This window comes from Andrographis paniculata, unplaced genomic scaffold (genome assembly GCF_009805555.1).
Source record: "Andrographis paniculata isolate CXL003 unplaced genomic scaffold, ASM980555v1 Contig69END, whole genome shotgun sequence".
Classification (NCBI taxonomy): Eukaryota; Viridiplantae; Streptophyta; class Magnoliopsida; order Lamiales; family Acanthaceae; genus Andrographis; species Andrographis paniculata.
The window spans coordinates 6,054,772-6,169,328 of NW_026137605.1; the positions used below are offsets into that span (position 1 = coordinate 6,054,772).

Sequence of the window (114,557 nt, forward strand, 5' to 3'; positions counted from 1 at the left end):
TCTAATTTTGCCGGTGATGATACATCTAGGTGACACCAAGATGACAGCTGTGACAAATTGAATAGTGGTAAGAAGAATTCTAAAACTACAAATTCCATAAAATTTAGTTAAAATTCTTTGAATGGATGAAATATTTTCGTGATAGCATTTGATAAGCTCCATATGGAGTGTGAAGTGAATGCACTATCTATAAGCATTCTAGATTCAAATATAGTGTTTCAATGTTGACGAAAAATTGGTTAAAAAAAGTTCATACATGGAATCTTGGCAGGTATATTTGGCATGAACTTGAAGTTGCATCTTGAGGAACATGTGGTAATATCATCCTTGGTCTTCCATTATTTAAATTCTTATTACCACTCTCTATGCTAAATAAAAATATTTATGTAGTTATGCATTTTGGTTAATAATTGCTGAAATTTTCGTTGGTACCATGGTTGGATTCTTTCTCATATGCTTCTACCTCACGAGAAGGAAAATTTAATTAACACCCTAGGTGAAACATATAAGCAACAATATTATTTCCTCTTCCACTCTAGATAATCTCCATTTGTCTTTAAAACAAGTTTGGCCAATTTGCTTGATTTATATTTCTAATTATTATTTTTTTTATGACGTGGGAATTCGCACCCGCTACTTGAAAGTGCACACTGGGTAAACTCCCGGCCGATTCTAATACCCTGCAAACCAGACCCGACGAGAAAGTCACAGTAGACAAACCATGTGTGGCTATTTCTAATTAATTTTTTTATATTATTATTTAGCCCACAGTTTTAATAAAAATATACTATTTTTTTTCTTTTTATATATCACATTAAAGTATTAAGTTTAATAATTCAAATCCAAACAAAAACCAAACAACACTCTAAAAATATAAATTATGTTTATCTAAACAAGTAGCATTAAATTTTTTAGATAAAAAAAATAATTTTTTATTAAAGGTAGTGTAGGATTCATCATTTTTATTATAGAAGATTCAAAAAATTTCTTTTAGAAGAATGAGTCCCATCGATGATAAGGCAAAATCTTAGTAACAATAAAATGATCAATCCATCGAGAACGTAATTTACGGGTAAAAAACTTGAGCTTTGAATTATTAAAATGCATTTTTTTGACTGATTTCAAAATTTTTCCTTGAGAATTTTTTACTATAGAAGGAATTTCTCTTTTCTTTTAATGTCAAAGCACTCTCTTATGTCTTCCAATTTCTACATCTGTAACTTTCTAAATGTTCCCACTTTACCAATAATCATATTATGGTTCTTCGTTGTACAAAAAACACAGTGTTCAAATTCAACAAGAAGGTGACATGGCTTCTAGCCTATTCGTTTACATTCCAATAAGCGTTTTGTAAATTGTATGATAAGCCCATAATGCGCACGGAAGATGTAAACTTCAGTCCTTCCTATTTGGTCAAATGGTACTTTAAGAACTTGATTTCTCAATTGACACCTCCGTTTGGCCATTTATTTGATGATGGTAGGAGGTCATAACTTTAATCTTTAGGTAATATGCCAAGCTTTTTGAAGAGAGCGGCGATGGTTTTGTTACAAAAATAGGCCCATCTATCACAAATAATAGCTTTAGGCATTCTAAACCAAGTGAATGTCGGACTTAATAGAAGATACAACCACTTTAGAGTCATTAGTCCGGTTATTTTTTGCTTTCACCAATTCCGAAACTTAATAGTAAGAATGATATCTTAAAATCCATGGACATAGGAAAGAGGGTCCTTGTCATGGTTTGATAGTTTCATCCTAGGTTCTCAGTCATAATCCATCTCATGTGTGCGAGTCCTTTATCCCTTATCTTCTATATTACATGGTATTCTCAGGCTTGTTGCGCACATAGGACAACTAGCCTAGCCCTCAGAGCGGGTAGGGCCTAGGCGCCGGACGTGTTAGTTGCTGGGCACGTTCAAGTCATTCTCTATAAGAGAGAACAACTGATGATACCTCACAGAAAAGCATGCCCAAATAAAGGATGGGCATTCCGGGTGGGTAGCGCTCCTTGAGGGAGAGTGCGTTCGATAGTGTTGTAGCACGAGGGTGAAAGAACTTTGTTCGTGAGGGCGGAACCACATTAAAGGAGATCTTTGGGCCAAAAGTGCAAGCCACAACGAGTGGTATTCCAAAGGGTGTGTGGAGATGAGCGGCGGCATGGGATGCATGTGGGTCAGCTGTTGGGAACTTCACTTAATTACGTTGGGCAAGCACGAATAGTATGCTGAAATTGTCGATGGAATAAGGCTTGAAGGCATAGAAGGGGTGCAACAAAGAAATTTCGATGTACTCAAGTAGCGTTGCACGAGGGCGTTCTTGACTTGAGGTGGGGCAAGGTTGTCACGGGTTGACAATTTCGCTTCAAGTTTTTTATCACAGTCTGTCATATGTGTACTAACCCCTTGTTTCTGTATGGTATATTAATGGCCTATATCTCTGTGCAAATATGTGTTCTACGTATATCTCATATATTACATGGTATCCTCAGACTTGTTGTGCACAAGAGATGGTTGACCCTCAAACGGGTAGGGCCTCGGCGTCGGGCATGTCAGTTGCTAGGCACATTACACAATAATGTCGATATTCCACCCGTAAAAATTCTCAACAAATTAAATGGGTACCTGGGGCATCTCAACTTTCAAGAAAATATTACCCACACGTTGACAATTACCGCAAGGTTTGTAAAAATATAGGCATCTTTAAACAATATTGCCCAATAAAACGCCTATCTAAAACTTTCTAGACTGTTCTTTGGGGTCCAAAATGTCTCCCAGAAGAAAGTGTGTGACAAAACCGTATAAGGGATTGATGTTCACTTATTTGCACACATTTTCGCAAACTTGATCCAATAAACGCTTCTATAGTTGAAGCTCATTTCATATGTAATACTTTGCATCACTATTGAGTTTATCCCCCTTAGCTTTCGAAAAACCTGCATAAAATGTTTTATTAAGTAATTAGTTCACTAAATCAGCATACCATTGAATGAAAAAGTAAAAAAGAAAAAAAAAAAAAAAGTAGTTGCTCATTTGAGGTTGTCCCCATAAGTTTAAATCTTTATTTTCAACAAAAGGAAGATGATTCAAGTGATCGACTACAAGATACTCCAATCCTATCTTGTTTTGAATCTCCAAATCAAATTCTTGTAGAAGTAATAGCCATCAGATAAGTTTCATCTTAGCTTTTTTTTTGGCTACCAAATATCGCAAAGCTGAATGATTAGAAAAACCACTAATTTAGTAACCAACAATAAGATAAGCAATTTTCCAATGCAAAAACTACTACCAACTTTTTTTGGTAACAATGTAGTTTGATTGAGCTCTGCTCAAAGCTTTTGAAGCATAGAAAATGATGTCGAAAACGTTTCCTTCATTATGATCTAACACTGCACTAACTGCCACATCACTTGCATCCCACATGACTTCAAATGGTATCTTTCAGTTGGGAGAACACAAATCGGAAGTGATGACAAAGATACATTATGCTAAAGAATCCTATTTTTCTTGGCAGATTCCATAGATAAAGTTAAAACAAATGGTGAAGTTAGTATGGTTTATTTTATCTAAAGCTTAGTTAGTTAATATGATGACAAATGAGACTTCCTTAAATGAGGAGAATGTTGATATTTGAGGTTTCCTATAAAAATTTTATTCAATATCTCATGTTTAACATTTAAACATTATAGGGTTGAAGATCACCAAAGTAGAATGTGTAACTATTACTAATTTAAACTAGCTTTTTGGAGAAGCTACTAGGATATATATTTTGTATTATATCATTTTATGAGATGAAATATAGTACTCTATCTTTTCTCTGTAGTTTTTTCTTGTCTGGTTTTTGTTCTAATATCTTGCATATTTGTGATATGTGGCTGTTTGGATGAAAAGAAATTGTGAAGTGTGTGTTAATTTTATCTATTGTGTGTCAAATGTATATTGACTATTGCCTTTATTTTCACTAGAGTATACGTTGTCTACAAAAGTTTCCATCATAGAGGAAATTAAAGATTTGGGAAAATTGTGTAAAGATAATGAATTTGAAATAAGATATGTATCTTTTATTAGTCTATTGAAAGTAAGAGTTTACAAATTTTGCTTTCTGAAAGCTCTTTTGTGGAAAGCAATGATAAACTCGTTGAACTATATGACGTCTAAGTATTGGAACAAATTTGAATCCAAGATTGGTGAGTGTACCTCCCTACAAGTAATTATCTAAACAACTCTTATTTAAACCTTCGGATTATTGAAAATTGACATTGACAATGACAAATAACAATTTAACCACCCTAACTATATGTATATAACTCAGCTAAATAATTTAGCTATCTAGTGTTCGTTGATATTGAGCGCACTTGTCTGAAACTCTCATGCAGAATCGGTTATCACCGAACTTAATAATTTATACTTTCTCTGTCGTAATAATAGATCTATTTGCCTTTGACACATTTTTTTAATATAGTGTATATTTTTTATAGTAAAAAAAGTAAAAAATAATAGTTACTTTTTAATAAAAAAAAGTGAGAAAAGTAGTACTCCCTCCGTCCCAATTAATTTGTCTATTTTAGTTGGGGGATGAAATTTTAAATATTGTTAATTAGTAAGTAATTAAGAAGTGTATTAGTAAAAATAATTATAGATTAAGATTAAAATGACTAAATAGTTTATTTATAATAAAAAAATTATAAATTAGAAATTTTAAAATGTGATTAAAGTGTATAATTATATTTTCAAAAAAAAGACAGTATGTGGGACGGACGAAAATAAAGAGAGTGGACAAATTATGCGAGACGAAAAAAGGAACATTTTTTACTAAAAAAACAAAGTTATTTTTTTATGATAGATAATATAAAGAAAAATAAAATTATTATTTATGAAAGAGGAATATAAAAATACCTAAATTTCACATAATTACACACCAGTGCACGACTAGTGTGCTATGCCAAACCATTGTTTGTAATATAACTTTTACACTACAAAAAAAAATAATATATTTCTAACGGAAATTAGTGACGAATGATGTTAGCTAAATGAACTTTAGAGATAAAATGTAATAAATTTTATCTCTAATTTTACCTCTAATGTCATTAGTAACGAAAAAAGTAAATTTAGAGACAAAAAAATTTTGTTAAAAAATACTATTTTCTTATATTGACATTATGGATTTAATCGAGCAGGGAGCAAGTTGATGTAGCTCAATTTCTTCCATTGAAAAATGGCACATATATGGAATTTGAATTGCGTTTGTCATCTATTATACTTGTGTCACCGTTAACATAGCGATTTTATACACAGCTTCTCGACCAATTGATGGCTGACCATGTGTATATATACAGAGGCGGATTTAGAAAATTTTTTTAGTAGTGTCACAATAGATATATTAAAAAATATATATTAAAATAATAATATTAATATTTATAAAAATAAATTATTATTAATGATATAGAAAATAATATTATAATACTATTATATATATTTAAAATATAAATTGATTATTTTGATTGGATTAAATTTTAATTATTTGGATATTCATGGCAGTTTAAAATTTAAATAATCCACTAAAATATTTTTGGATAACAATGACATTTAAATTTTAAGCGGGGGCACTCAAACTTTTTAGTGGTAGCACAATTATTTAATTATAAAAATTTCTTTTAATACGATAAAATGCCACGTGCCTTCTATTTAAATCCGCCCATATATATATATATATTCTGGACTATGATAGCTGAATTCTGATGCAATTCAAACACTGAATATCAATGGCTTTACCTTTTGGCCACAGTAGAGGATGCAAAGACATTTCATCTGCAAATTCTAACATTGCGGCCTTGGCCTTTTCAGATGGTTAATATAATCTATCCCTGCATATTTTACTGCTTTCTATTCATTTAATTTATTTTTCGTTTCTTTGATAAAAGCATGATAATTTGATAGAAATTGATATGTTTGTAGTTGGTTTTGAAAAAATCTCGATTGTTGAGGTTATGAGCAATAGGGGATGCAGAGGAAACTATAGGCATTGTATTTACACACATCGATTGTCTGAAAATGAAGAGAATGACATTGTTACAATCGATAAAAAGGTACACAAGTAATATCGAGTATCAAAAGCTTCATCTGTATATATATATATATATATATATATATTAGTATTACAGGGAAACTGTTTTTTTCAATCCCGTATTTGATCCCTTTACATTTTAGAACTTTAAGTGGACTATGTCTTAAAATAGTTCTGTAAGTAAAATTTTTTCGCTAAAATGGTCCTCCGGGGCCGGACTCGCTATGTTGGCCCGTTGTTGCTGACGTGGCACTGACACTGCTGACGTATCATCACCACGTAGATGCCATGTCAGCAACACATAAAATTTTTTTAATTTTTTTGTTTTACAAAATATTTTAGTAAACTATTTTTTTAGTCTCATATATGACCTTCTATATCATTTTTAGGATTGTAAATAGACTTTGTCTGAAAATTGTCCTGAAAGTAAATTTTTTTTTGCTAAAATGATCCTCCGACGTGGCATCTACGTGACGATGACATGTCAGCCGCGTCAACTCCACATCAACAACGGCGGGCCAGCGTGGCGAGTCCATCACCGAATGACCATTTTAGCAAAAATTTTTTTTTATTTACGGGACTATTTTAAGATAGAGTCCATTGAAGTTCTAAAATGATAAATTGAGTTAGATACAAGACTAAAAAAAAAAAAAAAACAATTTATCTTTATGTATGTTTACCTTTATATATGGATGCCAGTCGAATTAAGATACATCGTTAGTAATTTTACAATTTGACACGGCGCATTTAGATTCCACCACATATATGATGTGATGTGCCTATAAGATTTTTAGTGAATGATGAGTGGGTAGAAGCATGCAAAGGGGCACCGGCTATACATGTTATCCAAATATCGATCACATAATTTATTTAATTAAATTACATATACGACAAGGGTAATGTAATATTTAAAAATAATAATAAGGAAATAAATAGAAAATAGAATTCTTTTTCCCCATTATCATACAATATTTTAATTTTTTTCTTTTAAATATACAATATTTTAAGAAAAATACTCTCTGCATCTACTAATAAGTAACATTAGACACATCTACTTATATGCTAAATGTTAATCTTATAAAATTAATTGATAAAATATTAGTATATTATTTCAAATAAAATATCACGATATCCTTTTTAAAACATACTTTTAATATATGTAGATTCTTTAAATTTTTACAAACTTACACGGCAGGAGTTTGTTTGTTTGGGCGGTTTGAATTTTGAATTAATTTGAGTAGTAAAAATTTTGAATTGAAACAGCGGTATGTATGATATTGTGAAAGTAAAACTGATTTTTAAGTTTAATATAGAAAAAAAAGAAAAGGAGTTTCATTTAATATTTTTGGAAAATTTTTTTTGATGAATAGTAAACTTTTGAAGAATCTCCAAACAAATGCACCGTATTATTATTATTATTATTATTATTATTATTATTATTATTATTATGGTTATTATTTCTTAATCAATACAGAAATATTATATATATTTATACTTACGAATTGATGTACGAAACATTTCCGTTACTTGATAATTTCTATAAGAAAGGATGATTATGCAAGTCCCAGTTTAAACCTACAAACAAAACAAATACTAATATAAAGTCATTGAATACTTGTTATTATAATACTTGTTATTATTATTATTATTATTATTATCTTGATGAAATAATTATTTAGAGGGCCCGCGGTGTCGTCCATTGGTCACCCCGTTCCCAGACAGTGCTGAATGCTGATTGAGACCTCACGGCAGAGACGAAATCAATTATTTGTATTGACCTAATTGTGTGTATATATATATATATATACTTTTATATCTCTTGATGCACGTACAAGCCTTCACTACCAACTATATATCTATATATGTATATATATATCCACAGCACCTCGCTCGTCAGGTCACTCGTCCAACTGCATGCATGCGTGAATTGATGTGGTGGAGCCAACACACTATACAAAAAGACACATATTATCTGCTGCCTCTTGGAGTTGGGGGCAGTACTGTTTTCTCTCTCTATATATTTGTTGGATCTGGGTCTAAAGCCCAAGGCTTCTCTCATAAGGATCCGAAAGAAAGAGGCATAAGATCATACACACAAGTAAAAAGAGACCTTGAAGAGCAGGACATAGAAAATGGGCAAAGCTTTTTGAAGATGAAGTCTCCCAGTCCGTCAAGTTTCATGCTGCCAGGTCCATTCGGTTAAAAAACACAAAGAGTTTAATAGGGTCAAGGAAGATCAACAAAAGCAAGACATGAGGAAAATAACCAAAGGCCAGGACCAGAATAGAGCAAAGATGTGAGAGAGAATTTAGAATAAACCAACTCCTAAAAACTAGAAAGTGAAGAAAGTGTGGGGTTGTTCTTGATTTTAACGAGATATATTAGGCTAAAAAACCATACATTATACATATAATACATGAATTATCCAAAAGTCTTATCTTATATTTTATCTTCTTTGTAGTTTATCCTTAGTTTTAGGTTTAGATTTTATCCATATGTTTATCTTTTAAGTAATTTATCTTTCATTTCAGTAATTTAATCTGTTTATCTTTAATTTACAGCAAGTTTTATCCGAATTCTAGTAGATTATAACAAAAATTCCATCAAATCCAGCCGTTATGGTTTCAAATCGTGCAAAGGCTTTATCGTTGAAACCGTCCGAAGTGTTGGAAATAATCTAACGACAGATAGGCTTTGTAGGGCACTGTTAGGATCCGATTGCATCGCTTGATCTTTGGGTGCATAACGTTCAGAAGATGCTTAGAGCCTCTTGAACATTAAAGTTTAAGTTCTAACAATTGACACGTCCAGTTAGACGAAAGTCAAGAAGTAAGATATTATGAGATTACATAATGAAAAATTAATGGCGATGTCAGGGCTTTCATGGGGTTCATTTGTACCGCTTGGACACTTTTAGGCTGGTCTAAATTTGGCACCAGATGAAACTTATGCCGCTGAAACAAGCTATGGAATTGCCGCAGAACCTCACAAAGGTCAGGCCTTAGGGCTAGGGCGATTGCAATATGGAAATGCTATGATTATGCCTCGGATGCCAGGAGGGAAAGAATGATTAGGTTCAAACCCCCAGGCTATAGGTGGTTTTTCAACTTTTGGCACGATTCCAATAGGGCAATTTGGAGGGCAGCTTAAGTGGAATGCACCAACACTACAATCGGGACATTCAGGTCCATATGTTGCCAACCATGGTTCGCCGGATCGGCCGAGTCCGGTCCGACTCGTCAAACCCTAAACCCTAAACCCTAAAACCGTTCCGGTTCATCAAAAATATCCGATATTTGCCCAAAATTTTCCCATCCATTCATATCTTATCTATAAAACCCATTATAAATCTTATTCTTACCGATTTTCTACTTTTTATTCATATTATTCGAACAATTCATCTCAATTCGATCAGATCGGAGAAGAAAACATTTACCAGTGCGCTGAAGAAGAATCGTGGAGGAAAGACCTCTGTTCTGCGTTCGCGTCTGAAGAAGAATTGTGGGGGAGGGGAAGAAGAATTGTGGGGGAGGGGAAGAAGAAGTGGGAGGATTCTGCGTTTGCGTCGGTGAAGAAAATCGTGGGGGAGGGGAAGTTGTTCGCGTCTAAACGAAATCGTGGGGGAGGGGGAAAGTTCTGTGTTCTGTGTTCTGGGTTCTGCGTTCTGGGGGAGGGGAAGAGTTCTGGGTTCTGCGTTCTGAAGGAGGGGAAGAAAGGAGGAAGGTAAATTTAATTATTATATTATTTTAATTAATTTAAATATTTATAAATTTGAATTATTTTTTATTAATTTGTTTATTTAATTTATAGGTTTAATTATTTTAGATTTAATTATTTAGAATAATTTGTTTAATTTATTGATAAATTTAGTTTAATTGTGTTGGATTGTATTTAATTTTTATTTAATCTATATAAATTGAGTTTATTAAAATTAATATTTTAGAATAACTTATAATCTTATTATTTAAAATTAATATTATTTTAGACAAAATTTGTATTAATTGTAAATTTATTGTAAAAAATTAATATTTTAACTATATTTTTTATATAAACAAATTAGTTATCTACTTAAATTTTTGTATAAGTTTGATTTATTAATAAACTAATATATAATTTGTCTATTTAATTAATGAATTACTATTTATAAATATTTTAACAATTGTATTATTCAATTACAGAGTTTGTGTAAAATGGCACCGCACAGAGATATTGGTTGGGATCATGCTACTCCTATCAGCAATGATAGAAAACAAGCAAAATGCAATTATTGTGGTAAAATTGTTCACGGCGGAATTACTAGGATGAAACAACATATAGCACATGTTACAGGTCAAGTTGAAGCATGCACGAGAGCTCCAAAAGAAATAAGAGAGTTATTAAAAAAACACTTGATCCAAAGAAAAAGTATGCGAGCAGCACATAAAAAAAAGTTAGAAGCATTGCAAAATTCCATTCGTTTGGAAGATGATTCTGATGAGGAAGAAGATGAAGTTTTTGAAATAAATGAAGATGAGATAGATGCTCTTGAAAGAAAACACTTAAAAAGAGCAATGGCTGAAAGCAGAAATATGGAATTTATGGAGCAACAGCGTAGACATTCTGTTTCCGGAGATCTACCAAGCTTGAATTTTAAAGCCGGTATATTTATTAAATTTATAAAATATATTTAAATATTAGTATATTTTTTTTGAGATAACAACCATATATGATCATATGCTTTTTTTTTTTTTTTTTTTTTTATCTTTGTAGGAGGAAGCAGCTCGAATACAAAAGGAAGTAAAAGAAATTTTTTCGAAAGCTCTATGAAAAAGACAGAAGGTTTGCATAAAAAAAAACTTGATCCATACATGTTTCAATCGAAGAATAAGTCTTTGAAAAATATGTTTTCAAAAGATAATGCAAAAAAAGTGGGTAGAGCAATTTCGAAATTTTTTCATTTTAATGCAATACCATTTCACGCTGCCGATAGTGGTCCTTACTACCAAACGATGATTGACACGATTGCATCGGTTGGACCTGGAGTTAAAGGACCTACTGGTAAACAAATTGGTGGTGAATATTTAAACGAGGAGATGCAAGAAGTTGTACAGTATGTTGATTCTTTAAAGCAGAAATGGAAAACATACGGATGTACAATTATGTGTGATGGTTGGAGTACTTGTACAAAACATCCAATCATAAATTTTATGGTGTACTGTGATAGAGATATGATATATCACAGTTCGGTTGATTGTACAAATAAGGCGAAGACTGCGGACTTTGTCTACACCCTAATGGATAAGGTGGTGGAATCAGTAGGGGTTGACAATATTGTACAAATTGTAACTGATAGTGAAGCTAGTATGAAGGCGGCTGGGAAAAAACTGATGAGGAAAAGGAAGCACATTTTTTGGTCTCCATGCGCAGCGCATTGCATTGATTTGATGTTAGAAGACATCGGAGATATATTGTCAGTGAAAGATACGATAAAAGAAGCCAGAAGAATTACAGAATTTATATACAACAGTGATAAAGTGGTTAATTTGATGAAAACATATACGAATGGCCGAGATCTGTTGCGACCAGGCATAACAAGATTTGCAACCGAGTTTGTTGCAATGGAAAGTCTTCTGAGATATGCAACCGATTTGAAAAGAATGTGTACTTCTAGAGAATGGGTTGAGTACAATAATACCTCGAGGAGAAGACATGAAGCCGGAGATATATCAGACTTGATTTTGAATGAAAGATTTTGGAAAGGGATACACCGAGTCTGTGGGGTCATGGAACCCTTAGTGAAGGTTTTAAAAGTAGTTGATCAAGATAAAAAACCTACACTACCTATCATTTATGAGGCAATGGATAGGGCAAAAATGGCAATAAAAACCGCGGTGAAAGATTTTCAACAATATTGGGATATCATCGATGAAAGATGGTATAATCAATTGCATCAAGATTTGCATGCAGCAGGTAACTATTCTTGTTATTTTTTTGTTTTTATATTGTGCTAATCGTTTGTTTTATTTTTTAATTTTATATACATTTCATGCAGCTTATTTTTTAAATCCTGGTCTTCAATACTCCGGCACTTGTGAATTTGATTCATCGGAGGTTCGAAAAGGAGTAAAAGAAGTTATCAAAAGACTCGAGCCAGATTTGGATATACAAGTAAAGGCTATGAATGAGGTAAATTATGTGAAATTTATAAATAATATATAAATATATATATATATTAATTTCTAATAATTTTACTATTATATTGTCTATAGATAAACATATTTGTTAACAAAATTGGAGAGTTTGGAAGTGCACTTGCTATTAGAGCTGTATCTACATCTTTACCAGGTATGTATTATGAAATTTATCATTTAATTATATTTTTAAATATACCTGTTATAAAATGTTGCATTATTAATAATTTTTTATTTATTTTTAATAGCTGACTGGTGGAATATGTACGGTGATGAAGCTCCTAATTTAAGAAAAATTGCATTAAAAGTTTTGAGTCAAACTTGCACATCATCGGGTTGTGAGCGGAATTGGAGTACGTGGGCTTTGATCCATACTAAACTTCGGAATAGATTAGCTATTGAGAAACTGCATAAGCTAGTCTATGTCCACTACAACATGCGTCTTCGGGTAAAAAATTTTATGCAAAGGACAGACACAGACGATTTTTATGACCCAATTGATTTGAATCATATTTTTGATGAAAATGATATTTTAGATGAATGGGTTAGAGAAAATGAATCTCCACTTATTCGTGATAGTGATTTGAATTGGTTGGATGAGGCTATTGAAGAAAGTGGAGATCGAGGTCAAAGTGAGCATAATGATCATGACAGTGATATGCTTTTATCTCAATTTATAGCTGATGGAAAAAAGAAGGCGAAAGAGAAAAAATCAGAAAACAAAAATACGGCCAAGAAAAAAAAAGCAATCATATTGGAATCTTCATCTTCATCGACTAATGGTGAAGATAAGAATAATAACAATGATGATGATGATGATGATGATGATGATGATGATGATGGTGGTGGTGGTGGTGGTGGTGGTGGTGGTGGTAGTGGGAGCTACAGGGATAGCCGATACTCAAGTGATATGGGATGGGCTCAAGGAAATGAAAATTATTATGCTACCCAAGACACTGATCATGGATATCGTCATGGTATAGAAGCTCAAAGAGATTTTCTAAATAGTTTAACAGAATTTTCAAGTGAAGCCGATGCTTCAAATTTTTCAGATACTAGGAGATATTCTGGAGTTCACGAACATATGCAAGACTTGAATATAGGTTATTCCTATGGAGATTCTTCTCATAGCTCGAGTAATAGATTGGGGAGACAGGAGTGGGACCAACCAAATGCATATCATAATCCCTATTACTCAGGATACGGTTTATCTAATCTACCCAGACATCTTCAGGATTCAGCCAATCTTCCTATATTTGGATCCAACCAACCAGTTGGAACATATTACAGAGGGATTACATCTGGTTCGGGTAGTATTGATGATCGTAGACAAAATTATGGTTCATCAAGCAGAAGCAATGATAATAGAGAATATCGAGGTTTTGATGTATATGGAAGGGGTTCATTCAGAGAAAATCAATATGGTTCGAACATCTCTCCTTATCCAAGCAATATGAATCCAGAACAAGGATATTCGTAATATAATCGATCAGCAGATGAAAATGATTTTGAACCTCCACGACATTCCACATGGTATTGAATGGTAAGTATAAATATTTAGTATAAACGTAGTTTGAACATTTTATAAAATTTTATTTGTATTTTTTTTCTAATTATTTTTATTTATATAATGCAGATGATAAAGATGAAATCTTGACATTGACGGACACAAGGTACATCATTTTGTTATTAAAATAAATTTATTAGTATAATGACAATATGCAAAACATAAAATTTAGCATTTACATTTATATATATATCCGCTAATTTAGTTGAAATATTATTCATTTTAAATTTTGATCTATTATAAATTATAATATATTTTTTCAATAATATATATTTTTAAATTAATTATATTTATAATTTGATGTATTTTAATTAATTAATTATTATTTTTTTGAAAAAATATAAATTTTATATAAAAAAATCATATAGGCCGATATTTGACCGATACGCCGCGACCGATACGCCGCGACGTATCTGGAACGGTAAAGGCCGATCCGCGACGCCGATCCGCGACGGCGAACCATGTTGCCAACACCTAAGAAATGGAAGCGGCCACAACATAGGAACAAGGAGGCCAGATCTTTGATAGATTCAGACATTCTTATAAATTGCATTAAGAGAGCCATCTCAAGAATAAAGTTTGAAGATAAATCTAGTACTAGTTTGTGTGTGGAAAATTCAATTTTAAATGAAAGGACTCTTAAAGATACAGAGACCCTGATGAATTCAAACCAAGAAGACCTTGTAGGGGCAGAGGCTTTAAAAACTTCAAACGAAAGAGATTCTACAAGGGAAGAGCCTCTGATGGCTATAAACAAAGAGAACCCTATAAGGGCACAGACCCTGGTAGTGGCAAACGAAGAGGACCCTACAGGGAAGATGCTATGGCGGCTTCAAACGAAGAGGACTCTGCAAGGGTAGAGCCCCAACAATGAAAGTATTGAATATAAAGACTTATTCCTATCTAGCCTTGAGGCTAACCAAAGGGAAGGACATGAAAGTGGACACAAACTCTTTCCTCACCCCTAACATTAACACCGTGTCGACCAAAGGGCCTGTAAAAGACAAACTTGGAAAACAGTTGTCAAGGCCTTTGGTTCATGATCATTTAGGACTGCGGGAACCCATTAGAAAATCTAATTTCATGAGGCTGACATTTGGTGAAGGCTTAGACCCGAATATGTGTGAGGTAGGACAAATGACAGTAAGGATGAGGCCTAATGTCAATATCACAATACCAAACCCGAAAGCCTCAATTGGGAAAAAAGAAAGAGTACAATGGACCCAAACCTGAGGCCACTATAATAGAAGTGAGTGTTGAAAATGGGAAACAAGTTTGGACTGTTACCACAACCACCAAATTACTATTACTCCTAAACCAACATAGAAGCCTGCTACTATGATGGAGAAGAAAACTTGGATTGTGAATGAACTAAAACCTTCCACCATGAAGGCAATAAGGGACTCATTAGGATACAATAGAAGGCGAGTCCAAAGGTAGGCTACAAGCCCAAATGGAGGCGAAGAGCCTCTCCTTAAAAAAAAAAAAAAAGAAAAGAAAAAAGCAGACAAAGCCTCTTCCAAAAGAGAAGCAGGCTGAAAGCCTTTCCCAAGTGGAAAGCAAGCTGAACAGCCTCTTTCGATAGAAAAAAGGATAGAGAAACCTGTTTCAAAAGGAAAACATATAGAAGAGCCTCTTTCAAAAGAGAAGCAGAGCCTTTTCCAAAAGAAAGTAAACTCGAGAGCCTCTTCCCAAAGAAAAGTAGATTGGGAAGCCTCTTCCCAAGACCTCTGCCATGAGGACCCAAAAGAAAGAGGTGCAAGACAAGAATATAGAAACAAAAGGAGACTCTGAGGAGCTAAACACAAAAAATGGCCAGAGCCACCCGAAGATAAAGCTTTCGAGTCCGCTGAGCCTTATGCTTCTAGGTCCATTTGGTTTTGAGAAAGAGACTAATAAGTAAAGAAGGTCAATAAAAGCAAGACATGTGCAAAATAACAAGAGGCCACAACCATATTGAAGTAAAGACGTGAGGGAGAAGTTGAAATAAACCAACTATTAAAAAAGGTGGAGAAAGTGGGGGGTTATTCCTGATTTTAAATAGATATATATTAGGCTAAAAAACACACATTACACACACAATACACAAATTATCCAAACACTTATCTTATATTTTATATTGTTAGTAGTTTATCCTTAGTTTTAGGTTTAATTTCTATTTTTCCAGTAGCTTGTTATTCAATACTTTATCCATTTGTCTTTAACTTCCTGCATGTTTTTATCCAAATTCTAGTAGTTTATAGCCAAATTCCATCACATTCAGTCATTAAGGCTCCACACTGTGCATAGGCTCTTTCGTTAAAGCTATCCGAAGTGTTGTAATTAATCCGATAACAGTCAGGTTTTGCGGAGCACCGTTGGGACCTGATCACATTGCTTGATCTTTGGATACAACATGTTTAGAACACTGGGATTTGATAGTAATTCAATTCGAAATAGTTAGAGTTAGATAGAATCCCATTTACAAATTAAAAAAATTAGATATGTGAAATAATTCATCAAGAGCTTAATATAAATGATAGTAATTTAGGGGAGGTCCGATGCCTTGCAAGGTGTTCTTGACCTTATGGTCCTTGGGACTTGTGGTCCAATTCCAGAAGAATGCATGGCTTATTTTCATCCTCGGTGAAAAGTTCAGCAGTGACATCCATTTGAATTTTGGCACACTTTGTAATTGCCAATTGAAATTTATGGGCTCGGCTCCTAGTGATTGGTCCAGGAGAAATTATGATTGGATCAGATTCCATCATTATGGTCACATTAGCATTCATCATGTCAACTGGAAAACATTTATTTCAATATGTTATTATTGGATGAGAACACCCTATGAAGATTATTTCCATTGATTGAGATTCATTGACATCACAACGAACTAAAAGAGTTTTGAAAAAGAATTCTTAACTGATTCAAGATAAAAGACATTTAGAAAATGTTGTAAGAAAGATGGGCAAAGAAATTATTGGAAAATAAGCTTTAGAAAAGAAATTCTTATGGTGTTTCATGATCCTCAAAATATTTAAATAAATAGAGAAGAAATCTACAAATTCTAAAAGTAAATCTTATGATAATAAAAAAGGTATTTCTATTTCTAGTAAGCCTAAGATCTCGAACGATATCAAATGTTATGGATCTAATAGATTTGGTCACCTTTGAGACAGATATGACTCTTAGCAAGAGCAAGGTGGTAATTGCTCAAGATCTTTAATTTAAGATCTTACAAATTTCATATCCCAACCACTCAAGAAAAATGAAACAAATAAGCATTTCATCAAATTTGCTAAAATATTTCAACAATTACACATCACTATTCTTTTTTCCGATGTTTTATTACAGATACCAATGTACTGTAAATTCTTGAAAGATATTTTGGAAAAGAGGTGCGACTTCCTAAAGATAAAGCACAAATCCTATTAAATAAAATATATAGTGTGATCTTTAGATGAGAATTGCATACAAAAATGGAGACCCTGAGAGCTTTATAATTGCATGTACATTTCTATAACATAAAAAGTCACTATATGATTTAGGAGCAAACATCAATCTAATGTCATATTCTTTATACAAATAATTAGGGTTGTATAAACTAATGCCTTGTATAACCGTTATTTAATTAGTTGATAAAATTGTTAGAATTTCAAAAGGAATCATACTTGATATTTTAGTACAAGTGCATGAGTTTATTTTTCCGGTAGATTTTATTGTTAGCGAAATAATTGAGGATAAGGATACTCCGCTATATTAGGGAGACTTTTCCTTGCCACTAAGCAAGTAAATATCAACGTCACCAAAGTCGAATTGACATTGCAGCTTGGCAAGGACAAAGTGACATTTATAAAGAAAGATGCCATGTTACATCTCCAAGATGACAATAATGACTTTGATTTAGTAGAAATAAATTGCATAATCACAATTATTATGATTTCATAAGCAATGCATTTTAGGAACTTGAACGTGATCAACCCCAACCAATGAAAATATCTGAGGTTTCTAAAAATGGTTGCGATTCAAATTCTCGCGAAGAAATACCAGAAATATCCAAAGATACTAATGACAAATCAAAATTTGAGCTCAGAAAGATCTCTGATCATTTGAAGTATGTGTTCTTGGGAGAAGAACTAATACCTTTTACGTCCCACATAAACTTCACTAGTATGAGACATTTAGGAGAAAATTTAAAAATAAATTCATGCAGGCTCAACTCAAAGCAAACAATATTATAATAATATTGAGTTTACCCAGTCCTAACAATTGTTATCATAGCCTAGTTTGAAGGAGTTCGTTGGTTGATTGGATGACATCGGGCATTGTCCTTAATTGTGGAAAGCTTTGTTAACCTCGTGATTATAATATGTAATGGCGTCTTGTGTCGGTAGTCATCCTAGCATTGTGGTGATTTGTTGGTGGTCCCGACAGGTATGGTCAGACGGCAGGTCGCTTTGTTAATAAAAAGACAATGCAAGATGGCTAGATCAACAAAATATCAATGGAGGGAAGACTTATAGGTTATATGGCCCTTACTTTAAGGGGAATACTGTTTGGGTGCAAACCCAATTTCAACATTAGAATACTAGAAGAAGAACTCACACCTCATAAGTCCCGTATGAGCTCCACTAATATGAGCCCTTTTGAAGAATGTTCACAAAGAAGTTCATGTGGGCTCGGTCCAAAGCGGATAACATTATAATAGTTTTGAATTGGCTCAGTCCTAACAATGTTTATTAGAGCCTAGTTTGAAGGAGTTTGTTGGTTGATTGGATGGCATCGGGCATTGGCCGTGGTTGTGGAAAGCTCTTGTTGACCTCATGATTGAAATTTTCAGTGGTGCTTTGTGTCGGTAGACATCTTGGTATTTTGATGATCGATTGGTGGTCCCGATATGTGTGACCAAACGATAGGTCTTTTTGTTAATAAATGTGGTGTAAGATGGGCAGATTAACAGAATATCAACGGAGAGAAGACCATAGGTTATATAGTCCCTGGTTTGAGGGGAGTATTGTCGGGTGTAGATCCAATTCCAACATTGCAAGACTATAATAAGAACTTCCAATCCTACATGAACTCCACTAGTATATGGCGTTTTGAAGAAAGTCCAACAAAAATCATGTAAGCTCAGCCCAAGGTGGAAAATATCATAATAGTTTTGAGTTGGCTCAATACTAACACAAAACGCCTAGTTGATGAAGGAATAGTACTAGCTAGGCAAAAATTTGTTTCCGAACTCAATCAAGAAATGACAAAAGATGTTGCTATTGTTGGAAACACAACTATTACTAAAGGTGGAAATATTGATGAACCTACACAAAGAGTTGTTCAAACTGAAGGTGGAAATATTGAAAAGAATATGTGGGTTCAGAAGCTACACAATTGATTGGTCACCTTATGGATCAGTATTTTGATATTATTGATAAGGATGATTAGTCTAATCAACAAGGCTATAGGACTCTTGAGACATGTAACGAACAACATCACGATGATGATGATGGTGATGTTCCACTTATTCAAACTATGGGAAGGCTAAGGGATACGATAAAAAGGTCTTGGAAGCCAGATAATTTTGACTGGAGGTGAGGTATGATGAACCTTTTTATAAAGAAATTGGATTTATTGATTTTGATAAAGAAAGAAACTTAATATTTTGGTCTACAGAGTTCACTAGATTTGCTCCTAAATTGGTTGGAGAGTTCAATCTTTTTTTGCTTTTGCTCAAATGAGTTGCCTACGTGCCCGGTCAAAAAATAGGGATTAAGCCATACATAGTTTTGGATAAAGAGGGGTTGAAGCGTCCAATGACTGGTCGATGAAGATATCAAAAAGATGAAAATGGTGGATTTTGTCTCGATCCACAACGGTAAATGGCTCGACCCACCGCTAGGTTCACTCCAATGCAAATTGCATAGAGCTCGTAAAAGTGTTCATCACTCTCTTGATCGGGGCCTGGAAGACCGCTATTGCCACCCCTGTAGCATCTCAGATTATACCGGCAGCTCCTACCAGCCCATGGCTCCCAATCGAAGCTCCATCCGTGTTACGCTTAAATCATTCAGGAATGGTACCTTCCACTGCACAAGGATCGGAGGTGAAGGGGTTGACGGAGGATACCGAAACCCGAGGCTCATTGTTATATATAGATGTCCCTCCCAATGTTTCCGGAGAAGGATACCGGAGCACTAAAGTACCTTCAAATGCAAATGCACGCACCAAATAATCCTATCGGATGACAAAATAATGCCTCAATGTTTTGCATCATTCCGGGCGGTCCGAGAAAACTATATAATCAACATAGGAATGAACACCCGAATGCTCTGAGTGTGTGTTGTCAAAAGCCTCCAAGAAGATACCATGAGGTGCGGCATATGTGACTCCGGCAAGGTGATGCGGAAGAGTGCCACAAAGTGGCTCCACACTCTTCTAATAACTGTCGACTCAAAGAATAGGTGAAAAACGTCTCTTCTTCCACTTGACAACAATAACATCTTGAAACAATATAGATCTCGTAATGCCAAAGGATATCATCATCCGGTAAAAACTTTTGAAGTAATCTCCCATAAGAAGACCGATATCGTAGGAGTAAGTAGACGTGCCCATATAGCACTAGATAGTCAACTCCTCGCACGCGCATCTCGAAAAAGCTCCCAAGCCGAAGATGTCAAGAACATGCCCAAAATCAAGGCCACCCAAGGTCATCCTATCACACGATAATCTATCTATTAGAACCTTCAAGACATGATGAACTAGCGACTTCAGGAGATATGCCCGAAGCTGCTCTGAATCCCAATATCCACCACACTACATATCCCGACAAGTAAACCGGCGGCTGCTCTCCTTGATATGTATAAAGGGGCTGCACCAATAGATCACAATAGATCCGACTTAAGTTCCAATAGATCCGAGACTCCATCTTCGCACGCACTCCGCACAAACGCTTCCATACCGGACTATCATAATTCCTACACGGATAAATCCTTGGAAAAATGCCGCAAAAGTATTTGTGCCTCGTAGCATGCGCCTACAAAGATGAGGCATCCCGGAACCTCCACCAAAACTTATACAAAAATGCCTCCATCATATCCATCAATGTACTAATGCCCAATCCACCCTCTTCCACCGCCTCGCGACCTCTGCCCAAGAAATCTAATGCCGCTGATGATAACCATGATAATATTACCAAAGAAATCTCGCAGATAATTGCTCCACCAAATAGAGCACCATCTGTGGCGGCCTAAGAATCTTTAGTAGATAAAGCAGAATGGAATATAATGTACTCCGGATCAACTGGAAGCGCCCTACATTTGAAATGATGGATCTATTACATTTTGCTAAATACCTCCGGAGCTTGACAAGGAGCCCTTCATACAATATATTCCTCCGATGTCCCACATAAAGTGGGGCTCCCAAATATGTAAGCTGAAGTTCGGCCTCCCCAAAGCCCATGGCCTCCCCGAGCCATCCACGGAGCTCTTACGTACATTGCCAACTAAATACAATATGAATTTCTTGACGGTTCACATTTTGTCCGGTGATCCATGTATAATCATCTAAAAACACCATCAAAGAGCCAATACTCACACTACCGGCATTAGCGAAAATCAAAATTTCATCCGCATATGCCAAATGGGACAATTGAAAACCACCCAGAAATGATAAAAGAGATCCGGAAATATCCCAAATAATCGCTTTAGCCCCCACGATAACAAGTCTGCCGGCAAGATAAATAAAGTTGGAGACAGAGGATTACCTTGTCTAACCCCTCACGAGGACTTGAAGAATCCCCCCAAATTTCCATTAACCAACACCGAATATCAAACGGTCTCAACACATCCCATCACTAGGTTGATGAATCTCTCCAAAAATCCAAACCGCAAAAGGGTATGTCTCAAGAATCGCCATGAAACCTTATCTTAAGCCTTATTTAAATCAAGCTTCATCGAAACATTATGAGCAGCCCCTCAAAGGTTTAAGTCATGAATCATTTCCGATGCCATAAGAATATTGCCGGCAATGGGGCGCCCCTTGACCAACCCGCTTTGGTGCAGGGAGAAGAGCAGTGGAAATAAAGGACCAAGGCAATCCGTGAGTAGCTTCATAATAATTTTACTACTCACATTCCAAAGGCTAATCGGCCTATAATCCGCCCAGGATGTCGGTTCCTTCTTCTTCGGGATCAAAATAATCATTATTGCCGTATAAAATATTGGGAGAGGGGTGTCTGAAAAGATATCCAAGACCGCCGAAAGGACATCGGGGCCTATGATGTCCCAACAATTCCGATAGAATGCCACTGAAAATCCATCCAGACCAGCCACACTATCCGGATCTATCGAGAACACCACCTCCCGAACCTCTGCTAATGTCGGTAATGCCACAGTTCATCAATCCTCAAAGTATCCGCATCATCCTCCTCACAAAACATAGATGAGAAGTACCTAATGGAAAAGTCCTTTATCTCCAAATGCTTTAACAACGATCGATCACCGTCAATCATAAAAAAGATTGATGCATGTCATCGACGCTCCCGAACCATGGAATGGAAGAACCGGGAGTTGCGCTCCCTATCCACCACCCATCGACATGCAACCTTTTGTCTTCAATGCAATCACATGCGTCAATGCTGCTGCACTATGTTTTCGGCCAAACAAATTAGTCTCCGACGGATCCCGATCGAACTCCTCACATTCCGTCACCTTCTTGTCGGAACCTTCTAATATATGAAATAAATTCCTAAATACATTTTTATTCCACCACTTGAGCGCTTATTTAAGGCACCCTAGTTTCATTCTCAAATATAAGAAGGACCATCGACAGCTTTACACCCGCAATACCCGTCGAAGCCTCCCAACTCTGCTGCACATAGTCTAAGAAAGTACGGTGACATGTCCACATGTTCTGAAATCGGAAAGCCGATGAAACCCGGTGGCTATTGTGATAAATCCGAACAAGGAGCAGAGAGTGATCCGAATACATACAAGGGAGGTGCCGAACATGAGTTGCCTCCACAAAGTCCTCCCATGACGCACTATATAAAACTCGATCGAAGCGCTTCCACACACGTTTATTAGTCCATGTATGCGGTTGCCTCTCAAACTCGGCATCGCAGAGGTTGACATCAAGTATCACTTTTAAAAAATACTGAATCAAATGGAGCCCAGACTGCCACGGCCCCCTTATCTCTGAAATACCACAATGGCATTGAAATCGTCACTAATCAGGCAAGGAATACCGGCCACCGAGACCGCCGTCTCTACTAAAAACCTCCATAGCTCCTAACATCATGTCACACCACAACGACCGTATACTCTAGATAAAAGGAACAGTCGACGAAGCCGCAGAGACAAAATTTGCACATGAAGAATATGATCATTATCCACTAATAATTGCACCTAAAGTGAGCTATTTATAAATGTCCTAATCGTATTCGCCTCATTCCCAATCATGCGATCGTATCTGAAGTGATGACAAAAATAATTTGAATCCATATCCACCATCGGCTCTAACAAGATAAGAATGCGAGCCCAATGCTCACGACACAAATACTATACCTTTCTCTATGCACATGAATTCCATATACCCTGCATGTTTCACACCAATAATGAAAAATTTGTCATCGAGGAACAAGAGAGGCATACAGAAGATAGCTTTTGTAATCGGAAGAGGCTACGAGTAATCTACCGAAACACTACAAGAGGCAACAAAGAACTTTCATCCAAAAGAGCAACTACACCCGGAGGGTCCGAAGCTCTGGTAGGGGCACACACCATCGTCTCAAAAGCCACCATAGCCGATGGCTTGGCAATAGAAGGAGTGGCTCCGATGAAGTTTGGCGTAACGAAGGGGATCCTCTATGGAGTGATGAAGAAGTCTCTCCCCCAGCCATCCTGTTCCCCAGAGGAGACAACTCTAATGTATCCCCAATTGAAGGGGGAGTATCATCCCGTAGTAATAGCGATTCCTCCGAATAATCAAAAGAATCATAATCCGAATTAACATCCGATCCCAAATCCTCAATTAGACAATCCTCCTCATCTGGGAAATGACGAGAGGATTCTGAAATATCCTCAATAAGCACCTTCTTCCCCTTATCTCTAGAAGGGGGCGGGTTTTCAGAAATGGGCTCCTCAACAATCAGAACCTCACCAATAGAGACCAAAACACCTGAAGACAATCGTCTCAGGAGCCTAGGCTGTGATGCCACTTGTACCTCATTTGACAAAACATTTGACATCTCTCCATGGGTTACCCGGCCAGAGAAGAACATCTTCTCTACTACAATCCTCAAAAAAATACCTACCTCAATCGAATCATCCAGAGCAACACCTGAATTCCCGAAGATAAAGCCCTCTCACCTCCACGTGATACATATGCAAAAGAAACTATTAGAACGACACCCAAACCAGAACAATAGGAGTATCTTCCATCATCGAAAAGCCCGGGGACCACTTAAGGACTCTTATTGGGGATCCCTGTATCGTCCATAAACCTCTAAACCATAGTCGGAAATAGTCCTCCGCACACAACAAACAAATCACAATACGTCGACGATCAAGATAATAAAAACAGACAATTTCAAGCTAGCAATTCCCTTCACTATGTCCTTCAAGGACCTATATCCAGTAATAAAACACCCAAATAGGGTGTAGGGATTAACCATCACGTACCTGCTCATCTCCTCCAGAGTGAAATGGAGACGTAAAGAACCATCGGACCTCACCCACTCGCCAATAGGAGTCGGCCGAGGGGTAGTATCAAAAGTGAATGAGCCATCCATTCAGCTCCGAACAAGCCACCATAGCAGGGCCTGACGCAACTATTTTCGCGTACGAATGAGCACCAAATCCCGTGGCAAACAACTTCCCACCCACATCACAAGCAACTGGTAGGGGTGGACCCCTCGTCCAAAGTCGCGGGGCCTCAGCAGAAGCTTCTGAAAAAGAGGTGAGGGAGGGAGGAGGCCAGCCACGGTGATGAGCTCCTATCAATTGATTGATTACTAGCGGAAATTAGGAGACAATGAGAAAGGATATCACAAATTATTGATGGCATAGGATCAACTAGAAATGAAAAATTCCTTGTGGACATTTTTTCAAGCACCTTGAGTGCAATCCTTATGAGAAATTTATGTTGCACTAACGTTACGTCTCCAAGACTTCCAATTATGAAAATCATCTGAACCAAAAAGAATCGGAAACCGTCACGGAAGTGCTTTTCGAGGTATTTTTCTACGAAAGTCTAGGGTTTTGAATTCCCCAATTTTGATCATATTCTCAATTAATCTCAGTTCCACAAACTAACCACCAATTCACCTCCAAAACATGTATTATCTATCCTATTGAAACTAAATGCATCTTCTATGGTGAATTCTGAATATGGTAAACAAAAGTTGCAATCAGTTTTCACAAAGAACACATTTGATTTCACAATAAAGTTCTCCTAAATCATGATGGTCAGTTGCAGAGAAGATTACCATCAATTTATGGGATAATGGTAGGATCAAGAGCTCGTTGAATAGCCCCTGGATCGGCACCTGAATGAACATAAATACGAGCCCATTCCAACATAGAATTCAAAGGCGACGCCGCATGCTTCTTCCATTGAATATTGAAATATGGGGTGGGGAAGACCAGGATCTCCGCCATTTTTGCAGCCTGCCAAAATCTAGTTTTTTTATAGGGAGGGGACAACTTGGCATGTAAACTTGAAATGAAGTTCAAAGAAGCTTTTAGAACCTAAATCTATTTGGTTTCACAAAGTCTATATTTTTGGTAACTTGTACACATTGAATTCAAAATTAGTCAATGAGGTGTTAGGACTTTCGCTGAACACCCTCATGCACTTTCCATTCTACTATCTTATCCATTCTACTATCTTAAAAGCGGAGCGAGTGACATTGCTTGTTATATTCATGCTATAATGAAGAAATATTTTGGGAAGAATGCACCGAGCCCCACTTCTCTAACATGAGATATAGTTTTCTTTTCAAGATATGTTCAACAAACATATATCATACATCAAATGCATCTGCAATAAGCATGGATATAATTGAAAACGATGTTGGACTGTGTGCCCAAAAGCACATATAAAATACAAGGTTGTCCTATCCCGATTTGATAATACAATTTCTTAAAAAACTTGTAGTGATGCTCACTTCTCATGAAGTTATTGTTGGCATCAAACCTCACAATCCTCCTCCGTCCCTATTAAAGGTACATAATGATTTTAAGGAAGGACCCCTAATGAATTGAAGACACACCGATGAAAGAAATTACAAAGATAATGACGCAACACATAAATGACTAGTGATATATATGATGAGATTGTTTTGGAAAAATAATCTTTCAATAGTATCTAAAGAAGATTACCATTTCAATATTGAAATTATAACCATTTAAGATGTAGAAGATCTCCTTGGGAAGGACCGAGCTTTTTTGGCTCATGTCACCTAAAAAGATCTCTATTATAAAGACTTTACTATGAGGGATTTGAGTATACCGGTTGACAAGGAATAACACACCCATTGAACAACTTTTTGGATATTCTTCTGCGAGTTAAGGAAGATGATGATATTTTTTGAAGTTTCATTCTAGCCTTGATTATCTTTGATCTTATTTTTTTAGCTCAGATTGTTTTATTTCATGCCTTAGGCAATTTATCTTTTTTCTTTCATTGTCTACGATAACCTTGATGTTTTCTTTTGTAATGATAAATAATGATGAACTATTGGTGATAAAGTATAATGCCTAAGTGGGTGTGAGTAAAATATGTAAGCATGTGATATACTTGGTTTTGGGTTACGTCAACCAAGTAAGGAGTTTGTTTAAAAACTTAGTTTAGTTCTGTATTGATTTATCTCATAAACATTATATTTGGTTGAGACCCAAAAGATCAAAACTTGATCATAGTCAAAGATTCAACTTCAGAATCAAGATAGTTACACCAAAGGAGAAGTTAACAATAAAATAGTGGAGATGTTACAATATCCACTTGAGAATGCTTAGACGTAATCGACAAACATTTATTTTGAGTTGAATTAGTTAGTTGGTTCACACCAACCGACTTAGGTACTATACTCGACTTCTAACTCGGTCATAAATACTGCAGAACATTGGAATGTCATATTAATTCAGTATAAGAGACAGAGTTAGAGATAATTCATATTTATAGATCAAAGAATCATAGGTGAGACATAGTTCATGAAGAACTTTATATTAGAGATATTATTTACTCTTCATAAGAGAAAACTTTACATTGAACTCAATTTTATTGGAGACTCAATTCAAAAATTTCAAATTGGAGAAAAAAATATGTCGATCTAAGACAAAGATTCATGTACTGAGACATTGATGAGTGACCTTGTGAGGAACAAGTCCAAACATTCATAGAAACATAGGTTTTTGTATGGGGTTTGTGAGTCTTGGGTTTAGCAATAGTTAGTAGATTTAGATTAAATTGAGTACGAAAATTCAGTTGGTAAATAGGAGTATCTGATTAGCAACTTTCACCTGAATGTGTATCCCTCATAGTAGGACATTTACATCCAAACTGGGTCAACAAATTGTCCTATTCTTTACTTTATGTTTGTTGTATTTACTATCAAATAAAAGTAATAACAATATATACACTGCATAGGAATTATCGTTCGATGAAACCAATATGTTGTGCAAGAAAGAATTCAAATCATAAAACATATATATATATATATATATATGATGGAAGTACCTTGTAAATTTTTCTAAATTAATACCGTATGGATTTCTTTTGTAGTATCATTCAAGTATTCGGAAAAAGTTCAAATAGCACTAGATATATACTTTATAGAGCACACGGTCACAAGTCGAACCCCTACACCAGCAGGCCATCCTTATACTCCTACACAAGTCTTTTTTCTTTTAAATGAATAAATATGGTCCTTTGGATTACAGGCTAAGCACATAAAACCTCATACAAATTGTTCATGTATTTTCCGATAAAAAAAAATAAAAAATTGTTTGTGTATTTGAGAGTACGTATTTTGCTCTTCAATATTTTGTTTCTTTGTTGGAAGAGTTAAAAGGGTCGTGAATTTTGATCTTGCTATGAACCTTGTCAAACCCATTTTGTATTATCATCTTAATAGTTGACTTTTACCCTATTTTAGATGAATTTTATGTATGAATGTGTTCATTATTGTGAGGGTTATGCAATTACTTTTCCTATGTTTATAATTAATGTAACAATGAGTAAATAATATATCTAATATAATTATATATATATATATATATGCACCACACGATGGGAAAAATGCATTTCAATCGAAGTTAGACTTGGAAGTACAGTAAAATAATTTTTAAATTGGCCATGCCCAGAAAGATAGATACACCTGCCGGAAATATATGGCATTATCATAATCCACACAGACACTTATTAATAATTAACATGCTAGGTAGGTATTGTGGCAGAAATATCATTCAATGTTATTATTATTATTATTATTATTGTGAAAATATTTAGTGGTGAGTGCAAGTGCAAGTGGAAGTGGAAGTGCAAATGCAATCATAATCACAATTATAATAATGTCTTGTTTTCAAGGGGGTTGGTTGCATGCAGCTTTTAGAAAGACATGCATTGCTTCATCTTCACACACTGGATGGATCCCACTTGACTTTACTAGCTACCTAGGGAGTAGATTTTACGTATTTTAATAACTGAACAATGACAGAGACATACAGACATACCCTACGTATATACAACTGACATAACATCCTTATATTAATATTCTTCAATTTCCTGACTTTATTTAGCACCCTATTTCTTTTTTTATCAATCCCATTGCTTGTCTGCTTTTCGAATATTTTAGTGCCCCTACTTGTATTGCATGCCATGACAAGTATTCTACCATGTACTTTTTCAATTAAACTAACAGTAAGTGTAGTGAGGAACAGTGCAGTTCGTATGATGTGGTTATTTTAAGGCAATAAAGTGACTATGAGCTAAATAAATTAATGAGCAAGAAGAAGAGGAGTAGATGGTTGCAGTGGAAATTAATGATTAGGAAGAAGAAGGACCACCACTGCACTACACACTACACTGGCCTCAGCATCTCTCGCTCTCTCTCTCTCTCTCTCTCTCTCTCTATCTCTTCTCTCTCTCTTATTTCTTCCTTCCAGCTCTGCACGCTCACCCTGCCATAGCCGTTCTTGAAAAGCTACTAATCAATCAATCGATCTCCTGGATCAATAGGGGCGGGCAGAATATTACAGTGGTCATACTCATACTACTGCAGCAGCGTTCCTTCCTGTTGTGTTGTGCTGTGAATTTTTCTGGTTTTGATGAATTGAAATTGACGTTTGGCCTATTCCTTTGATGGGATAGGGAAAGGAAAAGGGAAAGGGATAGAGGCTAGGGCGTGTCTGTTAGATACCACCTAATTCCATACCCATTTCTCCTTGTGTCAATCTCGTTGATTGAAGTGACTTTTAGTGCCTTTGTGTCACTTGTTGATTCATGGCTGATAGGCAACACAGATTTCATCAGTTCTTCCTTCCATCATAGAAACCTCACACCTTTCTTAATCTTCTCTATTCTCAACTCTTCAATTTGTTTATTTTTAGTCACTGGTTTCGGTTGAACCAAGATTGAGATGAAGTTCATGAAACTGGGATCCCGGCCTGATACTTTCCACTCCACAGAGTCTGGGAGGTATGCTTTACTACTTGTCCTTATTTCACAGAATCTGGTACAAGAATTGTGAATGGATGTGAATGATTCTCTGTTCTTGATGTTTTAGGTCTGTGTCATCAGAGGTTTCATGTGATGTTATTGTTCAAGTAAAAGGTTGCAAATTCTTTCTTCACAAGGTAAATTCTGAATGTTTAATATCCTATTCTTACTTCCTTCCATTGATGAAATAATAACTAACAAGCAAACTTACACAGTTCCCCCTGCTATCAAAGTGCTTACGCCTTCAGAAGCTCTGTTCAGAAGCTTCAGCCTCAGCCTCTCAGGTCCAACTGGTTCAACTCCATGATTTCCCTGGCGGGGTAGAGGCCTTCGAAATGTGTGCTAAATTCTGCTACGCCATAACCATCACTATCAGCGCCTACAACATCGTCTCCATTCGATGTGCAGCTGAATACCTTCAAATGACTGAGGATATCGAAAAGGGCAACTTAATCTCCAAGCTCGAATCCTTCTTCACATCCTGCATTCTTCATGGATGGAGGGACTCAATTGTCACATTACAAAGTACCAAGCCTTTCCACTTGTGGTCCGAGGATCTCGGCATTACGCCACGCTGTATCGACGCCATTGCTTCTAGAGTGTTAGCCAATCCTTCGAAGATCACACTGTCCCACAGCTATTCAAGAAGAGGTAAAGATTACGCCTCATCGAATTATGCCTCGGAAAGCCATAGGAACAGCAAGGTTTCCTCAAGTAAAGGCTGGTGGGCTGAAGACTTGGCAGAGCTAAGGATTGATCTGTATTGGAGGACGATGATAGCAGTCAAATCTGGTGGCAAGTTTCCATCAAACCTTGTAGGTGATGCTTTGCTCATTTATGCATCCCGCTGGCTTCCCAACTTATCATCGGTCTACTCGAAAATGGAGATTGAGGAGAAGCTAGCTGAATCTGGCACTGAACTGAACACAATTGGGGAGTTGCCCTCTAAACATAGGGTGCTTTTAGAATCAATTGTCAGCTTATTACCTGCAGATAAAGGTGCTGTTTCTTGCAGTTTTCTGCTGAAATTGTTGAAGGTAGCCAACCTGGTGAAGGCTTCTTCATCGTCGAAGACCGAATTGGCAAGAAGGATTGGGTTGCAATTGGAGGAAGCCACTTTGGGTGACCTGTTAGTGCCCTGTTTGGCATCCGTGGATGGCATGAAATATGACGTCGATGTTGTCCTGACCATATTAGAGCAGTTCATGTTACAGGGACAGAGCCCCCCAACAAGTCCTCCAAGAACCCGCGAGCCTTTGCTGCAAGAAAGGCAAAGAAGATCGCATTCTGCAGAAAACATTGATTTGGAGTTTCAAGAGAGCCGGCGATCATCTTCTGCATCACATAGCTCCAAACTACGAGTGGCGAAGCTTGTGGATGCATTCTTACAAGAAATAGCCAAAGACAGAAAGCTTCCTCTTTCGAAATTCATTGCAGTTGCAGATGCCATTCCAGGGTTCGCTAGGCCATACCATGACGATCTTTACAAAGCTATCGACATTTACTTAAAGGTAGACAACCACTTGAAACCAATGATAAATACATGTAATGTCCTAATCATATATAGAAATCCTCATTTTTATGGATGAACAATGCAGGGACATCCAGAGCTCAACAAAACTGAAAAGAAGGAGCTATGCCGGCTACTAGACTGTAAAAGGCTATCCATGGAAGCGAGCATGCACGCGGCACAAAATGAGATGCTACCGTTAAGGGTGGTTGTTCAAGTTCTCTTCTTCGAGCAAGCAAGATCGACAATGGCTAGTGGTCAGCTTACTGAGCTTCCAAGGAACCTGAAGGCACTATTAGCAGGACATATGGCTCAATCACTGCCTAAAGCATCTTTCAGCACAAATGCTACCATGCCAATGGACGACCAGTGGAGTGTTTCAGGCCTCAAGTCGGGGAGCACTAATCTTTCTACCCTCAAAATGAAACTTGCAGAGGATGATAGCTTTGAGATCAACTTCCATGATGGAATTGAAAATTCTTCAAACCTCAAGTCCATGTCCTTGAGCATGATCCCTAACAGATCTAAAGGAATGTTGAGCAAGTTCTGGCCCATCTCCAGAAGTGGAGGTGACAAGAAGTGATAAATCAAGCACCCCACCCCAACTCAACCAATTCATGATTCTTGCACAGCTCTTTGTAATTATTAGGTTAAACAAATCCTTGTGACTTTATAACTCGTCTGCTGCTAATAATACAAATGAAGAACATACATAGTTTTGACACGAGATATCGCTTGTAGAATTGATTGACTGACTGGCTGTAAACTTATGTTCATTGCCTTGGCAACTATACTTTCTCTGAGGCATAATAGTTGTTACCATTGATAATGATTCAGCATACAATCTTGATCTTTGATGTTCAAATTAAAAAACCAAAAGGGAAAACACAAAGCAAGCAAGGCTAGCTGCCGTTTTGATTAATAGCATGTGTCTGAGGCAGGCAATCATTGCTTCAGATGCCAATGTCTCCGTGATTCATGCTGTTCTGCACCACGAATCAGATCAGAGGGGAAAGAGTCTAGCCATGGAACACAGACACAAATTCAAAAACTTCCAAAGAAGCTCACTTGATTCATGCTTCAGTAGTTGATAACAAGTATATACATAGATTGATGCACGCGTAAAAAGGCAGAAAAGTAGCCAGCCATGCTTGATCAAGAGTCGATAGCAGATAATAATCTGCATACCATACCCAATGGAGGGCCTCTTGGAATAGTACAGATTCAGTTGATCGAAAAGACCATTGAGATACACGAAAACATACATATATATATATAATCTGGTGATATTGATACGCTCCATGTCGATCCATCCTAAATATGCATATATTACTGAGCATTCACTGCTTTATTCTGTGCCGGCACGTCAGCAGCTGGAGGAGCACCTTTACCTTGTGAGTCCTGGCAGGTTGGAGAATCCAGGCTCTTGGACCTCTGGAGGGTTGGGCTACGGTGCAACCTGCAGCGGAACGAGCCGAGATGCGTGGTGGGAGAGCACAGACATGAATTATGCTTACTGATGCTTCCTTGCCTAGTAAGGCCTCCACCTCCACTTGTTACCCCCGACCCCGATGTAGGAGACAACACAGGTCCTGGAGGGATCTTCACCTTCATACCTTTGCTAATCACCTGTTCAGTTTCCATCGTCTGAAACTATGTAAAACTTTCTACTGCTACTCTCAGTCAAGACTCAGGAGAGCCTGCAGTCTGCCTTTGAAAATGGGCTTAAGTAGGGATAGGATAGGATAGAAAGAACACACACACACATATGTGTTAGTATGCATATGATGCTGATGCTGATGCTGATACAGATGAAGTAGCTAACTTGGATAATACAGTTTCCTACTTTTCCATTAGCATATACATATCCCACCACAAGAATTCCATGACTTTATCTAATGCTTCAACCACTTTAGTGCAAATATACAGGAATCCTATATATTTGCCTTTTATCCCTATCTTTTTCCTTGAATGAATCATGAGGATAACATGCATGCCAAAAGTGATAAGCACTTTGGAACGAGGGTGGGAGGCCCCGTCGGATGGACCCCCCACTCATTTCCATATCCATTTTCCTTTTATCCTTATCATCGAAATTTTAATCTTCTTGTGGGCGAGTCAATTTAAGTCATAATTGTATGCAATCATAGCCCCTCACCCACCTCAGTCTCATTGTCGAGTCTACAAATATGTGTAATTTCTATAAACTAATCATCTTTATATCACAAATGTGTTTTCAATTTTCTTTCCATGGATGCAAGCTATTAACACCATAAATATTTGATTTTCGTGAATTACAGCGTATTCAACAAAAAGGACGAATTTTTGACAGATCCGGTTGGTTAAGTGAAAATTTTATGAACCATAAAAATATTAAAACCTTTTCAACAGATATGGCAACTATTTGAGGAATTTTCTCAACGAAGAATTGTTTTGATGGGATAGAGTAATTAAGCACGAGATTTGTTAGAGTTTGTTAGCATTCTTTTGGCTGTAGGTATAGCAAATAGCCGGTGAACCAGGCAGCAACAAAATAGACCGGCGACATGATTATGAGGACAAAATTACACCCACTGCCATAAAAATTGTTTATTTGTAATTGTTTAAAAATCGCTGAAAATAGACATTTTTCATTATAAAAAACTATTTGCAACGTTTTTGTACTGAATTTTTGACTGGTGCATATATTCGAATGAAAAATACACCGACATTTTCCGTAATAAAAAGTTGGCGGTAAATGCACTTATAAAGCACGTGAGAAATCTTGTTGTAAGGTTTATGTAACCTAACAATGTATTTTAAATTTATTTGTAGCTGACTTTCTCCTAATAAAAAATTCGTTACAATAATTGTTCTTACATTTGTAACGATTTTTGTTATGGTATAAAATTTGTTACAATAAGCCGATTGTCAGAAAATCATTTATACCACATTTATATTTTTTGTAACGATATTTGTAACTGCCACAATTTTGCAAAAAAAAATCAGTATCCCTATTTTTTCAGTAATAACAAAAAAATACTATGAAATGACATTACAAAATATAAAAATATTACAACAAATATGTATCACCATCAGTTACACAGAGTATGCACCGTCTAAAAACATAATATTTCTCAAAACGACTAAACATATACAATCCAAAAGAAAAATATAGAAACAAACATACAAATTCTAATTAAAAGTATCCGAGCCACTAGGGTTCTTTAGTGAGAATTTTGTTAGGTTCATCATTCAAATAAGCCTTCACAATTTCTAACAAACAAAAAATATAACGATAAGAAATACTACAATTTTATTTAACGAAAAGTATTTTAGACTTGTATACCAAAATATTATCAGTCATCTCATCATCACCACCACGTCCCTGCGTGCAAGACAACATCCAAATTTCTAAATATTTGAAGGCATTATGTACATAGTAGTCAATATTCCTAAAAATACAATAATTGTAAAAAGACATTATGTTTTTCTCATTAATTTATGAAAAAATTTAATTTTAATCAAACACCTAATCATAAATCTATACCGGCCTTAATTTTAAAATATTACCCATAAGATCATATACAAGTTACACATATATATACCTAATAGCAAATCTTTATTACCTATAAAATTATCACACGTTCCGATCAATGCCCTCTATACAAAACATTTTTTCCCTCCGAAGCAATAGCACATTTATATAAAATAAAACTAATTGTGCTCGTAAAGGATGATCTGGTAGTGTGGAAAGTGAACTTGTGACCGTGAAGTCATGAGTTCAAACCCCAACACAATGATTTTCAATAAGGTACAATGGACATCGGATGCCATTGCAAAGTCCTACCTATATCACCGAGGTCAAACAACTCGGGCGCACGAGCTACAAGATATTTGACCCATCAATTAGCCAAAAAAACACACGACATAGTAATTAATAATCAACCCACATCTTTAAATAAACAATATTTTCAAGATTGGACTAAGGAGTAAGAAGAAATTAATTAAACAATGTACACCTCTACATAATAACATTAGAATATTAGTAATCCAACACAAACAAAAAACTATTGTAAACTACTCCAGACTATAGAGAAAAGTAATGATAAAACCAAGCAAATGCTTTTAAATGATCAATGGCGGTGTTTTACATATCTCTCCATATTATTTTACTTATTCACCAGTCAGTTACCGATCCCAAAAGAAAATTCATTTTTGCACTCTCCATTCTATTGAATGGAGCCTCATTTCTTTAAAATCTCGTTTAAATTATTCATTCATTATCTCAAGGTGCAAGCAAGTTGACCTCTTTTAAAATTATTGCCCAACCCCTCTTTGGAGAAGGTTTTAATGTGTTCTATATTCAAACTTTGCATCTGGTTATATTTTTGCCGCTTTCAGGACAACCATAATTGGTGCAGGAGCAAGACCGCCTGTAGTTGGCCTGCAATGTTTAAAGTATGCATATAAGGCATAGCATAAGTGGATGCAGAAATCTCACAATAAGAAACCAACAAGGGAAGGGGATCTCACAGCCTAACAAAAACTTTAAAAGCATCATATATTCCCTATTATGCTCCCATGAGAGTTCAAATCATGACGATAGGAAAAGTAAACTTCCGAGTAAATAGACCTTGCTTCTTTACAACCAAGCAAGATTAGAAAACAACTAGTAGATGAAAACCCTCCAATAAAGATGGAACATTAACAAAGAAATAAACTACTTAAGATAACAAGGTGGCTTAAAAGCAAACAAATCTATACACTCACATTGCCAACAGTAGCACCCTTAGCATTGTTCAAGAACGAGACAAGATTGTCTTCTGGATAAAGCACAATGGCACAGAAAACACCAACTACATATCTTCCTGTAAAACTCCCACAAGGTAGAGAGGTTTGGTGAACTCATTTTTGGGCATAGGAATTGCATGGTTGTAAATAATCTCCGCAATGGTCTCAAAGAAGGCAAACTCCATCGTTTTACCTAAAAGCACAACACCCGTTAAAATGCTAATATACTAATAATACGTATCTCAGAATATACATAAAAAAATTTAAAAATTTTAAATCCAAACTGTTAAAGAAAATGAAAGCATCTCACTCTGCAATAAGCATCACACATGAATCACTACATAAAAATGATGGAAAAATATCTTTAGTTTAAATACCATTACATTACTTATATCAGTTACTAATATTACAAGGAGTGACCAAAAATGAATTCCAACAAAAAGAGAAGATAACATTATTATCATGTAAAAAATAAAAATAAAAAACAGAGAAGCGCACATGCACATGTTTTGTGAACCAAGAAATAGAGAAGTGCATAATCAAAATAGTCATTTTATAGAAAGAGACTTAAAATATAATCAAACCACCTGAGTCCAACAACGATTTACTCAAATGTCATGAAAGTTGGCATCAATATTGATTCATTTCACTTCTCAAATGACATTAATGTAAATTCATTTTATTTTAATTTTTTAACGTCCTACAAGCATGTCAAACAAAAGTTTTGGTAACTTCCATGTTAACTTGTAATACAAAAAATGAAGTCATTAGTAGGAAACATATACTTCTAGTAAAATAATAATAATAATATAAAATACAACCTAAAAGCCCTTTCATTATGTAGAGTACATATGACACCCCGACCCTTCCACACAGGTCAACACGAGTCCCTTTCAAATTACTTTAGGGCAAGCACGCTTAACTCTAAAGTTCTTTCAATAAGGTTCCCGAAAATGAATGTGCACATTGTTAACATGAGTAGTCTATTTAATCCATTTAATCTATAATCAACCTCAGGGATATTTTATCCTTCCTGACTCATATCACTATTCAATTCCGGGGGTATTACAGTACATTTCATTATTAACCCACTATTTGACTATGAGACCAAATCACTTTGATCATAACTGAGGGCAATTAAAAAAACTGGTAATGAAAATGTGACACTCCAACCCCCCAAGCCATGAAAAGTCGGGACTAACTCCATAGTCTAACACAAGTTTTTCAAATGCACTTTGTCCTCACTCACTTGCACACTGCAAAACTTCTCAAAAAGTCACTAATCCTCAAATCACTTTAGAACATGCACACTTAACTCTAGAATTTACTTCAAGTGGACTCCCAAAAAAGAATGCGGACATTGTTGATATGAATTATCCATTCAGTTCACTTAATCTCTATTCAATCTCAAATACCTAGCACCGGCTCATCCATATACGAGAGTTGGCCTAGCATCGGTCCAACTTTGGGATATCACATAAAAACTATGGCTTTCATATAAAAAAGGAGCCCAAAGAGGAATTATACCCTTATACAACCTGCAAGTATTACATTGCAAACCATGGCGTTCACTCAATTCAATATAATTGACAATCAAATAAAATTGGTAAAACAAGGCAAAAGTCATGCACGTACCCAAAAGCACTTACGAATGTAATCAAAACTCTAGGAGGTAGAAATTTTTAATCAAAACAATCTACTTTGTAACGCTAATAAAATAAACCAAAAACTAACAACAACCCTTAACAGGAATTGTAAAGCATGCTAACTCAGATGTGTAAGTAAGTGTTGCAAACCACTTAGAAACAATTCACACTTAATTCACACCCTCCTAAACAATTGAAATTAAATAGTCATTCCTAGACAAACACAGAAACTTTGAAATTAATTATCTAACGAAACCACAAAAAATGGAAATACGAATCAAATGATATATTGTCCAACTCCTAATCCTTATTTTGGCATGCCACATTCAATTAAGAAATATAAGTAATAATTTTATATTATATAAACATTTTAAAATTTTTTGTGAAAAATTCATGATAACATATATTAAATAAATATGTATATATTATTAACAAATAAATTTATAATCAATAATATTTATATAGTTAAAATATGCAAATAAACAAAAATAAATATTTTTAAACGGTCTTCAAATGATCGAAAATTTGGTGCAGCCATGGGGGTTGATTGGAAGTAATAAAACAACGGCATAAAACACATACATTCCATATTCATGTATGGTATTGGAAAATTGCATTGTATTTGATTGTGTTGAGATTTTATGGGCGGTTTGTGAAAAATAAATACATAAATAAAATAAATAAATAAAAAGCACTATGAAAGGAAAGTATGATTGAATGTTTTAATTAGATTGATAATCTCATAATCGGCTCCCCAACAACCTTGTATAATTTAATTTTCCCGGGGGTCAACTAAAAAGTTTTTATCCTTCAAGGTTTTTTTTTTTTTTTTTTGGAAGGATTTGGGGAGGTAGATACAACTCAATGTTAAAATTTACACGAGAATTATTGATCAATATCGGTAAAAGGTTATAATAATCCTTTGAACATGGAATTAAAATTTCAACGGTTCAACATTATACATATATATATATAGATAGATAGATCTATGTATGAGTATTATAAATTAAACCTAAATTTATTTTACCAAATTGTCATGTAATTAATTTGACTAAATTAATTGATGTGTTTGCAAAACACATGAAATGAATTTTGGTGTCCTTAGAATGAATTTTGTATAAATCAATTTTTGAAGGGTTGGTTCACAATTCTTTTACGAGAATTGTTCATTCGTGATTATTTAATAATCACTTGGGCATATTTTCAAAATTGTCAAATATAATTTGACTTCAATTAAATGTGGAGTACGTCAAATGCTTTGACCATAATAATAATTCTTGGGATTATTACTTGTGCACAAAGTTGACAGTAATATTTTGATGGCTCATGAGGATGGCAAATCGTGGTTAGGCGTGAGGTTGTCGTTTATCATTTGTAAAATGTTAGCGCTGTTTGAATTATCATGAAGCCAAAGCTTTGTATGTCGAATTTTATAAAGTGGAATAACTCACATCCATTGGCCAAGAAACTGAAATACAATATGTTGTTGGGATGGTTAAAGTCCATTAAATTGTTTTAGCGTGAGACACCTAATTCCCTCCTAGTACATCTCTGGGAGCTCAATTCGATGCGGAAAGCTCACATTTAGAAGATTGGAACACACGTGATTTATTCGTCCCAAAGAATGTGTTCGGACTTGCAAGAAAGTTAGGTTGAAGTTTGACATCTTAATAATTCCTTTGAAATATTGTCGTACATGGGCGAGACTAAAGGAATTACCTATACGAACATAAAGTTTCTTCACTTCAAGAAATGCTACGGACTTGGCTTTCAATATATTTGTGAATGGATCGGGACACATGGCTTGTAAAGTGTCAAGTGTGAATTTTTGGAAAACACGAAACTTTTGTGTATATTATCTTCATGGATTCAGTATGAGTTGATAGGTTCAATACTTGGGATACCTAGATTCTCGAATGCTTGAAATGTGTAATGTATTAAGATGGAAATTCAATCTTGGTAATATTTTCATTTATGCATTAGCTTGTTGTGTATCGTGAAAAGTTTGAGAATAAATCACGGATAACGACAAAATGGGGAGGATTGTTGGTTATTTTGTTGTTATTGAATTTATTCGATGATAAGCAATGCCGTATCAAGCTATCTTCAGGAAAGGTCGCGTGGGGTGCGCGCTTGAGGATGCCTGTACAATATTGAATGAAGTGTGAAATAAAATGAAAATAGACTGTGAAATTATAATTATGATTTAGTCATAATCATTATATTTTGAAATGTGATAATCTGGAAATATTATGTATTTTCTAGAAAAATATAGTAATGTCTATTAATTTTATTTGAAAGTTATTATTTTCAAATGAAGAACTATACTATTTAATTCCTACATAAAACTTTATAAATTCAAATTTATTTAAATTTAAAATTAAAGTTGCATATTTTCATGAAAAGATTGTCTTTTGGATTTAAATTCAAGTTCAAATCTTTTCATAAAAGATACTTCTAAATCTATTTATATGTCTTATCTTCACAAAATTTTTAGAGACAAGGGAGAGTGGCAGAAAGTCACCAAATATGTGAATTATGCATAAATACAATGGGTCTATTTTTTCTAAAATTTTGAAAAATATATTCTTCGTATACAAATAATCTCTCAATCTTTCACTTGCTTGATTTTTTGAATTAAAATTCGAGTGTTGCTTTGTTTTTATCATTGTACGAATTTCGTATAACCCGAGGCACTAATAAGGTCATAAATATAGTATAAGGAAAGCGATTTCACGCGACTCAAAGTATATCCAAGATCATGTATACGCGAAATTCGATTTCTTCTTATTTTCATTCATTCCAAATTATTTCTCCAACAAGAAATGCTACGGAAATGGTTCCATATATTTTTTCGCAATTTTTTAGTAAAAAGTCAGCAAGAATTTTTTTTTTAGGGCAACTCCAGCCTAATTTTCTAATAGTACCACTTTCAAAATTTTCTTTTTTACTTTTTTTTTTTAATTTTGAATTTTTAAAAATTATATTTATATATATATGTATAGTACATGCCATTTGCTAATGTATTTGGACGAAATTTGTCTTATTTATAATAATTACGGAACAAGTAGGGTACAAATAAAAATAAAACGTTGAACAAAAAAAAATTCTACAGATTTCATAACTAAAATTTATATTTGTTACAAACATATTTTTACGATATCTCAACACAAAAAAAATATATATATATTTGTATCACACTACCAAACAAACATATTTGATATTGATATTGGGGATACTTTTGGAGTATGAGAGAAAGAATCATTTGATATTGTAAGGATTGTAATTATTTAATTCATTTAGTAGAATCATCACCTTCTATGATTTTTTTCCTTTTTAAGTTTCCATGTAAATGTAGGTATTTATTCATTTAATATTTTTATGTACAACGATTCTAAAAATATTATTAAAAAATAAAATATAAATAATATATATTTTATCTATTTACAAAAAAAAATCAATAATTCAACATAAAATATTATTTTTTATATTACAAACATAAATTCTCACATTTAACATGAAAAATCCATCCAAAAAAAAAAAAGGTAAACAAACCTCCTAATGTTTTTTTTTTTTTTTCTCTTCATATTTTGCATTAACTGTTTATACTTCGATTATAACAAAGCTAGCTGTAGATAAAATACAATCTGTTGCTAGCTAGTTTAATTTATTATGGCACCCACCACCACATGAACAACTTACAATATATGTATATAATGTATAGCAATAATACATATGTATTACTACTAGTAAATATATGCATGGAATAATCTCTGTTTGTCCTGGTGGTGAAATAACGATGAATGAGAGTGGAAAGTTAATTAACAATGGCAGTCTCCTTCTCCATTAACTTACTGTATATGATTACCATTGTATGTGTAACTAAGCTGCTGTAATTATTTGATCCTCCTCAATAATATGGAGCCAATAGATTATTACAAGTGTTGCTACTGCTAATCATCATGCTGCACGCTGCCTCTATCCCTGCTGATGCTGTTGTCTCACTCTCCTTCTCTATCTCTATCTGTGTCTGTATCTCAGTAGTCTCATCAGACAAACCCAAATTGTTATACACTTGATATGTTGGATTTTCGGCATTCCCATCATCGAAAACACTACTCATCGTAAATATGTTGCCTTCTTCCACCCCCAAATGCTCATCATGATTCTTATTATTATTATTATTATTTTTGGGGAAAAACCAGCCTTTCAAAGCCTCATCCAATAATCCTGAATGATCAGTAGAGTATAAATCCTTGCTTTTCTGCATCAGAACCTCATTATCATTATCGTTATCATTATTATTGGTATTTGTTCTGCAAGGAGAAGCAGCTGCTGGGATGTCCGCCATGAAAGCAGTGCTCCGAGAATAACTGCACATGCTGCAATCCATAGGCGCCATTGATACTTTTGAATACAAGGGCTGCTGCTGCTGCGTGAATAAACTATACGACATCGACGATGACGATGCTGTCTGATCTTCCACCGGACAACTCATCATCGCGTGGTCACGAAGCTGCTGCTGCATGTTAATTAGAGAATTGCTGCTGCTACCTCTAAACGAAGATGACCCAATAAAATCATAAGACCACTGAGGTCGAGACCCTAAAATGGACGATGGATACATCTGTTGATGATGATCAGATGTCGTCTTCTTCAAATAATTATTTTTACTATTATAATAATATCTATTATAATTATGATTATAATTATAATTATAATAGTTATTATACCATGGATTAATAAGAAGGCTATCATCCGCAGGAAGATGAGCAGGAGGAGGAGGAGGTGTCGGGTACACGAAATTGGTTCTGGCCTTGACACCCCGCATGGCCCGGGCAGCGCAGTCGTAGGCGCAGGCCGCCTCCTCCGCCGTGTCGAAGGTGCCCAGCCACCGCCTCTCTTTCGACTGGGGGTCTCTGATCTCCGCCGCGAATCGCCCCCACGGACGCCGCCGTACTCCACGGTATCTCATCCCTGGAGGCCCGCCGCCATCTCTAACGCCGGACCTCTTGTACCGCTTCGGCGCCGCGGCGGTCGTTACAGTCGCCAGACAATTGGCTGCGTTGAGACTACTGTTGAGCTTCGTTAAAGCATCTTCCATGGCTGACCTCGATCGCCAATATTTAAATTCTATAAACACTACTAACTAACTGTCAACGCCATTGTTAACAACGATTACTTTCCTACGAAGAACGGTATGCATGAACGACAGGTATTCAATTTATAAATATGGGAATATAAAGTGAAACCTTTCTATGATGCTGTACGTATAAATATAAAAAATAAAAACGGAGAATATATATATATATATATACACACATATATATGCATGCAATTAAATAAGCTATACGAAGAGAATTCAATTTAAACTTAATTTCCAGGGACCATACACGATTTAATTTTAAATTCTATGGTGGCCGATCTCTTCCTATCTCTCTCTCTCTATATATGACAAGTCTACTTTACTAATTTGTCCAAACGTATCCCCACTCTGTAAACATAAACGCATTTCAATTTAAAAAAATTATCATATCAACAAATAAAATAAAAATCAATTTTAAAAAATAACAATTATTTTTGAAGTTTTGAACCACCCTGCCCTTGTGAATCTGCCATCTTGCCTCTTCCCCACGTTTGGTTGTGTCCAATGTAATTTCATATAGTCTGTCCATTCTTAGTTATACATGTGACTAAGAAGTGTGTTCGTCCGTTGCATGCTTGCCTTGAATTTTACCAAAAATAGCACAAACATGAGTAGAAATTTATCCAAAGGGTCAATATATACATGTCAAAAGTGCATGCAAAATATAATATATCATAGTGGAATTAAATGTAGAAGCACACAAAGTTATTCTCGGAGGCTCGAAAGCAGCAGAAACAATGTTAATAACAGTCCACAAAGATGGAGAAGAAATGTTGGTCCTAATAAGATTTCTTGGACTTTCGTTTCACTACTAGAAGATGATCCAATGAATTGATTGGAGAAAAATAAAATTATTACAAAAAAAATTGGATGTTCTTGAAACTCTAATCTATCCAAACATTTGTATAGAGACATCCCTTATATAAAAAAAACCACCAAATTTTGAAAGAATCACGGTGAAATCAAAGAGGCGGAAACGATAGTTAGAGTGAAGATTTATGAAATAGAAGAGGGAGATGGTTCAAAGTTGAAGGAAGATGAATGCCGACCCGATGGAAGAAGTAGTGAGCATTATGTTGGACTTAGAAATCTAAGGTGGAGGAAGAGCTCAATTGAGAAGGGATGGTGTCAGCCTAGGAATTATTTTGGGAGCCTATTTGTTAATGAAAAACTGCAGCCGGCAGAATTTCTGAAGAGAAGTAGTACATGGCGAAGTTACGGCAGTCACTAAGAAGTGGGAAATTGCATTCAACCATTTTTAAGTTACCGGTTGTTACGTGAAAATAAGTAAAGCTTAAAGAATAATTATTCAAGAAAATGAAAGTTACTAAGTAGTGGATCAATTATGAATTGGGAGTTCGGTGGTTATGCAATCTATTATTGGAAGTCTTCAATGATGAGCAATCTAGGCGCAATGAAAATCCAATCCTTCTTAAGGCTATATATGCCTAAAATAAAAGAAAAAAGAGATTCTCGACCAACGATACAAATTATAAGCTTTTTTTTTTTTTTTTTTTTTTTTTTTTTTTTTTTTTACATTTTACTTTCCATGTACTTTACATTTTATGCAAGTTCGGTTATGTTTTCTTTCAGATTTATTTCGATTATTCATGTACTTTCAGTCTCTCTTTCCAAGTTTTCATGTAATTATACTTTTAAGTCTTTCCAATTTATTTATTGATTATTCCAAATAATAACATTTTTATCGATTGATAAATTGTGTATTAGTTGAATTTTTATTTGAAAATCATCACAATATTTGGTTTATGATATACGATTGATTGGTGTGTTTTGCTTGATATGACTCAATGCTCTTTTGTTGAGATAATTGATGTTTTGGTCCATTTAAGCGACATTTTGGCCCATAAATGACTAGGTAAGAAAGACCGGTAAAGGCGTTTAATAGAGACAAGTAATGTGCCTTTGAGCTTACACCAGAGCCAAAGCCCAAATGTTCTCTGCGGACCAGCAAAATTCTAAAGTTGTCCAGAATTCATCTAAGTGTTGATCTCTCAATGGTTAAGCTATTCACTTGCCGGCCAGTGAGGATAGCACCGCTTGAGCCATGGCAATGTCCTCCAGCCAATCCAGGCAAACGACAAAGATCCGAGCCCAGACATTCCGGACCAGCGAAGCCAGCAAGCTGAGAGTTATGGTAATTCCAATATACTTCAACCAATTAACTGCCCAACTGTTGCAACTGCTACCAACTGTCGCCTTACAACCGCTCAACTGCCATCCTAGAAATTCTATAAATAGGGTCAGATTCCATTGTAAATAAACACCACAACACTCAAGTGTTTTACTTCTGCAATTACTCTGTTTAATTTTCGAGGGCTCCAATTTTGTAAAGGAGTTATCTTAGTTAGAGGAGGTTAGGGGAGTGATGGAGATTCTCTGCTCCCCTAACAGCCCATTTAGTTCTGCCATTCCAGACAGCTTTATCGTTTTTGTTACTGTTTTTTTATGCTTTTATAATGTAGAATTTACTGTTTTCCTTAGTTGATAATGAAATATCATTATATTATTCAACTCTATCTTCGTCCCCAATTCAATGTTTGTATTTGGTTGTTTAACATTTGATTCTTGATCAACTGTGAAAGTTTTGTAGAAAAATTGATTAATCAAGCATGTCATTGCATCACAATTACATAAGGTAGGTATTTCCTAGTAGTTGAGTACGTAAGAACCTTGTCCACCTTCTTAATTACTAATTTAAATTCAATCTTGATTAAAGAGAGATAACAGAAGAGTAAAACTATTAATGAAACAAATTTTAGAATAATTAATTAGACATAATCACTTGTTTATCGGATTTTAAAAATATCTAGTGACAATAGCTTTTCTTGCTTATAATGTTCTTAATTTGGATATCATTGAAGTCTTGTTGTAAATCCCTTAAGGTCAAATATCTAACGATTTAAGAATCTGATTTAAATGAACAAAAATGATAGCATACTTTACTTCTATCATCTCGCTGTACAAATATATGTTCCATTGCTACACTTTCATCATCCGCTCATTTCCTCAAGTAACTTATATGTATTATGTAACGCACAGATCACTCGCATACACCTCTGGACACTCTTCTCCGCTGATATATTACCGTTTATCCTTCACTATCACTAGAAGACGTCTCTCGCTCATCATCGCCAATATAATTATACCACTAATTGATCACCCCTACAGCGCCGCTCATCTATGCACTCACTGCACTTACCGCTCGCTAGCTATCGTGCCGCTCAATTCTATTGCCCATTCACACTTACTCTTTCTTTAAATTTTGTTTGTTACTGCTCTCCGCTTGCTCACCGGGCGAGGCACTTAACTATTTTCCCAATTAACCAGACTCAACTGTGAGTATTTTTATTGATTTAATTCATGATTTAAAATTCTTAAGTTCAACTTGGAGACTCACCAATAAAAAATGGTATAAAAGTAATTGCGATAGTGTATTTTAGGTTCTATATCAACAATATTTTTATTTATTCTATATTTGACCACTTGCAATATGCCAAGATTTAACCTCATTTTAATTCATCATAAATCTTTAATCTCACTCATTATCATTTCTTCCACTGGATTTTCCGCTATTCCACAAACACAAAACATTCTTCCTATGGTTTTTTTGGAATGCCCTAGGAGTCTCCTTATCTATTATCCGACCGGTTTTCTTAAGTCATAGTGAAATTAGAATATCTGAACTTTTGGATTAAAAAATATTAATAATTAATTTCACATTCGAAATATCATAACAACACTTAATGCATTATATCATTGTCTGTTTTATCATATCAAATAATTATTCAAATTACAATTTTTAATATTCGAAATCTAAACCAATAAATAAAATCTGAAGATATACCTATAGATTTCTACTTGGTCTTTGATCAAATCCATGGATGCATATAATAAACAATATTTTGGAAGATTTTGGAAGCCCTATAACATTTTGGAGGGCAATCACAACCTTTGGATGGATTCAATATAGATCTTCCATTGTAGGATGGAGTGGTATATACAACGGTGAGCTTCTCATTTGTATATCATCCAAGTTAAAATAGAACTTCTTTCCCTCACTATTCTCATTTGTATATTTATGTGTATTAACTAATAAATTAATGACAAACTTGAACAATGGCTTGATGGTAAGGTTGTTGTCTTACCCACATTTGCTTATATATTAACTACAATGGAAAGATGAGCCGGAATTGACTATATCAACCGCTAGAGAAGTCTAAGTCTCAACTGCAAAAACCGTCTATCCGAAGCTTCCGACATAAAAATATGCATTCAAATAATGAATTGGGGCTTGAAATACATCCTATAAGAGATCCGACCCCATACCTTTAAAGAACTCGTCAATCGCGCTCATGATATGAAATTAAGCATGATACTAGTAGAATATATGGACCGCCTACTTAAGATTTCTCAAAAGAAGAAAAATACTACACTTCAAACAGTGGGGACAATCATACCTTCAACTCTCCTAGCAAAGAAGTAATGATTGTGAGAGCGGTAAATAAATCTTCAATCAAAGTTAGAAAACAAAGACAAGAGGAAAATATAAAAAAAGCAAGTAGTTCAAAAAGATCGGCCACTAAAGCCTACACTCAAAGAAAGCAGTCAAAGATATATCATTTCTTACATTCGTCAATGCCAAGGAAAAACCTGTGTGTGTTTGTTTGTGGGTTTGAGATTTTGAGTTTGGATTTTTGAATAGTAAAAAATTGAATTTAAATAGTTGTTTAATGTATGAGGTTTGATATTTTGAATGTAAAAAAAATCTGTAATATACCACTTTTGTTTTTAATTTAATAAAAAATTTAATCAAATGATGGAAGTGAGAATCAAATCCACAACCAAATGTAGGTAAGACAACATTGTTCAAGTTTGTCATTAACTATTAGTTAATACACATATAAATGTATAAATTTTTAAATATTACCGTTCATAAACCTGGCCAGGCCAGGCACGGCCCGACTTTCATAAGCTCGGGCACAACCCAGTTCATTAGCGTGCCGGACCAGGCACAATTCGAAAATTTTTGGACTTATTTTTTTAGGCCGAAGTACGGTTTTTCCGTGTCCGGTTCGGATCGAATTATCGGGCCTAGCCTATTTTTGTCGGCTCTTATTTAGATAATAGACCCACATTTATTTAAATTATATGTAATTTTACAAAATTTTGTGTTTACGAAATTAGCATAATTTTTTTTGTCTATTATTATTATTATTACTATCATTTAATTATTTAACTAAACAATTATAAATTCAATCCAAAGTACTAATAGATAACTTTTAAATTTTAAATAGTTAAAATAATTCTAAAATTAGTAGATACAAATTTCGATATTTATATTCCCTCCGTCCACTTCTAAGGGTTATATTTACCTTTTCGATTATTGTACTTAATATTAAAAATATTTTTATATTTATATAAATGTTTGTACAATTATCATTATATTAGTATTATAAGATACTAATATAATATTTTTGACATTTTTCCTCGATTTGTATTATATTTTGATATAATAATTAATATTCAAATATCAACATAAAAAAAATAAATATAATCTTAAAACCGAGCATAGATAGTATTATACATATATTTAAAATATATTATATAAATAATCCATAGGTAGTACATTAGTAAATATTTAATCATAAAAGACTTCAAATTATTAAATTTTAATTGTATCCAAATTAATAATTGAATATTATTATTGAAAAAAATACTCTATGCATTGAATTTAGAAAAATAAAAATACATGTAATCATATAATAAGTATATATAGGCATTGTAGAGTAGTGCTACTACAACCTGGATAAGTAAATGAGCAATTGATGATGTACATAAATAATTAGCATGGATTATTATTGAGAGTGACGTAAAGTACAACGTGGATTAATCCCCGCCAATGGATAACTAATTATCGATGTCCACACTCATTTAATGTCGTCGTATATATAGATTTGCTGTGTCAATTTTTTATTCATTTGTTGTTGGTATGATTTATGAATGCGCACGTTTGTGTTAGAATTATATTCCTGCAGTTATTGCAATTCAATGCATAAGGTACACATGATTAATTCGACCTATTCCTTCGTAATTAAAGGAATTTTTATTTTATTTCTTAAGGTCTTAACCTCCAATGTTATATGGGACGACCCATATGTACACAAAAACTAAGCAATTATTCTCAAGTTTTATTTGTTAGACATGCTTCTTTTTCCCTTTTTTTTTTTTTTTTGAAATTAACAGCATTTTTTTGTTTTTTGAAATTAACAGCTTCTATATATACATTTAGTTTGTCGGATTTCTTTATTTTTTCTTTGGTTGGGGGGGGGGGGGGGGGGAGATTTTATGACAAACTATATATTGTGTTATTATAGGCTTTGAATAAATGTTTTAAATACAAATTATTATTAATATTATTATTATTATTATTATTATTATTATTTTGAAAGAAAATAAATTTTCAGCAATATCTATTTGATATTTAAAAACAGAATAACAGTCTATTATTTAAGTTCAAAATTACAAGTGAATGCTTAAGTGTTGATTATGACTACTCACCAGCACATCAAATACAAAATGCCATCACATTATTTAAATTAATACAATATGCCATATGTATATTTTTATCTTATCTCGTCGTTTTATATTTTCTTATATTTTCACAGGTAAAATACATTTTCTACTTCAAATAGTTCTCTTAATTTATACTGATCGTGAATAGTTTCTCCTTTAAATGAATCACATATCAACTTGCGATTTAAAAGAAAATTGTAATTAAATTTAAGTAATGTGGAACAAAAGCTATCTATACCATCCAAAGCATGCATTACTGCTTCTTTCATCATGAATTTGAATTATTCCGCGCCAAGGTGCAATGTAAATTCACATTTTTCGACATTAATATCAACTTACTTGGTGGCGAGAAAATATCTCCTTAGAGAGAGTATCCTAATATTCATTAATCTCCATGACAATGAAGTTAGTGGAAAAAATAAATTAATACACTTGCACCAAAAAATTAAATATATGTTCTTTTGAATTTTTAACAGTTTTATCAACTAATTGAACAATTGTTTTGCAAGGCATTAAAGTATACAATCTTAATTTGTCAAACGGAGAATATGATATTAGTTTGATGCTCACGCCTATGTCACATAATGTTTTTAGTTTCTAAGTTTCTTAAAGTACAAGAAATGATAAAGCCCTCTAGGGTTTTCTAGCTTCTTTGGTAGTTAGCTTGTGAAAATTGTGCTAAAGTTTCAAGTAAGTTGAACTTGTGCAGTGTCCTCAAGAGGTGCTTTCCTATTAGAAATGATATTCATAAATTAACATTTTTTGGCATCTGCAACAAAGCATCATAGAAATGAATGTATGGAAAAGATTTTTACAATTTTGTGGATTCATGTGCTACATCCCACTTCACATTTTGACTGCTTTTATTTATTTTATTGTTTTGGATTATTGTTTATTGTGTTGGGTAGTTGCTCTGGAGCTCATAGTTTAAGTTGCTTGGTAATTTGGCCTAGTTGTGTTTCCAATCATTTGATTGTGACAATAGTATTATGTTGAAACTAGATATCTTGCATTTTGTGGCATATCATTTCTTGTAGTGTGGCAATGGATGGATATTAGGATCGACATCATTTGTTGTGTGTAAGGAAAAGGATCATAATATGGATTATACATTTACATATAGTATTATTGTTGTTCCTTGGTGAAATGCTATAGGGTGTTGTTGGAAAGGAGGTGGTAGTGGCCCTTGGTGATTCCCTCCCCCATTATGGACTTGAGTTTTTGTAGAATTGTTGAGCGAAGTTGGTTTGAGGCTCTAACAAAGCATATGGTTTCCAAATTGGTTGGTAGTTTATGGTGTACTCTATTGGCATGTAACCCTCAACCTACTCTTCTTCTTAAATTGCAATCTCGTTCCCCTCTATCTCAAAGACCTATTTTCTTCTTTGATTATCCCAATACATTATGCTTGATCAACCTAGAAATTTTCTTCACCTAGACATTTAAGTTGTCAATTATGGTTTCTTAAGAAAGTGTAATGGGAACCTAATAAAGCCTCTTTCTCTATACTTCATTTTATTCTAGCTAGTTACTCTTGCTTTTAGCCATGTTTTTAATAATTTCATAGGCTTCGGTTGCTCATAACTCGTTAGCGAGTGTCCACCAGCAGAATCTGAAGAAATGTGAGCAGCTCTTATATAAAATATTTGGATTTGTATATAATCTGAAAGTTCATGATAAGGGAAGTTTTGGAAGATGGTCTTGTAACTCAACCACGCCTGGGGTAGTGATTCATCACCCGCTTGCTTTAATAGCATGATATCCCTTCTTTGTTGCATGGTTTTCATTGCAAGGTGGAATCACATGAAAATTGTTGCCCTAAGTTTTCAAAGGATTCAAGTTTGGCTATAGAATTAATTTAGTTGTCTACCTTACCACAAAGAGATAATGGAAAGAATATTAACTTAAAGTTATCTTCAGATAAACCATTAATTTTGAATACAAAACATATCTTGGAAAAGCTCTTCAAGGTGATCATGAGGACTTTTATGTTGAAGACCGCTATAATTATTTTTTTCCTATGAACGATACAAGCACCAATTTCAATTCAAAGAATCCATATACTTTATTTTCTATAAAAATAGGATCCGGCCTCATAGTGAGCAACTATAGGGGCATTATTCACCAGAGCATGTACATTTTTTTAGTTTGTTTTCATTGTCTCAAACTCTTTCTCAGAGCCTCAACAGTTGCGAGTTGGGGTAGAGGATGCCGACTTCTGGTAGGGTATCTAACCTTATTGGAATTCCTAGTTTTGGAGGACCTAGGTTTGCTCCACCCACAAGACCTGCTCCATAAGTTCAGCCAACCCTTTCCGCATAGCGAGCAAAGTTTGAAATAGAATAGCGTTGAGAGAAAATGGTATATTTTGGGTTTCCACTTCATTTACTACTTATGGCACTTGGAGAGCATTCACATTGGCATTGTTAATAGGTACCATACTCTCTTTTTTGATATACATTGACTGCATCTCTGAATGCATTTACTGAGTTTGGCTAATTGTTTCTTCATAGAGTCCTGGCATATGCTAAAAAAGAAAAAGAAAATAAATCGATTTATTATTATAAAGAAAGTGATAAAGGACAATTACACTATAATACTTATCACGCAGATCAATTTTCCTACTCAAGTATATCCTCAAAAATAAATTACCCATCAATGACACCCAAAAATTGATAGGAGATTTTTTGTATTGATGAATTAAAAATATATGGGATTTATATTGAAGGTTAATAATATCATATTGTAGCCCAAAAGTATCTTCAAGTAATAATTTTTACATGATAAACAGTGAGTGACTGATCAATCACAAAGAATTTAACATTGAAATATCTAAATAGAGTGCATATGAGTCCATGAGATCGCAAGATATAAATTGAATTGAATCAAAACTAAAATTACACTAAGGATATTAATAACATAAAGTGAGATAATGGTGAAATAATGAGGTCAATCCAACAGATAAAGAGCATTATAAATTTGTGATTTGAAAGAAGGTTGGATATTAGCAAGAGAGGGTTTGGGACTAGCGAGTGTAGTCGGTTAATGTATAATTATGGTTATATGTAAATAAAATGGTAGAGGTTAGATAGAAATGCCTTATAGTGGATGAAGATGTTCATGATATATATAAGATTTCGTAAATGAGAATGTTGTATGAGAGTGATTACATAAGACTATTCCTTGCTATTTATTTCATGATTACGATGATTTTTTTTAGTTTATAGATACTCATGGAAAGAAACTAATCTTTATTATTGGGCTAATTTTTCATTTCTGGCAGCCTTTTTATATAATAGAGAGCCAATCTCCTCGACACTCACGACCTGTGAATTGAGAGATGAGTTTACTACCTATATTTTTACTGAATTTTCTAAGTTAAATTAAGATCAGTGAGTCGCTTGCAAGATACGTTCTCACTCTACCTAGTAAGAGTGAGTCATCTCGGATCGCTCTAACTAGATTTGGTTAAGGAAATTATATTTGTTCTTTCACGGTTCTCTCTAGGTACTTTTCGGTGCAATTATATTTGTAAGTGTGACCTTGGAATAATGGGGAATTAGAGAATAAATATATTTAATTAATTATTAAGGAAACGAAGTTTTTTATCAGAGTAAGAAAATAGTTAATCTTTCTAGTGAAAAAATATAAACATAAGGGTAACTAAGCACGCGATTTCTATCACGATCGGTGCTAGCCACCAGGTGAAGCTACTTGGATCCCTTACAATTTGAGCTCTTCGCGAGATCACAATAGAATTAAAGTAAAATGAATCGACTGAATGACGAATTATACAAATGACTGACATTGAACCCCTATTTATAGTTGCCGGAAGAGCTTCTAGAAGGTTGATGTTAGGAATAATAACAATAATATGTAGTAATATAATTCTCTAATTGTTAGAATATCTCAAGAGCATTATTAAATATAAAATATAATGACAAGCAGATTAATGTGGAAAACCTCTCTAATACAAAGAGGAAAACCACGAGCCTCTTCAGCTCACCAAAACTTCCACTATCACCAAAAAATAGAGTACAAACATCTGAATAAAAATCAAACACATGTTCTAAACAATAGAAAGTCACCAAAATCTCAATCTCACAAAAATAATGAAAAAAGGCAAAAGTATAGCAAAAAACATGTCATGTTGCCGAATTTTTATCTGAAAATCAGACCATTCAAAATCAATCACCATTGTACAAAATGAAGATATAGATATCTCATATCTTTAATAAACATTTCACACTAATCGGACAATATTTGGTACATTGGTCAAGCAAAACTAAAAAAAACTACATAGAGAGAGGCCTGTGCGTGGCAGCTGCTCTGTTATGTCTAAGTTTTTTCTGCGTATGGCTATTGCTACTCTGATTTTTCGAATAAAATGGTTAATTAGGTCATAATAATAATTTAAGTCTAATTACCTTTTAAATTGGGACTTTAATTCAAATGTTTTGGAGCCAAACTCAACAAGTCTCCCCCTCCCGACTATGTGGAGGAACATGTCATCCCTACAAGTGAGCATAAACTTTGAACTTCCATTTTAGTACAGATTTAGTAAGCATATCAGCCGCATTATCTCTGGTATGTACCTTTTTCCAATATAATCAGCTTTTCATCCAACATATCCCACAACCAATGATACTGCACGTCAATGTGTTTAGACTATGAATGAAAAGTAGGATGTTTTCCTAGATGAATAACACTTTGATTATCACATAATAGTTCATACCTCTCTTGAGAGTAGCCAAGCTTTAAAAGAAATTTCATTAACCAAAGCACTTTCTTAAACGCTTCAATAAATACACCTTCAGTGGTTGACAATACAACATATATCTGCAATCTTGATTTCCAATACACTGCTCCCCCTGCAAAGATGATCGTATGCCCTGAAGTAGATTTTTAAGTGTCAATATCTCTAGCCATGTTAGAATCAATAAAACCATAAAGAATTAAATCATCATTCCAAAAATAAATATTCAAGTTTGACATGCCACGAAGATATCTCAACATCCACTATACACCATTCCAATGTTCTCTTCCAAGATTTGAGAGAAACAAACTCATAGTGGTAGCTTCATGGGCAATATCTGGCCTTCTACACACTATTTTGTATATGAAACTCCCAACTGAAGATGAATAGGAAACCTTTTCCTTATCTTTCTTTTCTTCTTCCGTCGAAGGACATTGAGAAATACTCAACTTCATGTGTGCGGGTTATGAAGTGCTAACAAGCTTAGCTATTTCCATACAAAACATCTGAAGAACGTTTTCAATATATTTCTCTTGTGATAAACAAATTCTTTCAGCCTTTCTATCTCGTAAAATTTTTATACCCAAAATTTGATTTTCTGCTCCTAAATCCTTCATAGTAAAGAACTTGCTCAACTCTTGCTTCAACTCCCCAATCTTTGTAGCACTCTAACCAATAATGAGCATGTCATCGACATAGAGCAATAACATAATAAAGTCATTATTGGAAAAAAAATTCACAAATAAGCAATGATCAAAAGTGAGCTTTTGGTGACCATGTTGTTGCATAATTGACTTAAACTTCTGATACCATTGTTAGGGAGCTTGCTTCAAGCCATACAAATAGTTCTTAAATATACAAACATAATATTTTTTGTCTTATACTTAAAACCCTTCCGGATGCTCCATATAGATATCTTCATTTAAATTACCATTAAAAAATATTTTCTTTACATCAATTTGTTCAATCTCCAAGTTAAAGACTTGCTGCCATTGTTAGTACAAATCCAATATAAGACAAATCGACCACTAGAGAGAAGATTTCATCAAAGTCGAGTCCATTTTCTGACTGAAACCTTTTACAATCAACCTAGCTTTATATTTCGGTTTTGAATATCTCTCTTCCTATTTCAGTCTATAAGCCCGCATATTCTTCAAGGCTCCTTTCTCATACGTCAATTTTACCAACTCAGTTTGATTTTAAAAAGATATTTCATTTCATCCTCCATAGCATGCCACAAACTCTCTTTGTTGGACCCTCCATGGCTTCATCATAACATTCAGGTTCTCCCCCGTCAGTAAAAAATACAAATTCTTACTAGAATATCTACTCAACGACTGTTTGGCTCTAGTAGATTTTTCAGTAAAGTGTGATTTGAATCACTTATAGAATGATTAAAATCATTATCACTAGCATCAATAACCCCTCGAGCATAATCATCATGATCAGCATCTTCATTACCTCTCATAGGTGATTATGTTACAAGGACAAGCTCAACATCTATGAAGTGATCTCGAGAATAAGAATAATTCTTTACATCATCAATTGTCTCATTTTCCAAAAAATACAACATCACAACTTCTTATGAGCTTATTTGAGATTGGATCATATATTCTGTAACCAAATTCATCTTGTTCATAACCCGCAAAGATACACTAGCAGTGTAAGTAGTGCAGAAATCCATTCTCCAAGTGGCATGGACTGCAACACCAGTATCGGAAATCCAACAAACATCAGAAGAATTTGTGTTTATGATATCTTCATCAAAGACAACAATGATATTGTCATTAGTTGTTGTCATGGCAATGCGACCAGTATCCTCGGACGTTTCAGCACCACCATTCAGATTATCATTCTTCCACTTGAAACAATATTTCTAAATATGGTACATTTGGTGATAGTAATGGCACTCAACATTCTTATAGCAAAATTTGAATTTGCTCATTTGCATGTTCTTGTCAGCATTTTCTATTTTTGTCTCCTTATATGTTCTACAAGCTGCAACTTAGTTTGTGTGGATGATGAACCTTGAGTTTTTCTATCATTTTCTCATTTATAATCCTATTTTTTGCACAATCCAAGGTCATCGGGAAAAATTAGTATGCAAAATTTAAAATGTCTCCCATCAATCAGGCAAGACATTTAGTAACCATAATCCAAGAATATCATCGTCAAATTTTACTCCAACATTTGACAACTGATCTAGTAACCCCTAAAACTCATTCACATGGTCAGAAATAGGAACATCTTCTTTGTAGATTAGACGCATGAACTTCTTGAGTAAAAATATATTATTATTGCCCATCTTGGAAGAATAAATCTTTTAAGGCTTATCCCACAATTCTTTAGCATCCGTATCATTATCAATGAGGTTCAACATATTATCATCAAACCAGTGCCGAATAAAACCACATATTTGAAAATGCTAAAACTTCCAGACTTCATCAGTTTTCGAATCATTTTTGAAGTAACAACACAGGCAAATACAAAGTTTTCACAAATAAAAGATCCTTAATTTTATCTTACAATTTGTGATAGTTCGTCCCATTCAAAGAACTCATCCTACTAGTATTAATCTCCATAATTTTGACAATCGAATATGCTCTTATACCATATTTTGGAAATAATAATAATAATACACAGCGATATAATTATCTAATTGTAGAATATCACAGGAGCACTAATAAATAGTAAAAATATAACGACACACCAATTTACATGGAAAAGCTCTCCAATACAAAGAGGAAAAATAACGAACTCTTCAGCCCATCAAAAAATCCACCATCACTGAAAATAGAGTATAAAGATCCAAAATTAAAATTTCAGATATGGCATAAATAATACGAAGTTCACCGAAATCTCGATCTCATAAAAATAATTAAAAACCAAACAAGAATTGGCAAAAAACCTGTTATGCTTCCATGAAGATATAGATGTCCTCTATCTTCATTAAATTGTTCACGTTTATCGGACAATGTTTGTTATGTCGATCAAGAAAAAATATAAATTTGTGTCGAGAGAGAGACCTTTGCACAATGGCTACTCTGTTATGTCTCATTTTTTCTACGTATGGTTGCTTCTACTCTAATATTCTGAAAAAAAAAAATAAAAATAGTTAATTAGGTCATAATAATCAGTTAGGCCTAATTACCTTTTAAATTGAAACTTTAATTTACATAGTTAGGATCCCGAACCTAATAGTTGACTGTTATGGATAGCTAATATCCAACTAATATTTGATTCTCATCCATCAATTCTACCGGATGCAAAAATGAATGTTCAATTATCCTCCCACACCAAATTATATTTAACATCCTTTTGAGGGTAAGCGAAACTAGGGTTGATGTAGTTTAATATGTAGTAGTTGTCTCTGACTGAGTGAAAATTGCAAACCTTTCCATTTCATGAATAGGCTCCATGACTAATAAATACTATATTTCAAAATTCTTTTTGGATGCAATTTTCTTATGATTTGCAACTAAAAGAACTTCAAAATACCACAACATACCAAATGATAAAATATATATATACACATTTTTCTAGGCATTTTGGCACAATTAAGCACATTTTCAATAAAAAAATTGCAAGATATCAATGCAAGAACCGCTAGGAGAATATATTCAAAATCCATGTTATCAAAGCTAATCCATCAAATCCTCGACTGACCCTACATCACTTGCAAAGATTAGGCTGATGCTCCATTTGAATGAATCCAATCAAATGGTGATGACAAACTTACCTTTTGTGGAATATTATTTAGACCACAGATATATTATACACAACTAAAACCCTAGAGTATAATAATTTATTCCATCACTTATTGACGTGCATACTTCTTCCAGACATCCATCAGGTAAATTGGTGATTTTGATGTTTGAGCGTTGACGTAAAAATTATAGAGTTGAGTTGTACAAGCATTATTTAGTGAATAAAATAACCCTAAGGATATCATATTTGTCTAGAACTCATCATCGAAGGGTCTAACATATCTGTAACTATTTTTTTTTTATTGTGGTAAAGTAATTGGGCTAATGGAAAGTAGTAATTTTCATCCTTATGATCTTCTACTATTTTTAGAAATTCAGTACCCAATAAATACACAAGTATTTAATAGTCACAACACAGGATTTTGAACTAAGTACTTGTCAAGTGCACTTACACGGTGCAAGTGTTCATTTATGTAAGACAAATTTTTTCATAATCTTTTCTTCTTTCCTCTAAGTTGTGGAATTTGAACTACCTAGGGGCTCGCTTAAATTCCAAAAATTGATATGAGAAGTGAAAACCTAATGATCGAAAATCACCCGACGACAAGGGAGTGAGACTAAAGAGAATAGATGAAATTATATGTGGAATTAAATATCTAAAAACCAAATAACATAAAAAAAATGTTATCTTATTTTATGCCTTGTGTTAAATTATGTTTTGTTCAAGCTATTGTAAAGATTGGCTAGGAACAAGGTTCTATGAGCAAATAACTGGCCAAAATCAATGTTGATGGCTAGAAACAAAAAAAAAATGAAATGCATTTAGTACTCAAATATTCATAACCTTTATTTAATCAGAAAAAAAAAAAAAAAAAAAAAAAAAAGAAGCAAAAGCTACATCTTTAGTTTCCAAAGGAACCAAATCTAGTTTCCCAAAGTTGTTAATAATTGACTGGGTTATAGCGGCTTGTTTTCTTCTTCCTCTTAACTCCAATATTTTTTGGGTAGAGGAAACTCATGGGGTAGACTCCCAACAAACTTATTTTCTGCCATGAATGGCAACGCTGCAATAACTGCTACATTAAGCAATGTCATGTTTATCAACCATTTTGAAACAACAATACAAGAATACAAAGTCCAACAAAAGTAATTAAATATCTAAAATACTTCATTATCTAGAAATAATTGTTACATATTATAGAACTTTAGAGTTTGTAATTAATTAAAATAAAAATCACAAGTCTACAAATAAGAGTGATACAAACTAGAAAGACTTAACTATCTAAAATAACATATATAATAAAATAATAATAATTTGATGTAGTTAATAAAAATTTAATCTAAATCATAAATTAAATATCTAAAATACTTCATTATCTCCATTAAAACTCAAGTGGTGTCATAGAAATAACATGATTTTGCTAAGACGGATCGAAGGAATTAGCCAAAATCTTCCACTAAGTCAAATTTAGAATCAATGCTCTTAAATGAGTTAAAGTTAAAAATAATACTTACTAATCAATGGAGTTAGAACTAGAAATAGAACTCTCTCACAGTGAAGCTAAAATAGAAAATATGGCTCACTCACAATGAAGTTGAATTGTGAAATAAGACTCACTTACATTGAAGTTAGAGTTAGAAAAACAATTTGATTATTGAGCTATAGTTAAAAACAAAACTTACTCACAACAAAGTTAGATTAAAAGGTAGGAATCTCAATACAGTTTGAGTTAGAAGTAGGACTCTAAATTGAACTGAATCTAGACAAATGATCGAAGGCCAAACATAAACTTTAATAAAAATTGAAAAATGAATCTAGTATATACGAAACTATAGACACCTTTTAGTATATTTTGGGTTCAGTGTACCTAGAGGAATGTAGCTCTGATATCATATTATATTTTGTAGTTTGAGAGTTTTTATTTTATTAGTGATGAGGTTAGTGACCTATATTTAATGACTGGTTTGGAGTCTTGCAACTTCAAATTTTGTCATTCGCTATGAGCTTTTGGCAATATAATCAATTTCAGATGATTGTGCTTTTCTTTTAATTTATTTCATAAGTCAAGAGGATACTTGACTATGAGGTATTCTATTTTCAATCCTTCATGAGATGTTAGAGGAATATTATTGTCTTTGTTCGACCCTGATTGGTGACATTATTACCTTTTACAATTGTTTTACTCAGGCCCATCACTTCCAAATGTATTTCAACATTCATGATCTACGAAAAAATGTTTTTTTTTTTCAAAAATGATGAGTGGGACAACTTCGTATTTTACAATGTCAATAGTCATAATAATATGGAAATATACTAACCTTTTCAAAAGAGTTAGTCGTGCTAATAACGTGTTATAATATTAATATACTAATAAAAAATAGAAATATTAATTATTTCTACTGTTAATCATTATTTTGTGTATATATATTAATGTGGTATATATGTGTATACATAGCCCGTATATATAGGTGCGTACTATGTGAGTCAGTGTATATGTATATGTGTGTAGGTAATGATAATATATATATATATATGTATAGTAGGCAACATGTGTTTTATATTATGTGTGTGATAGTGCTTATATTAGTTATGCATTTATGAAGATGAGACAACTCACAAGTCAGTAGAGAGAAAGAAGGTAAAAGATGGTGTGTTTATTCTATTTGTATTCGTACATATTTTTAGGCAACACAAAATGAAAAATTGGGTATATTTCTTTAGATGGGTTTGAAAAAAATTTGGTTTGAGTTTAGTATTAAAATAATGTATGATGGGATATTTTGTGAGAGAAAAAAATATATTTTTTTAAAAAAAAACGCAAAGTTCAAATAGTAAGAACCTGGGGTTTTGAACAAAAAAATCATATGATTATTAATCTGTCATAAGCTAAACACGTAGATGCTATGTAATAAACCATCCACATCTTGTACACATCGCTAATATGTGTACAACAAAATCAATTTTCTTGTTCTAATAGAAAGAAAATCCATATTTTTTTTAAGTAGTATGTGAGCGGTTCAAGATGAAAATAATTAATTAAAATAACAATATTAAATATGGCATAAGAGATATAAGAATAAAAATATTAATTAACTATAAATACAGTACTAAATTTTTAAATTTTCCTAAAACTAATAGTATGCTAACAGAGGAAGTAATTTTTTATTTTATTGTAAAATTCTTTGTTATGAATTATCGTATCCCATATTATTTTTCTATTCTTATTAGTGTTATTATTAGAATGAATTCATTATCAAAATTATAACTTTGTTGTATAAAATATATAGAAAAATACTATATGACCGCTTCGGTTACCGTACCGTGTTGATTTGTTCAAATAGCACCAATTAAATATTTTAAAAGAGTATGTTTTTTTGTAACACACGATATGCTGAATCGATGTTCTATTTAAGACGATGCTGAATTTTAAATTCAACATCGTAATTGCTGCTTATATAGTATAGTTTTATAGTTAATCATGTAAATTCACATCTATATTTGGAATAATGGTTTAAAAACTCGGACAAAACGTCGATTAAAAGTGCGGATAACATCACATTTCACTTAAACCAACAAAGTTTAATTTTATGCGAAAAATAAAATTCATTCATGGTAATGTCCAACAAAGAGAATTGTGAGCATACCCACAAAGCCACACAAATATAACAAGAATAAATGTTCATCAAACTGAAATTAATTGAAGAAAAACAAGAGGATTAAATATAAATCATTCCAAATCCAGATAGTTTCCTACTTAGGTGGTTGAGAAGGATTAAGCCGAAGTTCACCGGGCCCGGATGAGCTTTCCCCGCCACCGCGTTGGTTGGCCGCACGAGACTCCACCATTTGAAGTAATTCAACAAAAGAGGCAGGAAATTCTGTAGAATATCCGGTTGGTTGAACCGGCGGCGCCATAGCCATGGGAGCCTGTATCATCGAGTTTGGCTGTTGGTTGATGTTAGATTGATGATGAAAAACATGTGGCGCCGGGTGAGACTCACCATGCTCTTGGTTTTGGGATCGATAGCGACTTAAATACAGTGATAGAGGCTCAATATAGTCGTTGAAACCCTTCATTTCCATAGCTCGAATGATGTCCTCTGCCAGAATAGTTCTTCTGTAATCCCTATCACAACCTCTGTTAGCTTCACTTGTAATGACATTAATGAACTTAGTGAGGCACTCTTGCAACACCACTTTTGATTCGTTGGAAATAAGGGCGTAGTAGGGGAGGACACGCCGCATGATTCGGGTTATACGCGGTGTAGCTATACGTAGCTCTGGTCCATGCATGTTTGGAGCTTCTTCTTCATGCTCCTCAATTCCTATATTATCAGCATTTGTCAAAATATTTGTAGTTACTGTATTTCTTCGACAATTCTTGAATATGAGTAATGAGATAGAACATAGACAGAAAATTAACTATAGCATGTTTCGAAATTCCTGAAAATTCTTTATTTATGATAGCTGGATGGAGAAAGAATAAAAGTGAATACACTATGTGTGTGTAAGAAATTATTTTTTAAGACTAGAGGACATAGACCGACTATTTTTTTTTATTTTTTTATATGAAATGGATTCAATTTTAATTTATGTCCTTAGATGTTTACAAGTACTTATTGGAATAATTAAAGGATAAATCAAATTATTACTACTACTACTACTACTAATAATAATAATAATAATAATAATGTGTTGGAGTAATTAATAAACATATTCAAATTTTTTATAAAATATATACAATGGAGAAGTCAAATGCATATATGTTTATTCAGATAATTTTAGTGATTTTTTTTTTTTTAATGTAAAAATGACTAATACAATTGCATTGTTTTAAACCTTCATCAAAATAAATAATGTCTTTAATATATATACATGAAAAGAAATTATATGATTATATTGCCTTTTTAATTAAGTTTTCTTTTAAAAATATTAGATCAAAATTAAATATAATAAAGGTATTACAAAAATGAAAATTAATAATAACTGTAAAATGATAAGTATTTAGCAAAAAATAAAAAAAGTATGAGTAATTAAGAAATCGTTCCCAAAAACCTTTTTGAAATTTATATAATACAATAATCTTTAAATAATTAAATTTAATAAAGCATGTTCACATTAAATGGATATAATTAGTAAACATGTTTATTTGTCCATCTTCAAATTTCTGAAAAATATGACCTCAAATAAATTAATTAATAGGTTATTTTTCTATCCAACGATGCTTTCACAAACAAATGATTAAAAACTTCAAAGGTTATAAGAATGCACCTTGTTAGAAAAGCTATGAACATTTTATCGATGATTCAACAGTGAATTTGATAAATTAAATATATATATATATATATATACATATGGATACCTCAACTAGAAAAGACAAAAACAAATGGCAATTAGAATGGTGGATATTGATTATATAAATCGATCGAAATCTTATAATAATAATAAAAAAAAAATTGCGTAGAAAATACATTTGTCAATTAGTTTCGATTCAATAAAGTAGCAAAGATATAAATGCTAGCTTGAAAAATATAACGGTCAATATATACATAAATATAATTAATAGAAAGCGGCTATATCTATAACCCGACAAATTTGAAAGGTATATATATGGAAATTATGTGCCAAAATCTTTATATATAGCATCATAAAAAGAAAAAGAAATGCAATTTTACCTGATTGAATTTCTTGTTCTTGAGAGTCTGCCATCTTTAAATTCTATAAAGATCAAACAAATACTTTTTTGTAAGGTTTGATAGATTTGATTTGAATGATTGCTTAGTCTGCAATGTGAGAGGCTTTATAGATGAAAAATTAATCTTAAAAATGAGTCTAAAGGTGCAAAAGAAAAATAACAATAATAATATATTAGAAATTTAATGATAATAATAAGATATTAGAAATCTAATGGTGTTTATTTTGTGAGATTAGAGTGAATACACAGTTAACAAATATAATTTTATTATGCACTTTTATACCTAAAATATTCATGATTATCAATTATTCAAATCATAATTAAAAAAGAAAAAAGTTACTATTTTATGAATTCGATATTAAAATTGTTTTATAATAATTCATGAGATCGCCCATTGAATTCAAGTAATAAAATTGTAAATATCAACTTTATTTTAATGATAAAGATTTTCAAAATAATTAAAAATTATTTTGAAAATATAAAATGATAACTAATAAAAGAGTTACTGTTTTGCTTTTTTTTTTTTTTTTTCTTATTCTAAAAATAAAAAAAATTTGATATATATAGGATGTAGTATGTAATTCAAAAATTTATTATGGAATTAAATGATATATAAACTTAATATATAAAATCTCAGAAAATAATTATTCGATGCTTATTTTATTTGTCAAGTGTTAGGTAAATATTAATATACCACGATTCAAATATTAATCGTATCATAGAATAAATTAAAATAAAATTAAAATAAAAAATTATTAAAATGTTTAATCTCTACTTTCATTTTTCATCTTTATGCCTTAGCTCCATTTCAATGAAATACAATAGAGTTGCTTTATATTTTTCCTTGACCTTATTCATATAAATAATTATTCATAATCTATATTACGAGAGTAACATAATAAATCAATAAGAAATCAAGTATATGCAATTATTCCATAAAGATTTTCAAGTAATTTTATTTAGTGGTTAATTATAAATATATTTATAATATGTATTGTGAATTAAAAATTGAAATATGTGTTAGATTTGATCTTCAACACCAAACACTGGGTGCTCCATCACACGTGTGCGTACATATACGCACACGTGTGATGGAGCACCCACCATCACCCAGCATCACGATGTTGAAGATCTAATGCTATCTTTAAAATATTGTGTTTGTTGTCGCGAAGGTTTAAGTTGAAGTTTGAGTAAGGTACATCCAAATTTTTTGAACGCTATTCGATCTTTAAATATTCATCGTACTATCTTTCATATGTATTGATTAGGGGTGAGCAAAAAAAATCAAATCGAACTATCAAACAGCTGAACCGAATTGAACTCGAACCGAATTTTCGATTAACCGAGCAAATTTTGTTCGAATACAAATACTGTATATTTAATATTTTTTCGGTTCAGTTCGATTTCGGCTTTTTATATTCTTTTTTGTTCAATTAATTGAACCGAATATATTTATATTATTATTGTGGACAAAAAATTGTGTTATTTTTAATAAACACAAAATTTGTACAAATTATATATAATTTGAATTTAATGCGGGTCCTATTCTCTAAATGGGTCCTTTGATTCTCCTTCCGGGTCAATTTGTTTTCCAACTTGGTTTTCGACGGCTTCTTTGATCCGAAGAGATTTGGTCTTTCGGTTTGATTTTGCCGGATTTTGGAGAGCTTTGGTCTCCGTGCAGGCGATTTGATCATCAGCTTTGGATTTGATGTCTTTTTTGGACCATCCGAGATTTTGATATTTGATTTGGCTTTGCCACCTTTTGGAGGGCTTTGGTCTCCATGTTGGCGATTTGATCGTCGACTCTGGATTTGATGTCTTCTTTAGACGATCCGAGACTTTGATCTTTGTTTTGGCGTTGCCGCTTTTGGAGGACTTTGGTCTCCGCGTAGGTGATTTGATCATCGGCTTTGGATTTGTTATCTTCTTTAGACGATCCGCAGCTTTGATTTTTGGTTTGGCTTTGCCGCCGTTCGAAGAGCTTCGATCTCCGTGTAGGCGATTTGATCATCGGCTTTGGATTTGATGTCTTCTTTGGACGATACGCGGCTTTGATCTCTAGTTTGGCTTTGCCGCCTTTTGGAGAGTTGTGGTCTCCGTGTGGGCGATTTGATCATCTACTTTGGATTTAGTGTCTTCTTTAGACAACCCGCGGCTTTGATCTTTGGTTTGCCTTTGCCGCCTTTTGGAGAGTTTCGATCTCCGTATGGACGATTTGATCGTCGGCTTTGGATTTAATGTCTTCTTTGGACGATCCGCAGCTTTGATCTTTGAGGAGGTGGATTTGGTGCTCCATAACACTTTTGGTCGCGTATCCCTTTGACTTTTGTATCGAAGAGGGCCGAGTTGTTGCTTTGGTGAAGAACGCGATAAACACCTCGAAACTTTGAGATGAACTTTGGATGTTCTTCCTTAGCTTTGATGGACTCTTCAATGGCTTTTGAAGCTTTGATCCTTGAAGAGATGGATTTGGTGCTCCATAACACTTTTGGCGGCGTGTCCCTTTGACTTTTGGATCGAAGAGGGCCTAGTTGATGCTTTATCGAAGAACGCGATGAACATCTTGAAGCTTTGAGAGGAACTTTGAGAGCTTTGATCTTTCCTCCGGCTTGGATATACGACGAAGAACGTTAACTTCATCGATTCGTCGACCAATATTGGATCATTTGTCCAAATTAGTAACTTTCGACGAAGAACACTTCGAAGGACACGAAGAACATGAAGAACAATCCAGAGAGAGACTAGAGACTTACCCCTTTGCTTGAATCCTCGATAAAACTTCGTTGTGTCAAATAAACTAGTCATAGCTCCTATTTATAAGGGATGAGTAGCTTCGGCTTCCTTTTTTAATGATGCCACGTGGCACGTTTTGATTGGTCAATAGGAAGATTTTATAATATTTCATTTTCCATCAGATGCTATTTTCCATTCTTGACGGATTTGATTGTGCACCTTTTTTTCTCACCAAGATCTTTATATCATTGCGTTTTTTGGAAGATATTAATTTATATACTTCCTTTATTGACAAGATTAATTTATTTTGCTGTCAAATTTATTAGGACTCTATTTATGCACGTAATATTTGTACGATATCTTCCATTTTAAGCAGATTTTTGCATTAATGGTTGATATTTATTGTAACAAAATTAACATATGTGCATAATTAAATATCATATATTTATATTATTAGAATTTTATCTTCTTCCAAAATATATGATATTTAATTGATTTTAGACATATATTTTTAGTGTCTACAATTTTATTTTAAATTTTATATTAATAATTATATTCGGTTCGGTTTCGGTTTGGATATTTGAAATATTTGTAAATATTTTTATTTAATTAGAATTTTAATTACTTTTTAATGTATATTTTTAAAATTTCGGTTTGGTTCGAATTATTTGCAAATATTGCAAATATTTTCGGTTAACCGAAAATTTCGGTTCGGATACGATTCGGGTTTCGGGTATTTGTTCAGTTCGATTCGGATATCAAATGTGTGCGTATTTGCAAATACCCGAATCGTGTCCACCCCTATTCTTGATGACAACAAATGTAAGTTTGCCTTGAGTGATCAAATTATCATTTTTTGTATGTATGTTTTATTTTGATTTTGAAATTTGATTACAGTGTTCTTATAAGTTTTATATTATTTTTTTTGCGATTCAGGTTTTTTTTCTTTTTTTTTTTTTTTTTTGAACGATAGAAAAAGGGTTGTACCAATCATATACAGAAAATTCATAGATTTCGTTACCGTATTCTTATATATTTTGTTTTCTTTCTTCTTTTGGGGATTCAGTTTCATTTTTTTAACGATAGGAAAAGGATTGTTGGAGTCATATACCAAAATGTCATGGATTTTATACAAAATTTCTTAAATGATTATTCAATTAATATTGAAATTGTACATACATATATATGGATTTGTTTCCTCATAATTTTTTTTTGACAAGATTTTCCATATATATATATATATATATATTATTCTCTTACAAAAATAAATATTTAATATAAATATTATCTTTTTTATATTATCGACGGGATTCCTAATACTTTACATAAGAAATTTTTTCAAATCAAAACAACAAACAAACAAACTCATATAACTTCACTCCATTATTATTATTATTATTAAATAATTGTTAAAAACAATTAAATTACACTCCAATTCAAATTTCAAATAAATGTTTTATTCAAATATAAAATCCCTTCTACGTATTCAGGAGAAGATATATATAGGAGGACTCTAATGATAGAAAAATTGGTAATAGAAAAAACAATATACAAATACTGCTAAAAAGTTTTATTGTTGAGAAATGTTAGATGGATGGTTAACATATGATATCGTTGAACGAGTCAATAACACTGTTAATTTTGGGAGCGATATCGATTTAAAAGGCGATGTACATATATTCGGGATCAAACTTTATCATAAAATAAATGAGTACGACTAGGGTGTCTGAGACCCTGTTATACATTGATATTGGATACTATAAGATTTTATTTTCACTGGTAAAAGACATGATCACGACCAAAAGGAACTAGGAGTTGAGATAGATGAACTGTGTGGTTGCTTACTTTGAGTATGAGAAACGAGATGATTGTTGTATTCAAATGTTCAAATATTCCTAATTTTGAAAATGCACTGTTTTTGGCTGGGTGCATTGGTCTCCTCTAACATTTCCTTCATCTGGGTCTTATCAGCCACTAACTTATTCAATCCATCACTGTTCTGCCTCGTCATTCTGGTGGAAATAGGATCCAGTAGGTCAGACCAATTACTAGGTAAAAAATAGTCAAACTAGATTCTCATTTGCCCAAAATCAACATTATATTTGTTCCTAATTTTCCAAATAAACAAATGAATGTCTAAAAAAATTCTAATCCAATTTAAATAGTTTAAGCACTAATAAAGGTCTAAAAAATAAAAGTTCAAACATATAAATATGAATTGATTATTTAAAAACTAAAAAATCAAAGTTTGCGAAGAGTCAAAATTTAATTTTTTTTTTTTTTTTTTTTTTTTTTTTTTTTGATAAGGCTCCAAAAGCTTCAAACTTATTTTTCAAGGGTGTAAGCTTGTCCGTTGGTGAATGAAATTTTTGAGCCAAATGAAAAATTTTAGAGTAAAGATGTTTTCTTCCTTACCAAATATATATATATATATATCAAGGCTAGTACATTTGATTATACGATACCTTCAATGAGCAATGACTAGGGTCAAACAATATTTTTCAAGGGTGTAAGCTTTTCCGATGGTGAATGAAATTTTTGAGCCAAATGGAAAATTTTAGAGTAAAGATGTTTTCTTCCTTACCAAATATATATATATATATCAAGGCTAGTACATTTGATTATACGATACCTTCAATGAGCAATGACTAGGGTCAGACAATATTTTCATCAATGCAATTATTTTGGATCAATGAACTTTTTTTATTTTCCTGATAATATCATTTTTCTTGAACTTTATATTCTTGCTTTGTTGTTTCAAAATGGTTCAATAAGCATGACATTGCTTGAGGTAGCAGTTATTAGCGTTGTCATTCATGGGAAAAAATAAGGTTATTGGAGTCTACCATTTGAGTTTCCTCCACCCAAAAAATATTAAAGTTAAGGAGAAGAAGAAAATGAGTGTCTTGATCTAGTCAATTATTAATAACGTTCATAAACTAGATTTGGTTCCTTCGGAAACTAAAAATGTAGCATTTTTTTTTTTTTCGTTGAATAAAAATTGTGAATATTTGAATAGTAAATACATTTTATTAATTTTCTGTATATAGCCATCAACATTAGTTTTGGCAAGTTATTTGGTCATGACACCCTATTCCTCACTAATCTTCACAATGATTTGAACAAAATTTAATCTACTCCCTCCATCCCAATGTATTCATTTGTTTTTTTACGGAGTTTTAAAAATATTAGTATTATATTATAATATAGTAAGAATAAAGTAGAAATGACTAAAATGACCTTATTAGTATTGTGTGATATAAAGGTAACGGTATTTGTGTAATATATTGGAAGTTGTCAGTGTATTTGTAATATTAGGTAGATAGTACATTTACTAAAAAAGAAAATAAATATTTTGTTATGGGACATACCAAAATAAAAAAAATAGATACTTTGTTATGGGACATAGGGAGTATTTTTTATTTTTTTATTTTTATTTTGCCTTCAAGTGTATATATATACATACAATGTAATTTTTTTTTTAATAACATAAACAACAATAACATAAAAAATATATATATATTAAATAGAAATATTTCAATAGAATTAATGCTAGAATAATTTGTTTTTTCCTTGATCTATCTCTCTTGTCACAAATTTCTACCACCAAAAGGCAAAACAAAATTATATATTATGTTTAATAGTTTTTTTTTGTTAGAGAGCACAACTGAAAAGCCAAGTGACAATCACCAGGATCAACGGAGCAATTAGGATTCTCTGAAAGGATGGTGGGGATAGCAACGATGACGAAGAAGATGGCGGAGGGTTGTTATAGTAGTAAGGGAAGAAAGGAAATATCGGGTTAGGAGGCGGCGGAGTGGACCCCGTCGGATACCCTTGCGGTGGTGGTATGAAATAGCCATTGCCGCCTCCTCCGCCGGACGACGGATTAAGCGGTGGCGGATAGGAATACGTGGAAGGAACTGGCGGCGGTGGGGAGTAGTTGTTGTTCCCTGAGCTGCTGGGAGAAGGTGGCGGAGGGCAATTGGCGTTGGAGCCTGGTGGCGGTGGCGGCGACGGAGATGGTGGCGGTGGCGGTGGCTGAGGCTTGTTGCAGGGATTGTCACAAGAGGAGCACATTGTGCAGTCAATGTTGTACTTTGATCCAGCCCACTTCGTCGCGTGAGTATTTTGGTCGTTCTTAGAAGTCACCAAATGTACAGTTGTTGATGCACATAGTACCACCATCACCATTAATAAAAAGCTCTTACAACATCTGACCAGCATTCTTGCAATAAATTAAAATCTGGAGAAGTAGTGCAAAAACAAACCGACAATTGGAATTTGGAAATCGAAAGGTCTTTAATCGAGTGGAGAACTGAAGAAAATGGTAGCAACATTTATGATGAAATTGACAATATTTAATGCTAAAACAATTATTATTATTTTCTTAAATTGATATTTACATATTAAACCAAATATTCTTACAGCATTCATGGGTGACCAAAATGAAGAAAAAAATAATATAAATACTATTATTTATAATTTTGATATGTTTAAATATCATTGACTGTACTTAGCTGGCTACTAGATGGGCTTGCTTAGCCGACCGAATATGTTCAAAAGAATTAATTTAAATATGAAAATTATAAATGAATTTTGCTATATTTTATTTGATTTTAAATAATCTTATTAAGAATCAAATAATTAACAACAATATTTTTTAAACATTGACAACATTTTAATTTTTACCAACAACGTATAACAGTCAAAGTGTCAAACAATATAATATAATAATTGTCCCGATTCCAAAGCTGCAGCGAAAAATAAATATATATATATATATATAAATAAAAAATACCTAACTATGTTTAGTATAACCAAATATTTTTATATAAAAACTTCAATTCCAATACACCCAACCCCTTCAAATCAATATAGAAAATAGGGAAATAATGGGTGTGTTTGTGTGCGGGGATTTGAATTTTGAGTTGGGATTTGAATAGTAAAAATTTTGAATTTAAATAGTTGTATGATGTGATATAAATAGATGTTGATGTGATGTTTTGAATGTAAAATTAATTTTTAGTATAATATAAAAAATAAAAAATAAGTGTTTGATTTGATATTTTTAGAGGAAAAAAATAGAATGAATAATGAAAATCTAATCCAATCCCCCGAACAAACACACCCTAAGAACCAACCAAGTATACTTGTAGTCCAAAAATTCCTCAACGGACAAGTGTCATGTTGTAGAGGGAAGACTGAAAATGAATAAGAACTACGAAGTAAAACATTGGGTTACTTAGGATGTGTTTCGTATTTTGAATTTCAGTTATTTTTTTCTTTTAAGTATGTGGAAATGTGTTGATAATTAAAAAATAAATAAATGTTTTATATTAAATTTTTTATTTTTTAAACTGATAAAGTATATATATTATATATATAGAGTATATATATTATAGTTTTATAATATTAATCAAAAAAGTATATCGAATCGTTTTTAGATGAATAAAGTGTGCTTGTTTGTGGGTTTGAGTTTTTTTATTTAAATTTTTTAACAGTAAAATGTTGAATTTGAGTAGTTATTTTGATGTGATATAAGTAGATGATGATGCGATGTTTTGAATATAAATTAAATTTGTAGTATAATGTAAAAAAAAAAATTGATTTGATGTTTTTTGAGGAAAAAATAAATATGAATAGTAAAAACCTTGTGTAAAAACCTTAGATAATTGGATTTATTGTTTTCTAAAATGAATATAATAGAGTATAAAAATTTAAATATTTGAGTTCGATACATGTTAAAATAATAACAAATTTTAAAATTTAAAATTAAATAATAGTTCATTATTATGGGCCACTGGGTTAAGCTCTACGCATTTTCACCAAAATCGAAAAAGTTTACGAATTTTTTTTAATCAATTGTAAATTCTAGTATTCATTAATTTTAAAAAATAAAGTTCAGTCAGACTTAAAGCTAAGGTAAATTGGCCCAGCCATGTGCTCGGGCTTATTTTTCTAACATTAATTTTATTTGAAAAATCATTAAAATAGAAAAAAATATATTAAATATCAATTTCAGAAAATATAAAATTGATGTATTCTAAAAAGATATAATATCTAAGAGAAAGAATTTAATTTCAAAGTCTTCGTACAAATTAAATAGATACTTTGATTAAAATATATGTAAGTGTTTATAAGTTTGAATTCAGTCCCTAGTGAATAAAAGTTAGCTTCAATCTATACTTTTGTTATTTGTTTGATTATCAGTCTCCATTTACAATTTTGTCATCATTCATTGTCATATGTGAATTAAAGTTTATTATATACTCCAATAATATATCCGCATACTCGCATAGTAATATTGTATATTTATATATCCCGCCCAACATCTATTTATTCACTAAAATACTTATATTTAATTTATGTGTTTTTATATTTTTGTCTAAAAATAAAAGGTAAATAAATCAAAAGATACAGTTAAACTCATGTTTGATATGTGAGAGAAGTAGCAACCCACCCTCCACATTTTTCACTCTTTTTGTCGGGTTAATAAAAAACTTTTTTTCCATCGTTTGAAAATCTTCGCACTATTGTCATCTCTGAAATTTTATTAAACTTCCACTATGGTTCTACACAATGCCGAAGAAGGTCCAAAATTGATCCTCCACTTGAAGAAGTAAGTGTGTTTTGTATCATTTTTTAATTTGTTTTTACAACAGCTTTTCATACCATTATTTTCAGTATAATATGGGTTAACCTTGTCGGTCATATTATATGTCTGTATTAGTTGACAAAAAGCATGTATTCATTGTTATTTATGTTTGTTTGTACTTGTGAGTTTGTTGTCATTTTGGGTAATGTGTGTCTCTGTTGTCATATGAGTGACACGTATAGATTATTAATTGAATTTCTTTTTTTGTGGATTTTATGTAGTTTCTAGTTGAAGAGTTTAGGATTTATACCAATATAACTCAATGTGAAATAAGGATTTTTTTTTTTTTCCCCATAGTTTTACTATAAGTGAGATCGGTAATTGTGTGTTTGTTATAGTTGTATATTTTCTTTGGTTGTTTTTAGCATATTGTTGATGATTGTGGTACAAGTTAGAGCACCCAAATTCAATTATGCATTTGTTTGGTGCTCACAATTGCATCTCTTAAACCTCTTGTGATATGTCATATACTTATATATGTGTTTGTACACTTTGACTGTAGTATTAAGTACTCACTAGAGAACTACATAAAATTTTAAATGCATACTATATGACATAAACAACATTTTCACTCTTTTTGTTCAGTCCCAAAGAAAAATTTTATTGTCATTCGAAGATCTTTACATTACCGTCGTCTTTGAAATTTTCATAAACTCCAATCACGGCTCTGTAGAATGCCGAAGGCTCCAAAATCAATCATGTCACCTGAAGAAGTTCGAATAAGTAAGTTTTTTTGTGTTTGTTTTGAATTTTTTTACAGTAGTTTTTCATAACTTTTTTTTTTTTTGTTTAATATAGAGTAAGTCTTTCTTCCCATATTGTATGCGTCTATTAGTTTCCCAGTAGCCCGTGTTAACCGATATTTATGTTTGTTCGTACTTGTGTGTTCGTTACTATTTTGGTCAATGTATATTTTTGTTGTAATGTGGGTAACATGTATGTATTTTTATTGAAAAGTTTATGTGGATTTTATGTAGTTTTCTATTCCAACCCCAAAGCGGATGAAATGGATCTTCTTTGAAGAGTTTAGGGTTCATGCGCGTATAAGCATTGTGAAATAAGGATTCTTTTTTCATAGTATTACAATAAATGAGATCATTTCATTATATTTTATTATATTTGTATATTTTCTTTGGTTTCCTTAGCATTGTTGATATTTGTGTTGAATATTTGTAGTACAAGTTAGAGCACCTAAGATTCAATTATGAATTTGTTTGGTACGAAAAATCACATATATTACATATATATATGATATGTACACTTTGATTGTAATATTATGTATTCATTAGAGAACTAAAAAACTTTTAAATTCATTCCATATATTCCTGTTGTTGAATGATATTTTATTTATTCATAGAGTAGGTAAAGAATAAAAATCTTTAATATTTCATTTTTAATCACTTACTTCGATAACAATGTTGAAAAACTGAAGGAGAAGATGTCTGACATACATGTTAAAGCAACTAAACTGACTCATGTTCAACTACTAGCGCCGGTAAATAGTTTTGATCTAAATTCAATGTCGTTCAGGATTGGAACCGACATAAAGCTATTATTTTATGTTAAGAATTTTTCAGTAGTCATAGGACTAAATTCCATGGGTGTATACGTGTCTAAAAATGCCACTGTCCAATATAAGCTTTATGCATATTTTAGGGGGGAAGCAACGGCCCCTGCTCAAGTCAGGAATATTGTAGAAACTTGAAGAGACTCTTGCACAATAAGGGTATTGCATAAACTCTTACCATTATTATATATGTTTTAGTTGTTGTATTGTACTTTTCCTTTTTTATATAGAACAAGTTAAATAGTACAAAGTTTTCACAATGAAGTTCATAAATTCAAATCAAAGACGTCTTATAAACATCCGAAAGAGCTACAGGTGACACCATTCGGCCATTTGATTGTTTGCATAAAGGTGAAGCTTCCATGGTATCAACTATTAGCGCTAATCAATGAATTTTTTAAATCCTGATTGAACATCATTCAAACTTGGCACAAACATAGAGCTATTTTTTTCTACCAAAGAATTTTTGTTGTCATGATATTACGTGCGAAAGCATTTATGTGTTTGAAAACTTGAGGATTTTAGGGGAAGCAATGTTTTCTCTCTTGAGTTGATAAGATTAGTAGTTGTCGTCATATTCTTCAAATGAGTCCTACAAACAACATTTTATATATTTAGTCAAAATTATGCAACATGTTAAACATTTAGTCATGTCATCATTGGGTAATTTTGAAACAATCAGTAAAAAAAATAAAATTTGTTCTATATTGTAATTGGTGTTACAGTAAAAATAGAGGTAGATTGACAACATATATATTTACAAATATTAAATATGCCTGATATATATTTTTTTGTCTTCACTCATAACAGTATATGCTCCGGAATATGATTTATATACCTATAACAAGTATGTAAATACTCATATTAATCATAAAGTACCTCTATGGGCCAATATAGATTTTCATGTAATATAAATTCAATTCGAAGGTGCACGACGGGTTAGGTAGTTGCAATCTATTTACGTATCAAATTTTTTTATCCATAAAAGTCGATACCCTAAATTCTAAGAGTATGGGGTCCTAAACCTTATACTACATACCCTAAAACCTATGTCCAAAACTACTTAACATGTTTGTGTAAGATTGCCCTATTTGGATTATGCAAAGTCAATATATTGGTTAGACTACTATAAAGTGTTTGTAGAAACCAAAGTTTTAATGTCAATCATACCTTCAATCATTCAATGACACCTTGTAAACTTAGGATGTTGTGACAATGCTATTAAAAAAACTATCAGTCTATTTATTTACCAATGATCAATAAGGTAGTTGATTCATATTTACATTTGATTAGGTATAAGTGTATCTCAACAAAAGCCAGTAACAACACATTATCTGGGATGATGTGAGAAATATAATAATTATGTAAGTTCTTGAGATTCAACATGTTGTGCACAAGTATGCCTATAGTCAAAAGTCATATACCTAAAGTCTAATAGTGCAATAATCCCTATTAATATATCACATACCTCCAAATACAATTGATATACCTACCAAACGTACATAAATACTTATGTATAGTATACATATACCTCTATGGACCAACAGAGTTGTCTGTGAAATGTAAATGTAACTTGATAAAACATGAGGGGTCGGGTAATCCCCAGTCTACATACGTATACAAAAAAATATATATATATATTACCCATAAAATTTATGTCGTAGATTATAAAATCATAGAGCCCTAAACATTAAATCATATACTCTAAAACTAAAACTATAAACCACTTAATATATGTGTGTGTATCAGATTGTCCTATTTGGATTATGTGAAGTATATCCATTAATTGGACTATTGTATAATACGGATAGAGACAAAAATTTCAATATCAACTATTCCCTCAATCTTCAATTACGTCTTGTAAACCCAAGATGTTATGGAATTTCAATTAAATAGGCCATCATTATCAATTTATCAATTATAAATGAGGTATTTTATTCACATTGGTCGAGATGATGTTAGAACTATAAGAATTATGTAACTTCTAGGGATTTGAACCGTTTTGCACCAATGTATCTTTAATTGAATGACATATACCACAATAAATATTCTATATATGTCTAATATAATTTTGTATACCCCTTATAATACGGAAAACCCCCCTATTAATATAGTAGATACTCAAAATGTGATTGATATACTTATTAAAAGTATGTGAGTGTTCTTTTTTAATATATATCGTGTGGGCCAACAAGATTGTTTGCGTAATATAAATTGAATTTTATGGTGCATGAATGGTTAGATTGTCACCGGTCCATTTATGCATATGATAAAGTATTTTACCAATAAAATTTATGCCTTAAAGTAGTAAACCCTAAACTAAAACTTGAATAGAAAATTGTGTATTATCTAAATATATATATCTATTCCCTATAGAAATTATAAATAAGTATTTATCACATTCAAGTATATTTTCATGTTAATTAAATTTTCTATAAAAAAATATCATTAGCATAAGTAAACTAAGAGATTGTTTGGTTATTTATTCAGTTAAATATTGGTTATGATATTGTCGTAATACCATATGCTTCTTTATATCTTTATTTGAAAATGATTGATTGGTTTATTGCACTTCTAACCAAGTTTTGTACTAAAAACTATGATTGCTAACACTAAATGCTAGTATGTTGATCCATATGACACTACAAATCAAAGAATCACATAATCTTTTAAAGTTTTACCCTTATATACTTGCTTTTCGACAAATATGTCTAGATAAATGATACAAAACAAAAGTGTTAGTTTATATATACCTCCGTTAATAATAACTCGGAAACTTAAACCAGGTGATCATTTGTACTAGGAAAAAAAAACATAAATATAAATATGTGTAGGAAAGATCATTTGATGTACGTGCTTAGTATTCATATACTCTACCGGAACAAAAAAGTTTGTTGTGTAATATATATACATTACGATCATATTGTATAATAAGGACTACATCTCATTAACACCAAGTGCCAATATATTAACTGAAATGTCATTCCAAATAAATAATCTTACATGTTTTGATGATACAGCACTACAAAAAAATGGCTATTTGTAGCGAAATTTGACTCGCTACAATTTTTTCGTTACAAAAACTATTTTTTATTTCGGATATTTTCGTAACAAATGAATTTTTCGGTTTGGTCAACATTTTTCTTTTGTTGCGGTATTTTTTTCGTTACAATTATAATAATTTTAATTTCAAACTAAATCTAAAATAATATATCATATATATACATATATATACATATATTTTAATCTATACATGTTGAAATTAAAATAATTATTTATTTAAAATTAAAATTTTTATATATAATTAAAAATTAAAATTAAAAATAAAATTTCAAACACGGTAAAACATTTTAAATAAAAATTATAATAAAAAATTCAATTAAAAAATATTCTCGTTAAAATATTTTTTTTATTATTCGTTAAAATATTTTTTTATTTATAAATAAAAATTACAAAATCTATACAAAATATTTTTTAAAATAACAAATTTTTAAAAAAGTATTATAAATAATAATATCAAAATTTTCTTTTTATTAAAAAAATAAGAAAAAATTTAAAATAAAAATAATTTTATTAAAAATATATCAACAAATATTTATTAAAATAATAATTTATATTTTTGTAACTTTGCTCTAATTGATTAGAGAATTTATAGTCGCACATTCTTCTTCCTCGCTCCTCTATTCTTTCCTTTTTTTTCTCTTTCTTTCCGACAGCGTCTTCGACCAACCTTTGACCGTCGACCCAACCACCAGTCCGTAACGCAACAATCGCACCACAAAGCCTTGCGACTCCTCATTGTGTTCCACCAACCAGCGACGCCGCCTACCGTCGCGCTCAACCCAAGCTACCGCATTCGACATCTGACCAGCGTCTTCCTCTACATCAGCCAAGCAACCGCATTGCCCAGACCGCCAGCCCCCGCGCCTAGCTACCTCATGCCGTTGTGACCTCGCTTTCCGTGCCTCCAGCAGCTCCTGAACCGCCGAAGACCACCGCCCTAATCTTTAATCCTTGATTAGGTAATATTTCTCATCTCTTTGTTCTAATACTTTTAATTCAATAATTGGAAAATTTTCACTAGGGCTATTGTGATTACTGTTTGAGATTGCAAGTTGGATTTGAATTTGTTGAATTCCAAGAATTTGATGTGAATTTAGGTTTTAGGATTAGTTCGATTCTAATTCAGTTTTGCTGTATATTGTTTGAGTTGATGCTATTGGTGTTATGAATTGGTGCTATTGATAATTGGAAGATTGCTCACCATTTGGTAAAGCTGGAATATGTGGGTCAAGTAACTCAAATTTTGGAATCTTAGGCAAACCTGTCTCCAGCAGCAAGCGAGCGCCCTCTGCTTGGTACCACTTTCATTTTATGCCAAAAAGTAACACGATGATAAGACAACTATAGCTTCCAAGTGCCATTGCTCACTGCTGCTAAACTGAGGTGTATTTTCTTCAAAGAAAAACAATGTGTTTACTTTTTCTTGATGCATTGGTTGTTTACAACAATGTGACATTTATATAAACTTGACGATGAGAGCCCACCGGGGTGTTATGCATTTGTTGTTAGCAAGGATGATGAGTTAGTTCAACCCCCTTATGGCCATTCTTTTCCAACTATGCATCCATAATTTATTATTATTTGTTCTACATCTTGGAAGTTTTATTATTATTATTATTATTATTATTATTATTATTATTATTATTATTATTATTATTATTATTATCTGCTGGTGAATTGATTTAGGAAAATTAATTTCATATACATTTTTTTCATGGATTCAAAACGGTTGATAAGAAAATCCTTGTGTCTTTGTTGTTTATTTACACATGTTGTTGCTTTTACTTATTCGATCTGCTTAAGATTGTAAAGGTGATCTTTTCACTGCAGTACAGTTGCATCAAATTTATATATGTTGTTGCTTTTACTTATTCAATCTGCTTAAGATTGTAAAGGTGATCTTTGCACTGCAGTATAGTTGCATCAAATTTATTTGGCTATTTTAGTGGATGTATTACTCATTGCTTAAAAGTTTGTATAACATCAAAAGATAACTATTCAAAGAGAGCATCCCAGTTGGTGATAATATTGTGACATATTCAGTTACGTTTTGTAATGAATTATGGATTTCATGACTCATATTCTTCATTTTATTTGTTTATCCTTGCATATGATATGGGTTATGTATATGAGGTTTGTATCTAATTTGGAACAGAAATTTGGGCTGAACTTGAGCAATTTTGATTGAAGTTTCGCTCATGAATTTATTTTACTTTGTTCCAGATTTAATTTGCTTCCGTTTTTTAGCTCTTTGGAAGTGTGGATTTGTGGTGTAGAATATGTTATCGTGTATGAGTTAGCTATTATTAACTAAAATTTCACTTTTTAAACATTATTTCTTTGTTATTTTCTCTAAACTCTCTCTATGACTTGTAATGCATGATGCCATGCTTCTGTTCGTCTGGTATATAAGGAGACGTTTATGCTAAGCAAGAAATCACTGCCTCGACTGTTTTCTTATGATGTATCAACAAATTCAATTAAAAAAGTGATCTTTTATTCTTGTCAATTATGCATTGTTATCTACCAACAGATTTATTCTATAATCATTACTGGATTTCTACAAGGATGCAAACATCAATACTGGATTAATCCTAGCAGATTTTTTCTTACAGATTTGATTAGTCACGGCAGTATGGCTATAATTGACATTATTTCAGGTATGAAATTTATCAAAATCACTAGGAAATATTACTTTCATATAGGTAGTAAAGCAAAAGTGTAATCAAGCTTGTGTTTTGACAATTCAGTTGTGGAGATTGACTTTTCTTCATTTGTTGCAGTAGTCATGTCTGAACTTATCGCTAGCTGAAGTCCAACTTATTATTTGTCAATTGGTTGTACAATAGAAATTGTTCACTAACTTTATGGATTGCTTGTATTGATGATTTCATAAGTTTCTTCACATTGAGTGTAATGGGTAATCATTATAATGACCTGTTTTTATATCATGAGCTAGGCCAAGTGAAAGGAGCTACATGCATCTATTTCTAATTTGTGGGTCTTTAAGTCTGTTGCTTGATTTATGAAAATCCAATCTATTGCATGGATTTATTTTGTGATTCTTGAGAATGAATTGTTTGTTTTTGCATTATTTTGTTTGTGGGAATTTGTCTGCCCAAAATTTATGGGGCTTGGTATTTACCTGTATTGTTTGAACATGTTTGTCTTGCACTTGAGTATAATCAATTTATATTGCTCAGAACTAAGTTGAATGCATTGGAGAATAACATCATGTATATGCTCAAGAATCAAGCCGATTAACTACATCAATAATTAGAGAAATGGTTCCGTATTTTTTAAGCTAAAACCTTGGCTTGACTATATCTATAAATTACTTTCTTTTAATTATCAGAAAATATAATATATTTGCTTACGGTAAAGTTTGAGATATCTTGAATACTGAAATGCTACTTAATAATCAATTCAATACTTCGCTCTCATGGGTACATATATTTAAATATATGTGCATCACAGGTAGACAGGCTTCAGACGTTGTACAGAAGTTGGGAAGAGGACCCGGATGTTGAGTTTGTAGTTTTGAAGATTGTCTTTTTACCTCCCAAGTCACTTGTATTTTATTTTCTTGTTTTCGCCTAACATATGGTTGGAAAAATTTTGAAAGGTAGAGAGACAAGGCATTTGCAGCTGGTGGTGATATTGTGTCCATCTATAATATGCTGAAAGAAGGTAGAATTATAATTTCCTTGTCTATTATTCAGTATTGCGATTTTTTGTTTTTTTAGTTGGATTATTCAGCTAATGAATGTGCTTGAGTGGTTTCTCCTATATGCATTATAGTCAAGGGCTCCAGTTCGGTAGGATGCTACCTTTGGTTAACTTTTTTATGCCAACACTTTTGGGTTTGGTAATAAAGAGAGATCATAACTTCTAAGTGAGAATAATTTTGCTGCATTTTTTCTGTTGTCCTCACCTCTTCTCTTATTCATTCCATCAATTTTGTAAAAAGTAATTATAGGTTATGTTTTCGATTCATGCAGGAAATCTAGAAACTTGCAAGCATTTCTTTTGGATAATATATAGTTTTATATACTTTCTCGGTATGCATTTGAAGCCACATGTGACTATCTCTTAGCTCATGATTGTTTTGTATATTTATTAATGCTGCAGTATCGATCATCCGCTTTAAGATAATGAAATTTTGTGAGTTGCATTTTGTTTTCGATGATATACACATGTTTTCTTTATATGTACGTAGGTTATACCATTAATATAGTAAAGATTCTTTCACCGCTGCTACCGTTCCGGAGGCTGCGTTAATTCACGAACGATATTTGAAGTGCAAGCACTCTGTGAGTTTGTCCACATCAAGCCAATCGACTGGACATTCAAGGATGTACGTAACCATTTTTATAACTTTCTATTAGATTATAGCTTAACCAACTCGCAAGTAAATTCTTATATAATTTTTCACTATGTTGGCAGCTCGTTCGTCACGCGTAACTGCCGTGTATATTCACTTTGACGCTGCATAGGGCGATGCAGTGTTGCATGTAATTCTATGATGATAATTTTTGTTTGTGGATTGATACTGACTAAGTCCTTTACGTAGGTTGAACTTGCATATGTTGTTTCCTTTTGTGTGTTTGTTGCTATGCTTTGCCTTGGGATTGTATATGTTGGTTGTATTGCGAACTAGTTATGTTCCTAGACAGTGCGTACTTTGTGCTTCTAATGGTTGTATTGCGAACTAGTTATGTTTTTTGGTTCCGATACTATTTTTTTTTGCTATTACTAAAAAAAATAAGGATACTCTTTTTGTTGCGAAATTGTGTTCGTTACAAATACCACTACAAAAAATTATGAATGTCATTTAAAATATTTTTCTGACGATCAGTTTATTGTAACAAAAATTATACCGTAACAAAAGCCATTACAAATGCATGAACATTTATTGTAACGACGCTTTTATTACGAGAAACATCCGCTACAAATAAATCAAAAAACATTGTTAGCGTTACAAAAACCGTTACAAAAAGATTTCTCACGCGCGTTGACCATCTACTTTTTGTTACGGAAAATGTCGGTACATAGACTTTTTGTAACTCGAGTATATGCACCGGTCAAAATCCGGTACAAAATCGTTACAAATAGCTTTTTATAACGAAAAATGACCATTTGTAGCGGTTTTAATGCCGCTACAAATAACCATTTTTTTGGTAGTGTAGTCTAATGTATGATTAAATACTTGCATACTAACATTTTATAATTTCATATGCATGATACATACTGTAAAATGTTTAATATATTTCTTAATTAATACATCGTAAAATTTTGTTACAATATTATATGTCCTATTAAAGACAATTAAATACTTATATTTACTATGTATATATCCTATTTACATATAAACGAAGCCAAAGTTCAAGGAACCAGAAAGGGCCTGAGGCAGCTCTATCCAATTTTTTAATATCAGAAAGATGACTATTGACTCGGGACAGACCTTCGAACAGGTTGGCAAAAAAGAGGGTTCCGACCGAAAAGAACTGACCAAAAACGATGTGTATGACTAAATTTAAATGAGAAGGCAGAAGGCTCTTAGAAAAAGAAAATATGACATACCGCATAACCAAAATAATATAAAAGCAGTATGTTCGCAGTCGGTCATAGGAGCGCCCGATTCACCTTGAAAGTAGGTTATGAAGTTGGTCCACCATTTGTCTCGAAGATTGGACAACGACCAGCTAGCACGGTCGGATGCGAGTTCCTGGCCATTGAGAGACCTTACTATTGGGTCTTCGCCCACGATGGGAAGATGGGCAATCATGGCCACATCCATCAATATTGGACCCATGGGACCAGCAGACAAAAGAAAGACACCAATTTCCTGATTCGAAAAGGTAGCCGCAACTAAAAATACTTTGTCATGAAGATGAAGTACTTTGATGGAAACAAGAATGGTCTTGTCCATTCCCTGATGTTTCCATTGCTCTTGAAAGTGGGGTAGAAGTCTGGAATGCGAAGTGCGAAAGCTATCTTTGGGATCATTGAGGTGAGTTTCAATGATGTCTAAAAGATGAGAGAGGTTGAACGCAACATTCTTGATGGCAATGGGGGGTCCTTTGTTCGAGGATATCTCCCATTTTGGACGCATCTTCAATGTTTGTACAGTAAAGACGAATGGTGGGTGTTCGTTTTTGGATTAAACAAAAAGGGTTTCAGGGTTAGAGCCATCGAAAGAAAGAGGCAGGGACGTATTGGTTTGGCATGAGGGTAGAACGTAGGATAAAATGAGGGATTGGTGATAAAGAAGACAGAAGATTGAGTTTAGGGAAAGGCAAATGAAGAGTTGAGGGAGACAAAAGTTTCAGTTCAGTAGATGCTGAATGTGGAGTGAATTGTTATGGGGGAAAAGGATTTTAGTAAAACCCTGTGATTGGACTCATAACGGTAATGATTACCCTATCACATTGAGTCTCAGACTTCCAAATGTCCCATCTCACGACGATCAAGGTATAATGTTTGGAAGTCAGGAGGGATGAGGTAAGTTGTTGAGCACAAAAAGAAATTTTTAGGATTTTGGCCCAAGAGAATGAGGGGTTGTGAGCCCAATGGTGGGCCAATAGTGAATTTTGGTCGGATTGACTTTTAGAAGTCCAATTGACCATCGGATCCGTTCGGTCAGCGTATCAGGCAAGGGACCCATCCAAATTTGAGTACTGGGTCGGGTGGTTTTTTTAGGGAACGATTGAAACTGTTGGTTGGTCGGTTGTGGATACAATTTACCACGTGTCAGTAGGAAATTTTTTTAAGGCAACTGACGTTCGTGTGAATAGGTTAACCGACGACGATTGATGCACGAACCTAAGTAACCATCTCAGACGTGGTTTTCGGACAGTTAAAGAAGGAATTGTACAAATTAATGGATAATGAAAAAAGGATCTTCAATCATCTCACAAAAAGTCTTATTCGAGATCATTCACTTTAAATTTCTCAGTTCTTAGTGCATCCTAGTTTTTTACGTACTGTAGGGATCTCTGATCTCTGATACTCTCTACTTCAAGTTCGGAATATATTTTTGAATTTTACTTTTTATTATTGAAAATCCACATCAACATATATAAACACTTGTGATGAATTTAGGCTGAACTTTAGCCTTTCTACCTTGCTCTTTTCATCGGGTGAATATTTTATAGCATTAGTATGCGCTCTGATCAGCCCTTCCTAAGCCCATCTCCCAGTTGTACTTTTACCAACTTCAATTTCTTTTGTTATGTTTCTAAATATACCTCTTTGATGTAGAGGTACTCTGGAGTATGCTTTTATCAAATGCTTTCGTCTTTTTATATGTCCGAAGTATTTTTTTATTTTGTTACACAATGAGATTGGCATACCTAATAACAAATGTTCTTATGCTCTTTTCCATATCCTATGCACCACTATTATTGTGACTTTGAAATGTGTAGTTACTTTTGTTATCTTTTCATATGATGTTTTTCCATTACTTGATTTTTGGAACACAAATTGAGCAATTTGGTACTTGGCTTGATCACAAATTCTTCTTACTATTGTTTGCTGCTTTCATTAACTATATTGTGAATAGTAAATGTGAATACTATTTTTTATAGTATTTATAAAGTGGAAAAAATAGTTTTCTTATTAGGAGAACTTTTTTTTTTTTACTTTGATAAGAGGAAAAAAGATGTTTAATCATGATTAATTCTCGTAAGTATTTCAGAGAAAATTGAATTTGACATGTTGTTGTACTTCACCTGAGTATTTTACATGACTTCTGTTGTGATTGATTTTTGGTCTTTAAACGTTTATTCGTTATGGTTGCCTCTAGCTATTTTTTATGTTGGATTGTTGTTTATTTGCAACTGGTTCCATTAAACTGTTATGCTACCTTTATATTTTTGAAAATTTTGAGTGCATTTTTTTTTTTCTAATTATTGATTTTTTTCTTCTCAAAATTTACATGTATATTTGAGTATATTTGATTTGTTTCTTCACAGATTTTTATGTTATTGTTATTGCTAACCTTTTTTTGTTTTATGTTATAAATAGTAACAAGTAAGATCAACTAGAATAAAGAAACCAAATTAAGGTGAGTTTGTTTGAAGGATTTTAAGGAACAATACCAAAAAAATGCTCATTTGTAGCGGAATCTCATCCGCAATAATTTTTTCGTTACAAAAAATATTTTTTGTTTCGGATATTTTCGTAACAAATAATTTTTTTGATTTGGTCAACCTTTTTAATTTTGTTGCGGTATGTTTTTTGTTACAACTATCATAATTTTAATTTCAAATTTCAAACTAACTTTAAAATAATCTTAGATAATATTATCATATATATGCATATATAATATTTACATATTAATATATACTAGCTGAAATTAAAATAATTGGTTATTTAAAATTAAAATTATTATATACAATTAAAAAGTAAAATTAAAATTAGGACTTCTAAAGAAACTTTAGACACGCCCCATCCGTGCTTCTTCCTCTCCTCTGTTCGTTCTTTGTTCGTCTTCTTCGTTTTTTCATCTTCTTTCTTTTTCACTTTTTTTTTTCTTCCCGTACTTTTTCATTTTCCTTCTTTTAAGTTATCCGTACCGCACCCCTGAACCGCGCCGCCTCCGCCTTCCTCGACCGTCGACCGTGCTCCGCTGCCGTCTTTCTTGACTCGTTGAGCGCGAGCTAATCCTGCCCGCCGACGGTAAGCCACTTTTTATACGGTTTCTTCATTCTATTGTTTTAGTTTATTGTATTGAGGCGATTTTAGTAGTAATTTCTTTTGCGCCGCTGCTCTTTTTGTTTTGTTATTTTGCTAAATGTTGGGTGAGGATCGCAACTTGCGTATTTTGAAGAGATGAGATTTGGTGAAGCCTTGTAGCTTTGAATTTGTTTAATTTGGCATGTTCATGTTGATTTTTTCATGATGCAGGTTGTTTTTTTTTTTTTTTTATTTACTTTATTATTTTCTTGTGTTGGTGTTAATTTATGAGTTTATTTTTTGCTTGGTGGTTAGCTCAATGATACAAATTGCATACATTTTCCAGTTCTTGAAATCTCTCACAGGATGCTGTATTTTTTGGCATCCCTCGAAGGTTTCCAGTTGTAGTGTTTGCACTCTTTATCTCCTTGTTGTGAATGTTGGAGCAAAATACATTCCAATTAAAACATTTCTTTCTGAAATAATACAGCTAAAAGCTTTTGTTTTAGTTGTGAGTAACTTTATTATTCGAATCAAGACATGTGTGGATCAATTATGTTATGAGTAGTAGTTTTTGGTTGTTTTCTCAGGTTTCCATGAATGGAATTTGGTAAGTATGTCCAGTGAATGGTGGAGCTGTTCAATTTCCCGGCTTTAATGGTAATGGAAAAATTACTCATTCCGGTGCTTATTAATATTGTATCCATATAATATATATTTTTATCAAATAATTCTAAAGAAACCCCCTGTTTCAATTCATAATCCATTTGTTTTGTAATACATATTTTGAATGTGTTGTTTGCTGCACAAATAAATCATTTGTCTTTTTTTTGCTTCACAATTAAAACTATTCTTGACTTGATATAGTTGTGTATTTGGTGCCCTGCATAATAATATTCTAATCTAATAGTCATTTATTTATTTATTATGCATGTATGTTTGTGTGTGGGCTGTTTATAAATTACATTGTAGGTAGGATCCTGGATTGGAATCGGACATTGGAAATAATAACATGACTGATGAACTATTGTATCCTATTTGAGATTCTCATTTCCTTCTCGTTATGTATGCTCTTGTTCTTATCATTTAATGTTCACTACATATGTTTTTTTTTTTTTTTCGTTATCAATGTATTAATTTCCCTCATAATTTATAGTTGAAATTAGCTTGGACATTACTTGTCTGTACATCCACCGCTAAATGTTTGATTTAAATTTGTTTCAGCTTCTACTTACAATGGTTGTATGTATTGAAATTAGCTTTTGAATATGTTGAGAATAATTGTTGTTTTACTAAATTATATTTGATCAAAATGTGTATTGCATGTTTACGAGAGAGATCCAATTAGCTTGGTGTATTTGTTTGCTTTAATAACCATTCTTGCTTATCAATATTTTTGAAATTTTTTCTAAAAAATCGTATTTTCTCCAAAACATAAGTGCGATATGAGTACTGTTACGCAGTTATGAACCTTTCATACTTAGGATGCAAACTACCCAAGTCAGCTATATTTCATTCCCCAGTTTGAGAAGGACAAAAGATGATTGGTTGGCTATTATCGGGTGAAACCTCGAGGTTGGATTGAAATGGTAGATGGAAAATGTTCACTCAGTCGGAAACTGTTTGTTTCGTATGGTCTTGTTGGGGAGCATATATGTTTATAATTAAAGATTATTGTAGATGTTGGTGGGTGAATTGATTTTATTCCCAAACCGTTTTATTTTTTGTTATAATTCAAAGTGTTTGGTATTTGGATACATTTGCACTCAATTAATTGTTGTTGTTGAATCAATACATGTTTAAGTTGGTTGTTTTGAACAAACAGATTTTACATGCATCAAATAAATTGATTATACTGATAGTTGTTCTATAATTGTGTTATTGTAAGGATGTTGGTCCGGGTGTCATCAAGATAGGGTCCATACTATAATTCTATTTATGTTGATCTATATTTTGTTTTTTTTTTTACATTTCTGTCATCAAGATAGGCTCTATCTCGACTAAATTCTTATATACTTTTGCACTATGTTTGCAGCTTGTTCGTCGCCCGCAACTGCCGTGTATGTTCAATTCGACGCTGCATGGGGCATGGCAATGTGACACGTGATTCTATGATGATTATCTTTTGTTTGTGGATTGATGCTGACCTCCTTTCTGTTGGTTGAACTTGCATTTTCTACTTTCTTTTGTATGTTTGTTTTTATGCTTTGTCGTATATGTTACGCCGAATTGCGAAGTAGTTATGTTCCTAGACAGTGCGTACTTAGTGCAATTGATATTTTATGTAATATTCTTATATTTTGTAATGTTGTTTGGGAGTGTTTTTCGTATCGTACAGGTTTTAATTGAAAGAATAAGAATATTTTTTTGTCACGAAATTGTGGTCGTTACAAATACCATTACTAAAAGTTTTAATGTTTTAAATAGTTTTATGACGATAAGCTATTGTAACAAAAATTATACCGTAACAAGTGTCGTTACAAATGGATGAACATTTAGTGTAACGGTTCTTTTATTACAAGAAATATCTGCTACAAATTCATCGAAAATTCAAAGTTCGCGTTACAAAAATCGTTACAATAAGTGATTAAGAAGTGCGTTGACCGTCCACTTTTTGTAATGAAAAAAGTTGGTACAGAGATTTTTTGTAGCTCGAGTATATGCACCGGTCAAAAATCCGATACAAAATTGTTACAAATAGTTTTTTATAACAAAAAATGGCTATTTGTAGCGATTTTTTAGCCATTTTTTGTAGTAGAATTTCCACTATCATTTTTTTTTAAAAAAAATATTAAATTAAATACTTATTTTTTATATTATAGTAAAAATTAATACATTCAAAATATTACATTAATAATTATTTATATTACATCTAAAATTATTCTAATTTAAATTTTTTAATATTCAAATTTCAACCCAAAATGCAAATCCCCAATCAAACACAACGGTGTGTAATTTTGTTATATATATTGACATTTAAAATTATGTTTGTAGATGTAATATTAAAGAAAATAGAAGCTTATTTTATCATAGTCATTTCAACTTTCCAAAACATAAAATAAAATAGAAAGATAGAGAGAAGACATGAAAAATGAATTAGTGGGTTTTCCGGCGGTGAGGAGAGGTGGGTAAGGTCATCTTATCTCTACGAGTTTGGGGATAAGATGAAGAGAGCAAGCTGGTTTGTTTGTTTAATGTATTTATATCACTTTATTTATTTCTTTATTATAATTATTATTATTGGCACTCTCATTGTCACTTTACGACGGGAATATGATGACAAGGATGGAATGGAAGGGAAACGCTAAAGGGTAAGGTCAGTTTCCAATTCCAGCTTCAAGTTAAAAAGGTGTGGACGAGAAATGCTAACGTTGCTTGGACGCCATGTCCGCTAGTTACTGCTGACCTTCACTTTATTATTATTAATATATTTATGGGAAAAAATTATTTTTGTTTCAATATAATTAAAATTCATCAATTTTGATTCAAATATAAAAACTTTATCAATTTTGGTCTCAATATAATCAAAATTCATCATTTTTTATCTCAATATAACCAAAACTCATCATTTTTGGTCTCAATATAAAAGTTTTATCAATTTTAGTCTCAATATAATCAAAATTCATCATTTTTTGTCCCAACACAATCAAAGTTTATCTTTTTTGGTCTCACCGTCAACAAACCGACGGAAAATACTAACGTGGACTTGCAAGATTATGCAATTTCTTCAAATATAAATGTAAAGTTTAATTTCTTTTCATTACAGCATTTTTTGTCGATTTGTTGACGGTGGGACAAAAATAAGATAAGGTTTGATTACATTGGGACAAAAATAATGAATTTTTGTTATATTAGGACTAAAATTGATAAAAATTTTATATTGAGACACAATGATTAATTTTGGTTATATTGAGACAAAAAAATGATGAATTTTGGTTATATTGAAACCAAAATTAATAAAATTTTTATATTTGGACCAAAATTGATGAATTTTAATTATATTGGGACTAAAAATAATTTTTTTCCTATATTTATTTATTAATGTTTTTATTTATACAAAAAATTTTTAAAAAAAATTATAATAAAAATTGAATACTTCTTATAATATTTTATTAAAAAATAATTTAACATTGTTTCTAAAATATTACTATCGAAAAATAAGTAAAAAAATTAAAATTACATAATTATCTCCTAAATGGAATTATAAAAAACCTTCCTACAACACCTATCTCAATTCCAGTTTAAAATTAGCCTAAATGGCTGATTGATTGACCCCATTAACCCCACTATATACATAATTTTGATTGGATTAAATCAGAGCACCGTTGAACCTAAATGCTTACTTTCTTAATTATACTTTTCCATATCCCTCGGCAATTAATTGCAACAATTTCAAGGCAATTCAAATCTTAAACACTTAAGTCCCTATTTACTAGAGCTCACAAATATTAATCTGACACATCAATTCCATATAAAATTTTTGAGGAATTTTCAATTTGATTATGTATATGATTTGACACAAACCTGACACTTTAATAAATTAGTCGAGTTAGAATTGAAGTTCTCATCTCGAACCCAACACGACAATCCGATTATAATATATTAATATTGATTAATATATTGATTATATTATTTAAAATAATTATAATTTAATAATTTGCTCATAAATTAATTTAAACTAAATTTAATTTTAAATAATTTAACCTAATTCATTATATATATTTTAAATTGAATAAAAAATTTCAAGTTATTTTTGTATACTAGTGTCAGCCTGAACAACTGTAATAAACAAATCGGATTAAAATTGACTAATTCAACTCGTTTAAAATATTCAACTCAATACGAACCGACGCAAATCGACCCGTCTAACAGCTCTACAATTTACAATATTCCTTCCACACCACCGCCGGCACAATTATTTATGATCATAAATCGACCCAGCCATTTTCACTCAGATTCATCATCTTTTTACCAGTTATTTCTTAAATATGATATGGGCCCCGGGTGTCAATTAATAATATGGTCATTTGCTACCAAGTGTGGCTTTTAAGGCTAATATCACCACAATTAACTTCTCACGGTCCCAGCAGTAGCAGTAGTTGAAAGAGGTCCCAACCCAAGTTGTGCAATTATTTTCTTTTTTTCTTTTTAATGACCTAAGAACTTGCAGCTGCTACCAAAAAATTCGAACTTGGTAAACCTTCAGCCAAATTTAATCATCTGCAAGTTAGGCCGGACAGGACAAGTTGTAAGTTCGGATGGTGGACGGGGACAGGGAATTTCACCTTTCCCTGCTTCAGCGCCCTCCTACCCAATCATAAATATATTGCAACCACCAGTCAGCTGTCTCATATAACAAATTCATGACTATCAATCACTATGTCAAACCTTACAACAAATTAATATATATATATGTTGTCATGAATGGCGAAAAAATTTGAAGGTGTTTAATGATTGCAACTGTCTAACCTTTAGGAAATGGGATGTGATCATCACCAGAAGAAATGGATGAAACTTTCTATTCCAGCATCCCCACTTTCAGTGAAAAGCTCAACCAAGCTATTATCCTGTATCAATTTTAAAGAGCCACCCAATTGCATCACTTTCGTTAGGATTTGGAAAAGAACCAAAAATAAAATAAGAGTTCTCAGTGTTCAAAAAATATGAATTTCTTTAAAATGCAAACAAAAAGTGAGTGAAGTAGTAGCATACCTTCACCCCACGCTCTGAATATTGGAATACCTATAGCTATAAAGATAGCATCTCAATTTCCTCGAAACCATATTTCCTATCAGATCAGGCAAAGAATTATTCCAAATCCTCAAACTGCAAAAGCAAGGAAAAGAAAAGGCATTAGCAAAGAATATAACCAAATTATGATCAAGATGCAACAACACAGAATTACAAAGAACACAACAATAGCTGCTCTACAACAGGAAAGAACAATCAATCTTCAAGTGCTAGCAGTATATAAGGAGACACTAACCATAAACTTTTCAGATAAGACAGGCCCAGAAAAAATTAGAGAAAAAAAAAAAAAAAAAAAAACCATCTTCAAGATAATTGTTTCCCCAAATTTGTATGGCCTTATAACAAGCAAAAACTGCAATTGCTACCAAGAAAACTATAAAGACTATCAAACATAAAATGATAGCAGAAGCATTTCACTCACCACCAAGTTCCCAGTAAATTGCATTAAATTGGCATGCACCAAATGGATCAACTTAAAAAAGGATGGATCCCTTCCTTCAATCATATACACACACACACTACACTACTAGACTAGTCCCATATGCATCATACATCACATATATATATATATTATATATATATGTATGTATATACTAGTTTGGTTTTTCATTTTTAATCTTTCTTGCATATTAGTGATTGCCAGTTCCCCCTTCCCACATATTAATAAGATTTCCAAAAGGCACATTCAGTCCACCCCACAGGAAGTGTTCCTGCTACTGCCATTGACGCCCATTGTGGACGAAATAAACAGGACCACCATTTCCATAGTGGTGATGATGATATTGACAAGCATACTTATGAGGTATTTTTCCAGCAGCTTTCTCACCATTAATCGGATACGGAGGAGGCCTCAGGGGGGCGTGTCGGATGCACCGGTTGCTACTGGAGGCAGGACACCGAGGAGGTAAGACACCGGCGGTGGACGAATACGGCGGCGATTTGGGGGACGTGGAGTCGTTACTGCTGGAGGAAGCAGGGGAAGATGGCAGAGAGGGTGGTTTGGTGGTTTTGGGGCTGGACAGGAATGCCCTAATCTTCAGGGATGACGGCGGCGCAGCCGCAACACGGTCGTATTCCTCTATGAGATTGGCGAGATCCTCGTCGGACGTGATCGAAACAAGTGCATCGAGATCTTCCGTCGGAAATTGGCACCTCAAATTGACGGAAGATCCAAACATCTCCCCCAATTTCACCAACAAATCTATTAAAAAAAAAAACAAAAATCAATAAATAAAGAAGAAACAATACAAAAGTAAGTTACGAGAGAAATTCACCCAAAAAAAATCAACAGATAAAGAAAATGGATAACAATCACAAAATGACAAGAAGAAATGATCGGAAAAAAGAGAACGAGGATATTGAGGACTGACCGGGGAAGGAGACGTTCCGTTCAACGGAGAGGACACGCGTCTCGCCACCATAATAGCGGAGCTTTCCGTCGGGATATCTGGGCAGAATCCGACCACCATAGCTGCACAGGAACTTGATGGATGGCTTGGGAATGGGATCATGAGGTGCAGGCGTAGATCTGATCATGATTCCCATTCGAGTCCAATGGATAGAGAATTAGGGAAAGGAGGGCGAAGAGAACCGAAGGGGATTGTGAGGCGGGTTCTTGAAGCCTATGTAAGGTACCATGGTGTAGTTATTTATAGAGAGAATTGTGAAGAAGATGATGATGATAAAGAAAGATAAAGATGGAGATAGAGAAGAAGATAGGGTTTGGGTCCGGTGAGCTCAGCAAGCAAGATGCCATTATTGTGGATCCCATTTCACACATTTGTACTATTTAAGTTTATTTATAAAGAAAATACTATACTCCCTTCTGCCAACCGTATAATAAAAATAATAAAATTAAACTTCATCATTTTTTTTTAAAAAATAATGACAGAATAAGTAGAATTGATGAAAAAAAAAAAAAAGTGGACATCATAAATGAGAGAAAACTAGTATCTAATACAATTTTTTTTATTTTATAAAATATAAATCAAATATTAATATTTTATTTTTATTTTTTAAAATTTTTAAAATTTTAAATCTTTACAAAGAAAAAAAAAAACATTGTCTAAGCACAGTTATATCAAAATTAATTATCCTATTCATGTAGTATTATTATTTTTAATTTTTAACCCTAAACTCGTTACTTCCGAACCGAAGTAGAGTCACACTCAATTTTTAAATGAATTACTCCATTTGTTCCATATACCGTGTATGCTATACCGTATATAATTAAGAATGTATTAGTGAAAATAATTATCATATACTCCCTCCGTCCATTCATAAAGTATACAATTACTTTTGACGCGGTCTTTAAGAAATAATAGTATTTTAATTATAATGGGTAGTTAAAAGTAGTGTAATGATATTTTTGCCCTTGTTTTTTGGTGTAAAAGTAATGATGTGACGTAAAATAAGGGTATTTGTGGAAAAAAGTAAGGTATTTAATGAAATGTTTACTTTGTAATTAGACGTCCCAAAATAGAAATATGTATACTTTCTAGCTGGACGGAGAGAGTAATATAAATAATTATAAATTAAAATTAAGATAATTAATTAATTTAATTTAAATTAAAATAAATAAATTAAAAAGTTTAAAATGAGATTAAAGTGTGTAATCATTTTTCAAAAAATAAAAGTGACATGAAATGTGAGACGGACATAAACGATAACGTGGACATGATATGTGGGACGGAGGGAGTATTTATTTGGAGGTGTATGTGTATGCCGATGGTTCACACCAACACTAGTACTATATACTAGAAAATATAATAGATATAAATTGAAATACTTAGTATCATATGATAAATTTCAATCAACATACTAACGGAATCCTACTTAAAAAAAATATATATATTTTGTTCAAACGGCGCTGGACAATATTTGTAAGTTTTTGTACATTGTCATGTAAATGTGTGGTTGGCATTGCTCCTAACCATACAGCATGGGCATGACAACAATCTATAAATATGGATTCAGGATTCTGGGTGAGCTTTTTCAATAAAAGAAATGCAACAATCTTATAAAAATGGTAATCTATGTAAAAGAGAAAATATATGGTTGTGTTTGGTTTAAATATGAAATTGAATGTTGAATTTAAATTTTCAATTTCAGTTTTGATTTAAATAATATTTTTATATTATATACTGTGAGATAATAGAATATATGTTAGTAAACAATCAGCGGAATAAATAATATTAAAATATATATAAAATATGTTAGAATATGGAATTAAAATTCTCTATTTCAATCATAAGAATACATGCATATTATAATGATATACAAATCATCTAAATAAAACATGAATACTATAAATCTCTTAAATAAGATAACTATCATAAATATAAAATGTTGCTTCTAAATATATTTTAACAAGGTATCATAGTAAAATTCTCTCCGGGTATCTCCATGGCCCGTTATATCATGTATATATTTTTATATTTTATTAATGTATTTGCTTCTATCCACGATTATACTGTTATTTTCATATCGTTTCTGACTCTACTACTCTACTGACAGAGTCTACTTTCGAGTCTAACGCCGTTGAGAGTCCTGTTTTCGACTCTAACTCTATTGAGAGCGAGGGAGTCCTGTTTCTGACTCTAGCTCTGTTGTGAGCGAGAGAGTTTTATTTTCGACTCTAACTTTGTTGTGAGTGACCGAGTTTTGTTTCCGACTCTAGCTTTATAGAGTGAGCAAGTCATGTTTTCGGCTCTAGTTCCGTTGTGAGCGAACGAGTCCTATTTTCAACTCTAACGGTGTTGAGAGTTCTACTTCTGACTATGATCTAGTGGACGGCTATACCACTTTCAGTCAATCTTGGCGAATTCAAATTCGTACATGGAAGATATCAGCTATATCTTTTTCGGTCACTTCTGAAAAACTCAAGTTTGTTCCATCATATCATGAGTTTGAGGAGGGGTATTAAAATATATTTAGAAACAATATATTATATTTATGGTAGTTATCTTATTTAAGAAATTCGTAGAATTCTTGTCTTATTTAGACGATTCGTATATCACTATAAATATGCACGTATTTTTATGATTGAAATAGAGAATTAGTTTCATATTCTAACAAAATAAAAAATAAACAAATCACATAAATCATATCATTTTACCTTAATACACTTTCATCTCCTCTTTTCTATCTCTTGGATCTTTTTCTTTCCCTCATTATTATTACTTCTTACCATTGTATATAAAACATTTGTATCCATATACTCCTTCTATCCATGACCCATTTTTTTTGTTCTGAGAACGGTTGTTTAGATAGTGTATTGTTATTCCAAAAATATCGAACACTATTTGAGTTTAAGAAAAAGATGAACTTAATTAGATATGAGAGAATCCAATTATTCAACTCAAACGGAGGCCAAATCCAAATTGGCGAGCTCAGATAAAATAATATTTAGATGAAAATATTTTTTGGATAATGATAAGATATAAGTAAAATAGAATTTTAGCTAGTCTAAATTTGATAGGAAGTAGTATATATATTATGTAGTTTGTTTTCAAGATGACATCCAATCATAATTTTCCATTATTTTTCCTTTATGCAATTTTATTTTTCTCTATTTTCACTTATTTTCTTGCTTTTTTTTTCTTTTTACTTTCGTTAACTTATTGTTTATTTTTCTTACTTTCTTATTTTTTTCTTCCATTAATCCTGTTTATCAGAATTTTCAAATACGGTTCCGGATCCTTTTTGGAGGAAGCTGGAGTATCCATCCAATTTTTGGATGGCTCATCCCGATAACTTGTCGAAAAATATTTCGAGCGATAACAGATTGGCACGAACAGTGGGACACGTTGTGTTATTCATAAAATTATGAAGTTGAAATTTAAACGATTCGATGACTTCTAAAAATAGTCAAAGATCAAATGAAGGTGATGGCGAACAGTCCTCGGCGATGCGAAGGAACATCCCCATACAATGCCGGAGGCCTTTGCTTCAACGGAAGCAGGAGGTCAAAATCCATATGTGCCACCGCCTGCTATTCCAGAAATCTTTCGAATGGAGATGCAAACAGTTTTTTATGACCAAGCGCTACAATTAACGAATTATTTTTCGAACATACTTGGTCCAACGATACACAATGAGATGACTCGATGGTGTAACGATGAAAAGAAGAAAGGAAAGACTCATATTAGCACCAAAAAATCTGAATTATTGTAAAGTAAGCAAATGGCGTCGACAGCCAAGGCAAGAATTCATGAAGCACTCCATTTATGACAATCACAATGCGCCAACAAGATGAGGATGTTCTGAGCTCGCAATAATCCATGCAAAACCTGAATAGTATAGGACAATATTCTAGAGAATCAAACGAGATGTCATCGATCTAAGAACAATATATTGTCGATGACAGTGGAGGTGTTGCAGCGATGCCCATGGTATCACAACCGCAGTCAATCCCCGAGCAAAGTTCGGCCGCCAATTTGAACGAATAGGCACCTTCAGTGCATCCAGCTTATTTTCTGACGTAAAGTATAGGCTTCTCCTTGATATCCCATTGCCTCTTTTCCGTCATACAGAGCTGGAGGGCGCGCATAAATTCTTCGGGTCTGCTTCCATACGGGTCATACGAGTACACACACTTTATTCGACTGCAACAACCACTCATATCGCATCACCTTAGGCTGGGCCATTTCCAATGGGTTTTGGTGTGTCACGCTTAATTCCTCAAATGACTGGTACACAGGTGAATCGGAAAATCGGAGGTAGCCAACAATCTCCCAGAAGATGATATATCCACAACTGACGCCGCCAATGCAACCACAGCTCGGAAAACAACCGAATCAGATTTCAATAGCTTCTCAAGGTCAACCATGGCCTATTGTAGGACGTCCAGTGGTTAGGTAGAATACAAACATTCCTGCCGAGCCTCCTCGAGTCGACCATCATGTAATCTCCGAAGTAGTGCGATAATTGTATGGCGATCAGCTGTGTGTACCTGCTCGGAAATATTATCGATTTCCTTTTCCTGATCATATCATAGGTGAACACCCCTTGCCAAGGAACGTGCGTATCCCAGAATTTACATTATTTTTCGGTGATGATTTTGTTGGATAATCGGTTATTTTGCAATTTATTATTTGGTAAGTGAAAATGTGACGGACCGGTGTACCAAATTAATTAGATTAATTTGGATAAATAAATAATAAATATTATTTATTTATTATATATGGGATTTGGTTAATATTTTGGCTATTATGCATGTCTCGTGACAAACCAAATTGTACAACTCCAAATTAAACTCGGGTATATGGCCTAAGTCGTAGTATTATTTGGATAAAATATTATCCGTTGGATAGGTTTATTATAATCTCAAACGGAAAGTTGAAATTAGAATAAATTACAATCGTTTCAAATTGAAGATTTGAAATTACAATAAATTACGATCATCACAAACGGAAAGTTTTTAATTAGAATCAATTACGACCGCTTCAAATGGAATGTCTAAATTTAGAATAAATTACATCGATAATTAAGGTCGTAATTATGATCATAATTGATCCCCTGCCATTTTGGCCGAGTGGAGACGTCTATATAAAGGGCCTATCCCCTTCATTCTAAACATACCAACAACTCTATCCTCTTTCTCTCTTCTCTTCTAGCTTTCCAGAAACCTCCTCAGCTCAGTTCTTCTATCGCGTTGTTCGCCGGAGCTCTAATGATTAGAGGTGCCACTCTCATTGGAGACAGAAACCGTTTTATCTTTGTGTTAGAACGTCAGCCAATGGAGGCACTACCAGGGCGTATTTAATTTTTGGAAAGAGAATCCATCCTCGACTCGGTTTCACGGTGGACGTGACTCTCGCAATAACCATTTACTCCAACAATCGAAAATTAGATACTACTTTGCGAGAATGTCAACCTCTGCCGAAGTCGCCGCCAGAGGAACCGCCGGAGCCGTTGCCGGAGAATTCACCGGAGGAACCGCCGGAGCCGCTGTCAGAACTGTCGCCGGAGGAGTCGCCGGAGCCGCCGCCGGAACCGAAGTCAAGGTAGTCGCTCCTCCACTTGAACCAATTCCCTTTATGGGAAGCCCTATGTTTGTGAATTTGCCCCAAGGGGATGTGAGGGCTTTTATGGATTTGTGGCCGCACCCTCTGCTTCATTTGCGGCCCAAAATGTTGGTCCTGCGCTTGGCTCACAGATTATGCCCATGTACAAGTTCCACAACCATTCACTGGAGTGAATTTTAAGAGGTGGTAGGAGAAGGTGCTCTTTTACCTGACTGTGATTGAGTTTGTCATGTTCGTGTTGCACGATGGCCCAATTACCCCAGAGCCCGGTGCGGACCAGCAGATGCATGTGAATTATGCATCATGGGCACATGGAGACTACATGACAAGAAATACCATATTACCGTAGTCTCTCTAACTCTCTTTATAATTTATATTGTAAAATAAAGAGTGCAAAAGGGTTGAGGGATGCCCTTGAGAAAAAATATAAATCCAAGAATTCCGGGTCTAAAATGTTTGTTGTGGCCCGATTTATGGACTATAAGATGGTAGATAGCAAGTCTGATGTCGAACAAGTGGAAGAATTTCAACACATTGTCCACTCTATTATCGACAAGGAGATGCCACTACCAAAAACGTTTATCACGAGGGTGATGATTGAGAAATTGCTCCCGAGTTAGAGCAACTTCAAGCATGGGCTTAAGCATGAGCTAAAGCAAATGGGGCTTGACGATCTGATTGTCCGAATCCGGATAGAGGAAGACAACGGAAAGCAACACAAGGCTAAAAGCGTATTGCTAAAGCCAACTTAGTCGAAGATTCCTTCAAAAAACGTTCACGCCCAACTCAAACGGACAATAGCAAAGCCAAACAGTCCAAGTTTACAGGTAACTGTTTTAACTGTGGTAAAACGAGACACCAGGTTAAGGACTGCAAGACACCGAAAAATAAGAAGCCAAGTTCCCAATTGGTCTAGAGAAGATACCGGACTGATCGTGATCTCAATAGTGACGACCTAGTCGCTGTTGTGTACGAAACAAATAATGTGGAAAGTCCGAGAGCTTGGTATATTGACACTAAAGCAACCTGCTAGATTTTCTCCAACAAAACAAACTTCTCGACCTACAACGAAACCGAAGGGAGGAAGCTGCACTGGAAAATCATGCATTTTTTTACGTCCAAGGCGTAGGGAACGTGGTGCTGAAGATGACCTCTGGCAAAGAACTAACCCTTAAATATTTCCTGCATGTGCCAGACATTCGGAAAAATCTCGTCTCAGAATCGTTACTAGTTAGGCATAGTTTTAAACTTTTTTTCGTAGCAGATAAATTTATATTATAAAAAAAAAGGATGTTCCTAGCTATTAAATATAATGGCCGTGCCACCTACTGATAATAAAAATGTTGCTTCTACAATAAAAGAAAAGAACACTCAAAACAAATGTGAAGTTTGCGTGAAGGCTAAAATAGCAAAATTACCCTTCCCGTCTGTCGAAAGGAAGACTAAGCCATTATAGTTAATTCACACTCATGTATGTGATTTGAAATTTGTGCAAACTAGAGGTGGAAAGAAATATTTAATCACTTTTATCGATGATTGCACAAAGTATTACAAAAAATCAAGAAAGTTTGAAGTGATAGAGGTGGCGAGTATGTGGCCCCATTCGAAGAATTATGTAACGAAAGTGGCATAATTCATCAGACAACGGCTCCATATTCACCTCAATCGAACGGCGTTGCAGAACGTAAAAATCGAACACTTAAGGAAATGATGAATGCCTTGTTGATAAAATCAACTTGACTATAAAATCAAGAAAGTTCGAAGTGATAGAGGTGGCGAGTATGTGGCCCCATTCGAAGAATTATATAACGAAAGTGGCATAATTCATCAGACAACGGCTCTATATTCACCTCAATCGAACGGCGTTGCAGAACGCAAAAATCGAATACTTAAAGAAATAATGAATGCCTTGTTGATAAAATCAACTTGACTATAAAATCAAGAAAGTTCGAAGTGATAGAGGTGGCGAGTATGTGGCCCCATTCGAAGAATTGTGTAACGAAAGTGGCATAATTCATCAGACAACGGCTCCATATTCTCCTCAATCGAACGGCGTTGCAGAACGCAAAAATCGAACACTTAAGGAAATGATGAATGCCTTGTTGATAAAATCAACTTGACTATAAAATCAAGAAAGTTCGAAGTGATAGATGTGGCGAGTATGTGGCCCCATTCGAAGAATTATGTAACGAAAGTGGCATAATTCATCAGACAAAGGCTCCATATTCAGCTCAACCGAACGGTGTTGCAGAACGCAAAAATCGAACACTTAAGGAAATGATGAATGCCTTGTTGATAAGTTCAGATTTCCCCAAAACCTGTGGGGGGAGACGGTACTGACTGCAAATTATATCCTGAACAAGATTCCACTTAAGGGTAAAGATTTCACCCCTTACAAACTATGGAAAGGCAAGAAACCCACATACAAATACTTCAAAGTGTGGGGGTGCCTAACAAAAGTAGAAGTTCCGCCTCCAAAGCAAGTCGCTATCGGCCCAAAAATGGTAGATTACATATTTATCCGATACGCACTAAACAGTAGTGCTTATCATTTCATAGTTCACAAATCAGAAATCCCTGGGATGACCGAGCAAACTACGATAGAATCAAGGAATGCTACATTCTTTGAAAATATCTACCCTTGTTAGGAAAGGATGTAGTCCAACCCAAAATTCGTAGATGAAGAACTACGGGGTGTAAAAAGACAAATGACTAATAACCCTGATTAAGAGGCTTCAGAGCCTAGCCCTAGCAAAAGGACAAGGGTCGAGAAAACCTCTGGTTCGGATTTTGTTACGTATATGTTAGACAATGATCCAACAACGATCAAGGAAGCACTATCTAATCCTGATGCTCATTTTTTAAATGAAGCAATAGCTAGTGAAATAAACTCAATAATGCATAATAACACTTGGGTGTTATCTGACCTACCCGAAGGTTGCAAACCACTAGGGTGTAAATGAGTTTTGAAAAAGAAACTCAAAGTTTTTGGGTCTATTGACATACAAAGCCCGTCTCGTAGTAAAAGGCTACAGACAAACCGCTTGACTTCTTCAACACATATTCACTAATAACCAGCTTAACATCCATTCGAATGCTTTTTTCGATTGCGTCTTTGAACAATCTTGAGATTCACCAAATAGATGTGAAGACTACTTTTCTAAATGGTGAATTAGAAGAAGAGGTATATATGGAACAACTGGAAGAATATGTTGTTCCTGGCCAAGAGAAAAAGGTGTGCAAACTGATAAAGTCTTTGTACGGGCTGAAACAAACACCTTTACCATGGCACTTGAGATTTTATTATGTTATGTTATAAAATAGTTTTAAAATAAACAAGTGTGACAAGTGTGTCTACATCAAATAAACACCTTTCGGTTTTATCATAATATGTCTATATATAGATGACCTACTGATCATGGCTAAATAGGTCAATCTGATCAATGAGGTCAAATGCATGTTGAGTCGTAACTTCAACATGAAAGATTTGGGACTAGCCAACGTCATCCTTGGAATGAAGATTCTAAGACAAGACAAAGATATTGTTCTGAATCAGTCCCACTATACGAACACATTCTAGTGAAAACCCCAATGGACCTCGGCGTACACTTGAGCAAGAATAGGGGAGACCCCGTAGTTCAAGAAGACTATGCCAAAATTATTGGAAGTCTAATATACTTAACAAATTGTACAAGGCCTGACCTAGCTTGCCCTGTAAACAAGTTGAGTCGATACACTAGTAACCTCAGTTATGAACACTGGAAAGCGCTAGTAAGAATATTAAGTTATCTTATATTTACTCTGAATTTTGGCATACACTACGCGAAATATCCACCGGTACTCGAAGGGTACTGCGATCCCAATTGGATATCCGATGCAAAAGACTCACTGTCTACAAGTGGATATGTATTTACAATTGAATGAGGAGTTGTTTCATGGAAATCCACAAAACAGACGCGCATTGCACGGTCCACAATGGAATCGGAGTTCATCGCCTTGGACAAAGCTGACGAAGAAGCCGAATGGCTAATGAACTTTATGGATGATGTTCCATACTAGACTAAACCAATACCTCCGGCAATGATTAACTGCGATAGCCAAACTGCAATAGCAAAGGCTAAAAATGGAATTTACAGCAGTAAATCCCGACATATCCGACGTCTACATAACACTGAAAGGCATTTGATCACCAGTGGGGTTTTTACTATTGAATATGTAAAATCGATAGAAAATCTAGTGGATCCGCTAACCAAAGGGTTGCAGATAGATGAAATATACAAACTGCTAAAGGGAATAGGTTTGAAATCCACAAGATAGAGACAATTACAGTGGTAATCCAACCAAATCACTTGGAAATCCAAACCTTGGTTCAGTGGGAAAACTAAGCTGTGAGAGTCCAGCACGAACACTCAATTACAATTCTCTGAAAAGCAATAAGTGTTATAATGTGCAAAAGTGGTGAAGTTGAGTCAATAACTCTTAATGATCCTAAAAGCGTGAGTTAGATACCTTGAGATAGAATTACCTATGTGAGTGTGAAGTGTGGATCGCTTCAAACGAAACACTTATAAATCCAAAGACGAGATCCATGGCCGAAATGGATCAAAACGTGAGAACAAAGTTGAAACTGAGATAGCGACACGTCAATATTATTGACTAAGTGCACGCAGAGGTGGAACAGTTCAATGCATCACGTCAACTGGGCCACCAGTACACTCTGTAATGTTAGCTATGGAAGGTTCAAAGCCAAAATCTACATGTCCTAATGTGTCAATATCTCACAGGGATTAAGCTGGGCTTCTGTCATTTATGGGCATTTCCACTTATGTGGGGAATTGTTGGATAATAAGTAATTTTGCAATCGATTATTTGGTGAGTGAAAATGAGACGGGCCGGTGTACAAAATTAATTAGATTAATTTGGAAGAAATAAATAAATTTATTTATCTATTATATATGGAGTTTGGTTAATATTTTGGCTATTATGTCTGTCTCGAGACAAACCAAATTGTGCAACCCCAAATTAAATCCGAGTATATGGCCTAAATCGCATTATTATGTGGATAAAATATTATGTGTTGGATAGATCTATTATAACCTCAAACGGAAGGTTTAAAATTTGAATAAATTACGATCGTCACAAACAGAAAGTTTATAATTAGAATCAATTACGACCGCTTCAAACGAAAAGTTTGAATTTAGAATAAATTACATCGATAATTAAGGTCGTATTATGATCATAATTGATCTCCTGTCATTTTGGCCGAGTGGAGAGACCTATATAAAGGGCCCCCTCTTCATTCTAAACATACCAAAAACTCTCTCATATTTCTCTCTTCTTTTCTAGCTTTTCAACAACCTCCCCAGCTCAGTTCCTCTCTCGTTTTGTTCGTCGGAGCTCCAATGATTAGAAGTGCCACTCTCATTGGAGACGAAAATCGTTTTATCTTTGGATTAGAACGCCAGCCACCAGAGGCACTACCGGGGCGTATCTAATTTTTCGAAAGAGGATCCATCATCGACTCGGTTTCACGATGGACGTTACTTTCGTAATAACCATTTACTCCAACAGATTCTCGATCAATGATAGAGCATGTTAGTTGTTTTACTGCACATTGCGGCTGTGAATTTAAAAATAACAATTGGTTTTAAATTACACTTATTTTCAATATCATTGATAGACCTTGCATTCAGCTGGTACACCACGCTGCACTCCAATTCGATCTGTTAATAGGCCAAGTTGGAAAGATCTTTCCATGAGAGATTTTATACATCGCAGCCGGAGATTACCATTTCAGATCTTACAAGTATATACGACAAAAGGTTGATGAATCCGCATAGCAGTTTATTGAATGTTTCAAATGTGCTAAGGGACGTTATCAAATACGGATTCAAAAAAATTAGGTGATAGGAATCGCAATCGATAATATGATGCCCTATTTACGGGAGAAACTTGCATTGCAAAAATATTATGATCTTCGTCAATTAACGTTGAAAGCATTGAACGCTGAACAACTACACCGTGAATCACAGGCTGCTTGGCACATAATACTAATTGACAATAGAGATAATGATGCGGATTTCCACATTAACAAAAATAAAAAAATAAAAAATAACAAATAGAGATAATTATTTTGTGTTCATTTAATATTTCGAAATTTAATGAGTTTTAATTATTAGTTATTGGAATTGATAGCCATAAATTGCATGCGTTAAATATTTATATTATTTGCGATATTTAGTTGATTTTGATTAGATCTATCTGATTTGGCATATATTATATATTTATAATTTTCAGGAGAAAAATAATAAAATTGATATAATTAGTGAGAAAAGAGAACATAAAGGTCCAAAACCCAATTGTTACAAAATTAGGGCAAATATAAAAGAAAGAAAGAAGGGGGAGATGCCACTTTATGCCACTTGCCGAGGAGAACACCTTGCAGAAGAAATCCAGAGAGAAACCGTACAAGGACAAGAAGGAGAAAGATTCTTCTAAGAAGATTTCGAGTTCTATCCCTACCAAAATCATTTTCAGGTGATGTTTCTCTATGCTTCCTTTTTCTTTGTTCTTCCTCCTATGATTAGCGAGTAGTTTATTTTTCTAGTCTAGGAGTAGAAAACAACTTGGTATGGATTTGGGAGATTAGACTTGTTTTGATTTATAAGATTTCTTTGGTTCCTAAGTATTTATGTGGTTTCTGATTTCTTTGAGTTATAATCTTTTATTTGGTTGGGTATTGTGGTCAGGTATTTCAATTTGACTAAGGATTAATTGCTAAACTAAGTTAAGCGTCCGTAATTGCGTTTTAATTTGGTTCAAGTAGCAACTAGTGGCAGACACCATTAGGAAATCACGGAATCAATTTTAAACAATTTCGCATAGTTAATTGTTAAATTAAATTAGGCTCTTCTAGTTCGCAAGACGGTTAGGCTAGTAAATTCTTGTGGCGTCACTAGGGTTCTATTATAACTAGGGAAGTAGTTGACGGACGTACCTAAACTGTCAAGAAATTAAGGAAGAACTGGTTATTAGATGCGTGTCGGTAACTATAACTAATTTATTTAGAAACCAATAAAATTAAATATGTATCGATGATCAAACCCACTACCCATATTGTCAATTTCATTCCTAAACTGGAAAGTTCTTTTTATTAAATTTATCTTTTAGTCATAGAGTTTTTAGTTATTTTATTTTTATTTCCTACTTCCAAAATCCCCCATTTAATTATATTTATAAATTAAACAATCGAAAAGAAAACCTTTATAATTCCCTGAGGAGACGACCCGACCCTACTTCATCTATACTACGTTATTTTTATTACAGAAGTAGGTTTATTTTATTTAAAATTTTGCATCGTGTAACAAACGCCTATCCAATTTGATTAAAATATTTATTTTTATTACTTTTTAAATATTTTATAAAAAATAATGTATTTATTAAAAAGATATAGTAATTTTAAAAATGAACAATACACCCATCCGCCCTTTTGAAACAAAATATTTATTTTTTTCTTTTTACATGAATTTGTCAATATTATTATTATATTATATATATAGTTCAAACTAATAAAAAATATCAGAATATCCATATTAGTATTTTTTAATATAAACGTAAAAATATTTTTATAATGTTGGTATTGTTTCTACCCTTTTTGGGCTTGATAATTTTTATGGGCAGGTGTTTTCCTATCTTTGCATGCCAATATTGGTATTGCTTCTAACGCTTTTGGACTTATATAAAGAGTAGTTTTGTACGCTCTTATATTTTGTTCCACTTATTGCTTTCATTTTCAGTTTTTTTTTTTTTTTTCTTCCATCATAACTCTTTTATTCATCATTCTCAAATATTCCTCTTCCATCTTTCTTTCTTTCAGGATTTTCTTTGAATCCACTCTAAGATCATAGTTCTCACATGACAATAACCCATCTAGTGATTTCTACACCAATCCTGCGGATTTTTTTATTCCAAATTAATGCTTCAAAAGATTCACGTGCTTTAGGAGAGAGAGAGACTTGTCCTTCGGATTAGTGAAGCCAACTTAGCCATCTTCTTGAGGTAGAAAATCATCCAAACTCATATACCCCCGGTAGATATAGATAGTCCATCATCTACTAAGGAAGATAGCCTTTTGAACCGATCCTCCAACTCAAGTATAAGTTGATCACCCTTAAGCATCAATATCTCAACAAAGGGATTTGTCTCCTATTCAATGGATTCCACTTTATCTTCATTTTTAATCTTTTTTATCTTTTGGAGTGTTGACAGCTTAGTTGTCGAGTTGAGAAGTAATTAAACCGAAGTCCACCTTGGCGGCCTATTGGCTTGCACTTTTATGAGATCCATTAGGAAGAAAATTTTAATATTCAACCAAAATTTAGAACTTCCATTAGCGGGAAAGTGAGGTGCAGGTTCAGCACGAAGATAGTGAGGAAATCCAATAAAAAAAATTGCATTGATATCTATATGTCGTTCATAACTTCATTTAAGGTCCATCACGAAGATAATATGGAAATCCACCCATATTACAAGGTGAAAAACTTGCGGAAAATCAGTATTTAAAAGGAATATGGAAATCTGGCCGAATTATGGGGTGCAAGTAGAGGGAAATGGCTGGATTCCAAAAAAATTTTTTTATTCTGCCTCCACTCTTTATAGGTTTGTGGTTGGTTCCGCAAGCCATCGTCTTAGATTTTTAAATTCCTCCTTAAATTTGGACGACAAAAATCATTATTTTACCTTCCTAGAGCCGGACTTCTTGCTCTAGCATTGTTGTCCGGCCTTGGCGCTGTATCCGCCATTTCTGTGTCCTTGTCAATTACACATATTTCTCCCTATTCTTGTTCAGCACCCGTCCTTTGTTCGTTGGAGGGTGTCCATGCTGTCGAGTAGAATGAGGAGTGATCACTACGTGGTTACGATACCTCTGGACTTGAATAGAGATGAGTCCGGGAGGCTGTGATACCCCCAATGTGGAGTAGAGATTAAATAGATTGAATAGACTATCCATGTTAATAATGTGCATTTTTTTTTTCGAGAACCCACTTGAAAGAACTCTATAATCAGATGTGTTTGCTCTAGGGTAATTTAAGAATAAGTGACTCCCAGAAAAGTCTCCCATGCGTGAGTGAGGACGAAAATTTTTTGAGAGAACTTGTATTGACCTGTGGGACCAATTTAATTGCGACATAACTAGTTTGTGTGGCTTGCGGGCCAAAGTGTTACACTTGGTATTAAAGCCGACTTACAACTATCCATAGTCATTGACAGGACTATTGAGGAGTCTAGCAGTTGACGGATTCTTGAAGTGCAACGTGGAAGTTGAATTCTTAAGTCAGAAAGAACATGATACCCCCGAAATTGACCAGAGATTAAATGTGAAGCCACCACCGGAAGTATCTCTTTGAATCATCTTTAACACCTTATTAACTTTCATCATCATGGATTCATCAATATCTTTTTATCATAAAACATTTCTCATCAAGCCAACTAAGGTATCGTTTAGAGTTGGTCCTTTCATCCATATTTTTGTTCTTTTCTAGGCTACTATTGGGCCTTCGTCTAAAACTTTTTTCATTTGTTTTGGACTTCTTTTAATTATTTTTTTCAAAGCGTTGGACTTGTCTTCGAAATTTTTCCAATATCTTTGTCCTTTTTGCTACTTTGGGCTTGGTTTTCATAATTTTGCCGATCATCCAATCATCCAACACTTTCGTTGACCTTCCAATGATCCGAAAGTTGATATATCCGATCATAATTCCTTTACAATTCCTCCAAAATCAGACGGATTCCTTTGCCATAACAATTTGATTTAAATTATTTGAAAAATAAACAAATATTATAATGCTATAATATATATAGCATTTAATGCGATATAATATCTAATGGTTTTTCTACCTATCTTTCACCCTTTTTTTTGGTATTTTTCATTAAATATTTATTTCTAAAAATATCATATTAAAAGATATATTGAGTTTTTTTTTTTTTTTTGAGTTATTGAGAAATATATAAGTGTCATTTAGAAATTAATTTAAGTTATTATTAAAATATTTTATGCTTGAAATGCTTTTTATTGAAAAAATATTTTGTAAATGTAAAGAAACACCTTTTTATTTAAAATATTATCTAAAAAATGATTTTACATATAAAAATTACATCTAACACCATTTTGATTATGTGAAATATTTATTTTTAGTAACTTCTTATTATTTTTAAATTTTTCTAAAACTCAAAAACCAAGGGTTGCGTTCTTTAAGTATATATTAAGGGTGTGTTCATTTGATGGATTTGGATAAAATTTCACTATTCATCCAAAAAAATTTCCCCAAAAACATCAAATCAAACACTTATTTTTTATTTTTTATATTATACTAAAAATCAATTTTACATTCAAAACGTCATATCATCACCTATTTATATCACATCATACAACTATTCAAATTCAAAATTTTTACTGTTCAAATCTCAACTCAAAATCCAAACCCCCAAACAAACACACCCTTAAAAAATGTTGAGTTTTAGTGTTAGTTATCGTAAACCATAAAATATTATTAAAATATTTAATTTTATTGTTTTTTAAATCTTCTACAAGAATAAATAATTTTATTGACAACCTTATGTAATGTTTTGTAAAAATGAATAAACCACTATATTTAAACAAACAACGTGTCCTAAATTTAGGTAATTTGTTTGGAGGGAGGGTATATTCGGGGATATATTCTTTTTTGAAAGAAAAGCATGAAGACATATTAGGAGTAATAAGTAGGTAGCATGGCCTTGACGTTGGTGTTGACAGTCAATCAGTGGTCCAGTATTGAGACAGGATAAAATGCTAGGCTACACCGGGCGACGTAATAATGTCAATGTGTTACTAATTGCATGCACTTACCTAATTTTTTTTATTATTATTATTATTAACTACAAATTTGGCATTCTTTTAGATAATATATATATATATAGAAACCTTAAGAGTTTTTAAAATAATAAAATTTAGATATTTGACATGTAGTAAATAAAAAGATTAAATTTTATTTTATATTAAAAATAAAAAATAAGTATTTACTAATATACTTAAGAAAAATATTAATAATAATTAATTAATAATATTAAATTTTTTGTTGGCATGTTAAAAAATGTCAAACTTTTTTATCTCTACTTTTGGCATACGAGCAAACATGCAGGATGCTGCTGCAGTTTTTAGTTAGACACCATTTTTTAAAATCTGTCAATTGCACAGAGTTGATCAAAGTATTAGGTTTGAATGTATCTTGCATGTCCTACACTCGATGGAATAGGACAAATGTATATGCATTGGACAGAGGAAATGCAGGAGAGGCTGTATGTATTGTCCTCTCATACTGCATGACATTTATTGCTCTGATACACTGCCCCAAAAGTTGACACACATTCAACTTTGTCTTTTCTGTGCAGTGTTTGTATTTAGTATGTTGTTTGTGTTTGTATCAGAGGAGGTACACAACACTTCGAATTAGAATTTTCTCCACCTGTTAGAGTGTTGAGAAAGCTCATCTACGGAGGATTGAAGACGAGAAGAAAAATTCATTGGAGTCGAAGCCAAAAAAGATATTCATCCATTAAACAACCTTATTCTTAGCTTGATCGCTGGCTTGCTGGAGTTGTTGCGGTGTAGTAACAATCAGTCCATGAAAGTTTGTATAAACTAAATAGAGCTTGGGTAGAAGATAGGTTGGGTAGTTCGATTTGGTGTTTTATATGGTGTAAACCAAGTGTTTGATTTAGTTAAGACTTCTGGATTGGAATCCCCCCAAACATAGGTTGGAAAACCGAACTGGATAACAAACTTGGTGTGTTGTTTTTCTTTCTGTACTTATTCGGCCATCAATTTGTGCATGAACACATACCTTTGTTATAACCGCGAGACAACTATGTTGTAAAGTTGTGATTACATCGAACGTTTTACCGTTCTGCTGTTCAAGTTACTCAAAGGCGTTGGACCTCTTACTCGCCCCTCTCCGCGATTTCTAGGAACTTTTGACAATATACATATATGTAAGGATGAAATGCATGTGCGCTTAAACAAAACGAATAACATGTATTTAAATATTATGCTCTATTTATCTTATATATGGAGTTCTATATATTATCAATACGAATTTTAATGGTACATAATTAATAAATATATAAGTAATCTTAAAAAAATATATTAATAAAATTAATTATAAATTATAAAATTTAAAATATAATTAAAGAATTATAAAAATAATCTTAGAATTAAAATGTGTTTAAAATAATGAATTAGACTAATTAAATATATAAAGTTTTTTGCAAAAAATATAATGAGACACAGGATATGGAACCTCGAAAAATCATACAAAAAATGCATAATAGATGAAGTATTATATATTAAAAAGCACGATGCGTCCCTCTAATTATTTTGAAAATATTGGATATATATAAGTAATCTTAAAATATAAATTAATAAAACTAATTATAAATTATAAAATTTAAACTATAATTAAAGAATCATAAAAATAATCTTTGAATTAAATAAAATAATTAATTAGACTAATTAAATATACAAGTTTTTTTGAAAAAAAATATAATGAGACAGGATATGAAACTTCGTAAAATTATAATGTAGAATAGATAAAATATTATATATTAAAAAACAGGATGTGTCCTCTAATTATTTTGAAAATGTTGGATATATTTTGTATTTTGATTTTTATTTTTTTTTTAAACATAGATAGAGAAAAGTATACGATATGATATGATATGATATATATGTATATATATATGATTTAATTATGGTATTATAAATAGATGATAAACTTTTAATATAACATTCAAAATATACAATAATCATTGTGTAAAATATTTTGAATAAAAAGAAGCATTGATGAAGTTGGAGTCGACACGTCATCACGGATACATTGATTAATTGCTGCACATGGTTGATATATGAATGAACGCAGGTCAGTTTGTGGTGACCTGGAGCCACTTCACCAACCTTAGATCCGTTTGGCCATACATCAATATACAGAATTGCTTGTCATAATTTCTTTTTACTTTATGTGGCCTCCATCGATTCAATGTGCGGACATGCACGCAACGCAACCAATAGGATCGATTTAATTATCAACATTATTGGTTCTATTGTGCAATGATTCTTGCACCGAAAAACACAATATAAATACGACAGAATTTTTATATATAATCTATTTTAGTTCTGTTAACATATATTTAGAAACAATATATTATATTTAGGGTAGTTATCTTATTTAAAAGATTCGTAGGATTCTTGTCTTATTTAAATGGTTTATATATCACGTAATCTTATGATTAAATAGAGAATTTCAGTTTCATATTCTAACATGGTATCAGAGCTAAATTTTCTCCGGGTACCTCCATGACCCGTTATATCCCGTATATATTTTTATATTTTATTAATGTATTTGCTTCTATCCACGATCATTCTGTTATTTTCATGTTGTATCTGTCTCTACTACTCCACTGACAGAGTTTACTTTCGACTCTAACACCGTTGAGAGCCATGTTTTCGACTCTAACTCTATTGAGAGCGGGGGAGTCCTGTTTCCGACTCTAGCTCTGTTGTGAGCGAACGAGTCCTGTTTCCATCTCTAGCTCTATAGAGTGAGCGAGTCCTGTTTTCGGCTTTAGTTCCATTGTGAGCGAGCGAGTCCTGTTTCCGACTCTAAAGGTGTTGAGAGTTCTGCTTCTGACTCTAATCCAGTGGACAGCATCAATCTTGGCGAATTCAGATTTATACGTGGAAGCTCTCGGCTATATCTTTTTCGGTCACACTACAAAAAAATAGTATATTTGTAACGGTATTCCGTCCCTAAAGATCACGTAGCTAACGTAATTCCATCATTAATTCCGTCTCTAATATCATTAGTAACGGAAAAAGTGAATTTAAAGACGAAAAAATCTCGTTACAAAAATGATATTTTCTTGTAGTGTCACTTCTGACAAACTCAAGTTTGTTCGATCATATCTTGAGTTTGAGAAGGGGTGTTAACATATATTTAGAAACAATATATTATATTTATAGTAGTTATCTTATTTAAGAGATTCGTAGGATTTTTGTCTTATTTAAATGGTTTATATATCACTATAAATATGTATGTAATCTTATGATTGAATAGAGAATTTCAGTTTCATATTCTAACAAGTTCTATTGTAATGATTCTTGCATCAAAAAACACAACAAAGATCGAGACGTGAGAGGCAGGTAGGAATTTCGTTTCAAGAAATTCTATCCTCAAGATTAAATTATGATATGTGAAAAATAGATGACCTAATTAGTAAAATAAGATTATTTATATCAAATAATTATGTGTTAAATGGGATAGCGAAGTCAAATCGAATGTCGTATCAAATCGGTACGCTTATGGGTCGAATGTAAAAATCAGAAAAAACAAAAAAAAAAAAATTATCTTTCCTAAATGGATAAGGGATATCTTAGAATTGATTTTCAAATCTCATATTTAAAATTGTATTCTATGAAATATGATTCTTGATATCATATTCTGAAATATGATTCTTGATATGACAATTACCGAGATTATGATATCATATCAAGAGAGAATCCCCAAAAGTTTGTTATGTTAAAAGTCTATAAATAAGCATGACCTTTAACCCTAAGACGTACACACATAAGAATACGCACTCTCATCCCGAAACTCTCTTCTCCTCTCACTCTGTCGATTATCCTTGTGATACCCCGGAGTTGGTCCGGTGTTAGGTCAAGTCCTGTATATGGATGAGTCGGTACTATGCTACCCAAGATTGAATATAGATTAAGTAGATTCAATAAACTATTTATCTTAATAATGTGCACATTTCTTTTTGTAAGCCTACATAAAAAACTCTAGTGTAAGAGTGTTTGCTCTAAAATAATTTAAGGATGGGACCCCTGAAAAGTTTTCCAAAGTGTGCATGAGTGAGGACAATTTGTTCTGTGCGAAGAGGTCTTCCTATAAAGGTCTTCCTGCCTTGATGAATGCAATCACACAACTAAATATGTTTAGGAAACTTCTAGGACAATTCACTCTGTGCGAAGAGGTCTTCCTATTTCAGAAGCTTTTCCTAGCTTGATAAACACAATCACATAACTAAAGAATGTTCTATCTGACGATGTTGAGGCTAGGAAACTTCTTGTGTTTAAATTTTGATGTTGAATAGTCTTTTGAATTCTTTATACTATTTATATTAAACTCTTCTTGTGTTTAAATTTTTATGTTGAATGGTCTCTCTGGTTCTTTATATTCTCTATATGAAGCTCTAAAGATGGCTAAATAATTGTGGCAACAACTCGAAAGAAAGTACAAAATTGAGGATGTGGGTACTAAAAAGTATATCGTATTGAAATACTTATCATACCATATGGTCGACAGAAATTAAGTTCTGGAACAAGTGCAAGAGTTTCAACTCTTGATACATGGTCTCCAAGCTAAAGAGATGCTACTCCCAAATGCCTTTTATGTGACAGTAGTTAATAAAAATTTGTCTCCTTCGTTGAGGGATTTTAAGAACTACCTCAAGCATAAACAGAAAGTATGTCACTTGAGTACCTGGTTGTTAGACTTCATATCGAAGAAGAACAACCGAAATTAAAGTTCAAAATCAAGGGTCTATGACGGTAAGACCAACTTAACGGAGTGAGGCAACTCTTCGAAGAAGAGAAAAGACCCAACTAAGATTGATGAGGGCCAAAAGAAAGGCCAATTTTTTCAGAAACTGTTACTACTGTT

The 114,557-nt window shown here is 33.1% G+C and overlaps 5 protein-coding genes across 10 annotated transcripts; 1 reads left to right on the forward strand and 4 right to left on the reverse strand.

Moving 5' to 3' along the window:
- Nucleotides 1-28,820: 28,820 nt before the first annotated feature.
- LOC127263796 (BTB/POZ domain-containing protein At1g67900-like) lies at nt 28,821-31,832 on the forward strand. The gene is made up of 4 exons (XM_051293023.1): nt 28,821-29,468; nt 29,557-29,626; nt 29,705-31,000; nt 31,088-31,832. The coding sequence occupies exons 1-4, from the start codon at nt 29,410-29,412 to the stop codon at nt 31,580-31,582; spliced, it is 1,920 nt and encodes a 639-aa protein (XP_051148980.1). The 5' UTR covers nt 28,821-29,409; the 3' UTR covers nt 31,583-31,832.
- Nucleotides 31,833-32,042: 210 nt separating this feature from the next.
- Nucleotides 32,043-32,970, reverse strand: LOC127263797 (uncharacterized). The gene has a single exon (XM_051293024.1). It carries the CDS (start codon nt 32,641-32,643, stop codon nt 32,329-32,331), a length of 315 nt encoding a protein of 104 aa, XP_051148981.1. The 5' UTR covers nt 32,644-32,970; the 3' UTR covers nt 32,043-32,328.
- An 8,358-nt stretch (nt 32,971-41,328) lies between these two features.
- On the reverse strand, nt 41,329-42,522 carry LOC127263967 (ethylene-responsive transcription factor 3-like). Its single transcript, XM_051293289.1, has 2 exons — nt 42,152-42,522; nt 41,329-41,968 (listed from the first exon to the last, which is right to left on the reverse strand). Exons 1-2 carry the CDS (start codon nt 42,520-42,522, stop codon nt 41,329-41,331), a joined length of 1,011 nt encoding a protein of 336 aa, XP_051149246.1.
- Nucleotides 42,523-61,372: 18,850 nt separating this feature from the next.
- Nucleotides 61,373-63,336, reverse strand: LOC127263968 (nuclear transcription factor Y subunit B-6-like). The gene is made up of 2 exons (XM_051293290.1): nt 63,298-63,336; nt 61,373-61,947 (listed from the first exon to the last, which is right to left on the reverse strand). The coding sequence occupies exons 1-2, from the start codon at nt 63,329-63,331 to the stop codon at nt 61,373-61,375; spliced, it is 609 nt and encodes a 202-aa protein (XP_051149247.1). The 5' UTR covers nt 63,332-63,336.
- Nucleotides 63,337-68,030: 4,694 nt separating this feature from the next.
- On the reverse strand, nt 68,031-93,444 carry LOC127263481 (leucine-rich repeat extensin-like protein 3). 6 transcript variants are annotated; one of them, XM_051292527.1, is made up of 5 exons: nt 93,142-93,434; nt 92,598-92,972; nt 91,733-91,846; nt 91,490-91,587; nt 90,806-91,327 (listed from the first exon to the last, which is right to left on the reverse strand). In XM_051292527.1, the coding sequence occupies exons 1-3, from the start codon at nt 93,314-93,316 to the stop codon at nt 91,842-91,844; spliced, it is 555 nt and encodes a 184-aa protein (XP_051148484.1). In that variant the 5' UTR covers nt 93,317-93,434; the 3' UTR covers nt 90,806-91,327; nt 91,490-91,587; nt 91,733-91,841. The 6 variants fall into 6 exon arrangements, with proteins under 6 accessions (XP_051148482.1, XP_051148481.1, XP_051148484.1 ...); XM_051292528.1 differs by having other exon boundaries at nt 90,806-91,363; XM_051292525.1 differs by lacking the exons at nt 90,806-91,327; nt 92,598-92,972; nt 93,142-93,434 and adding exons at nt 68,031-68,065; nt 69,722-70,299 and having other exon boundaries at nt 91,733-91,841.
- Between the last annotated feature and the right edge of the window lie 21,113 nt (nt 93,445-114,557).

What these genes read in the sequence shown, in the direction of transcription:
- LOC127263796 (XM_051293023.1), top strand. Translation starts at nt 29,410, where the DNA reads ATGAAGTTCATGAAACTGGGATCCCGGCCTGATACTTTCCACTCCACA. An exon ending in CACTCCACAGAGTCTGGGAG is followed by an intron (nt 29,469 to 29,556) that starts GTATGCTTTACT and finishes TTGATGTTTTAG; the next exon opens with GTCTGTGTCATCAGAGGTTT. An exon ending in GCAAATTCTTTCTTCACAAG is followed by an intron (nt 29,627 to 29,704) that starts GTAAATTCTGAA and finishes AAACTTACACAG; the next exon opens with TTCCCCCTGCTATCAAAGTG.
- LOC127263797 (XM_051293024.1), bottom strand. Translation starts at nt 32,643, where the DNA reads ATGGAAACTGAACAGGTGATTAGCAAAGGTATGAAGGTGAAGATCCCT.
- LOC127263967 (XM_051293289.1), bottom strand. Translation starts at nt 42,522, where the DNA reads ATGGAAGATGCTTTAACGAAGCTCAACAGTAGTCTCAACGCAGCCAAT. An exon ending in AGCCTTCTTATTAATCCATG is followed by an intron (nt 41,969 to 42,151) that starts GTATAATAACTA and finishes GTTTAGAGGTAG; the next exon opens with CAGCAGCAATTCTCTAATTA.
- LOC127263968 (XM_051293290.1), bottom strand. Translation starts at nt 63,331, where the DNA reads ATGGCAGACTCTCAAGAACAAGAAATTCAATCAG. An exon ending in AGAACAAGAAATTCAATCAG is followed by an intron (nt 61,948 to 63,297) that starts GTAAAATTGCAT and finishes CTGATAATATAG; the next exon opens with GAATTGAGGAGCATGAAGAA.
- LOC127263481 (XM_051292523.1), bottom strand. Translation starts at nt 93,316, where the DNA reads ATGGGAATCATGATCAGATCTACGCCTGCACCTCATGATCCCATTCCC. An exon ending in ACGGAACGTCTCCTTCCCCG is followed by an intron (nt 92,973 to 93,141) that starts GTCAGTCCTCAA and finishes TTTTTTTAATAG; the next exon opens with ATTTGTTGGTGAAATTGGGG.